Here is a 140939-nt window from a genome sequence, read left to right as displayed (position 1 = left end):
TAACCTCCTCTGCAGCCGATTTTGGGGAGAGAGAGAGGCTCAGGGGCAGAGGTGACATAGCAGGAGCATGCGCACATGGTATCTGAAACTCCTTTACCACTAAATGACTTATGAGTGCCTCAACTCCTGCTATATCATCTATTCCCTGAACAGAGTAATCAACTGATGAGGAAAAGTATCCCGCAAAGCTAAGAAGGAGTTCATTTCCATACACGAACAATCTATAGATGAAGTTGGCTTTCTCATAGAGCTCTGATTGGCAAGTACTACTTATTAGATGGGGAATAAGGAATCCAAATCCAACGATATTCATACCACTCCTTGTCGATAATCATCCGCATCATCCAAATCATCATCCGGGAAGCGTCCCACAACAGCAACAGCATTTACCTTTGCTCTGCTAACTAAAGTTTGTACAGCTCTCAATAGTGCACCAGGATGCTTTATCCTCCCAGTAGAATGGCCATTCTCAGGATCGATCCACTTCTCCACCTGAAAATACAATTTATGAAAATTAATTCGAGTCTCAAAATTCATGAGAATTCGTATTTATTACAAAAAGGTTTATAATGCTTCAAACCATAAATGAAGCCACACGAAAGCAATTTAAGGAGAGTGGGCAAGAAACACTCTGCAATAAAGGGACACAAATTAACGTTAAAGTATAGCGAGCTTTCAAACCAAAATATAATTACTGATCAGTGAGAGCAAATGTGTCATCGACGCACATTCAAAAAAAGGGGTTTTGTTAAACAGTGCTCTTAGGGCATTTGATAAAGCTATAGTTAATGGGAAAAAGAAGAAGCAAGGTTCACATGTTCCAATGTCTTGTGATGTGTAAAGTTACCAAAATTTTTCATCTTTAGTGAGTTAGAAATATCCTATATTACCTATAAAAATAGTCTTAAATATAAATGCACTATAACATATTAAGCTAAATGAGTGCCCTAAGAAAAAGAATCTTAAAAGGGAGGGGAAAGTGAACATATAAAGGTCAAACGAAATTAGAACAATAAACCAGCACCGCGATGTCAGAGAAAGTAAAGTATCGGACCTCTAGTGCAGTATCCGTGACAATATATTCCAGAACAGGCAAACCAAGGGAAGCTCTTGTCGCATCAGCGACTTGTAAATGACGAACTCGGACCTCTTCTTCTATTGCAGCATCAAGAACAAGACCAACCTTTGGTGTGTCACGAGTCCCATGTATTCAGTTCATGAAGTACACAGAAGATGGTTGATGCTCTAAAGACAAATGAAGCGCACAGTACAACCTTATTTTGGTGAACAGGCTGCAGTGCCCATAAGCCTTCTGCAAACCGATCAAGAGCATGGCCTTCAACATATAACACATTAGGCATTGGCCAGTAGAGCATTGCTGCATTAAGAACCTGTTGAACTACAAGTTGTATTATGCATCGGCATATGTGATCATTGCAGAGTCACAAAATAAACATGCAACCAACATATATAAGCACCCATGAACTGTGCCACCAGATTGTTCATCTGTAATAATATTCATTTATCTGACAATAACCAGTGGATCCAGGATTGCAGTTCAAAATTCTCCCTGGACATCAAGTAGAGGACACACATTACCAAAAATATATAATTCCTTCCTTTATTTCTTTTCTTTAAATTTCCCTGCTTTTCTTTCTTTGTGCCCAGACTCCAGTCATACAATAGGTGCATGCTACCATACACTACAAGTTTATCTTTGATTCAGCTGCATCTAATACACAAAATAGTCAAACCACTTAAACACATTGGTTGATCCACACTATGGTTGTAATAAGGCAAGTAGATCCCAGAGTAGTTCCAAGTTGCAAATGACGGAGATGCACTCATGATCATAGTGGACTGAGCTACCCTCTAAGGGGAAAAAAATGAGTCTCATTGTCTTAGCAAGATCACAAACTTCAGTTTAACTCCTTGGCCATTCCAAGGGAACTTGAAAGCAGAAATTTAAAACAGATGCATGACTTAAGTTGCTTCTGACAATTTCATAAGCCTCCATTCATATCCACCAGAATACAACCAGGCACACAAGAATTTCATCTTGGCAATTCTGCAGCATTCTTCTTAATCAATTAGTGTTCCTGATCGATCTACATTTATGCAACAAAGAAGTAAACTAAAGCAAAGATAAAGCTACCATGAATGCAGAGCATCACCATGCGCACCCATGAGAACCATTCACACACTCCAGTATACAATTATACCATCAATAAGAAACATATGATAGAGAAGGAAAAAAATGAGCTGTACATTGGGGTGAGAGATGAGGCAATCGACCACCGAAGAGAGAGTGCGGGCAACAGGCAAAGCATCGCCGGCATATCCTCCGATGGACGCACCAACCCCAGTGGGCACTATCATTACACTTGTATAATCTCTCTTCCACTGCACAGTACCGGTACCTCACGTTAAACAATCTACAGCCTCAAAGAATCAAGAAAATCGCAATAAGAACACCAAATTTAGCCCATTTAACTGATGGATGGTATGAAGCCATGCAGAATTTGCCTGGCTTTGTCGTAGATAGCCGGGAATTGGTTGTGAAACTGCCACTGCCGCTTATTGAAGGAAATGGCCAGCTAAGCTGCACTGCCATTTCTTCCACAGCTCAAATTGCTCTGCGTGGCTTTCTCTATTGCTCCTTAGAGTAAGGAAGCTGATACCTTCGCTTGGAGTAACCTTTTAACCAATATCCTAATAAAGATGAACAGGATTAGTTTTGGCAAAGGAGTTGTCCTAAGATAAACAAACGAAACTAAAATAAAAAATAAAAAAATAATTCCTTTGCCAATCTAGCGGCTGCTTAACAAGACATTGCAGCCATACGCCATCACAGAATCAAAGAAGAAACAAACTAGTCTGAAAAAAAAGAAAAAAAAACAAAAGAATCAGAACAAGAGCAATCGCCATCTCCATTTCATCTATATGAGCTAATTTTGCACAAGTTCACCGAAATTGCGCCGAAATGAACATCTACAGCAAACCCAGTTTCGTAGTTGCAACATTTTCCCCAGCGATTCTATTTTCTGGTAGGAATAGCAGACAAAAGATAAAACCACGCAGAGAGAGAGCGAGAGAGAAAGAGACCTTAGCTTGGTTAGTGCTTCGCTTGTTCTGTAAGACCAGAGAGACGACGGACAAAAGCGGTCGGACCACGATGTACGTTGCGTTCCATTCGAGCTCACGAGGGAGAGAACAATGGAGTGAACGTGCCTTCTCCTCCCACTCTCCACTCTTGCCGTCGAGGAACAACGGAGGGCTTGGACTTACACTTCCTCCGTTCTAAATTTTCGCCGGTTGAAATATCGCGCTTTATCCTCTCGTTTATACATAAACCCCAAATCACTTACCAAAAACAAGACATAATGCCAAAAATATTTTCTAAACTTTGGCTCATTTATATAATATGGTCATAGATTTTTAACTTATTTGATATAATTCCTAAACTTCAGCTAAATGTGCGATATAGTTTATGAACTTTTAATTTGTTCACCTGTACTTTTGGTACATGATTAATGTAGTCCGTGTACTATATGAAATTGTTCACTATTATTTTTCAATTAATTCGAGATCATGGACATCATCGAATATTTTCATACGGTCCCGAAACAAATTAATAGTTCATGAATCACATTGCATATCGGGTTAAAATTCATGGACCACATTGAATAAATTAAAAATTCAGATACCACATTAACCGTTAAGCCAAGTTCAAAACCCATTTATGTCATTTTTCCCCGAAAACAACAACAATAAAAAGCATAAACCTCAAACCTTTGATGAAAAAAAAAAAAAGTTACGTAAACCCCAAAATACTAAATGAGAAATGCGTGGTTTTGGACAATTTAGCCCTTCAATGTCTCTATTGACGCAATTTGGTTAGAAGAGGCCTCATAGCACTCCAATGCGAAGATGTTTGCATTTTCCTTCCCCGATTTTTTTCATATTGACACACATTTGGAAAATAGTTAAGGTAATTAATTGAAAAGAAAAATAATTAGATACTCGATCGTCAAACGAGACAAAATTTCAAGGTATTGCGATGCTATCATTTCGGGAAAAATCTAATTACTTTAATAACCAAGTATATTCCGAAAGGATATTGGTATTTTAGTAATCTAATTAGTCGAATTTGGATTTAAGATTCTCGTTAGACCTATCAAGTCTCAAAATCATCTAAAATTCAACATGATTTTGTAACTTAGGGTACGTTATTTTCGCGAAAAATGAATCGATTTGAATATATTTTTATTAAATGATCGCTTGTATCGCTTGAATCAATTAGTCAATAAAAATGTTTCCATTATCGATAACAATTTATGTTTAAATACTAAAGAAAATTTTTCAACTAAGGCATGAATTGACCATAGCGGTTTTACCTAAGGGTCTAACCTTGCCGGCTAGCCAAATATTCCGATATGTCAAAAACGTTTTTGTCCAAAAACAATTTTGACTTTAAATTATTTTTATTTATTTTTCCTTTTTTTCTCATTTCGTTTTTTTTTTTTTCTTTGTTGCGGGTCACAACCTTTCCGACCATAGGTGAGGCAATCCTCACTCGTGGCCGAGGAGGCCAGCCCTTGATCAACCATCCGATTTGGCCGCTGACAAGGTTAGATCTTTCTTTGAGATTGGTATGGCCACTTCATGCCTTTTTTAAATAAGGTCCACTTTGAATCCTCTTTCGATAAAAATGATAGCACTTCATGCCTTAATTTGTAATTTTTCGTGATGAAAATATTTTTTGTTTTTTCATTACTATCAGCGATACGAGCTATTATTTATAAGAATTTTTTAAAAAAATTTATTAATTTATTACGAAATAAATAGAGCATTAGCCTTGACAAATTATTACGAAATAAACATTCTCCGATCTAATCTATGTTCACGATCTCCTTTAGTAACTATTTCCATTTTTCACGGTTTACACAGTCTTACATTCGTTTTTCTTTTTCACGGTTCAGTAAATATCTCTTTTTTCTCTTCGTATATTCCGACTTCCACAACCCAAAAAAGAAAAAAAAAATACATATAATAGCATCTCTTGCATCCATTTCACCCCGTTAGAATATCAAACCTAAAAACTTTTCAGCCAATAGATAAAATGATGTTACATGTATATAAAGATCATGTAAATTTCAAAAAACGTGCCATGTAAGCATGCTTTTAACACCGTATCTCACGCGCAAGACGACATAGCGACACCACGTGGAATTTTACCAACATGAGACCGCGCACGCAAATAAACCGGGACAAAACCCAGCTCCGGTACCATATTACAATGTCCGGCGCAAAAATCTCAAGCTATCAGTGGAGGGAGACTGCATGTGTATAAACAACATAAAAATCTCGTATGCGAGACAAATTTTCCCAACTTTTTTTTTATTTTTACCTATTCACTTGGAGATGATCCGTGCATATGTTCTCCATCCATACACGTCACCTAGAATTTGATCCTGCAAATAGAATACACGTCAGTCAATTTCTCCTTTCGAAAATTGCGAAGAAAAAGAAAGAGAGAGAGAAAATATCACCTCAGAAATAATCATAATACAGAGAAATGAATTCTCGAGAGGGAGTACTAAGCTAGGGTTTCTGGTTTAGAGCTGACCTTGTTCTGGGCCTCTTGTGAGCAACACGCGGTGGGCCTTTCTCTTCATTTGATGAACTTCAGAGGCCTCATCATTACGTTGTCCTCGTGATCCAAGATCTGCCCATTTCAACCACTTGTTGTTACACCACAGCATCACGGCCCAAAACAATAAGGCCCATTCTTGTTCGGCGAAAAGCCCGTAACCGGTTCGATCGTTCCGCGAAAAAATATACGATCCAAAGAATATTTCCGTAAAAAAACGATTACTTGCATCACTTATGAAAAATGAGTAAACAAAAAATATGTACGGCATCCATGAAAATATTTCAATATAATTTTTTATAATAAAAATATATTTTATAGATTAATTATTTTTTTAATCAAACGATTAATTACTTTCAAACGGTCATTTTTATGGTAACGTTTTTTTCAAATAGTTAGTGTTCGGCCTATTCAATTTTACGGAACTGGACAGGACACATCAGTCTGAATCGAAAGTCTATGCAGAATGTAAGAGGATCCGGAAAAAGCTTCGCATTCAATCGTCGTGTCAGATTCGCAATTGGGTACACCCCGTGACACAAGGCATTAACTTTGCCACCCCACCCCACCCGGGGTGGGATCCGACCCGCATTTCAATAATATTCACCAAATACTTTCGCGAAAAATAAATAATTTAAGAATATTTTTCAAGAAAATGATTGCTGATATTGTTCACAACAATAAATGAGCAGAAAAAAAAAATCTCGTTGTCCACGAAATATTGAAACATAAATTATGGTCCATGAGGAAAATATTTCTTATTAACTAATTACTTCGACTAATATAAGTCATCATTTTTGAAAAATCAATTTTTCGAATAATTCATTTTCCATAAAATGAACGGAGCTTAAGCTAATTGTAGCAAGTCTCGCCTTTGAAGCAGAGCTAGCAGAACCCAACGTTCCGATTCAGGAACGATTGACCTCTGCTTTTGTTCTCGATGTCGGATTTTGTTCTTTTATTTTTCAGCTTTTGTGAAAGCAAATCTTAGACTAAAGTGAGAGTTCTTGACGAGTAGTATTGCAAAATTCTCAATTAGGATAATTTTGAAATATATGAGAAAAAGAAACAAATGATGAGGAAAAAAACATGAACGAATGCTATATATGTAGTTTGCTGTACTTACATGGCAATGGTAGACGTAGCCGGGCTCCGCCGTGGCGTCGAACGGGTACGGCGAATTGGAGTGGATGTAGGAAAATCGGACCACTATCGTCGTCACGTACCCGGGAGTCATCTTGTACACGTTCTTCCACCCCTTCTCGTGAGGGCGCACCCCTAGCTTCTGGCCACGTGCGTGCTCCCCCACGTGGCACCTCTCCGCGTCGTACCATTTCATCATGCAGCCCTTGAACTCCTCCAGGTCCACCAGCTCCGTCTGATCCACCACCTTGAACAGCCCCAGGTGGATGTGCAGCGGGTGGTTGTCGTCCGTGAGGTTGATCACGTTCCACACCTCCGTCGACCCCTCCCTCGGGGTCTCCGTGGCCGGGTCGTCGAACGGCTTGCCATTCAGGTAGAGGTGCGTCGGCTCGTCCGCATCGCTCGTGTACTCGTACATCGTGATGTACCGGGTGCGCGAAGCCTCGGATAGGTCGGCTGCCGGGTACTTGATAAGCTTCTCGGGTATCCTCGACCCGTCGGTTTCCCGGTCTTTCTTGATGATGAACTTCATGACCTTACTGTTGGCCTCATTGACCGGATCACCCGACGGGTACGGGTATGCCGCGTCGTTGGCTAGGATGGCGTGGTCAGACTTCGACTTGGAGAAGTCCACCACCACGTCGACGATCTCGGATGGGGCCACAAGGGTCTCGTTGGCCGGCACTGGCTCCTCGAGGTAGGCCGAGTCAGCCGCCACGTGGACGATTTCCAATCCATTTGTGAAAAAGAACTTGAAGAACCTCGCATTGCTAGCGTTGATGATGCGGAATCGGTACTTTCGACGCCGTACCACCATGTAAGGCCACGCCTTGCCGTTCACTATGATCGCGTCGCCAAAATACTCCGGCTGCCACTGAGGGTGGATGGAAGGGTTGTTTCCGGTAGAATTCATGTATATGGAGCCGTCCACGCAGAAGCTCCGATCGAACACAACCAACGGGCGATCGAACTCGCTGCTGGCGGGGAGCTCGAGTGGGGACTCCACTTCGGGGTGGCGGAGGACATAGGCCCCAATCAAGCCGGCCAATAGGTTGACTCGGGTCAACCCCATGGCATGATCATGATACCACATGTTCCCGGGATGTTGGTTATTGTTGTAGTGATATTTTTTCTTGGTCCAAGTGGGCCCCCACTCTCGGAACCCGGCGGTGAACCACGAGTGCGAGTGTCCGTCGCTTTTGGGCTCGTGGATCCCGCCATGGAGGTGAACCACGGTGGGGATGCCCCTCCTGGTGCGGGGCACCGCGGTCGGGATGGTCGGGTCCCACGGGAGGATGTGCTTCGAAGGGAGGTAATTTTGCCACGTCACGTAAGTGCCGACGCCGTGGAGGGCCTCGATGGTGGGACCGGGAACAGTGGCGGTGGTCTGGGACGTGCCGAAGGCGAACACCGGGGTCGGGGGGAGGTCCCTGTGGAATTTCTGAGAAAAGCAAAAGCAGAAACTTTGCATAACAAAACGACGGACAACATAATGGTCAACATGAGCACCCAACTACATAAATTATTGTCCTTGTAACATGCCATTGAGGTTTGTCACGAAATCATTAATAATTAATTCTCCCAAAAAGCTTCTAACCCATTAATTAATCCAATTCACATTAACCTAGTCCAATCGTATTTCGCAATATTAAATTCTAGTTGCTAAAAAAAGTATCGACTAGAAGAGTGGAGGTGGAGATGTCTAGAAAAGGGGGCACAAACCATGATTAATTAAAGACCAGAAGTCAGAAAGAATGATTTTCATTTTGATTAAATATTTGATTCATGTTAATGACCAATCAAACCCGAACCAATTGCTTCGGGTTAATCACAGTTCTTTTTGGAATCACGCTTCGTTCTATGAAAAATTCGGCGAATCTCGTCGCGTTAGATAACAAAGATTGGTGCATGATCTATTCCCCTCTCATCCAACGAATTGTAAAATGAGTTGAGTTAATTTATGATTGCGTCTTTAATCCAAAGGCATGTCCTAATCTTATCTTTGCTTAAAGAAATCGAGATGGGGAACAATTATGGGCACATACTAAAAGGAATGTTTCACCAACCATAGTAAAATGAAATTCTTTATTTGCTGACCCCCAAGAATAAAGATAAAAAAGGGGAAAAAAATGGAAAAGAGTCGGTCTTTCACGTGAAGCGCACTTGGATTTTGCTAGCAATGCAAGGTTGAGTTCATAGACCAAACTCACAAGCCTAGCTTGAGAAATCAATTTCCGATTGCGTGTCTTTGTTTCTTTTCCTTGTTTAGATCGGAAATGGAATTTCTTGCAGATTGACCCAAATGAACTGGAATCCTTCCGACTGAAAAAAGAGAAAAGAAAAGAAAGAAAGAACTGGAATCCACCGAAAATAATCGCTGTTTATCATTTAATGAGCGTCAAAATACGTGAACGGAACGAGTTGCAGTGTTGCACCATGAGTTCCCAATGGAGAAGAACGAGATTGCTCTGCGAAGGGCAAGCCCGCAACTCTACGAACCATGGAATGCCGACATATAATATGATGATGAATCAGAGGAAACCCAAGAAGAACATGGTCTAACACCCAAGAGACGGAGAGAGTTTCAGAGAGAGAGAGAGAGGGAGAGAGTTGCAGAGAGATGCCGGGAAGAAGATGAAGTAAAAGGGTGTGTACTTTCTTACCCAGCGGATCTCGTACATGCCAATGTTCAGAGATTTGGGCCGAGGAACACCGCCCACAACGTCGAAACCTTGGACCTTGGGCATGTCAGGAAGCTTGTCCACGAACATCTCCAGCTTCGATGGGTTTATGAGCCTGTCCTCTGCCCAGGCACTGCTCACCATGATGAGCAGCACGACAAGCACTGTCCTCTTCCCTGGATCGACCGTTTCCAGCATCATGCAGATGCACCCAGCGAGAGAGAGAGAGAGAGAGAGAGAGAGAGAGGAAAAAGTGGTGAGAAAAGTTGGTAATCTTTAGTGTTTTTCTAGGGGGAGATCAGCTTCTTATGATGGTGAAAATGGAAGGAGTGCTTCTCATTTCTGGCTTACGCTTTGTTGTCTCCGTAAGAGAACTCGTTGAGCGTGTGCATTGATCCTGATCTTGTTTATTAAGTATTACATGTGCAAAACCCTTGTCTTTGGTCTTTTTTCCCTTTCTTCCTTGGTTTCGAGTGTTGCTGTCGTGTTCTGTTTGTTGGTTGTCTGCTGCGAATTGGGGAGTTACATGACTAGGAAGGACGACAGAGCCGTGAATCAGATCTAGGGGACCGGAAGCGTTATCGCGTGTAACTCTAAACTTTATTGAGATTCTCGTTTCTAGCGACTTTGTTCGGTCGATTCGAGCATTGAACGAGACCTTCTTTTTTTTTTTTTTTTTGGGGATGAAATTGAATGAATTGATATTATGATGATATCGTAAAGGAACGTGGCTATGAACAATCAAAGAGAGGGACGTCATCGTTCGACTTTTCAACAGACTTTAGCTCAGTTTTGAAGTACTGAGCCCATTGATGCTTAGTTGGTTTGCTTTTAAACATATCCGTGATTGACTAAATAAGCTTTACTGGGTCCAATTTTAATACTTGCTTAGTATCCTCTTCCTTTATTTGCGAAGGAGTGAAAAGTGGGTAGGTGAGACTCGAACCATACTGAACAGCCTGGAAAAAGGGATTCCCACCGAAGGACAAAGAGAACCTTGATTGAGTTAGGCTAAATGACTGAGGATGGACCAATATGTGTAAATTAGGGGTGTGCATCGATGCTGATCCCATACGGGAATCGGATCGAACCAGCTGGTTTTGGGTGGTTCTCGGGAGGACCAATCTGGTTCTCGCTTTCGCATAAGGAGCCGGACCGACTAGACCACTCGGACAAGACCCGCCAAGATTTCTTAATTTTCTTATTTATTATTTTGAAGCAAACACGAATTAGTAATTTATTTATTTTTCTTTTAGTATTGGGAAACTCTCACTTATAAGGAATAGAAGAAACTATAAAAAGAAGAAGAAATCACCAGTTCCAAGACAAGGAGAGCCAATACCTAATTCCACAAAGTGGGAATGACCCTATGTGGTCCAATTTCAGGTTCTAGAGTGGGAATCGACCCACTTTGAAGTAGATCACCTTTAGTGTAAATTATGTGCATGAAACATTTTCGACCTCGCCATCAAATTTATACATATTCGATCTTGTTCTCGGAACACCCATTTGAGTTTGGATTTATGTAAGGTACAGCATCAGTGTAAAATACTTCTTTTCTTTCGCAAGGGGTCATAGAAATGAAAACTCTCATCTACTAATGAAATGAATGCGGTTACCAAAATTAAGAATTGTAGAAGTGCTAGCGTTTGACTCTCGCTTGTTGTAATGGTTTTTTTACAACGTTGGTGTGCCAAACAATGGCCTTGAAACTTTCCTAGTTCTTAAAACGAATGGAAAAGTTCGTTTAGAACATTCCTTGTCCTTCGTCCCCAAGTTGTTTAGGATACTGGGTGAGGGGTTAGGCTTAGGGAATGGATTGGTCACAAGCTTGCCCCCATCAGAAGCGCCGAACCCCACACCTAAAAGCATCTTTCTTTGTAATCTTCATATGACCTTCTCTTTTGACGAAGACTAAAGCACCGAAGAAATAAACTGGTGATCTTTCTGTAAATATACATATTGTCCTTCTCTAGGTCGACCACTTTGCTTAGTCTTAATTATTTTGGGATTGGTCCTAATAAGGCAATAATTCAAACTCAAGGCGATTCTCGTCATAAGTCAAAGTCGTCTTGCCGTCGATAAAACGAGCAAACCTAAACATCTTAATAATCAAAGAAAAAGAAACTAAAGAGTAGTTCACTTGAATAGCCCAAGCCGATTATCTTGCATAACTGGGGTTGAAGTAATTTTGGTCGTCATAAGAGTTTTTCTTGGGTAGCCCGACCCGACCTATTGACATCCCGTGCCGATAGTGATCGTCAGGAAAGGGCAAAAGAACCTGCATCTATGAGAAGTGGAAGCCTTATTTGCTCCTCCACAAACAAACGGAAGGAAAGAACAAGAGTTGCCGGAAACATGTGAAACCAAAGACCAGTAAAACTACGTGTTCATTTTTTCCTGATGAGGACAAAATACATCGTACTTTTTTTATTATACAAACCTCATTTCCGACGCAAATCCTCTCTGTCATCACTCGGGGAGAGTTTCTGGACTCCTCAGGTAAGCAATAAACATGACTATTAACTGCGAGCTGGGTCCGTATCATCTAGTAAGCATATAGAAATCTCAATGTTCATCCGAGAGAAACAGACAACTTCTTGGCGAATCCCGGACAATGTGATTGATGCCGAGGCTTGCGATAGGGGATATAAAATCATTTAAAATTGAACCCTTTTGAAGCTAAGGTTCTGAGCTCTTGTGAGCGGCCAATGCGACAATTGTATGCCTTTGGAAATGAGAAGATGAGCTTCGAAAACATGTGGCTCTTATGCTGCTGATCAGAGGAAAAACCCTTGCTTGCTTTCTCGAGTTCGTGCGTTGGAAAGTCATGTTAGGATGGGGACTTGCCTTTGCATTGTCTCCTGGGGGGGGCCATCCTCTCGAGGTTTTGCTCAGTAAACGCCAAACCTAAGAGCATGCTCTACTTTTGGTTCATCATGTACGAGGCTCCACAGGGTTTCGACAGATTCCAAAGGCAACACGTGAGTGGTGGTGACCTGCGAATGCAGCCGGATGCAAGTAACAGATCATGAGAAAAGAAAAAGTTTATTCTTTCTAAGAGTGAAGAACTTTTTAGTCTTTTTAAGAGTGAAGAGCGTCAAAATGTGACATCTCTAAAGTAACTCGAGAAGGTATTGCTCGTTTTGGCCCGTCCCATACCAAGCCTCATGATTTTATTATTTGATAGTACATGTGGGCCATTTCCACAAGGTCACCTATTCTGAGAGTGCTATCACCTAAGCACGCTTAACTTTACAGTTCCAAAGCTAAACTTATCGTCACGTCCAAATATAACTTCGTGAGCTAATCATATATTTCACATGTATATCTCAAAATCGTTCTCCCATTGTTCGGTATACATTTCGGTTCATTCCTGCCCCGTTCGTCATCCTAGAAGCTCGCCAGGAACCATTCATTATCTAAATCCTCTAGTCCAGGGTAATCACTGTTAAAATATGTCTCGAGTTTTGAGCCCGAAGCGAAATTGTAAATATTCCGAATCGAATATTTGTGGACAACATCCGTGGAAATTTTTTGTGGATATAAAATCTGCGTACAAGATTGTGAATATCTGCAGTGGAAATATATATTCTCTATTTGGTATATCTCAAATCTTGATCAATAACAAAACTTATCTGTTGGAGTAAACAAAAGAGAATCTACGTTGGAGAGTTGGGCAATTTTGAAAAATCCAACTTGGACTTGGTCAAAGAAAGGAAAGGTGATAAGACCAATCTGGGTTTGTTGATTCCTCCACGTAGAAGTCAACTTTGAGGAGGACTCTGTAGTGGAATATATATTGATACATATATGCATAATATAAGTCAGAGGACGAAGACTAGTACGTGGCCTTGAAGCACCGATTTCGTGTGAGTGCTTGGTGTGCCGAAGTTGATGCAGAGTTCTCGAAGCATCGGTTGTCGAGTGCTTGCTCGTGGGATTTATTCCGTGGAATTACATCAAGTATTCAAGTGTCAAAGGCGATTAAATCTTGTGAGTCTAAGATTTGTTTTAATACCTTTGCGAGATTGAGATATTATTTCATTAGGAATTAGGGGCTAAACACCATGTACGTTCTTGGTTGTAATTGGGGCTTGGGAAACACCGTGAGTGTTTGAGTTACTCGAGTTTGGTGTGTAATCTGCATGTATCGCTTGTTTTATAGTGGAATTTGTTCTTGCTCTCCCCATGGACGTAGGTCTCTACAAACGAACCACGTACATCCGGTGTCCGATTTATTTTCCTATTATGTCTATTTTATCGTTCGATCGCTTGTTCCGCGCAACAATCATTTTCCATGCTCATCGGATCGTTTTGATAGATGCATAAATGTATAAGAGAACGATCCTTAGATTGGTACTCTACACACGTACCTGTCCATATCAGCATGCGTTTGAAATGAATCGAATAATAAAACTATGACGACTAACGAATGTTAAGAAATTATATATATATATATATATATGTATATATATGTAGTTTCTAACGATTTAAATATTTTGGGAAGAACGGCTTATCTGGGAATGAAAATTCCGGTCGGCATCTTTCTCGATGCCACATGGGTGATACAAGAGTGGCCACGCACATGCATCCAGATAAGAAATCTTGTGGAAGAAGACCATAACCTTAGTCCCAAAAGATATCCTCTTCTTTTTGTTTTTGTTTTCTTTATCTCCCCCAAGGTCCTCAGTTTTCATTCATATGGTACTTCGCAGATGCTTCCTGTCTGATCTCTCGCACATGATATCGAGAACGCCCAGACAAAAGTTTTCAGATGAAAACAATTAGTGAACCATTTCACATCAACAAAGAGACTTTCGCACTATAAAAAGTGGCCCATCGATCGAATCATGTAAATGTGAACAACGATTTATTCTTCCGAAAAGAAGAGAAAAAAAAAACAAAAACAAAAAAGGAGATTGCTGTCAAATGATCTCAATCATCTTGAGAACGAAGTCCTGGAAATGGGGTCCTCCACTCCACTACTTTCCTGCTTCTGCTCTTGCTTGGACCAGGAAAAGCTTTCTCATTCACGTGGATGGAAAACCAGGCTTCAATTTTTCCTAACAAGATATGCACACAGAGAATTTCAATGAAATAAATCTTAAGGCACATCTAACAGTCGCCAGTCACCGTCGCAGAGGGCGCTACCGCCACCCCCTTTTGGTTCGTCTCGGATGCCCGTATCTTGTATAATCTGGATTACAATACATTAGAAAACCGTATATGTACACACCCCCTCCTAACCCTTCACTTATCATGTTAAAACTGAATATAGACACGGTACATAACTTCATTGCACTTAAAATTCAAACTCATCCACAACCAAATGCAGCAGTAGACATTCCTTACACGTATTGGGTGTCAGATTAGGTGCACAAAATCAATGAAATATAGAGTAAATGCGAGAAAGAGAAGTCGAGACACCAAATTTGTCATGATTTACTCTTAAATTAGGCTTGTATCCAGCAGAGGATTCTGCTATAGTTAGCATATCCTACCTTTTTATTACTATTCTCAATTACAAAAGAAAAAAATTATAGATAACAGTAGCTATTCGAGGGTCTAAACTCAAATTACCAAGCTCCAACACTAGGACTGGTCCAGAAGCGGGACCTCCGCGCTTTTATATACCCGATACGGAGTACGCTGGGATTGGTATCCAGGAGGATTCTAAAAGTTGCTCACCTCGTCAATTGTCATCATTGGTCACTTGATTTTGTTTTCGTGGCACTGCTTGTTATAACTGTAACTCATGATGAATGTCCCATTACAACACTTCCATCTTTTCAGATGAAATGATGAGGGCGAGAGGGGTTTCTGAGTTAGGTGATGAAATATTATTTTGCTCAGGTGCTTCATTATCTAAAAAGGGCTCAAAAGCGGCTGATCAAGGTTGCACTTTGTGGGAGTCGTCGTGGAAAGCACTTGGGGGATGTGGATAAAAGGATCGGTGCCATTCTGGATTGGACCATAATGCATTGTGTGTTTGTTGGGTCAAGAAAAGATGGGTCACTAATAATGGAGGATCTCAAGAAGAATCTTGGGCTAATCGTGAGAAGATTATGGCAAGAAAAATTGAGGCAAGTGATGATTCTTCCACTGTAATTTGTGGTTGCGCACTATTCTCGCATCAGATAGGCATGTTTGATAACCCGATTAAGTGCTGAAAATTGAAAACTCCGCACTTGATGAGATTAGACCTATTGATAACCCTAATCAGCATGGACTTGAAGGATTCCAATAAGTCAAAAATTCACTTCGGACCTGTTTGATAACCTGATTAAGTGCCTGAATTTCGAAATTTCTGAGACAGCTAGCACTCTTTCTCCCGTCAAAGCTGCTTTTCGAAGGTCATCCCACTTTTCTCGCTCTCTCTCTCCCCTTCTCCCTCTCCCTGCTTTTGTCTCTTTATCTTCCTGTCTGCTAGTTTTCCTTGTTGATTTGTGGACAACATGATTGACATCCACAAGCTCTCAAGATCGACGCACGAGCGCTTCGAAAATATCTGCTCTTTCCGAACCTGCTCGTTTGTTCTGATTCCAAGTGCTTGCTCTAGATTGTCAAGCGTTCTACAAGTCTTCGAGGCTCTTTTGCTGCTACATTCGGCCGTCAACTTATCTGAAAGCAATTTTGTGATTAATTGATATTTTCTTTGCAGTCTCTCCCGATCTAGAGCTACATTTAGATTTGAACATTCTTCTATCTCACTTCAACTTATTCGGTTGGAGAGAGATTTCTCGAAGCGTACTCATCATTGATAATGATGCAAGGTTCGGTGATAGGCCGCCGCTCGTGCTTTGCAGATCCCTCTTTGTGGAATGAAGGAGTTTCTGCGGATTGTATTAAGTTGATTCACTTTTCGGATTTATTTGTTTTCTATGATTTGCATCTCTATGTTCAAGTTATGTCCCTCTTTTTCATGCGAAATAAAAGTTTTCTTTCCAAAAAGAAAAAGTCAGTCCCACTTAGCTTTGAGGTACTGCTGTTTTGGAACAAGTAACATGAAACACAAAAGTTACAGCACTTCACAGCACGGCCACATCACAGATCGAGCTTCGGCTAAAGTCCCAGTCATGCCAAGCAGATAACAATAAAAGAAAATTCACTTACTGTGTTAAGAAAGGGAGGGGATACTTAAACTTATTCAATAGAAAAATTAACTTGATGACAGTTACAATACTCCAAAATGCTTTGGTAAGAAGTACCAGTAAATGATCATATCCAGCTGTCAATAATCAATTATCATCGAATGGACCTTTCAATAATATCTTCATATCTGACCCCCAAAAAAAAAAAAATTAATAAAGTATATCTTCATATGCGGCAATGAAGACGGGCCCAACTTTTTGATCTAGACCTGCTCAAACAGGCGAGCCGGTCCAAAAGGTTTTAGTCCAATGGGCCTGACATAGTGTTAATAATTCCTAAGAAGCGACCTCTGCTCAATAGTATGCTTTTTTTTTTTTTTTTTTTTTCCTAAATGCGTATTTTCATCCATAGACAAATAGAGAGATAAGAACGTCATAAATTTCATATGGCACTCACTTGAGTGTCATTACTTATCTTCAACCACTTGAGTGCTATGACTTCCGAACAATATTTACTTGAGTGTCATAACTTTTATTCGATCAATTGAGTATTGTAACTTTTCAAAAACGTTCACTCGGGTGCCGAAAATCCGACATGACATAGTACTTGTAGTAAACGCTTTTAAAAAAATAATGACAATCAAGTGATGGATTGAAAATTATACGACACTAAAATAATTGAAAAAAAAAAGTTATACCACTCAAGTGAGTGTTGTATTCCGGACCTAAAAAAAAAAGCGAGTGTTGTACGTTAGTTGTGACACTCAAGTTATCGAAAAAAAAAAGTTATGATACTTAAGTGAATGCCGTATCAAAATTGTGGCACTTATAGTGTCAAATGGAAGTTTTCCTTTTTTATAGCAATTTCCTCTCACGTGCAACAATCATCAAAATGTATAATACTTATCTAATCAATGTCCGCTAAATGCTTCTCGATCGTGAAGTTATGTGACCAAGTTATAACACACGCCGAATGCACGCATTTAAATGTATTGCACCCATCGAATCTAGTGCGGTCCATCGAATTTACACATACGAGTCCCATCATATTAAATATTAGTGGGTACACTTGGTCCCCACAATGATTTCTCTTTCATCTATGTCTAGATTGGTCTAACTAAGATTCGCAACGTGTTACTTGCCCCCAATTTATACAAGAGTGAAAACCACATGAAGTCTATCCCCACAAGCATTATTGTTACTTAAATCGTTTTCCCTCTTTTCTTTTCTAACTCTCAACTCTCAAGCCTTCCCCAAAGTGGAATTCCAATTGAATAAGCTAGCTATAAACGGTAGAAATCGCTCAACCACTCTTAAGGATAAATACCCATGTAATCAATTTAGTTAACTGGTTTCGTCATAAGGCGATTTTTGCACCTATTGAATTGGGGCAATCATGTGCAACATGTAAGCTACGTGGCAATACATGGATATCAATTGATGCGCCATTCGAAAGGGTTTGCTAAAATCACCATCCGATCCGATCCAATTAACTTAATCCTCTCTTCCATGCATGGCGAATTAAGAATGCTTGACTCATATGGGGGCTAGAAACTAATCACCATTGAATCAAATCAAGTGCATTTTTATAACATGCTGGACAGAAGAGGATGGTGTTGCCATTTCTGGAAAATAAAAATAAAAAATTCCTCGGGCTTCCACGTTTTCCCAATTTTGGTACAAAAATTATTTGTCCTGCATTGTTTTAATCCTTTGGGAATGACACACAAAGATTGCCATGATGATCAGTAGAAAATCACGCTGACGAGCATCATCGATCATTGACTTTCAAAAAAGACATGTCGAATGACTAAGTTTTTACTACGTTCACGGCTTGTGAAGAGATCGATCATGATGATTTTATGCAATCACTGTCTTAGATAAGTACGTCAGTTTAGTTGTTGATTAGGGTGAACTGATTAGTTGTATTACGGTATAATCGCAAGAGAGACACGTCGAGTCAATTTCTTCATGAACTAGAAGGGGCTGTCGTGTCTATAGGTCTAGTGTCTCCATGATTAATTTCTTTATACTCTAAACTCAGGGTACGTTTGTTTAGCGAAAAATAAATAATTTGAAAAATATTTCTCTAAAAATGACCTTTAGCATAGCTTAGAAAAACGAATTAAAGAAGAATATTTTAATCCTCCATGATCATATTTAAACATAAATTGTCGTCGATAGGGAAAAATAAATAAAATTTGACTAAGATTCTAGCCATACAAATCATCATTTTTCTTTAAAACTTGAAATAAAATTTTTTTGGCGACAGAGCCTATGTTTCCATAAGTATCTCCATGTTCAAATTTTCATGTCCTGTTTGAAAAAAACTTCACTTCTTGTCCATTTATCCTCATATTTTTATATCGAATCCCTTAACTTTTAATTTTTCTACTTGGCATATCTGTCTTCCAAACGTACCTCGACTCGTAGCTCGAGCCTCAGCATCTCTACCAACAGGAGCTCAGTTTATCCACGCTTAGATCCCTCTCTAATTCTCCCATTAACGTCAGTCACGTCAATTTTTTTTTGTACTCCACTCATGAAGCAAATACGAAATTCTGTGAAACTTTGTCCCATACAATTTGTCAAGATTTGGAAAAATTAAGATCGATGCTGATCTGTCCCTTCATCGCTAGAAACCATGGAAAGGTACCAAAATAACACAAGATTACATCAAAGAAACCTATGAAAGACCTCGAGACATAAGCTCCTAAAACCTAAACCGACAAAATTCGAACTACAGCAGGCCAAAGGACCGTTTTATACATGGACAAAAGTATCTAGCTGCACTAACCTTTCTCTTCTATTTGCTTTCCGTTTCATATGTTGTTCACATGATGGAACATGCGTTAGGGTTCTCGTCGCTGAAGAGGGTGGTGAAGTGCTCCTCGGGGCCGCCAGGGCTCGCGAGGGCCTGGGGCACGTTCTTGACGTAGCCGGAGGGCGCTTTCTTGTCGTAGGCCTGACGGGCATAGGGATACGCCACCAAGTTGTACGGCACGTACGGCCAAAGCTCCGCCCTCTTCCCCGTGCTCTTCACCTTGTTCAGTACTTTGCCCGCTTCGACGTAGCCGCTCACGCTCACCTTGCTTTGTTTCCTGTCCACGTCCACCGATTTCACACCTATGAACAAAGGAAAATCGGCTTGATTAATCAGCGAAAGCCTAGGGCTTGTTTTCCTTTTCGTGGCGAGGATGATATGTAAAGAAACAAACGGAGGTGATATGGAGACATGGAAGTGGGTCTTGGATGTGATGGAGGTTTTATCACGGATTTACAGAACTAATACTATAACTTCGACTGAGTGACTGAGGCCTCCAACAGTAGGAAATTTTGTCCAAGATAAGTCAGAATTGACACAATATCTCGATGCGATATTGCGATACCATCTTAATCGTAACTATGACGCAGAAATCCGATACCTTCGTCGGGGGGAGATCGCTAAGAGAGAGCGCAAATCTGAGCCCGTCAACATATCAAATTATATCAATTTTCATTCAAAAGCTTAAACTAATGAATTATAGGCCAATTAAGATATATTAGCTGTTTTACATCACGTCAATTTTCCAAGATAAAATTTTGCTAATACAAATCACACGCGCATCCTAACGCACTAGACTTATGATGATAACAGCTATGTATATGAGCAGGGAAAGAGAGAAACCTTTCATGGACGAAACAGCGTTCCGGACTCTCCTTACGCAGCCGTCACAGTCCATCTTCACCTTGATGTCAACTGTCTGAGAATTCACAACCCGGACAGGGGCTACAGTTAGAGAAAGACAACTGAAGGGATCCAAGGAAGAGAGAGAGAGAGAGAAAGACAGCGGGCGTTCAAGACTTTGAGCAACAGCATACTCAAGAAGTAACGAAAACTAAAGATCCATCGAAATGCAAAGCAAGAGAGGGAACCGGGGGAGAGAAAAAGGAAGGAAAGAAACCTGCATGGGCTTGCGTTTCTTCCGTGGCTTGGAGACATCGAAGTCGAAGATGTCGGAGAGACGATCCAGCACTCCCATCTTCTTTACTTCTTGTTTCTCAAGAGCAAAGAACTGATACAGAACAAGCTTAGCTCTAGAGAGAGAGAAAGAGAGAGAGAGAGAGAGAGAGAGAGAGAGAGAGAGAGGGAGAAGGCAATGGAAGGTCTGGAGTGAATTGGCTGGCTCTCTCTATCCGTCTGTCTCACACACACCATTTATATAATGGTGAACTGGGACGCAAGTTACGCGCAGAAAGATGGTAATAATAGAGACAACAACGTAGGATGAACTGTCTCCAAATGAAAACCTCGCCGTTCTCCGAAATATCTTGCCGTACAAGTGGGGGCTTCCGTCTCGCCCCGACACACGATGTTTCTTCGGGAGCCAAACGAAAGCTACCCTTAACAATATAATAATTGACATGTTTTGGGGTTTTCTGATTATGGTATGTCACTTATGTGGGATGATTGATGAGCGCCTGGCTGTCAATCGAGCTGCTTGCTTGCTTTCCTCCCTGGGAATGCCGTCCAATGCGAATCGGGGCCGATGCGGGGCCAATCTTGAGCTCGACTCGACTCAACTCAACTCGATTCACATATTTTCGATGTTCAAAACTTGACTCGAGCTCGATTGGGTATTGAAATTTGCGCTCGAGCTGGACTCGACAACGATAAATTTATGAAGGGCGTAGGGCTCGAGCAATTTCAAAAAAGCCTGTATAATGTTGGTATATTGTGTGATTATGAGGAAATTTTATGTGTATTTAACCTAACATGAAGAAAAAATTCCGTAAAAAAATCGATTAGGCTCGCGAGTCTCTCGAGCTTAGAATTGGCGAGTTTGGGCTCGGCTCCATGAATTTCAACTCGACTAAGACACTCTATTTTTAATTGAAAAAATTATCGAAAATGTCCTAAACTTATTGTACGGTTGTCAAATGCCAATTTAGTCATAAACATTTCGATTTGGCCAATTTGACTATACCTTTAAATGATATGCCCATGTGATTCTTCCAACCAATTTTAGCTATAAATTGCTGACATGACATCAAAAGGTTTAGGATACTATCTTTTCAAAGCGCCCACAAAATCAATGGAAAATTGGCAAAAACTCTTAAATTTATTGCATTTTTGCCAATTTAAATCATTTATTTGCCAATTGAGTCCTAAATATTTTTTACATTTTGTCAATTGAGTTCATTGAGCCAATTTTGGATGGAAATCGCTAATGTGAACATCGGTATCCTAAATGGCATGATCGACGCCGATGTGAACTTTTTTTTTATAACATTTGAACATTTGTTCGATTTTTTTATTTTTTTTATTTTTCTTTTCAAGAAAATTAAAAATAGAAAAAATAGAAAATAAATTAGATTTTTTTTTTGTCAAAATACTAAATTAGATTAAGAAAAAGCTAAATATGTTTTTTTTTTAAAACCAAAGTCAAATGAACGGGTGGGGCCAAGCCCTTGCCGATGGTCGCCAGTGGAGGTTGCCTGGGCCTTTTCAAAACTCAACGACCCTTGCTAGCCCTAGGCGAGGCCTTGCCCTCCCCCGCGAGGGATTGCTGGCCGAAATCTTAGGGACGGCGCAATCCTCACCCCAAATCTGAGCAATTAGTAAATCTTTAAAAAAATTTAGGATTAAATTAATACAATTTAATGATTTAGAAGTGAATTGGCTGTCATGTCAATAGATTTAATACTATTTGGATAATTATTCCAATTGAAAGGACTTTTTGGGACGATTGATTTCATTGTGTAGATGATTAGGTTATTATGTGATATGATTGGAATTGGTCATTTCTCTGGTAACATCCGTTTGATGTGACCCGATCAACAGTAAGACTAAGAGGATGACAACTCTGTAACAGTGACATATACACATGAATCAAACTGTAACCAAGCAAAAATTATATTTTGAATAATGGCCACGCGTTAGTCAAAGGAGGGAAGAGACCACGAACTCCGGGCATGAGGCCACAGAATACAACCTTGAAATTTGGGAAATCCAAAAACCCAGAAAAATTCAACATTATATATCTTGCATATTTATTACTTTTGTTCCGCCAATGATGGAAGTGATAAGTGTAAATTAAGTAAAAATTAGATGATTTTTTCCTTGCTTGTGGTGCGGATTTGCCGAGACCACTTGCATCAATGGGACGTTACCTCAGGAATCGAATGGTGACAATTAGAGAAGTCGATTTCTTAATTGAATTCATGGTTTTGACTAGGATCTAACTTGACAAGGGGTTCATTAAATTGCGTTGGGGACATATGATCTTGATCAATCATTGAAGGCGAAGGGGGGCCAGCTATACAAAGAGTTAGTTGGGGTTTGGGTGTACGTAACTTTTCAATTAACAAAACGTTCGATTTCTCTGGTCTCAACCCGTCATTTTCCACCAATTTTACAAGTTAATGTCTTAAAAAATCGAGCCTCCTCCCTAACGTGTCCGGCCTTAGGAACGGACGGATGTGCGATGAGATGTACTTGATCACGTTTTTATTTCAATGATATGTTTATGTGTATATATATATACACACACATATATAATGAGATCAAGAAAAATTGACCTTTTGATACGATGAGCTTTCTTCCAAACTCACACTCTTTGTAGATTTTTTTATTTTCCCAAAGAAAAAGGCGCTTTCATTGTTACATACCTAGTGAGGTTACTTTGTGCTATGTAAACGTCTACGTGGTTTAGGGACTAAAAAAAAAAAACCTCTATGTGGTTCTCTTTTGTCGCTGAATCTAACATATCAATCAAGTAAGAGAAAATCTAAAAAGAATGCATTTTGATAGCGTAAAAAAAAAATTCTCTTTTCGTAAAGCTAGAAACATTTCCTAACTAGTAAAAGTGTTCTCAAAGTTATAATAACACGGTAACTGAAATTATTGTTAGTGTTTAAATTTTAAAAAAAAGGGTCAATACCATGAAAAAAAAATCCTAAATGTACACCTATGACAAATTTACCATCGGTTAACTTCCGTTAAATTTTAACGTCAATGCCGAGTTGAATAACACGTGACAGTTGATCGGTATACTAGTTTGGGCTTTTTATCCCCTATTTGTGGCGGTTGTACTAATTTGAAATTTTTTGTGGTAATAACTCAATTTAACGTGAACTAACAAAGATCATAAATTTGTATAGGTGCACAAAATTGGGGTATTTGGTTGTAAAAAAAATTGGTCAGGATAAATTTATCACGTGTACTAATTTATGATTTTTGATGGTAAAAAAATAAGTGTCGGACAAATTTGTCATACGTGTATTAGTTTGGAGTTTTTCGTTGTATTAACTCTTAATAAAATATATGCTTATATTAAAATTCTGAGGAAAAAAAACTCTATTTTAAAAAAAAAAAGCAATTAACTTTATATGTAACGGAAAGTCTTTTTCTCTCTCTCCACTGTGTTCTCCAACCTTCAACCATGGGAGAGGGTCTAGATCTAGTTTTGAGTTTGAACCCTCTCGATCTAATTCTCTTAGGAACTATCATCTCCCGATCTAGATGTAGGAGTTTAATAAATATGTTTTTGAGATTCGATACCCCCTATGCCTTCAGTTTTAATGGTGATCGCAGGAGCTATTTCGTCTCAACCACGAAGATCTGCTCTTCCAAATGTTAAATCTATGATTGTTCAACCTGTTTTGTTTGACAATAGTGTACAAGAAGTCGAACCTAAGTTTGCACCGCCAACTGACAATGCCATAGTTACTTGAGAATGAATTTATGGCATGTGCTCATCACCGATAATGATACAAGATTCAATGATCGGACTATCGATTATTTTGCTTAACACATACGTGACAGATTCTTTCCTATAGAACGAGTAGTATGCTTAACCACGCTGGTACTCTATTGATCCTCCTCGTTTTCGGGGAATAGTTTTTGTTTTGTAGTATTTTGTGCTTTTCTCTCTTTCAATTTGCTTTACTACAAAATCTATGCACTTCTCATGTATTCTTTTGAGTGATAAATACAATTTTCTTTCGACAAATTCTTTTTTACAAATAATGGTAAATAGTATAATGTTAGAATTATTGTTCATTATATAATAAATTGACAATTAGACTAATATAAACTACCTCTCTTAGAGAGGGAAGTAGGTAAATATCCTTTAACTAATACAATGGCTATATTATATACACATCCATAGGCTTAACAAATTTGATATATGGTTCATCAAATTCACAACAAAAACACAATTAAAATGGTTCAAAATCTATGATCACTTCCTGTATATTACATTATCATCTTTAAGTATCTAATCTCATAAATATTGATATCCCTAAAAGCTCCAATATCAAGGATAGTATTATTGTTAAGATATTATTAGATATCGAATCTATATTGATACAATATTAGTTGGGTGATCAACTTTTTCTAGAAAAATCGTTTTTGTGCTATTAAAAAGGTAAATCTTTACGTTTCTCTTGATTGTCTGAGATACTGAAAATTGAAAAATTAAGAAAAAGGTATATAGAAGATTATCTGGCACAAAATACCCCCGTTAGATAGTAAGATTGAAAGAGCCCTCTTTTGTGAAAAACAGTGTGCAGAGAATGTGGCTTGGGGAAAAAATCTTGAGATTACTTACTGTTGTTTTGTATATATTGCTTGTGGGAGTTCTCGAACCTGGAAACTGAAATTCTGATTCAGGCGAAATTTATGCGGATTTTACATATGTGCAAGACAGAGTATCTTTTGACAAAAACAAAAAGATTCCGGTCTATTGCACTTGCGTCAATTTGGTCACAAATCTTTCAATTTGGCGAATATAATCATAAATTTTTTGACAATTTACTAATGCGAGTTCGGCCAATATTGGCTGGAAATTGATGATGTGGACATTGGTCATCCAACGTGGCACGACCAACACCGAACTGAATTTTTTAAGATAATTTATTTTTTTGAATTTTCTGAAATTTTTATTAACTTTTTTTTTCTTTTTTAATTGTTAAGGTCGGCCGACGCTCGACGACCCCCGCTGACCATTAAGTAAGGGCATGTGAGCCCTTGTTGGCCATTGGGCAAGGCCCAAGCTCTGCAAGTTCTCACCGGCCACTGGGCAAGGGTTGCGAGTCCTCACCAACAAAGGCATATGCTTGCGACCCTCACTCCGTTGTGAGCAAAGGTTGCAAGCCCCTGCTAACCATTGGGCAAGGGCCCCTGCCAACCATTGGGCAAGGGCTAGTGGCCCTCGCTCAAAGCTGATCGAGGGTCGCAACGCTCACCCAACTATGAGTGAAATCCCCAAGCCCATACTGCGACTAACGAGAACTCGCCTCGCGCAGCTGTGAGCAAGGGTTACAACCCTTGTCCAGTGGCCAACTGGAGTCGTCGGGCCTCAACTAGTGACTAGTAGCCCCCCATCGGCCCTTAATAATTTAAAAAATAAAAGAAAGAAAAGTTCAAACAAATGCAAACACAACAAACAAAAAAATCGAAAATTTCCACATTAGGGTCGCGGCATCCAGGTCATCAAGTTCCAGCCAAATGGACTGCATTGAAAAATTCTCAAAATGCTTATGAATAAATTGGCCAAATTGAAAGGATTAAAACTGAATTCATACAATGCAATAAATTTAGGACTTTTTATTGGTAACTTTTGGTTTGAAATCACAATCCAAATACAAAGATGGTTTCCTTTTGTTAATACTGGCAGAAGAGAGCTCATACCATGTATGTGTAAAAAAGAAACAAAATCAAAAGAAGATAAGTATAGTCTAGATTACCTTAAGTGGAAATATTTAAGAGGAAATTACAATTAACGAGAGATTTGAGGGATGAACACGTTTATCTGATGGTCCATTGAAATTACCATTTCATCTTTCTCTCAATTATATATAATTTTTCTCCATTTATTCCATATCAGCTATGGACACAAATCTTTTTAGCCAAATTTGAGGTAGAAAGTGTCTTTGAATTCTTTTTATTATATAAAGAAGTATCAAACAATGAATTCAGTTTATTTTCAACGTGCACAATACTCTCCCCGAATGAATGAACGGAGCAAAACGGTTTTCACCTTATTCATTTGGGGGAAGAAGTGTCAAAAAAGTCCTAGACCTATTGCATTAGTGCCAATTCAGTCCTAAACCTTTTTTTTATGCCAATTCAGTCTTAAACATTTTGCATTGGTGCCAATTAAATCATAAACCTTTTATTGGTACTAATTTAGTCCTAAACCTTCTGTATTGTTGTCAATTCAATCCTAAATTTTTTATATTTATACCAATTGAGTTAATCCGACCAATTTTGACCGAAAATCGCTGACGTGGATATCGATTGTCCTACATGGCACGGCTAGAGCTAACTTGGATAGTTTTTAATATTATTTTAATATTTTAAATAATTTTTTAAGCATTTTTTTGGTTTTTAACAAAATTATTTTTAAAAATTATTTAAAATTTAAAAAAAAAATTAAAAAATATCCATGCTAGTGCCAACCGTGTCACGTAGGATAATTGACGTCCATGCCAGTGATTTCCAATCAAAATTGATGGAATTGACTCAATTGGCATAAATGAAAAAATTTTAGGACTAAATTGGCACTATTGTAAAAGGTTTATGACTGAATTTGCACTAATAAAAGGTTTAGAACTTAATTGGCACCAATACAAAAGGTTTAGGACTGAATTGACACACAAAAAAAAGTTTAGGATTGAATTGGCACCAATGCAATAGGTTTATGACTTTTTTGACACTTTTCCTTTTATTTAGGTGTCATATAATATTAATATATATTTAATTGTACAATACATATGCATTCCAAAGTGATTCAGCAAAATAAAATCACTTTTAAAGAACAGAAGGTGAAAAAAACACGAAGTTTGACAAAACTGAAAAATAAACATTGAAATTTAAATGCTCATAATCTGAAGAGCTAATGATGAAAATCTAATGTTATTCTGATAATAGCAACATTTAGTTTTGACTTATGGGGTTCAATTAAGTAAAAGAATCCCTTAATTGATTTAGAACAGTAATATTTTGGTAAAAAAATCTATTTTATGCATGGCAAGAGAATATCTTGCAAATGAAAACTGGATGCTGTTTCGCGAGACCACAATCTCCGAAACTTTATTATCGAATAAAATCCAATCTTTGCATTCAATATCAATGGAAACCGCCATTTAATAAGTTGTGTAGTTGCTTTATAAAAAGAAGAGACGTCAAGAAATACAAGACTCTACATCACCAACTCGTCCATCGTTGGCAAGGGGTCCTTGGTTATTTCCACATGTTCGTGATTGAAGTGAAGAAGATGGGTGCTCGTCACTCCATACCAGAGACCGGAGGTGATGCTCTGCCACCGCCGCATCATTATCCGTATCCGTATCCTTATCCATATCCATATCCATACCCGGTTCAGTATCCACCTCCGCCACCATATTCGGGTCCAAAACCGGCTTCCCGTACACTTACGCCTTCGATACCATCTTCCATGCCATCCTTAGAAACAGCTTCGCTTTCGCTTCCATCTTCAAAGGGGACGGCGGCCCCGGTTATAGCTAAAATAGGTAAGCCTGCCCCCTTCTCATCTTCGTCGGAAATTTTTTTTTTTTTTTTGCAAGATTATATGTCAATAGACACTTCTCTTGCTCTTGCATTTGCATACGCGCGCGAGACACGTATGTACATCCTACGTGTACATGAGTGGCAATAGCACAAAAAAGTGCTGGCATTATAGTGTTCTACATAATGTTTCGAAACTCTATTAATCTTCTTTTGTTGTTTCGATCAATGGAAAATCATCCGATTACACACGATGTGTAAGTTCTAACGCCAGTGCATTATTCCAGGCATTTCCAGCTCCAAGTCGTCACAGCTCGAAGACGTGCAGATTAAAGTCAGCGGCACGCGTGTCAAAACCGCAAGCCGAAGCATCCGCCAGATCTGCTTCCACATTAAGACGCGCGGCCATGGCGATAAAGTGAAATCGTGAAAACCCTAGCCACACTGATACATTCTCTTTTCATTTTTGAGGTTTACAATTGACTAGATACTGTTTCAAGTCCTGATTTGGAAGCAGATGTGTTTGTGATCACTACCAACGTCGTTTTTGGCGTGGAATGGCTAGGAAAGATCTGGCTTTTATACGTTGCTTTCATAACTTTGCTTTTTTTTGTGAGTTCAAGCATACGAGTTCTTAGTGTTCTATACATTATCGCCTTTGATGCATGTATTTCTGCACCTATAAAAGATGAACTTCCCGTTCTTTCTGTGAATTCGAGGATACACTTCAAATTATGCAAGTATTTGATGCACCCCGGATCACCGGCTATAGATGTGCATTTTGAATATCCCGTCCTTTAGCATATCAATCTGCACCAAGGTCGGGAGGCAGCTCAGCTGGACCCGCGTTTGAGAATACGTGCATCGACCATGTCCAGAACAGGATCATCCTTCTACTGTTCTGTGAAAGCAGCCCAACTTTGGACCATCCGACCATGGTCGGAACTGTTTAGAAAGAGAGGATCCATCTTAGGTGGATTGTCCCAGATCATGAATCTCAGATCTCTGGTCACGGCAGTGTTCTTGAACTCAGGGGAATCTGAATTGCAGATGAGTAGTGAAAATATGCTTCTTGCGACAACATCACATTGTTGAGGGAGTGTAATGTCGATGCATCTATGCGCGGATATCTAAAGTAGATCATATAAAAGGGATAATCTTATTTTAGGGGAAAGTTATCACAACCAAAAACCCAAAACTCAAGATATGGTTGGCTCAACATGAACCAAGGAGAACCTGCGTGGAAGCACAGATACCAGTTAATAGACCTATCAAGAGATGCTCAACGTGGGTGCTTGTAGACCAATCTGCTTCTGCCTTGATACTATAATAGGTGATAGCCATAGCAAAAATCTTTACCGGTGAAGACTAAAAATACTTCGGCAGTTGATCATTCTATGTCGCTTGAAATATTTGCGTTCTCCTGGCTAAATATAGTCCTGGATCAATCACATAGGGTGGAATTTATGCTGTCTGCACCAGAATAAGAACACAATCAGGATTTATTAAGACAATCCTCCCAAAACATCTTGAAAGAGCATTTTTTTTCCCTGTTTTGTGTGTGTGTGTGTGTGTGTGTGTGTGTGTGTGTGTGTGAGAGAGAGAGAGAGAGAGAGAACGAGAGAGAGGATTACACTTCCATCCAAGACCACTGGCGTGATCAATAGAATTGAGATCCCTGCTAACCGAGGAGAAAACATGGGAGAGATCTGCAAGGGAAACCAGACGATCAAGGCCAGCTGCCAAATAAGTATAAGCAAGTTGCAATGAAAATGATTGACAAGAAACGCTGATGTAGTGCTTGAACAGTGTGAAAGACCAAATGGCACATCTCACAATGGCAAATTCGAGAAGGATCTTGAAGTACTAATTAGTTTCCGGTATTGGAGTTCAAAAAAGATTGAGAATATGAATCACGACAGAGGTAAATGAAACTTGACAGGAGAAAAGTATCCAGGTCATAGGTGGAAAGTTTGTCAAGCAAAGCACAAGGAAACAACTACAGCATCTGAGGGCAGCCGCATGAAGGGGAAGATCCTGCAGTAAATTTTCTATGTAAGACTAAGAGAACATCTTAGTCCATCAAGATGTACCGTAACAGTCAAAGCACTTAGTAGCCATCAAGATGTACCAGCTTCTGCACATGCACAAAAAAAGACCATACATCTCGTGTAATGAAAAAAAGGTGATCAACACCTATCCCTAAGTTTTTTCATTTCGTGTTTCACCCCTGCACACCTCCAAAGATTAGCCCTTCAATCAGGGCCAATCCTTCGAAGTGAAAATACAATGCCACTCGCAACTTGTAAGTTATTATAGACATCTCATTAGATGAGTCACCCTTGCATATAAATTGGGTCAGTCTCTTGTCTCAGGGGTAGACAACTGGAATTATAGCAGCCTGGGTTACACTCGTCAACAACACCCTTGACAACGACCAAAAGCCTTCTAGCACTATTTTGGAGTTCGCTATATTAGCGTGCTATCACAGTATCAAATGACACAATTCCAAGGTCTAATTTCGAATCTTCTATGCATGTTTTCTAGCGTGCACCACTCAGGCACAAGAGAACTCCAAAAAATCAAATGCCCAAATTTGACCAAGTTAATATTAGGCCAAAAGGCAGGCAGTGCTGAAATATCTAGGCACAGTTATATTGCCCAATCACATCAGATAGATCTTGGCAGAAAACCTGATCTAATGCTGCACCAAAACAACCATACTGACAAGGAGGTTGATCCTTGCCTTCTACTTTCACAACCTAGGAGAACACTAACAAGAAATGCTTGTGCAAGCTTAACTGCTTTTAAGTCTGAGTATAATGTAGTTAATGGTGAGCATAGTCAGGGTAACATTTTAAATTTTTCAAAGCTATTTCAGCATATTTCTACAGGGAATATGAGTGGCATAACGAGTAAGCAGATGTTAGCAAGGAAATTAGAAGTCTAAATTCTTGATGGACATTGGTTCTCACTCAGCAACAGTTCAATCTGACTTGATGGTACTATCATGGTGAATCAACAAACTCAAATGGTCTTGATGGTACTATCACGGTGAATCAATAAACTCAAATGGTGATCATTGGATCTCTCTGAAAACAACAATATGGCAAGAATGTGAAGATTGCTTAAAGCAAAAGTCATGGACTCCAGGCAGTGTGGTAAGAATCACGTAAAGCACGATACCAAGATGATCATCTTCATGTCATGAATTGCTCAAACACCACAAAGCACCAATTAGATAAAACACAAAAAAAGGCTCACAAATATAAACAACACCATGGTCTCTAAGGTATGGAATAAGCAGGGGCCTACAATTATACCAGTCAGATCCCCTAATATCCACTTCCTGCTTACTCTTAGGATAGAGAGAAAAGTACATCTCATTCATAGGCAACCCAAGCCAAAAACGAGAAAAACAGCTCTTCCTGTTGCACCATGTAGAATAAGACCCTCGTCAGAGTTTTAGATACCGGATACATCAAATTAGCTTTGATATAATCTCTCAAGAGCAGGTTAGCATACCAAAAACCTCTTGGTCCATAGAGGATTAGTCATCGACAGAACATGTAACAGATCCTATAATAGCAGGCCAAAATAACAGTTTGCCTCATCAAAACAGACCAAATGAGGGGAAGAATTTACCATTTTTTCTACAATTGATATGTGAAGGCAAGTAAGTTTTCAACCCTCGCAAATCAGCAATCAGTTTTCCCATATCAAGAAATGATCCAGAAAAGGAACTTCCCAGCCATAGAAAAGTTTTCCAACACAGCATCTGGTTCCACCAATATCATGAAATCACAGACAAAGAGACGCCAATAACAATTCTTTCACAAACGAACAATGTCACTAAATCCAACATATTCCCTAAACACAGAACACAAGCAAACAAAATTGGCTATTTTTCCCGAAATTGCTTACCATCTAGTGTGATCAACGGGGCAATCAAACGCGCTCAGAGCATCAGTGACAAGACGAGACTTTAGGTTACAAATATGAAGTAGGGATTAACTGGGAGGTTCTGGTCCTTCTCCCCATGCCTAGCAAAAGGCGGCACTGTAACAATAAAGCAGCTAAAGAAGACAGGCTGAGTTTGGGAATGGTAAAGGTAGAGATGGAGAAGGGCGAACAGGATGAGAAAATTAGGAGTGATTCGACAGAGAAGTGCGAGCAAGTGAATGAAGTTAGCATTTCCATCCATCTCCCACCTGATCCTAGCTCAAGTCCTTGCTTACAAAATGGGTTTTCCAGTACCACTGTCAGTCCTTAAGCTACTCACACAGTTGCAGATGCATCCGACAGAGGCTGTCAGAGTCAATATACCTTAAGGCCAGAAAATTAACAACCCAAGGCATTATCATGAGGCCAGAATCTTCTGGCGTATTACAATGTGACGAGCGGTGTTTTCCTCAATTTGTCAATCTTCCTAGAAAAACTTAGAACATCATCCTTCCGTCCCTCATCCAGGAGACATTGCTTCAACTTGCTAAACGTATTAGCCGGAGGACGAATACCCACGTCCATCATCTCCTGAAAGTACTTGCAAGCATCATCCAATTTATTTTCATGGCAAAGGCTGGCAATCACAGTAGAGAACATGTGCATTCCAGGAAGGACTCCCTTGTCTTTCATTTGTTTCCAAACTCTCAATGCCATATCCGTCCTGTCCTCATTGCAAAACATCCTCACTATGATCTCATATGTACTCAGAGCTGGCTCGCACCCTGGCTCATTGCTCATCTTCTGGAAGACCGAGTACGCTTCTTTTGATCTCCTAGCTTTTACCAAGTGGTGAAGAATTATGTCATAAGTCCTGGAGTTTGGTCCAACACCACATTTTCTCATCTCATCAAGAACTCTATAAGCATCGTCCATCCGCATCGACCAGCAATAAGCACCCACCAGAGCATTGTAAGTTGGAGCCTCTGGAGCAAACCCAAATGCCTTGGATTGCTCATAAAATTTCACTGCTTCACTTAACCTCTTCTCAGATCCCAATCCATTAATCAAAGTGCAAAATATATGAGGAGAAGGCTTGCAGTTCTTGGCTAGCATTTCACGATAAAACTCGATGGCCTCATCGTACTTCTTAATCTTGCAATGCGCATTGATCATGATCCCGTAAGCCACGACATCCAGCTCAAACCCCTCGTCCTTTATCTCCCTGTAAACTTCCATCATCCTCAAAAAGTTCATTTCTTGACCCCAACCTTCCAGTAGAATGCTGTACGACTTGAGGTCTAACTTGAACCGCCCCTTCCTTTTATCAAACACCTCCTGTGCTTTCACCACATTTCTGGACTTGCACAAAGTATCAACCAACCTATTGAAATCAGACGAATCTAAGCTCAATCCAAACTTCTGCATCCTCTCAAAGGCGTCGATCGCTTCTTTAACCTTCCTGGCTCTCGCGTATCTGCGCGAGATCAACCCAAAGGTCTCTTTAGTCAATAACCCTCTCTGCTTCATCTCATCGACCACTTTCCACACCAAGTTGAACTGCTTGATCTTTCCTAGAGCTTCGATCAGAGCATGGTAGCTCTCAGCACTATACTCAAACCCTCGCCTTTTCTCAGCCCATCTGAAGAACGAGAGCGCGAGAGCACCTGCATTACTCAGCTTCTTCAGAACCTCCGCAACCAGGGTCGGCGACATTACCGCGACCGCAGCGCGGTCCAGGGACGACTCGACGGAGGAACCGGAGCTGGCGCTCGACAAGATCTTTACGAGCTCATCTGCGTCCCGGGCGATCCTATCCGAACGTGGGTCATCGTCGCTGACGCCGAGAGCCGCGTGGGTATGCCCTGAGCTGCTGCTGCTGCTTATCAATCTGCTGAAGCCGAGACAGAAGGTGGACGGAGACTTTAGCCGGATTAGAGAAGGGTCTGTTGGAGCTCGAGGTGGAGGAGTGAGCGCTCTGAGAGAGGAGGTGGGTGAAGCAGGGGCGAAGAAGAAGCGGGCTTGTGTTGACGAACGCCAGAGAAAACGACGACGGTCCATGAGAGAGAGATAGAGAGAGAGAGACAGGAAACAAAATGGCGATCGATGGCTGAAGAAGGATGTCTCGCTCGCGGTCCAAAATCGTGATGGCGGAGCGGGGGAAAAGGCCACCGTTGCCCCGATTCAGGTGGCAACGTCCGTTGTAGCTTCTTGTCGGGCCAGTTCTTGACAGAAAGCAGCCCACCACATCCCATTGAAACCCACGAACACAATCTTGACGTGAATAATTTTTATGATTTTTTATTTTTTTCACTTTCTTTTTCTTTTTCGTTTTTTTCTAATTTTGCTCACCGTTTGTCGACGCCTTGACGATGGCTAGCGATGGACAAAGGGAAATAGAATAAAATAAAATAAAAAAGGAAAAAAAATTCAGCAAATTTTTTTAAAAATTATAAAAATTACCCAAGCAATTTCTTGTCAAAATTGACTGCAAGAACTACACCAACATTCATCAAAAAGTTTATAACTAAATCAATCAAATTAAATAATTTAGAACTAAATTGACATTCATATAACAAATTTATGATTTCTGTGAAATTATCCCGAACATGTGGATCATTGAGAAAACCTAAACGGTCAAACGACAAATAAATATAAGCAGAATAAAAGATGTTATTTGGTTAAGGAGAGAACTTATTTGAAGAAAAGTTGGGCAATTACCCATAGCGATATTAGGAGTCCTAATAATGCTATGCAGAATGTGTATTTAGAATACCTAATCATTTTGGTTATGTAGACTGATACCCTCTTCATTGCTTATGCAGATCGACCAACTAAACCCACAACATCCCCCTATGTGCATTTACTAAACGCGTTTCACACCTCAATAACGAAAGTCCCGTAATTTTCTATGCATTGTCTTTCCCGTATGATGTATGATCAATTATTAAAATAAAACCATTATCATCTTCTTAACTATTAATCATTCGACGAGAATAAACATCCTAACCATCTTTGAGAGACAACATCCCCTTTTCAAGAATTGAGAAAAAAAAAAAAAAAAGACAGAGAGAATTTAGAGCGGACATCGAATAAAGAACCATGAAACGCTATTGTTTCTGCCGTCAATCGTTTCAAATCGAGTCTATCCAATTTTACAATGAAGAAATGCCATTAGAAGGAAAATAAGACATTTCATAAGACTACTTAATTCTTTTATAACATAACTCAATGTGTCAAAGCGCTTAGACATCAAACCCTACTCGTTTTTCATGGAGAACGCTCGAACAAGAGTGAAAAAGGTGCTGAACAGATTCAGATTTATCTTGGACATGAAATCCACCGATTTGAGTCATCGCGACCCACAAAGCTCGATCTTTTTCTTATGGGACCTAAAAATTATTTCACATCTCATTATATTTGTGATTTGCGTGTATTAATCGTTAACCCAATCTTTCGTCGTTTATGTATGAATTAGGATCAAAGTCAAGTTCCGTTCAGATTTATGTTGTGTGTGAGAGGTTCCCCCTTTGTCAATACCACATGTCGTCCTCCGTCCGAGCGGTATGTGAGATGGGGTATCGAAATTATCCCACATCACTTTCTGGAGACTTCAATGGACCTTTTAACGGATAGCAACTGAGCATCTGAGAACCCTCATTTCAGTCTTGTGAAGAAAATGTTAATGACCTGAACTGTTTCTTTTCAGTAGATCTTGTTTCCAGGATTCAGTTTTCAAGAGAGAGAGAGAGAGAGAGCACATCAGCGGGTTAAAGAATGCACTTCCCTCCAATAAAACTGTGATCAATGATAAGCAGGGGCAGAACCTACACAATACAAATGCAGAAACAGAGCATGCAAATTGCAAGCCCAGAGAGAGAGATCCTCTTTCCTAATAGAGAGGCTCACCATCCAATCTCCTTTCCCAAAAACATAGTGCCAGCCCCACACTTTGAAGTGAATTTGCTTTGTTTCACCTTGTCCGCCCCCTCCTATTATCCACAGAACTGGACCCCGTGATGTGATCATGAGAGGAACTCTCGAAAGAATCGGTTTCATTCAATCTGAAAGAATGTATGTCCACTGACAGCTCCCCTTTACATTGCCTATGTGACTGCACCGCTGTCAGTGGAAATGATTCATTCCTTCTTTGAACTGTACTAAGGCTTCACTTGCACTGATTCAACTGTGACTTCATGTCATCGACAAGATTCATGATGGAATCTTCAAGCTTCTTCGCCTGCGGACCAGGCTTCAAGACGTTAATGTCACCCCACTGAGAGCATGGATCCATCAACCAGCCCTTGCGGCCTGTGCACCAAGGTCCCGGGGCAGCTCGGCTGGGCCCACGTTTGAGGATGTGTGCATCGACCATGTCCAGAACGGGATCATCCTTTTTGAACTGTCTAGCGAAAGCAGCCCCACTTTGGACCATCTGATCATAGTCGGAACTGTTGAGAAAGAGGGGATCCATCTTAGGTGGATTGTCCCAGATCATGAATCTCAAGTCGCTGTTTACAGTGGTGTTCTTGAACTCGGGGGAATTGCAGATGACCGAGTGGAAATATGCTTCTTGCGACAACATCACGTTGTTGAAGTACATAAGCAGGGTCCGAGGCAAGTTATCCCAACCAAAAACACAAAATTCAAGAAAGGGTCGGCTCAGCATGACCCAAGGAGAACCTGCATGGAGGCACAACCACTAGTTATTATACCTACCAAGCGATGCTCAACACGAGTTTTCTTAGAGAGCAATCTGCTTCTGACTTGATACTTCGATAGGTGATGGCCATTGAGAAAATCCTTACCGGTGAAGACTTTAAATGCTTCAGGGGTTGGTCGTTTCTCTGTCGCTTGAAAAATTTGGGTTCTCCTGGCTAAATAAATCCCAGGATCAACCACAATAGGTTGGATCCTTTGGTGTCTGCACCAGAATAAGAACGCAATCGGGATATGTTAAGACAATCCTCCCAAAATAACATCTTGGAAGAGCTTTTCTTGTGTGCGTGTGCGCGAGAGAGAGAGAGAGAGAGAGGAGATTACTCTTTCCATCCAAGATCACTGGTGTGATCAATAAAATTGAGATCCCTACTGACTGAGGAGAAAACATGGGAGAGATCTGCAAGGGAAACCAGAGGGTCAAGGGACTTCCTAGCTGTCAAGTAAGTATAAGCAAGCTGCAATGAAAATGAAAAAAAGAAATGCCTAGGTATTGCTAGAACAGTGTGAAAGACCAAATGACACATGTCATGATGGCAAACTTGAGAAGGATCTTAAACTACTAATTAGTTTCTGGTGTTGGAGCTCAAAAAAATTGACAATATAGATCGAGATTTTGGCAGATGAATCTTGACAGGAGAAAAAGTATACAGGTCATAGGTAACATATTCAAAGAAAGTATGCCAAGCAAAGCACAAGGAATAAACTAAAGAATCTGAGGGCAGTCTGCATGCAGGGAAGATCCTGCACTAAAGTTTCTATGTAAGCCTCAGTGAACATGTTAGACCATCAAGATGTACCGCAACAGTCAGAGCACATAGTAGCCATCGAGATGTACCAACTTCTGGACATGCACAGACAAAGTCCATACATCTCATGTGTCATAGGAAAGAGGTAATCAAGACTTATCCCGAAGGTTTCTCATTTTGAGTTTACCCAACACACTCCCCCAAAAGTTAGCCCTTCTCTGTTTAAACCAGGGCTAATCCCTCAAAATGAAAATACAATGCCATTCGCAACTTGTAAGCTAACAAAGACATCTTGCATATAAATTGGGTCGGTCTCGTCTCAGGGGTAGACAACTGGAATCATAGCAGCCCGGGCTATACCCATCCACAACACCATTGACAACAACTAAACTAAAGCCTTCTTGCACTAGATTTTTTTTTTTTTTTTCGGTCAGGATCTTGCACTAGATTGATTCGCTACAAAAGCGTGCTATCACAGTATCAAATGACATAATTTCAAGGTCTAATTTCTGAATCTTCTTTGAATGTTCTGTAGCATACACCGCTCTGGCATGAGTGAACTCCATGAAATCAAATGCCCATATTTGATTAAGTTAATACCAGGCCAAAAGGCAGGCAGAGCTGAAACATATTGGTACAGGTTCTATGCCCAATCACAACAGAAAGATCTTGGCGGAAAGCCTGATGTAATGCTGCACCGAAACAACCATACTGATGAAGAGGTCAATCCTTGGTCTTGCACTTTCACACCCCAGGTGAACAATAAAGAGAAATACTTGTACAAGTTTAACTGGCATTTGGGTCTGAGTTTGTCATGTAGTTAATGCTGGGAATAGTCAGAAGAACATTTGAAATTGTTGGGAGCTATTTCAGCATGTTTCTAAAAGGAATATGAGTGGCAAAAGGAGTAGGTAAATGTTAGCAAGGAAATTAGTAATCTAAACTCTTGATGGACATTGCCCCTCACTCTGCAACAGTTCAATCTGACTTGATGATACCACCATGGTGGATCCACATCAGCCAACTCAAATGGGGATCACTGGATCTCTCTGAAAGCAACCATATGGCAAGAATGCTCTAGATTGGTTCAAGCAAAGGTCATGGACTCCAGGTAATATGACAAGAATTACATAAAACATGACACCGAGAGGATCATGTACATGCAATGCATTGCTCAAACACCACAGAGCACCTAATAGATAAAACACATATAATGATCGCTAAAGGATATAAACAACACCATGGAATCTAAATAACGGAATAAGCAGGGGCCTCCTGCAGCTGTACCAGTCAGATCCCCTAGAATTAAGTTCCTGCTTACTCTCCGGAGAGAAAGAAAAGTACAATTTGGACAACTAGTTGCGAAAATCAACATCGGCCTAACAGAAATGACAGGTTTACATCCCAGTCAAAAGCAACCTAAGCCATAAACGAGGAAACCAGCCCTTTCTGTTGCACCATGTAAAATAAAGCCTCACTAGATATGTTTCAGATTCCAACTAAATCAAATTTGCTTTGATATTATCTCTCAAGTGCAGGTTAGCATACCAAAGACCTCTTGGTCCATAGAGGATTACTTCCCGAGAGAAAATGTAACAGATCCTATAATAACAGGTCCAAATAACAGTTTGCCTCATGAATAACATACCAAATGAGGCTAAGAATTTCTATTTTCCGTTTTATAATTGACATGATGAAGGAACATAATTTATCTACCCTCACGAATTAGCAATCGGTTTTTCCATATCAAGAAGAAACCCAGAAATGGATCTTCCCAGTAATAGAGAAGTTTTCCAACACAGCATCTGGCTCAATTAATATCATGAAATCACAGACAAAGGGACGCCAATAACAACTCTTTCGCATACTGGCCAAAAAAAGAACAACTCTATCACAAAATCCGACATATTCTCTAACGACAGAACACAAACAAACAAAACTGGATATTTTCTCCGAAATTGCTTACCATCTTGCGTGATCAGCGGGTAATCGAACGCGCTCAGAGTAATGAACCAATCCCAACCGCTGTCCACCTTCAATAAAATTGCCGCGGCCCGCAGCGTGGCAGCAATATTCGTCGATCCCATGTACGTGAAGGGATCCGGGTTGCCCACCACATCCACATTGCCGAAGCTCCGAATAGCGGGCACCGCCTCCACCGCCGCCGCCAATTTGTTCCTCTCGTCGTCCGAGGCCTCCTTCCCGAGATGCAGCAAGTACCGGTTCCGCGGGTGGTACACCGCGAGCAGCAGCCGGAGGATCCGGTCCTTCTGGCCCCGCCCGCCCGATATGTAGTAAGCGAATGCAGGCGGGTGGTGCGGGCCGCGGAGAATTATCGAAGGGAGAGTCTTGGGCGAGCTGAAGGCGGAGATTGAGAAGACGAGAAGAAGGAAGAGGGAGAGGAATGTGGCTGAGAAAAGCGTGACCATCCATTTTCTCTCAGCTCCCATCAGTGAATCTCTCTGCCTTTCCGCAATCCGCGTCGGTTATGGAGCTCGAGAGGCGAAGATGGGCATATGGGTATTGCATCAAAGGAGGAAACTTCGCGTCTAATTCACTGTCTGGGGTGGATTTGCGGAAATGGGTAACCGCCGATCCCGGCGCTGGTGAAGTTCTTGACTTCTTGGTGAGCTAAGGGGAAGAAAGTGAAGGTGGAGTAAATCAAAGCTGAAGATGGGGGTCAAAAATGGGATAACCGAAAGAAGAAGAAAGAAGCGGTATCCCCTATCGCTATTTCTTCAGCTAACCGCCATGATGACCAGATTTTATGCCCGAAAAGGTAAGGGGAAGAAGGCTGGGGGATTTGATTCCGACGGGGGAGGGATAAGGGTTCACAGGTCGGACTTGTCAGGACGTGGATGATGATGATGGCGATGAGAAGAGAGGAGGAGGAGAAGAGACACTGTTGTTCATGGGACTCGCTCCGTCTCCACGGATGTGATTAGGACAGACAAAATGGGATTTGGGGATCTTGAGAATGGTTTGATTTTTTTTAAGACTTTGCTTTTTCATGGAGGGAGAGTACGAACAGTGTCCACAAGCGACCGCCAAGGTGTCTTTTAGTCGTTTATTACTCCTGCCCTTTTTCCTAAATGAGTGTCGATTGTAGTTTCACGACGACATTTGTCCTTCTTGGGATGGCGGGGGCTCACGCCCTGTTCATGAGGCGTGCTTGCCACGCGCTGAAGTTAATTTTGCTCTGTCGAAAATTTGAGGTTTGCTGCCGCCTAACCGTTGAAAATGGGGTTGTTATACTCATACGATTAAACTAATGCTAAAAGTTCGACCAAAAAAATAATAATAATAATTCTAAGAGATTCTCTTCTGAACCCAAAAAAAAAAAAAAAAATTCTAAGAGGTGAAATACATATTTATCCCATCAATTCATCTGAAGAGAAAATCATCTTGAGTTTCTTGATTTTCTTGGTGCAAGACATTCAAAATTATTCTAGTGTTGAAGAATTTTTGTTAGACTTTAGTTTTCAACATGTCTTTAAGGATTGGACGTGCAAAAAAAGATAGCCCTAACATTTTTTTTTGGTCGAAAGATATATCTAATATAAAAAGGGGGGAAAAGACAAAACTATGGAAAAAAAAAAACAAAAACTCACCCACCAACTCTCAACCAAAATGACAAAAAAAAAAAAAAAACTCTCAACCAAAATGACAAAAAAAAAGAAAATTTTGTGGATTAAGCGACATCAACCTCACCCTATTCCCCCTCCAAAGGAATTTTCTTTTGCATGCAAATCATTTTACCAATATGAAACTCATGCGCTGCTTTGCCAAAACAAACCTGTATCCGAGTATCCATCGTCCGAGAATCGCCAGTCGAAGTATCGAGTTCTCACAGGCCGAATCCTGAGTTTGAGGCTGGATAGGGACCCAAATTCGCGCCCCGGAACCCGAATCTAGTATACCTACACCGATATGTCGGGTTTTCGGGTCTAGAGGCAAGGGCCTCGACTCTGGGATCAAGTGGCTCTAATCTAGAAGCTGTAATTGAGTTTTACTATCGATGACGAAGTCCTTAGTCTAGATCTTGATCTCGGGTTTAGGGTCAGAGGTCTCGGGTCCTAGGTAGGGCATCCCAAGGCCAAGGTCGAGGTCCTAAGTTCTACGTCGAGATGCCAAGCGTGCAGCTTAGCCAACACGGCTCGAGACTCCGATTTAGGTGTTGGTCGACTAGGATTTAGGCGCTGATGAAGCCGTAGAGCCAGAAACCTAGATATGGGCTATGGAGAGACTCCGGTTCCGACACTCGGGTTGAACTCTAGACGATTGAGATGGTCGACGACAACGGCGGAGACCAAAATAAGCTCCACATACGATTCTCGCTCTTCAAAAGCGAATGTGGGTGCAAAGGTTTCAAACATCTTAAAAATGTGATCTTTCATCCATGCCTCGTCTCTCAATGATTCTATCCATACGATCGGAGATCGTATAAGAATCTTAAAACACAATATTTGGATTGTCTTAGCCAGCTACCCTTTCTTTTCTGGGAGGTGTTTGATGACCAACCTCAAATTAGCTAGTTCTTTTTCTCTTCCATTAAAGTTGCATTAGGAGATAGGAGGACCAATAATGTGATCGGTCCACATTTATGCATAAAAAGGGTATCTAATGTATGGGTTTCAAATAATTATTAATAATTAAATTAGTTTATTTGGCTGATATTTTGATTATCGGAGGAAGTTTTATGGGAGACCGAATTTGAAATGTTCTCTAACTGCAGAGATTTTGTTAAATCCGATATTTCCTAAAATCCAAGATCCTTAACGAACTTTGCAAAATTTTATCTTTAGCAAGTTTGGATTTCCATAAGCTCTTGATTGATAAGATATTCCGAAATAAAACACAATGCGGGCTGGAATATAACGGGAGGACTACGGATACGGTGGAGGAGACAAACGTGAGAAAGAAAGAAGAAGAGGCAGAAAGCAAATGAGGAAACGGGCAGAAATTCACTTCGACCATGGCTTCTTCTCCGATTTCTTCTCCGTCAATCACCTCCATGAGTAGCTAAATTTATTCTGTTGTCTTTGAGTGTAGATGAAACGATACTTCTTGTTTGATTTCTAAACTTTCTATTTAGTTTATGTTATTGCACTTAATTATTTGGGAGAGACTACTTTCATCTATTCTATTCAAGAATTTTATAGTTAAATCAAGTTTATGATTTTGGTTTGTGTGATTCGAATTTCATACCCAAGCAATAGTTTTAATTGCAATTTATGATCATGGTTGATGATAATCTATATTTGATCGAACTATGTGTGCTAAGCTTGGAAAATGAAAGACGATAGTGATCGACAATATAGGTTATAACAAAGTTAGGTCGTGGATTATCTTCGTGATCGTAGTAAGCTTGTAGCTTGTTAGGTTTAATAGTGCAAACAAAGAGGCTAATCAAATAAGAATGTATCGTGGATTCGAGACTCAAAGGCGATAGTTTTCCCGTGATTGTTTACACTTTATTTTTAATTAATAGAATTCTAGCATTATATTAAATTACCAAGTTTTAAAAAAAAAACTCAAATTCGCCCTTATTTTTCCCAAAGGTTCGACCCTTTTTTATCACTATCTGCAGTTAGTAATTAGGGTTTATTTTTTATCACACTACGACACGATCAAATTTTGGCGCCGTTGCGGGGGAAACTTAAGGCACGGTTCTTTATTTATTTATTTATTTTACATGAGTAGTTTAGTTTTGCTATTTTATTTTTATTTTTTTTATTAGCTAGGTAATGCACGGGCGTCGTTCGGTACATCCAACTCTAACAAATTTGGACCAAGAAATTACGAAAGAACGAACATTGAAGGCAGAGGAGGTTGAGTTAGGAGAATATAACACTCTGTCAATGGCCGAACAGCAGAGGCAACCTTTGAGTGATCACTTCACTCCTCCTACATACACATCTAATTCGCAGGTACGAGTCCCAACAATTACATCAACATAGTATGAAATCAAGTCGAGTGTCATTCAGATGCTACCCTCATTCCACGGTCTCAAGAATGAAGAACCTTATAGGCACTTGGATTAGTTTTTGGAGATTTGCTCTACCGTGAAGTTGCGGAACTTGTCCGAGGAGGCATTGAAGCTTATTTTGTTCCCTTTTTCATTAAAGGATAAAGCCAAGCACCGGCTTAAGTCTTTGGATACAGTGGTCACTACATGGGCAGATTTGCAACGCTTATTCTTGAAAAAACACTTTCCCATTGGGGGTACTACCGAGATTAGAAGGGCAATCACGAGCTTCGGTTAGCATGACGGTGAACAGTTTCATGAGATGTGGGAGAGATTCAAAGATTTGTTACGCTCTTGCCCGCATCATGCGGTTCCCGAGTGGCAACTAGTGCAGAGCTTTTATGATGGACTCCATGAGAGGCCCAGACATATGGTGGATGCATCTTGTGGAGGCACCTTTTTGCACAAGAATGAAGACAAGCCATGACAACTGTTTGAGATGCTGAGTGAAAATTCCATGCACCATGTTTCTTCATCACGGAAACAGGGTTACTCAAGTGTTGCAAGAAAGACTCATTATTTGAAGTGGGTCAATTCATGGAAGTGAATTCCAAAGTCTCGAGTGTGGACTTTAAGATTGATGCTTTAACTAGGCGACTTGATCAATTTATTTTCCAAGGATAAAACTCCCAGCAAGAGGCGTATGTTGCACATGATCCATCATACTCTGGCGAGGGTTTAACACAAGGATCGATTTTAGCACAAGAGCAGGTTCAAGCAGCCCAAGGGTTTCATAAGTCTACTAATGATCCTTACTTAAACACCTACAACCCTGGATGGAGAGAGCATCCCAATTTTTCTTGGAGACAGCCACAACAAGGTAACTCTTATAAACCCCAAGTGAATAATTATGCTAATCGCACTCCTTACAATGTGCAGGTTCCACAAGTTCCTCGTCCTACACCAAATGAACAATCTTTTGAAGAAAAGGTACTGCGAACTTTGCAAGGACTAGAGGCTACATCTCAATTACTCCATTCGCACACTCAGTCCATTGCAAAGTCGAAGACTCAAATGGGCCAATTAGCATTAACTATCAATCACGGAGAAGAGGAAAGGTTGCCGAGTCAAGTTGTTGGTAATCCCAATAACCAACCTAATACCCGGGGGCATCATGAGCAAGCAAAGGCGATCATGATCCTACGCAATGGAAAAGAAGTACAAAAGCCCCAAGATCAATCTGTTCTTGATACCGATCCTGAAGCTAAAATATTGAAGGAAGATCCACCCCAAGAAAAGAAGAAAGCAAGAATGACTAGATGGGAAGATGAGCCGGACACGTATGTAACAAAAGCACCATTCCCAGCAGCTCTGAAGTCACCGAACTTGATCTTTGGGGTAAGAAGGGAACGAAGATGGAGGAGATGATAAATCTCTTCAAGCAAGTGCAAATCAACCTTTTTCTCCTTGATGCCATTAAGCAGGTCCCGACATATGCTAAGTTTTGAAGGACTTGTGCACTCACAAACGTAAGTTAAATACTAGTAGCCTGTGAACTGTTCGTTTACCCGCACAAGTTAGTGCCGTACTCTCGTTGAAACATCCTCCTAAAATTAAAGATCCATATACGCCTATCATATCCTGTGTCATTGGTAATGTGGAAATTGAAAGAGCACTACTCGATTTAGGTGCAAATGTGAATATATTGCCTAATTCAGTTTATGAAAATTTTGGTTTGGGTGAGTTAAAGAAAACCAGGGTTATACTTCAACTCGCCAATCGTTCGATTAAAGAACCCAGAGGTTCATTGGAAGATGTTTTAGTAAAAATTGATGACTTATATTTTCCTATTGACTTCTTAGTTCTTGACATGGAGTTGGTGCAGCCAGGAAAACTACCTCCAATTATATTAGGTCATCCATTTCTAAATACTGCTAATGCATGTATAAATTGCGGGTCCGCAACCATGGATTTCTCATTTGGCAATAAAACGCTCCGTCCGAATATTTTCAATGTGGTTTTGAGACCTCAAAGTGAGGAGGATTGTTTTTGTGTGGACTTAATTGATGATGAGGTAGTGAATTGCTTGCCTCGGTGTTTATCGGATGAGTCATTGATTCCCGAGGAGGAAAACATGGTAAAAGAAGTGAGTAATTTAAATGTTCAAGAAAATTCTTGGGTGCCTAGATTTGAATTACTCTCTAAAGTTTCATCTGTACCTCAACCATGTTCTCTTGAGGTGCCTCCTATTTTGGAATTGAAACATTTTCCATCTAATTTGAAATATGTCTTTCTTGGTCCAGATAACACCTTGCCTGTTATTATTGCTTCTAATCTTACCACCGAGCAGGAAAGTCAAGTAATTGAGGTATTTCAAGAGCATAAAGTAGCTATTGGATGGTCATTGGCGGATCTAAAAGAAATCAGCCCATCAATTTGCATGCATCGGATTTATACTGACAATAGCATAGAAGCATTTCGCATTGCACAACGAAGGCTAAACCGAGCATGAAAGAAGTAGTAAAGAATGAAGTGGTCAAGTGGCTTGATGCATGGATTATCTATCCTATTTCTGTTAGTGAATGGGTAAGTCCTACACAAGTGGTTTCTAAGAAAAGCGGCATTAATGTTATTGCTAATGATCAAGGTGATATGATTCCTACTCGTATTACTATAGGTTGGCATGTTTGTATTGATTATCGCAAATTAAATGCCGCCACTAAAAAAGACCATTTCCTTTACCATTTATTAACCAAATTCTTGAAAAGTTAGCAGGGCAGAGCTACTTTTGTTTCCTTGATGCCTACTCAGGTTATAATCAGGTACCTATGTGTCCGGAAGATCAAGTTAAGATGACTTTTATATGTCCCTTTGGTATTTTTGCATTTTGTCGAATGCCATTTGGATTATGCAATGCCCCAGCTACTTTTCAACGCTGCATGATGGCGATTTTCTCAGACATGATTGGTGAGTTTCTAGAGGTTTTCATGGATGATTTCTTTGTTTTTGGTTCCTCTTTTTATATTTGTTTGCAAAATCTTAAGAGGGTGTTACAACACTGTATGGAAGTGAATCTCATCCTTAGTTGGGAAAAGAGTCACTTTATGGTCCAACAAGGTATTGCATTAGGACATATAGTGTCGCAACATGGACTCGAAGTGGACCCAGCAAAGATTGAATTAATTAAAAAACTTCCACATCCCGATTCAGTGAAACGGGGTTAGATCTTTTTTTTGGCATGTTGGGTTTTATAGGCGATTTATTCCACGTTTTAGCAATATCTCTAGACTATTATGTAATTTGCTTGCTAAAGATGCTCCATTTATTTTTTATGATTTTTGTTTGAGTGCTTTTCACAAACTTGTTCGTTACTAACTCAAGCACCAATCATTCAGCCTCCTTATTGGTATTTACCTTTTTGAAATTATGTGTGATGCATCAGATTATGCTGTGGGGGCTGTTTTGGGACAAAGGCTAGACAAGAAGCCTACTGTTATTTATTACGCTAGTAAAACTCTTTCTGCAGCTCAAGTTAATTACACAACTACTGAGAAGGAATTGCTAGCTGTTGTCTTTGCCTTAGAGAAATTTCGTTCTTATTTGTTAGGATCTAAAGTGATAGTTTATTCAGACCATGAAGCTCTGAGACATTTGCTAGCAAAAAAAAGGCACCAAACCAAGATTGATTCGTTGGATTCTATTGCTTCAGGAATTTGACTTGACAATTCAGGATAAGAAGGGCTCGGCAAATGTGGTAGCAGGACATTTATCTCGTATTCCTGTTAATAACCCCACTACCGCCCCTATTCATGATGTGTTTCCAGATAAGCAATTATTTATTATTTCTAATCATTCATCTCCATGGTTTGCTCATATTGGCTATAGATCAGCTTTCAGTTGGATGGTCTAAGCACGAAAAAGACCGATCATAATGGGAATCGCTTTTTAAATAATAGGAGATTATTGGGAAGAGTAGCCCAACAACGTCATCTCGCACCAAAAGAAATGGTTGACTATCAAGAACATCTAGATGCAAGTACTACGTCAGATCCTGCGTCATCTGTTAATGTAGCTTCATCTTTTGAACCATGAGGATGCAGCCTAGAACTCATTGACCAAACGCAGAACCAATGAATTATTGACCAAACTTATGATTCTTGGAGGTACAAGTGAATTCATTGCCTTCACCAATTCAAACCCACATGAATGGGTTGTCAACGCTCCCTGAATATACATTTGCACCAAAAGTTTTCAGAAATTAGCTTACTCTATAATGCCATCTCAGATTGGCCTCAGCGATAGATCTGCATCTATTCATTGAATTCTGTATGATACATGTCAATCAAGAAATCAGCAGGAGGTTGATCGCTTGCCCTATGAGCCAACTAAATGCAAGTGAAAATATCTGAGTCGGCACTAGGATAACAAGAGAATTTGCGAGTGAGCATTCTGTCAAAATCATCTCCGCTTGTTTATTTTCACGCTTTAGCTAATGCAACTGAGAAGGGCGCGCCATGGTGGAGAGACAAACTTTTTCCCCACCAAAGAAAAGAAAGCTTATGAGCATCACGTTCCAACACCGTCAAAAACCAGGATGGCTTATTAAGATATCGCTATCATATGACTGTATTCCTTTACACCTTGTAACTTGATATCCGGTGCCTCTCAGACAGAGTTGACCGAGTTGTCATCACTCGCATCGCTGTCACTGCTGCTGCTGCTCCCGCTACCACTACCGCTCCCGCTGCTACTGCCGGATGAAGACGTCTGACCGTCCCTGCCCTCTGCATTGAGTTGAGCTCTCAGGGCATCTGCTGCATTCTGGCCCTTGTGCCCTTCGTCGCCACTATCGTCCACATCAGCGATCTCGTCATCTGAATCATTGTGACGTGGCTCATTGGCATCAGATCCAAACTCGACCTTTTGTTCAGCATTAGTTTCGTTGTCTGGCGATCCGATGCCAAAGAGTTCGTCGATGTCTATGTCTTGATTTTCCTCAGCTTCGTAATTTTGGGGGCCTGGAGAGGCAGCGGGTGCACTTGATGGATAGGGTGAATGAGTAGCAGCTCCCTTCGCTGCAGGTTTTGGACCTTCGAAACAATGAATAGCAATTCAGCAATCAAGAATCAAGAGAAGGCCAAAACAAGTACCTGACAAAGAAACATTTCATGTTCTACTTAGTTATGCAGTTTTATAGGTATTTAGGCTCTTTATCCCATAGTCAAGTGAGTGACAGGTTTCAGATTTCTATGGCAACACAAATAGATCATCTGATAAAATGTCGAAATTTAATCTTCTGATAACTACCCAAACATTAATAACAAAGGGTGCCAGGGAATGGCCTAAATTCAAAATCAATTACATAACTTCTACTGGATTCCATTCAACGGGAACTAGCTTTTGCCAATGATATAACAGCTTCCGTAGCAATCACTCATCTCAATGCACACGACAATATAAAGCTGGAAAAGATAATACCAAAGAAAGAAAAAGTAACGCTCAAAATACAAAGAAGTCTCTAAACACAGCATACCTGGATTCTGAGGCTCGCCAATATCAATCCGTTCCACCTCAACCTGCACAGGTACCGGAAGAGAGCAATGAATGAGAGAAGCCCGCAGACAAAAAAAAAAAAAAAAATCTACTCTATACTTCGAGTACTACCAGCCCCAGCAACGACATGAATACAATTTCATAAAGGAAGACTGGAGAATGGAGATCTGGTACAGGCAGAACTCAAACGTAAACTTGGAATATCTTCCCTAGTGTGTCGTAGGAAAGAGGTTGGATTTGGAACAAGAGTGGTAGTAGTTGTCAACAGAAGAAAGCTTGATGAAATTGAGTTTAGTCAGTTCTATATATTATGCCATTCAAACGAAAAACAGGGAGAAGAAAAACCAATAGAACACTGCAGATACAATGACTCCTGAGCTAGATGGGCAGCAGCTCTCATTGATAGGACAAAGACCAGGCCTTTGAAGTGATGATATAGTAATTGTACAGTAGTTAGGAGCAAAGACTTCCTCTGCCATTGGTGTGCTTTGCTCGGCCCGGTGAATGAATGCAGTGAATGAACGAAGGAAAGCAATCCACATTAAGGAGTTTATGTCGGAAATGTATTAAAGTTTGAGAATGTGAATGATGAGATATGACTACGAAATGTTATCTGTGTCCGTAGGAAGTTGCAGTATGCCATAAGCATGATCACACAAATACAAGACTCTAAATGAAAAGAGTAAAAATAAATTGCGAATGGTAAATTGTATACAGAACATACAAATGCTGTTTTGGTGATTATTTCCATATCCGCGTTGTCAGGATATTAATTTTGCCATTCCAGGATGCAATGTAGCACACAACCAGAGAAGTGATCCAAATGCAGATTGCTGATGAAAGAGCATCCCATGTATGAGATACTTTGAAAAATCATTTTACCAATACTGCTTTATTTGTTGTTTGAGAAACTAAATTTAAGCTTTTCAACTTAGTCATGCGATGTTGCTTATATTCTCAAGATGGTCCTCACATCCAACCACTCAGTTCAACCAAAGATCCCGTATCCATATCACGCCGACATCATTCAAGTTTTGCCCTTTATCAAGGTATTGTCAACTTCTTTCCCATGAGATGTACTAGATATCAAGCCCGAACTAATGGTACTCCTGAAACTCAGGGTACAAAACTCGTGCCTGTTTTCCCCATTTCCTTTAAATTCTGGAAATCACATGTCCTATATAACTAACATTGGTACACACTCCAATGTCAGATTTTACACTGCCAGAATCAAAAGTACATATCCATGGACACACAATACAAGCCAACTCAAGTTAACGATTAGAACTTTCTACTTGAATTGATAAGGCGTAGAACTTTTTCTTTCAGGATTTTTTGGAGAGACTGACAGCTACTAAAATGGAGATCCTACTCAGGATTCATTCATAGCCTACATGATTGAGTGCTAGATTGAATCAACGAAAAAGCAACATCATATAGCTGAGTTTAAAAAGATTAATGATCGTTGAATTTGCCAATTTCTTCTATCAAGCCTCTCAATCCATCGTCACAGTAACTAGAGAAGAAGAAAGATTTACTATCCCTATCCAATGAGCAGATCTTAAATGCATAAATGTTTTATAAGCTATCCTAAACATCTATTCAACATCTACGTAACCGAATCTTAAGATAGTCTTAATATATTAAAAATCTGATGAAAGGAAAAATTTATGAAAAGATTGTTTCAACACACTTTGTCAAAATCAAAACTAGGAAACCAAGTAGGATCGGAGACAAATATAGTTATACAAGAAAGAGCAAATACTAAGTAGATAAGCATCACAAATATGCATAAAAGTATCTAAAATTAATAAGAACTTCCAAACTAGATTTTATTTCGAAAGCGAAAGAGCCAACTTGATTTATCTCACAAATAAATATACAATTTATGCTGTTTCCTTTTTTTTTTTTTGGGCTTTCTCCTGGACTGTATCCAGGAACTTGGCCATGACCCATGAACCACAAATGCCGGCGGCAATCCAAAATGGCCAGCTGTTTAAACTTCGCGTGCTGAAACAACACAAATCCTTATTGACCATAACCTACTTAAGATCATGATAATATCTTAGTTTCAAGACCATAAAAGTCAATACTACTAGAGACAAGAAGTGAGACCAGCATGACTTACAATATGAAGTCTTTGCTAAAGACATCAGACTATTATGGCTGGACTTCATTTCAAAAAGCCACCAATTTACCCAGAAAGGTAGAACATGATACACTGTTGATCACATATGGATTTCCAACTATGCTTATAATGTCACACGATGTGCAACTCAAGGGCCAGTTCACTTTCTGTCAGAACAAAGAAATACAAGTGCTTGAAAGCAAAGTGAGACATCACACCAATCTGGCATATCATTCAGTCAGACATAGAAAGGTCAATCTCTAAGCCAAATAGCCAACAAGAGAATGACAATTCAAGGATCAGACATGGAGTACTAGAAGCAACAAAACTGAAAGCCGAGGATAACAACAGGAAATTGAATACTAGCACACAAATGCACTCTAATCCATCATAAGCAGTCAAACTTTCACAAAACTTCATTCACATGGGAGGCCTAGTTGAGTAGGTTCAACGAGATAAAGGGTTCATACAGCAATACATTATGCAATGAATCATACTGACAACAAGATGTACGACATTCTTGTTTTTAAGAAAACTTGAGACCCCTGGAGTCTCTTCATCCATCCTCTGTTAACTACCAGTCCTTGTAATCACACAACATAGTCATAATGGATCAATCTCTCCCTAAGCATAATGATTTTGATTATTTAACAGAATAATTAGAATCAGCAAAGACAAACAACAGTTTACTTATTCTTTACCAAAAAAAAAAAAAAAAACAACAGTTTACTTATTACTTTATCAAAAAAAAAAAAAAGACAACAGTTTACTTATCTCTCTTTACCCAAAAAAAAAGACAACAGTTTACTTATCTCTAATCCATATTCTCTACGTTCAAGGAGACAGATCACTCTTTTTAATAAGCCAAATAATTAGTAACTGACTAACGTAACTAAGCAATTGGACTCACCGGAACGGCTGGAAATGTATTTCGAGACGAATGCAATGGTTTTCCAACCTTTGCCACAGGAGATAACCGAGGCTCTACTGCTGGCCCAGAATGAACGGCTGCAGAAGCGGCAGAAGAAGCAGCCGCCACAGACTCACCAGGAAGGCGAACGTGACGCAGCTGCTTCACAGCTCGATGGAGTCGTTCCAATCGGAAGGTCTCACCATCGAAGAACAACGCAGCATCGTGCTCCTTGTAATCTTCACTACTACCCTCAAATGCCACTTTGGCCCTTCCTAGTTGATTATTTTGAAACTCCACAGAAACCCGATTCTCCTTATTCTTTTGCAGCGTACCCAGCTTCGTCTTATCGATAGAAGCAGGTTTAAATTCATCTGGAGAAATGCATATCGAACAAAAGATGAAGAAAGAGTTACTAGCAATGAATACATTGCATCACTACAACTTATTACATACACATATCATTTTAGAAATTCACACACTACATCAACTTCCTAGTTCCTGCTATCCAACCATTCTCGACAAGAATGAATCAGACATTCTCAATCGCTTTGAATATTTTATATAAAAGGGGGGAAATGACTAAAGGAACACCTTATTCAAACTAACATACAGAGCAATCATCTCTTCTCCATCTCCTCCACCAATCTCTGATCCTTTGAATTTACGGGCAAACCGATAATCTCTTCAACCAATCACAACAATGCCAACACCCATGATCATCTCAGGCAAACAAGACAGGCCCCGTGATAAAATGGGGAAGTCTAAACACTTACATCGGAGGGTACAGTACTTGTTGGGAGAATCGTGCTTGAAGGAGGGGCCGAGGGTCAGATTGTACCAGCGATCGGGCTGAGGAGCTGTCCTGGGCTCGTCCCTGTCCTTGGCCATTTTTCTTTTCGCTCTTCTGCGTCAGCGAGAGAAGATCAAGACGACCCACTTGCCCTGCTTCGTCTTGTTCAATCAAGAAGGGAATCTGAGACGACCCGGACGGGACCCACCACCTCCTGCCCACATGTCAGAAGGCGAGTGGCCAGGCACGGGATGCCCTCAGCCGCACTGCCAGTAGTGGGAGGAGGAGGAGGAAGAAGAAGAAGAAGTAAAGGCGAGAGAGGACGAAAGGGTTTTTCAAGTGGGGAAGAAGGTGGAGAAAGATGGAAAGCAAATAAATTATACGAGGGATCATCCGTCTACGTGAACGACCATCCATATCCGTGGGCTTTCTCGGCCATGTTCTTGACTTGATGTCGGTGATCGATCATCTCCGATAAAAATCAAATCTTTGACAAAAATGTTGCGAATCCCTGGCAGAAATTACCTTCATCCCATCATGAGGAGTCGGTCTACTTTTTCGGTCAATGCAGTCGTACCTTACTACCGGTCATTGCCTCATTGGTATTTATTGAGTTTCGGAACATCCATGAGTTTTGGTCAATCTTGTTCAAATTTGCAAAAGACAATTGCTTTTGCATTCTTTTCGTGATGCTTGATTTCGTCCCCCACCTTAGGCAAATATGTATGTGGTCAATAATCCACTAAAACTGAGATAGAAAACGGGGTTGTAATCACATTGTCACCTTCGGGAGACGGCGATAGATCGTGAATGATTTCTAAAAATAAGTTGCATCCTTTAAGAGCATCGACAACGATTAAACTTCTTTCCTTGTTGTAACTTTTTTATTCTGTTTTAATTTGTTAATTTTCAGATTTCCTTTTTTATACCTATTATTTTATTGGCATTCGATACATTCCTCAATTTTCTTTCTTAGCATTGCAAATATTGATAAGTCTGAATATTTTTTAATCTTTGACTATATTCGGATCTTATAGCGCTTGTGAGAATACAAGTTATGTCATATATACATTTTATTTTGGTCCAAATGTCATGTATACCTTTGAAAACATGTACTTTTATACTAAATTAGATCAAATTTTAACCACTAAGATAAACAGTACGAAGATTTGTAACATGAACCCAACCCTATCCATAAAACATCATCCTAACCCATCCACACAGGTATTTCTATCCATCGGCACAGTGCCTATCCACAACTCCATGTTCCTCACGTGCCACGTGAAGTCATAGTCCACAATCCCACCCAAGCACCCGAGTTTCCTCAATGACTCAGCAAGTTGATCCATAGAGTCGCCCATTTTCCAGAGGCTGTAATTTAAGGAGAAAGATTGCTACGGATTAGAGCCCGCATTATGTTGGGATGGGTTAGGCCCGGATCGAATATAAGTTGTTAAAATTATGTTGCATAAAAATTAGTAAAGTTGGCTCATTAGGGTCACACTATTTTCGGTCAACCTAAACTCGATTCGATCTTACTCATCCATTTCACGGACCTACCCATAATAATTGTGACAACACATTTTCTTGCGTTGCTTTGAAGATTTGGAGAGTGATTTGAAACAACTTAAAAAGCACACGTCGCCCTTTGCTTGTATCAAAATCTCAAATTATATAACCCAAGCTGATTGTTTTTAAATGAATTCACATGCATTATGTGAAGAGTTAAAGAAGCAAGAACCGATGCACGTGTGCTGCTCTCACTTTTCATCATTGAATTCTTCTAGCTCCCAAATTTTCTTGTCCAACTACCATTTTCTACTGCAAAATAACTTTTTTTTTTTCAATCTCTTTTGTTTTTAAAATGTGAAATTATTTGCGACGGTACGATAACATGAACAAGAGCTTCCTTCGTACCTCGGCACAGCTTTCATTGGAAAAACGACAAGCGAAATCATTCATCGGCTAAGATCAAAGTTCGGGACCAATCAGAATAAAGTTCGATTTTTTCTTTTTTAACTTTTCTTCAACTTCTTCTTCTTTCTTCTACCTGAAATGAGAGTCTTGTGAATCTTTTCTTCTTTCTTCCTCTCGGCGAATCGCGACAAAGAAGGTAACTTCACCGAAGCAGAGCCGAAATCTCGTGTTCCGCTTCGGCTCGCGGGATTCTCTGGGTTTTCCTCTCTCTCTCGATCTGTATCTGTGAGCTCTTTCTCTCTTACTCTCCGGCTCTGTCTGTGTGTGGCGTTGTGTATGGTGGGTGTTGAGGTGTTGCAGACCTGATCAAGCTGCTTCTTTTTCTTTTCTTTGGTGGTGATTGTCATAGTTTTCGTTCCAAGCAGGTTAATTTCGTCGAATGTTCTCGTTTTTTTTAATAAAAAAAAAAATCACGGTCCAGAGAGGAAGATGGTCTTTTGTTTCTCTGTGTTTCTCTGGAATTCGACAATGGTCAATTGCTTTGACCCAGCTCACGATCATTCTGGGAATTCAATTCGAATAGATCAAGCATCAACATTCCGCTCGCGCTTCTCGAGTGGTGGAAATGATACATAAGTTCTTTTTTGTCCTGCATATCCTCGGTTTGGGTCGTTCTGTTGTTTACTACTTACACTGGTTTTATTAATTGTTCGGTGTCGGAGGCGAAATCTTTTATCAGTGGGCCGAGAATAAAAGATTGTGTAAGGGATAAAGAGAATCCATGTGAATTTCATACGCTGAAGTTTAAAATTACCAAAAGTCAAACCATTCACGTAATTCTTTGTTTATGCTTCGATTTGTTCGTGAGATTGTAACACGCCCTGAATCCGATAGTGGTCTGTTATTGCAATTCATGGTGTAGTTTATCAGTTAGTGTTGATCCACTCACATCTCTAATCTTACTGTTGAATGGATTTTACTTTAGCCTCTCTGTTTCTGATCTGCAGAAGGTACTTTAGCTTTACAAAAGACGCTGCATTTCAGTATATTTGCTTCGTATTTGGAGTAGTCATTGACCTTCCAGGTGTCTAATTGATTTCTTTTTTCGGACTTTGAATATCCTTTCGAAAGCTTAGAAATTGCTCCTTTCAAGAGACCTTTTGATTCTTTTCTTTAAAAGATCTCTTCTTTGATGCATTTCAGGGGGGAAATTCTGGTGATTCATCCACACTGCAACACTGTTTTTGAGGTAGCCGGAGGGTGCTCGAAGAAAAGATGTTTCGAGTGCTGGCGGAAGTATACCAAGATGGTATGAAAACCAGCGGCCAAGATTTGCTAAGTGCAATAATCCCCTTATTGAAACTTCTGTCCCTCACGGTTATAGGACTGATTCTTGCACATCCAAAAAAGCAAATTATTCCAAGGGCGACGTTTAAGCTTCTCAGCAAACTTGTATTTGCTCTTTTCTTGCCATGCCTTATCTTCACTGAGCTGGGCGAAAGCATGACACTTGAGAATATTATGCAGTGGTGGTTCATCCCTGTTAATGTGTTGGTGACTACCATAGTTGGTTGCATTCTGGGTTACATAGTGGTCATTATATGTCGACCTCCCCCACAGCTCAATAGATTCACCATAATTATGACTGCATTTGGGAATTCAGGAAATCTACCTCTTGCTGTTGTTGGATCTGTCTGTCATACTAAAGACAACCCATTTGGAGCTCATTGCCACTCAAGAGGGGTAGCTTACGTCTCATTTGCTCAGTGGGTTGCAGTAATCCTTGTTTACACTCTGGTTTACCACATGATGGAGCCTCCAATGGAGTTCTATGAGATTGTTGAGGAAGGGACAGAGATTGGGGAACAGCCTTCTGTTAATGACACCAGCAGGCCTCTGCTTGTGGATGCTGAATGGCCTGGCATCGAGGATAAGGAAACTGAGCATTCAAAGACACCCTTCATTGCTAAGATTTTCAACAGCATATCTAGTGTCTCGCAGGGCACTCTTTCTGATATTGATCTCACTGGCGAAACTGGTGGTAATAGTAGTCCCAGGTCGATCAGGTGTTTGGCTGAGCCAAAAATGGTCAGGAGGATCAGAATTGTCGCAGAACAGACACCGATACAGCACATACTTCAACCCCCAACCATCGCTTCACTATTGGCAATTATTGTTGGGATGGTGCCTCAGATAAAAGCTTTTTTCTTTGGATACGATGCTCCTTTATCTTTTCTCACCGACAGCTTAGAGATTTTAGCCGGGGCAACGGTGCCATCTGTGATGCTTATTCTGGGTGGTATGCTTGCAGAGGGTCGTCCAAATGATTCTACTCTTGGTATCCGAACTACTATCGGTGTATCTGTTGCAAGGCTCTTGGTGCTTCCAGTCCTGGGGATAGGTATTGTGACGTTGGCTGATAAGCTAAATTTGCTTGTTCATGGAGATGCGATGTATAAGTTCGTTCTGTTGTTGCAATACACGACTCCAAGTGCCATTCTTTTGGGAGCAATAGCCAGCTTGAGAGGTTATGCAGTTCAAGAGGCTTCAGCGCTTCTGTTTTGGCAGCATGTGTTTGCTCTCTTTTCCCTTTCCCTGTATATTGTCATCTACTTTAAGCTTCTTTCATACATATGACTCAGGCATCCGCAGGTCCATCCGCTTAATGATCAGTATTTGTGCCACAACTTGTGATTAGATATGTGGTCTGTGCTCAATTAATACTTATGTTTGACGATGCAGGCAACCAATGCTCTTAGTAGCATTCTAATGAAGTAAGGTTGTTATCTTATGAATCCTTCTATAGATTTTTAATCCAATGCTCATGGGTGAAATCCAAATGTGCAGATGATTCCGTTTTCCTTTTTACGTCCTTTTGATCATTGAAATGTTACATCTCTTCATCCTTTAGGAAGGATCAGATGTTGATCTTCAGCTTGCTTCTACTTGAGCCTTACGTACTTTAAGCTATTTGACAACCTTTTTCTCGTTCGGAAAGAAAGCCAATAAAAAAAAGGCTATAACGACTAGATGGTCTGCATATTTTGGACTTGGGGTGGATAAATTTGTTGGGACCTCCCTGATGGTGATGTTTATTTAACCTTTAAAAGTAATCCTTTGTCTGTACCATGTGCTATTGTTTGACAGCATTGTAGACATTGCATGATGACCCATTTGTGTGTATTGATCTCACAATTAATAACTTCATGAACTTTTTGACTCGCCACTACTTGTTGTATGAATATGTACTTTCTGGTAGAAGACAACATGTACCATGAGATCTTTCTTTTCCATGGCTATCGATGGAAAGGACCATGCAACTGTCAAATTGATTGCATTTCCGGCGTATCCAGTGGATACAGGACATTACGGTAGCTCTGGAAACAGATGGCAACATGTATATTTCGAGTTTGTTACCTGTTCAAGGTCTGCCGGTCGTTTGAACCAGCCTAGGAATGAAACGCTCATGTGGAATGATGGGCAAAGGCACTGCTCTTCTGCCATCTGTGCGGCTGATGAAAGCAATTTCATTGCGATTAGGTCGTCAGGAGACCCCGCGGCATGCGGTATGTTCAGGTTGAAGCTGGTAAGTGGAGGGTGGAAAAGTTGCTCCGGTTGATGCATTGCTTGTAAACGAAGCCATGAGATCCTTTTGCGAAGCTTAAATCGCTTGTCCGAAATATAAGTAAAGAATTACCAACTTACCGCATAAATTACGCGTGAGTGAATACTTCTGCCCTTCCGAATCTCCTACCTTCGCTGAGACGAAGCACTGAAATGCCAACTGCCCAGAAGGAACTTTCTTCTATATACGCAATTGGTTGTTGACATCATCCAAACATTAAACTCCAAGAACCTCGAACGACCAGTAATTCATAAATAGGCTACAAATCTTACTAAATTCGAGAAAGGTGAAATCCTCCTGTTATCCCATAGTTTCTAGAGGGATTAATCTTGTTGAAGTATTGTCCAATGTCACTTGACAATGGGTCTTAAATGCATCGATACAATGACTTTAGGGTAGAACTTTCTAATATGGTATTAAAGCCGGTGCTATCACTTTCACAAATGCCCGTTTACCAATCCCCCCCCTCCCCCCCTTTAATCAAATTCCACATGCCTCGTGAGAGGAGGTGCTGAAGTATTGTCTCGCACTTACTTCAATTTTACCCTCTCCCCTCCTCCACCGTCGAATCCTTCATGAAACATAACCAATAATTAGATCTTCATTGTTGAAAGACCCCGAGTATACATACCATTTGAGAAGGAGAAGTTATTCATTAATTAAACCTATATTTTCTTGAAAAAGGCGCTCTACCTACGGGAACTGTTTATGATATTTTAAAGTAGGCGGGGTTTGTTTTTACAGAATTTCGTCTTAATTAAAGGAAAGTCAATTAATGAAATGCAAAAGAAGAGGGTGTGGGTGATTCGTATATATAGTTTTGTCTAAGTTTTTTCTTCAAAAGACCCGAATTCGTGTGGGACTCGGTTTGAAAATTTACTCAAACGATCGATATGGAAAAAGTTATGCATGATGAGGCGTCTTGATATTTTTTTGTAAACACTTCATGGATAATTTTAATTTTTGTCAATTCCAACATGATGATTTAAAAGGAAAAGATAATCTCATTTATATGCAGTTGATTTGATTAAAAATTTACCTGTTAACGTTTTAAGTTAGAGAATGTAACCGTAATGATTTTTTGGGGAATTCTCTATAGAGGGTCTTTATAGCGATATGCACGACAAAAGCGTAAGATTATAAATAAGTGATCATGTTAAAAAAATCACACTTGTCGGAATACCTACTCGACAATTGAACCATAAATTCGCTCGACACCCTAGAATAGAATTAGGTTTCTCGATTTTTTTTTTCTCTTCGACGGAAGTAGTTTCTACGGGAGTTGATTCCAACATTAAAAAAGAAAACGTAATGCCCGCAATAAATAGATAAAAATGTGAATGCTTAAATATGTCAACTAGATTCTACGTAAAAATACAAAAAAAGGCCATCACTTTAAATTACAATTGATTTGCAATAGATTGGTTAGGGCTATTTTGCCTTTTTGATGAAAGTTGGGTAAATATAGACATATATATGAGGTGGAAAATAATGCCGTCCTAAAGAATTTGTGAACTCCTTTTCACAATTTTTTATTTTTTTATTTTATTTTTTTAATGAAATTTTAATTTTAATTTTATTTACTTTTTTTTTTGCTTTTTCTTTTTTTTTTTGTCCGGTCGCCGGCCACAGGAGAGCTTGAACTACCTCTAGAAAATTCAAAGAATGGTTTTGTAATATAGTTTCCGACTTAACAAATTATGATGGCTTGCACACACATTGCACCTGCCCGAGTACGAATATTATGTGATCTTAATTTTGTTTTTACTTCAAAATATAGAGTCACATATTTTTCAGATAATCGATAAACGTTCTATATAAATGAATCACTTAAAGCTAGTATAGCACCCTAAACCAAAAAGGGAAATAATAACCTTACAAATTACCTCTAGAAAGTTCTAATGTGAATAAGATTAAAAAAAATAAAAAAAATAAAATCATTGGCCGATGCCATCGTTGAGTTACAAAAGCGGCTTATGTACCATTCCATAAAAGTATTACATAGAGAATAAAGATCCACCATAGCATGTAAGTACATTGTTTTGTGAAATTATTTACTCTTGTATGATTACGTACAAATTATTGATATATCATACTTAGGGTGGCAATTCATAGCATTCGATGAAGTCTGTATAAATTTTTTTTTTGTGAGTTTTTACTTGTTGTTGTCATTAATCTTACCCCACTATCATTGATAAATTAGGCCTGTATAAAATCCTATTTATCTTCACAAGTTAAGGTAATATTAACTAGACATAATATAATAATAAATGAATTAACTTGATCATATCGATTTCATCCCTTAATATAACTAAATTTACAATTAGACCGATGCATTGCATGGATTTTTTTCTTCTTAATATAAGGGACATCGATCAAACTTTATTTATAGGCTTGGCGGTTGGAAAAAGAATCGACCTAATTTTTCTTACATAGTCCATGTTATTTTCTATTTACCAGTTATTTTTTGGTGAGAACAGCATTACATGATTCCTTTTTTTTGGGATAACTATAGTATATTGACAAGTTAGAGGACCAGGTCTTCAAAGGATTGATCTTATATAGTCTTTTAACAGTACCAAATTAACTATTCAGAACTCATTATGTTTTGCCCTTTGCTCTGGATGAAAATTGCTTTTAATTGTGCTAATTAAGTCATCAATCTTTTTACGTTTTGCCAATTGAGTCCAATCGGCTAATTTTGGCTGCACCGACGTGAACGTCGGTTGTCCTACACGACGCAGACGGCGCCGAAGTGAACAATTTTTACTAATGTTTTAATATTTTTTTCAGATTTTATTTATTTGTTTTTCTTTTCTTTGTCCTTTTGTTCGTCTCCTTTTCTTTTCCTTCTTCCTCTAGCCAGTTGCGAGACCTCCAGGATGGCCGAAGACCGGCAGAGGCGAGGTCCGGCGAGATGGGGAAAGGCCAGGATCAAACTCTCGTTCCTCTTCCCCTGTTTTCTTCGTATCTACTCTCCTCTGTGTGGCTCTCTGTTCTATGTGTATGAATCAACGGTGGCCAACGACAGAGGATCGGCGGTGGCTAGACGGAGACAGAATAAAGAGGAGAGGAATCGCCGATGATCTTTTGCTGAGCTCTCTGGGCGGGTCTTGTTCGTGAGCGTCGCCCCAGGTTCAAAAGCAACGTCCCCTGTTCACGCTTCATGGGCTGCGTTGGTTGGGCCGCACTTAATGAGTTTGAAATTGATGGGCCTGGTGAGCTGGAGCTGATTGGGCCTGGCGGACTGGACTGGAGAGGACGTGGTCCGACCGGGATGGAGAGTGAAGAGTCCTAGTTAGGGCCTGTTTGGTTCAGATTTGCAAATGAGCATTGGGGCTCTAAAGTCCCTTGGCTAAATGCAAATGGTGTTTGGTTCATTTTTTGACTCACTTTGGGAAGATGCAATTGCATCTCAAATGCTCTCCAAAGTCCCTTAGCCCAAAGTACCTCCAGAGGTACTTTGGGCTAAGGGACTTTGGCGAAATGCAACTAATTTTTTTATTATTTTAATTTTTTCACTTTTGCTTGCCGCCACCGCCGGTCGCCGCCGGTCGCCGCCGGTCGCCGGTCGCCGCCGGTCGCCGCCGGTCGCCGGTCGCCGCCGGTCGCCGGTCGCCGCCCGTCGCCGGTCGCCGCCGGTCGCCGGCCGCCGCCGATCCGGCCGCCGGTCGCCGCCGATCGCCGGTCGCCGCCGGTCGCCGCCGCGCCGCCGATCGCCGCCGCCGCCGGTCGCCGGTCGCCGCCGGTCGCCGCCGGTCGCCCGGTCGCCGCCGGTCGCCGCCGCCGGCCGCCCGCCGCGCCCGGCCGCGGCCGCAAAGTTGCTTTTTTAAATGTGTTTTTAAAATATACTTTACCAAACACTACTTGCATTTTAAAAAAGGCCTTTAGCCCAAAGGTATTTGCATTTTCTCAAAGTCCCTTGGCCAAATCTTGAACCAAACAGGGCCTTAATCTCGTACTCTATTTGGCTGACGAGATAATCCGCAATCTTAAATTGTCATTTGGGGTTTTTATGGTCTCTCGAGGAATCGATCCACCATTTGGAAAGCATCGGATCCTAGTGCATTTTGCTGCACTTCCTACACGAGATATCGTACCGCACAAACACTTAGAACATTTTCCAACGACTTTTAGACGGAGATCTATTCATTCGCGCTCCAAAAGGCAAGATTCATAAAAATCACAGTTGCCACCGTACGAGTATGACAGGGCATGTATGTCTACAAGTGCCAAGTTAGAAACAAAACTTCCGCCTCCCTTGTCTCGCATCTTGCTAGAGATAGAAAATCACATCCCACCCGTGACTTCATTATATTCACGATCAAGTTCTATCTTCTTATTGCATCTCGATTATTGATTCGAAATTACGATCCTGGTCTTTCTAATAAGCGCCCTGGGTATCCCCCGTTGGGCATGTTCGGTGACGGAAAAAAGTTCGATTTTGCAAGACGCTAGGATGCTATTTCTCAAAACCGTTGAAGATTGCGACGTTTCCTCGATTAAACTTAGTCGAGTGCTATGTCAAGCCTTTTGCTCAGACTGACCTTGGCTGCTGAAAGTGGCGAGCTTGGCGTACGCGTCACGACCGAGACGTATCCCCACGAACACGACACACGACAAGACAGACGGGGACGAGACGATGAGCTATCCAATCCGAGGGCATGCTTTTGGCACGAGGGTGTCGATGAAAAGAGACCAAAACCCCATCAATCCATGGTTGCCATTTGCCAAGCGGCGGATCTGACTTTTCCCCGAGAAAAAGATGCCGAACGGGACATGGAGAGATCTTCTCACGACCTTTGTTCCTTGTTCCACGCACCAACGGCAGTGAAAATTCCCCACCCCTCCTTCCCCCCCCAAAAAGAGGTTTTAAACGTGTTAAACTTTCGCAAATTCGGTCTTCAATCTTTTCATTTTATCGATTATGTCCATCCGATCAATTTTAATTAAAAATCGCCGATTTATATGTACTACGTGACACGACTAATACTTGAGTGGATAACTTTTTATTCTTGTTTCTTTTCTTTTCTTTTTTTCGTGCCAAGCTCGACGAGGGTTGACCGACCCTCGACGCAGTTGATAGAACGGAAAAGGTCAAAAGAAAATAAAAAAAATATGAGAAATTCAATTTTCTAAAAAAATAGTATAAAAGAAATTGTCCATATTAATGCTGGTCGTTTCACTCAAGACAACCGACATCCGAGCTAGCGATATTCGATTAAAATTGACCGTATGAATTCAATTATCAAAAGTAGAAAGATTTAAGATTTAATTGATAAAATTCGAGAAATTTATAATTGAATCGATCAAAATGCAATAAATTAAAAAAATTTAAAGATAATTTTTCCCTCTCATGTCCCCGGTCACCATCCATCCCTAAGCACATCCACCGTATCAGATCAGCTTTCGTAATCATAATTAATAAAAGAACTGAGTTCCATGGTCACATCAGAACACATCAGAACAGCAAAAGTAGCATTGGAATTGCAAAGGAGGTGGGGTTGTGAGGTAAGGATAGACGTGGCCGGTTTCGATTTCTAGGCTTAATGGCTCTTTTTTTTCCAGATTTTCTCTTTTTTTTTTATTTAAAAAAAAATCAGGTCAGAACCATGGGTCCGGTCAACGGGCCAGTTCCGGGCCCCGGTTCATTTTGGCCATGTCTAGGTAAGGATATGCGGAGAATCGTGATTAGTGCCATGCCCCATGCCTTGTTCCCCACTTCTTGCCCTAAATTATATAAAAAGAAAAAAGGAAAAAAAAAAAGAGAGAAACAGGGCAAGGGAAGCAATCGGGATTTGCGTCGATTTCGATTCCGTTTACACGGCCCCAGTTCGAAAGGAACACGACAGGGTCCCAGCAAAAAGACTCCCGACCGTTCTTTCTCCCTCGAGCGGAACCTGCGCCGAAGATTCCAAATCTAGTTTTGAAAAATCCGAGGACAGCCACCACCATGGATGGAGCTTTGAACACGTTTTGAAGTTGGCACCAGGACAGGCCGTGAGAGTCTAGGAAATTGACGTCTCAATCGACAATGTATAGCCAAGAGTCTCGACTTGGACAGAATTTGACCCCAAAAAAAGAAAAGAAAAGGAAGAGGGTATTTTTCAATATTCTGAAGGTACATTACAGCTCCGACAAAAATAAATCATAAATTAATAACTCGAGAACTAATGGTTTTCATTGTCGTACCGACGAAGCCATAGGAATGACGTAAATGAGCATCGATGTGTTCAGACCTCGGTGTCGTTTTGGGGGAGAAGAAAAGACATCCGGTGATAAAATGCAAATCGGAACTTAATAAGCTGGCGATCACACTACAACAGGAAATTAAGAGTGAGACGAAAATTATTGAATCGGCAATCAAGAAATGTGAAAAATACGGATGGATTAGGTGCACAATTCAAGTTAGATCGCTGTTGCGACGGTACTTTTTGCGGCCCTATGATTTTTTATTTTTCGGTACATGAACAAGCCATCTTGGACAAAACTTTTACCAAAACATGCTAATATTACAAGTTTCGATGCGAAATATGCCCTATAGACCAAAAGCCTATTAGGATTAGGACGTCGTTCGAGCCCATGGCCGGCGGCTGGTGTGGATTTGCAATCTCTTTGCTCTAATCTTTTTTTTTTTTTTTCCTTCTTCCTCCTTTGCACGATCATGACAAGCGTGGATCTTAACTTTTGGTTCTCTACGCATTCGGTCGGCCCCAACAGATCTTATTGCGCACACGCACATCCCGCCACCGTCGACTAATTGCTGTCCGGACGGTCGTTGGCAAAACCATGGATCATCATCCTCGTGGGAGAACATTCAGTTTGAAGCCCGTATTTGATTATTCTAGAGGACGGGGCGAGCGGAAAGATCAAGATCAAGACCGACCATACATGTGGAAAAAAGACTAGGCCCGCTCTCCACAGGCCGATCAAACAAGAAGCAAAAGAAGAAAAAAGAAGGGCATCTCATTCTCATCTTTCCTAAAACGCGGTCAAGACCAGGGCGCGCAGCCTGCCCCACCCGCAAAGGAAAAAGCCACAGGCGGAGGGAGATTGGCTGCCACTTAATTTCGAGGAATCATCTCCCGCTTCCCAAATCTTCAATCCTCCGTCCCACTCCCACCCAAATATAAAAACCCAAAGCAAGCGTCTCTCGCTTTACCTCTGCAAGGAACCCACCAAAAGATCTCTCTGTTTTTTTCCGAAAGCTTTCTTCCCCCCCGCGAGATCCGAACGTCTCCTTCCACCAAGAACCCTATCGCTCTCGCCTCTCTCTCTCTCTCTCTCTCCTCTCCAGCGCCACTCGATTTTGCGCCGACCCAATTCCCCATTTTCCTTCTTTCTTCACAATTCCGCCCAAATTTCAGTCCTTTTCCCGGAAAATTCCCCTTTTTTGTTTGTCCAGAGATTTGCTGCGATTCAACATGGGGTTCACTCCCATCCCCTTCTTGTGACCCCCTCCTTATCCAGTTTTTGTTCCCATTCCTTTCTGGGCGTTTTCTTGATTCTTTCGCCTTCTTGTTCCCCGTTCGTTTCTGGGCTATAAAAGCATGAGGACCATGGCGATTCCCTATCCCCATTTCCTCGGCTCCGAGAAGCCTGCCATGGAGGCTGGCTTGTTGGGTCCCCCTCCGTCCCCTCCCTCCTCCTCCGCCGCTTCCTTGCCTCCTCCCGTCGCCGCCCTCACCCAGGACAACCTCAAGAGGATCGCCGCCTACAAGGCCGTCGACTACGTCCAGTCCGGGATGGTCGTCGGCCTCGGCACCGGCTCCACCGCCTGCCACGCCGTCGACCGCATCGCCGACCTCCTCCGCCAGGGCAAGCTCTCCGGCATCGTCGGCATCCCCACCTCCACCCAGACCCACCAGCAGGCCCTCTCCCTCGGCATCCCCCTCTCCGACCTCGACTCCCATCCCTCCCTCGACTTGGCCATCGACGGCGCCGACGAGGTCGACCCCTACCTCAATCTCGTCAAGGGCCGGGGCGGGTCGCTGCTCAGGGAGAAGATGGTCGAGGGGGCTTGCAAGAAGTTCGTTGTCATCGTCGACGAGAGCAAGCTCGTCAAGCATCTGGGAGGCAGCGGTCTTGCCATGCCGGTCGAGATCGTGCCCTTCTGCTGGAAGTTCACTGCCGAGAGGCTGCGGCTCCTCTTCGAGGACGCTGGGTGCGCCGCCAAGCTGCGGACTTTCTCGGAGACTGGGGAGCCCTTTGTGACCGACAACAAGAATTACATTGTGGACTTGTACTTCAAGAAGGACATTGGGGACTTGAAGGCGGCGAGCGACGCCATACTGCGGCTGGCTGGAGTTGTCGAGCATGGGATGTTCATCGACATGGCGACCACGGTGATCGTGGCGGGGAAGCTCGGGGTTAAGGTGCTGAACAAATAGTGAACCAATGCCACAATGGAGTGGTTATTTCTAACAGATTTATTAGTCGGAGTACCTGAAATACGGTATTGTTTAGGCGAGCCGGCAAAGTTTCGGCCGGTGATCATGGGGAAGGTCAAGTTTTTTTTTTTTTTCAATTCTTTTTCCCTTTTATTTATAGGACGCTAGGAAGAACAGTATGTGGCAGGAGTCCACTCAAATTTTGCTGTTGTCTGGCGAGAAAGTTTGGGGGGAACATTGAAACATTTAAGGCTTTCTTAGGAAAGCTGATTGACAATCTTCTGTATACCTGAAATCATGCTCTTTTTAATGCAAGTTCTGCTTTATTTACTCGAGATCTTTTCAGTTTCTTTCCTTTCATTGATTAGAGAGTTCTCTTGTGGCTGCGTGAAATAAGCGAGGGTTGGAAAGTTATTCTTTTGGATGATTCTGATTATTCTAAATTGAAATATTGCGGAACCTGTGTGTTGTATGTATGCATACAGGGCCATGTAAACCTAGTTCTTATGGTTATGGGGTTCTGCTGTCTATTATCAAGGCCATATTAGATTCAGGACGTCCTCATTGAGCAGATCCAATAGAACACTCTTAAGTATCTCAACAAGTGGAGAGGAATGCAGGCCCTCCACTCTTTCCGGAAAACTTTTGTTTGAAACAGGTTGTACTGCTCTGCCCTCTATTCTCTGAGTATGCTGCCATTATATCCGGTAGGTCATTGTAACTCTCCTTCTGTGGATTGTTAATTTATGTCCTAAGTGATATCAAATTTCCGAAGATGGTGGAGTACTACTGTGAATTGAGTTGTTGACAGCCTCGGATGTCCTTGAAGGGGCGGCAATTTCAGACACAAAATTAGAACATACGCGACAAGAGTTTATTGATGTGTTCTGAACAGGTTCTTATGAAAATCAAGTCTTCTTCATACGAATCAAATTTGAGCTTAATTTAGCAATGATACACTATAATAATTGAAATGAATATGATGATATGGTATGAATTTCCCACACTGCATGAGATATTGATTGAAATGTGATTTTGGATGCATTGAGATACTCTACTTTGCAGATCTGTTTATGTATTCTATCGCTGATTGGCATTTAAAGGGAGGTAAGGTTACATATCTAGACTAGTGATTTTTTTGTTGTTGTTTGACGTTTAACCTTTCTGATATTTGCTCCCAAGTCGCTTGTCTGTTGCATCCTTCTGCATTGACAGAGTAGGCAAGTTAGAGCCAGGTATGCGGAAGTGATCCTCAGCTGTGGTCTGTGTTTCCTCCTTACACATATGCACAAATGTTGGGCTTCAATCCTATCTACTGGGTTTGTTTTCTTTCATGTTTTCCTTCTATTAGTTTAGTGGTGATGTCTTATTTCTTGTTACTATAGAGTGACATCTTCACTGATTGCCTGCTAACAATCTGTGCCAAGTATCTGCACTGGGGAATTGAAATTTGTGCGGGTTGAATGTGTTTTTTTCCATTACTAGCTATTCCCAGTAAGTATTGGAAGGCAAGTTTCTTTTATGTCTGTTTTTTCTTCCAATAGGATGTTAGGAAGCACAATATGTGGCAGGAGTGCACTCAAATTTTACTGTTGGGTGGAGTTTTTTGTTTTGTTTTTTTTATTATTTGGGTTTGGTTGGGGGGGAGGGGGGGAGGGGGTGGGATGGCTTTCTTAGGAATGCTGTTTGACAAACTTTTTTATACCTGAAACATGCTCTTTTTAGTATAAGTTCTGCTTTATTTCCTTGATCTGGATTTCTTCAATTTTTCTCCTATTCAACTAAATTGCCCTTTAGTTTTAGTTGATAGTTTTTTTGGTCTATTGATGGTTGACAGTATATGTTGGAATAAATCGGCTGTTTATATGTACGAGTCCTACATTCTTCTTTGTTCGGATATTTTCTTTCGTGTGAATAGCCTAATCTATCTGATGTGTAAATCACGTCATATTGCGAACCAGTGTGTTGTTTAGGATCCAAGCTTTGTCTAAAATCTTAGGACAATTGTAAGATGACACGCTTGTGCTTTTGTTGGTTTGTGGTTTCGCTGTGTTATCGAGGTCATCTGTGCTTAAGTGGATATCTAGTGCACTCTCAACCGGTTGAGAGGTATACGTGCTTTCTCAGGAAGTGTTTTGAGCAATTGAGAATGCTGCCATCAAATGAGGGAGATCATTATCTTGCTCCTTCTCTGGATTGCTAAGTGATGTACTATGTGCATAATTCGACATTTTCAAATGATGGAGGAAATCAAGCAGTGGGAATCGATTTTTTGCCATCTTGAATCATTAATATGTGGAAGCAATGGTGCACGCCCTTTTTAAGTATGATTCAATCGATTGTGGACTTAAAAACTGTTGTAGATGTGCGCCATTGTTGGTCGGCATTTAAAGGGACTTGAAGGTATTCCGTTGATCCTAGACTTCCTGTTAGAGCCAGGTATTCAGAAGTGATCCTCCTCTCACCAGCTCTTTTTGCATTTGCATAATGTGAAAGATCAGCTGCAGCAGAGCATCGTCTAACGAAACTGGTTTACACTTGGGAATTTGATATCTTGTGGGGTTCTATTGCTACTTTGGTTCCTTTATTCACTCATCAGGTCGCCAAGATAACAGCAATTACTACTCCTCTCAGCTGTCCTGTTTATTCATCTGGCTGTAACCTTCCGGTTGCTGTCTGTACAGCTTATACGGCTTAGCAGGGCCGTCACATTAGCGGACCGGGCCTCACATGGGACTTGCTGAATGGACCCGCCCTGTTCATGTCCTTCGTGTCTCTGACAAAGAGAGCGAAACAGGGAAGGGAAAATACAGAAAGAACGTGCTGAAGAATGCTTTGGTTGAATAACTGTTGTTTGAGTATTGGGCAAGAGAGTTTTGAAATGCGATTTGGTTATAAACTGTTCACTGAAAATGAACCTTCTCTTGTGAAAAACATGTTTGAAAATGAACGTTCTCTTACGGGAGACATTTGATCCGGTCTTTGACAGCGACCATTTGTCAAACAACGTCACCTCGTCCTTTGTCACCCCAATCCAATACCAATACTTGATTGCTCGAAATTTCAGAATTCGGAAAGAGAACAATAGGAACACTACGAAAATAGCGTCTTCATGCTGGTATCTTTGGAAAGGAAGACGCGAGGACATCTTCCAAAAAGCGGCAATGTAGAGAGTTAGACGTAGCTCTAGAACAATTCTTCAAATTTCAGGTCTTGGTTCGAGCGAAGCATGTAACAGCAAGAAAGGAGCAACTCAAGCTGATGAAGAAAAGAAGAGGAAGAACCCAGGTGGTGACAGGATTACATTGAACAGCGATGGAGGGTCGATCGATGGAACAAGAGAGCATCAAGAAACAGATGGCGGAAAAAGACCTTGTCAGAGTCTGGATGTGTTTCGGTAAGTCGAATAAGTTTTGGTTAGAATGAATGCTGATCGCAGACCGAGAACGTGACCAAACTCAACAGGTTTTGCTCACTGGGCTGCTATGCACTGGCTAGGATGAATTTGGGTGTAGAATTGGGTTTGAGAAGCCTCGGGTGCTCTGCTGATGGGTATGCATACTCACGATGCACAGAAGAACCTCCATGAGCAAGTGCCTTTGGAAATATGCGGTCTTAGAGAAATGCAACTGACCTTGAACTTGCCGATAAAGGCTGCTGCTTTACTACGACCGCAAATAAATAGACGTAGAAGTGCGGCATTCCGAGATGAAAAGATGGTGGTCATGTGGAGGAAACTGAAACCACAGACATCATATCTTGCATGTAGTGAAGAAATATGGAGATTTGGAGATCACTCCAATCTATTTGATTCAATCTAGAAGTCTGAATCTGACGGACTAGCCATTCATCACAACCTACAGAACGTTTTCTAGTTCATAATCAGATGCGGACAAACATCAATGGAGCCAGAGCAATTATGGACCGACAGTGAAGAAAATCGCACACGTGAGCTATTATCTGTATAGGTTTTGAGGACTGCTAAACGATGACTAGTGAATAGGCATGAACTGCTGTGGGATCATTATAAAAGAGACTCATCTCCGAAAGCGAAAGGAAAAGAAGAGGATTGAAACAGAAGATTCATCACTATACTCTGCCACTTTCAGTTGAAACTTCCATCGCAGGCTGTCCCGTCTCTTGCTGCGATGACATCAAGAATGCCATGGACGCTGAGCCACTCGCTTGTGTAAATGTCTGGCGGAGTCATCGGAACTCCGTTGAGCATCAAAGCGTCGCCAATTCTCATGACCTCGATAACAAATCCCTCCAGATGAGTATGTAACTGTGTCCCATTGTTGAACTCCAGTAGATCACTGGCCAAAAGCTTGCACGGAACGACATGCCGCAGAAAGATTGAAGGGTACTCACTGAAACTCCCTGTGCGATTCACCATCGATTCATCCGACGGAGCGAAAACCGTCAACGTCTGATTATCACCCTTCAGTTTCATCAATTGCAAACCAAGAAAAGAAGCCATCACAGAGTAGCCTTTTGATCTCATTGCCCCACAAGCCTCAGCAAACATATTCCCAGCCGAAAGATTCTCCAAACCGCCGTATCTGGGCGCTACACATTCAAGGCCAGGGATTGGACTCTGAACCGGAGCCGAAGTTTGGAACTCTGGATCGAAGAACATCTCAATCCCAAAGACCACCAAATTCCCGTCGTTGAACACCGGCGAGCCGACAATCTTGACGCCGTTTATCTCAACCTGATAATCAGACGGCGAGGTGGTGACCATCAGAGAATGATTGGCGTTCATGGTGGAGATCGTGGCCCCACGAGGAAGCGACCTCAAGGTATCGAGAGAGAGCGCGTGGGGCGAGAAGTGGAGTCGGAGAAGAGACAGCGGCGGCTGGCCGAACCGTGCGAAGGAATCATCCGAGGGAGAGAAGATGGTGAGGGAGGGGACTTGAGGGGAAATGAGTGTTTTGGAGATGAGATTGAGAGTTAAGGACATGGAGACAAAGCCCGAGTTCGAGAGAACATGGGTGGCTTCTCTGAGGGACTCGAGAGGGAGCGGAGAGCACGGAGGAAGGAGAGAGAGGAGCACGAGGGCCACGGCGGAGACTAGAGCCGCCATTCTTGGAGCTCTGAAAATGGAGTTTTTCTTTTTCGAAAAGGCTCTTGCTTGAAGTCGTGGCACAGAGATAGAGAGAGAGAGGGAAAGACGTTTCTTTTCTTCTGTTTGTGTTTCGCTGAGAAGGTCGTTAACCGTTATCTAAGCCTGGGGATAATTTTGGCGGGAAGTGGGAATGTCCGGCGTAGATCGGAATTGACGCAAAAGCCCTTCTAGCATTTTCTTTTCTTCTTAATCAGAACAGAAGCAGATTCTGTGCATCTTTTTTGTTTATTATTCAGTGATTAAGAAATAATATACATGTACAGCAGCGGAGAATGGCTATGCACCTCATCCTCCAAATGCTTTACAATTAAAACTAAATCTCTCTTCCGAGTTTCAACCATAGATAGGTGCTGCCCAAATGCCGCCACATCGGGACTCTTATCGCGTGTCCTCGATAGATGTCGAGCTCTACCGGAGGATGCCGTCAACGATGTTATCCCTACCGTGAGGGATCGTTTTGATTAGCCCTTTGTTTTCTAGAGATCGAAGGTTGTCTCCATCGGCAACCATCCAGAGGTCAATGCCCATCGTCGTTGTTCTCACCGATGAACATCAAAGGTCAACTGCCACAACTCACTGGAGATCTCTAAGGTATTTGTCACGACCCAAAGGTTTTCATGGCACTATGGGCCGAGAGAGTTGCCAAGATGACCGGCCGAGCCTCGAAGCTTCTAAGGGTATGAGGTTTCTTGAGTGCTCTAGAATATTTTTTCGGGGCAATATGGATATGTTTTGGGGCTGAAAAAGAAGAGTATTTCAATTAAAAATCGCAATGACAATTACGAGTGTGAAATATCATAACTCATAATATAAAATCCACTTCATCCAAAATTTTATGCTCAACCGCTTACTTCCTAGAGGTCATTTAAGGCACTAATTAAGGCAGTGATATCAGACGATGTATCCACGTCACGTCGACATGTCGTACAACATTATATCCAACCTATTAATTGTACATGTTTGTATGGCATGATTCTTTTTACCATCTCATGATTGAAGATTGTAATAAGACTGAATGTCTCATCCATCATTTGAGGTATCAAATTATGTTACCCGCAAATCGGCTACGTAATAACCTTCTCATTGATTTATCAGGTCCCAATTTTATCTATTATACTGTGGTTTAAACTTTAAACCACCCAAGAGGATAAAAAAAAAAAATTACTGGCCTCAATTAGCAAGCATAGATGGTGGGAATTGATGAAGTCAAGTAACTTTGTCCTTTTCAAGAAGAGTCCATGAACGAGAAAGAAGCATCGGGAAGACATTGAAGATCGTGGCCTTTTCCCTCATGGGCTCAACCTCCATCAAGCGCTCAAGCAAGAGCGAAGGCTTTTTCCTCTAAGGAGGAAACTTCCACGTATCCTTTTTTATGTAAACCCTCGAATTATAGGTCTCAAACAGGTGGATCAGATCGAATTTGAGTTGGGTCGAAAGGCCAATATTGACAGCTCTATTCTTGAGCTCGAGACAATAGACATCCAATTCAATGCATCTCCACAACAACATCTCTTCATCCCTCGTTATTCTCCCCCTTTCTTCTCGGTCCTGTCCTAGTGTTTCCTTAAAACTCCGCCGTAGCTACATCAAGCTCATGTAATAAGGAGCAAATCGATGATGGCACGTTGCTGTATTTGATGAACCCCTGTGGCTACGTAGTTCAATCGACGTAATGCTAAAGTTTAGAGACAAAGTTCCGACAAAAACCTGATCATGGGCTTGACAATCCGTGGACCTTTGCAATAGACAACGCAGATGTTGCTTTTTCCATTTATTTCGAAAAAAAATGAATGATTTGATAAATATATATTTTTTAAAAATGATTGTTTGTATCGCTTGAAATAATTAGTAAATGAAACTTATATTCATTATTGTCAATAATTTATATTTTAATATTTTCATTGACAAGGGAAATACTTTTTTTCGTTCATTCGTCTTTGTAAATGATGCAAGCAATCGTTCTGGGGAAATTTTTTTTCAAATGTTTCATTTTCTGCAAAACAAATGCACCCGTCTTCATAGCATTCCTACTAGGGATATATGTCATTACATTTTCTTATGGACTTTGTCACAAAAGTAAATTACCATGTAAATTCGAGTGAATTTTTTATTGCAATTGTTTACTTTATTTACAGTTCGGGGACTCGTTATCCAAAGGTTGGAAAAATTGTCCAGGAAGTGATAAACACCTTTTACGGCGGCCAATTTAATCTTAAACCTTTTAATTGTGCCACGTAATACTAAACTTTTTGAGGATTTGTCAATTTCGACCTAAACCTTTTAACGAGTTATCAATGTATCCTTCCGGCTAATTTTGCCTAGCACTGGCCCTCGGCTAGTGGCTAGCGACTTCACCGGCCTTATGACGAAAACAAGGAAAAAATAAATAAAGCTTTGTATTTTTTTTTTTCAAAAATTAAGAAATCATCCACATCGGCGCGGGTCACGCCACATAGGATGTGGTCGGTCTTGACCGGACCTCCACGTCGGCAGTTTTCGGCCAAAATTAGTTGAAAGGACTTGATTGACAGAATCGAAAGTTTTAGTATTGGATTGGCCGCTGCACAATAAGCTTAGGACCTTTCGGAAAATTTTCCTTCCAAAGGTCCTTAAAACCTTGAGCAAACTATTAAAGCAGTTGAAGCTACAGAATAGACGCCTCAATTTAATATGCAGATAGAAGCTAACGCAGTCATTCAGCTTCAGGCGACTGGTTTCGTTAACGAAACAAAAGAGGGGAAAACCTAATTCCACGACTGGAAATCTCAAGTACGAGAACATTAGGGTTACCAACTCCTCTCCAATGGTTTCGCACCATTGATATCGAAACCCACGAGAAGAAGCAACGTCTTTGTCCGGTTCTCTACCAAGTTGCGTAGTTTTAATTATAATCTACTTATTAACTTAAAACAAACAAATCTCCGAGAAGCAAACTCTAATAACATACCCTAAAAGCTAAACTCGAACCCCATCACGTGATTTAACCACTCAGCACCGTAACTGTCCGAGGAGACCAATAGCCGCCATGTCCAACACGTGCAAAACCTCGCAAAGAAACCCTAAAAATTCCAAAACCCTAATGATAATAACCTTGGGGGCATGCTTTAGGTTGATTATGTCTTACTATATTTTTCGGCTAAGCAAGTCAACATCCGGCTAATGTGGTAGGTCAACCACACCGTCCACCACTTTTTCGGAAGCACGTACACGATCGTCCTCTAGAGTAAATAATTGCATTGAAATTGAAGGGCGGCGATGGCTTCCATAACCTCTTTTCGAGTGGAAAATTAACCAAAAAAAAAGTTTTAAATTTATTATAATTGTGCCAATTCAATCCTAAATTATTTGTATTTGTGTCAATTTAGTCTTTTTGGCCAATTTTGACAGGAAATTATTGATGTGATGCGACCGGCACCGATGTGGTCAATTTTTAATTATTTTTAATTATTTTTCTTTTTTTCTTTTCTCTTGCCTTGGGGACCGGCTAAAGGGAGACGAAGAAAAGAAGAAGAAAGACAAAGAAAACAAGAAAAAGCAAAATAAAAATTCAAAATTCAAAAAATATTAAAATACTATTAAAAATTAGTCATGTAAGTGCCCGTCATGCTAGATTAGCGATTTTCGATCAAAATTGGTCGTAAGGACCGAATTGACACGAATACAAAAAATTTAGGACTGAATTGATACAATCGAAATAAATTTAAGATTTTTTTGGATAATTTTCCTTTTATTTCAAGCATGAGATGAAGGAGGGATTGAGGGTTTGTTTGCTTTTTGGCACGGCTGCCAACCAAACCAATTAAATGATTTTGCATGAGATCATGCGTGCAATTTCTTTCCCTAATGTTATTGTCAAGTGTCAACCACGAAGCAATTCAATCAGAGAGATGGTGTTCTATTTCGATACGCAAACCTGAGGTATGCTGAGAAGAGGATGGATGAGATTGCCACCAAATCGGGTCAACCAAACCCATCTCCGACCTACGACCATCTAGAAATGGTCGCTATGAGCATAGTCAAAGGGGTCTACCTTCCTCATTAATTAAAGTTTCATCCCACTAAAGAGAAATAGTATTACTTCACAGCATATGTTTGATGGGAAAGTTATCGAAAAGGTAATAAATATTTCGCATTTGGACCAATTCAATTATAAACTTTTCAATTGTGCCAATTGAGTTCTAAACCTTTTTACGTTTTTTTTCGATTGAGTTCATCTAGTTGGAAATCGTTAACGTGGAATTTTTTATTTATAATATTTCAAGTTTTTAAAAATGTTTTAAATACCCTCTCTTTTTTTTTTGACGCAACGCCGATGAGGGCCACCACGCCCTAGCTAGATCTGGGCATTGCGGCCTCGCTCATACGCAGCGCCCTCCCCCGGCTCAAATTTAGCAAAGGCCTCGTGCCCTCGCCCAATGTCGAGGAGGGTCGGCTAACAACCCGCGCTAGCGCTCTATTAAAAAAGTAAACAAAAATTTAATGAAAAAATTTTAAAAGTATATTTTAAAAAAGAAGTTGCTAGCCTGACAGTTTAATAGTACTATCATTATTTCTGATCACACGATTTTTTAATTAATGAGTGTTTTATGCAAAACAAGCGGTAATGGTGCGTGGATGTACAATCAGAAATAAATGATAGTACTGTAAAACTGTCAGGGAAGTATTTCCTTTTTAAAAATATCCACACTAGTGTCGACTATGCTACGTACGACGGCCGATATCCACATTAGTGATTTTTTTTTAACCAAAATTGACCGGAAGGACTCTATTGATGAAACGTGAAAAAATTTTAGTATTTAATTGGCATAATTAAAAGGTGTGAGAATGAATTGGCACAAGTGCCATAGGCTCCAACTTTCGAGTAATCTTAGCTATTTATACGTAGTTTTGAGGTATCTAATATTGTCGATCCCAATCAAATCAATTAAAGACTTTTTATCTTGGAAAATTCCCGGTAATGGTAGCCGAATCTAAATGGGAAAATCACAAGCATCATCCGAAACTTCTTTCCTTCCTCATGTCAAATGACACAATTAAAATGACAACTATTTACATATCAATTGACTATGTTGCTAGGATATAAAACTTTAACCCAACATCTATAATGCTAGAAATTCGAAACAACCGTCCATGCACTCCTTTACCTAGTCAATAACGGAACCAAAGCTTGTTTTCCGCTTAAAATTGTTGATCCACCGATTGATTAATCCTTCTCGTTATGTAGATGACAAATGGACAGCTCAAAAAATGTCATGCTTCCAAAATTGCTACTTTAAGTAAGAGACTTGCGACATTTACGTAAGTAAACAAAACGAGGGTCATGATGAAGATGATCCTTAATCCCATACTTATGTGGACCATGTATTGTGGGATTAATTACAAACCCGTTGACCTTCATACTTCAATGACCCCTGAAATGACGAAATCCCCAGATGACATTTTGGCTCCTCCCCGCTTGCTTTACATTGAGACCACACGTGTCAATTGGAGAATCCAAAGTGTGATCTCATGCAAATTTCCATAATCTCTAATGATAGCTTAGCAAGAATTTAATATGGTATATAAATACATATACATTTATATTAATTTCAATTATATATATTTGTGGAGGAGTAGCATTATCTAAATCTTTAGCTTGCATTCGTGGAGTTCAATTGCTTTCGGTTCAACGCAATAGATGAGTCCAAAACGCAAGAACCCGCGCTTTGTTCGTGTGAGTAGTAGTACAAGCCAAGTTATAAACAGGGGAAGGCCTCATCCATTCCAAAACCCTTCATTGATAAATTCATTTTGCTGCTAAACAACCTCGCTAATCAACGGGTGATCACATAATATATGGAAAATTAACAGGAGAAAAAAGAGCGAAAAAAGGGAACTGGGATATACTCTCGCAAGAAAGACGTAAATTAATCTCGTGTATCATATGCGATCATGTCTACAAATGCAAGAATCGTCGAATTTGAAATCCTTTTCAACATATTTTGGACAGAAAAGAATGAAAATTCAGCAAAAGATAAAGGAAAGTGAAAATAGATTAATACGAGAAAAGGGGAGAACATGGGAAAGAAAACGGGAAATGTTTTTCTGACGGTATTATCGGTGACAGTACAATCTCAATTATAGATTAACGTACCATCATTGCGTGTTTTGCATAAAACATTAATTGATTGAGAGATTATGCGATCAGAAATATCCGATAATATTGTCGGTATAGCAACTTTCCATAAAAAACCTCGGAAAAAAGGAAAGAGGAGATTGCATAGGCGAGCTAAAAATGGGCGGTCAAAACGGCAAGGCGAAGGGGGGCATTGAATTCGGGTGGATCGCAGGTAGTTTTTTTTGCCTTTACCGTTGGAATCTCTTGCCTCTTTTTGTCTTTTGATTTTTTCAACTGTAAACTAACTCGTAACGCGACCCCTGAAAGAAAGAGAGTCGTTTGAGCTGAGAAAGCGACTCGATTCTTGTCCCTGTTTATTTTAATCCACAAGCTTTTGGCCCCTCTCCCTCTCTCTCTCTCTCTCTCTCTCTCTCTCTGGTTTCCTCTCTATAATTATTTTTAGCTTGTTCACGCGTTCCCATGTCTTCAAGTCATTCACAACACTCCATTCCCTCTTCCTCTTTGCTTCGAAGGAGAAAGAAACTAGAGAGAGATTTCCATTCAGGGAGAGACACTCTGTTTTGTCTAAGCTTGAAGATATTCCATGCCCTTCTTGTAAGTCTCTTCTTCCCTTTTTCGCTTCCTTCCTTCCTTTTTCCCCTGGAATCCTTTTTTTCCCCTTTTCATAAGCCAAAAGCTATTCAATATTCGTCATTCAAGGCTTTTGAATTGATTGCAGAAAGGAGGAACAAGTTTTTAGCTTTTCTTGTTTTGGCATCTGGGTCTCTTTCCCTTTCCCCCCATACTTTGTTCTCTCCTTGGTTTCTCTGACACCAGGTGCTCTGTTTCTCTCTCTCTGTCCCCCGCTTTTGTACGTAGCTAAAAAAATGATGTCTTTTGAGAACATCGCCTTTCACTCGGTTGTTCGTTTTGTTCGGTAGTTCGGTACCGTCAAGGACGTCTTTTTTGTTTTGCTTTCAGAGGAGGATGCTATCTTTTACATTTAATTCCTCCTCATCCCCGTTCTCGTTTGATCATTTCAATTTTGCGGTGTAAAGTTGGTAGCCTTCTGTTTTCTGATCCTCGTGATATGACTCTCGTGCATCCTAATCCATTTCTGAACTCATTTGTTGATATTATGTACGTAGGCAATTTGTCTTCTGTTGATAGTCTTCCTTTCTGTGATTGCCCTTTACCTTCAGCACGTTAATTTCAAGAGCACAGCTTTTCTTTAGCTCTATATCGATTTAGGAAGTCAGTGTCAATTCGATGTTTTGTTGCGACCCCTTTGTCTCTGCGATTGGTTTCCATCGTTTTCTCTTAGGATGTCTCCTTGGCCTTGCTGTTGCTACTTATTAGTCATTCTCATGGTAGCAGTTGATTGGTCTTCTGTTTCAGAAGCTTGCTAAAAGAGAGGGTATCGGATTGAGTTGGTTTGGCCATCGTTAATACGAGTTTCTTGCGAAGGAAGCAAGTTATCTGTTGGTTGAAGTGAATGGGGGATCACTTCGTGTTGTTGGTGGATCGCTTGCTCACCGAGTCCACCTTGGGAGCTGCAATCGAGAGCCGGAACCGGTATCTCGAAGCTATGGAGCCGGCTTCCGACTTGAAACCAGCTGAGAACACCTCGCACAGGGTTGACTTGGGCAACGTATCTTCTATGGGGCAATTGGTCGAGTGCCGCATATGCCAGGATGAAGACGATGACAGAAACATGGAGACACCGTGCTCTTGTTGCGGCAGCTTGAAGGTCAGTCTGAGTCATCCTTTCTGCGTTTATCGTCGGTGCCATGCTTGTCCTGCCGCATCAGATGATCTGTGTCCTGTAGCCAGATTTTTCATATCCAAAACTCTTAGCCAGCCAATTCTGTCTTCCGTTTGTATGGTTTCGCCGGATAGTTTTCGTCCTCTGACCGTATTCTTTTTCGTCCTTCTTTCCTCTTTCTTGAATCCTCCAGTACGCTCACCGGAGATGTGTCCAGAGGTGGTGCAATGAGAAGGGTAACACTTTGTGCGAGATCTGTCACCAGGTGAAATGTCTTTCCTTTTCTTTCATCATGCCTGATTGCTTTCAACATACATCAGTCCTTAGCTCAAACTCTAACTCTATGTCACATTGCTCGGGTGGTTTTTCTGCATTTCAGCAATTCAAGCCTGGTTACATAGCCCCGCCGCCGCTATTTCAGTTTGGTCGGGTTCCAATGAACTTCCGGTAATCTAACGGCAAATCTATCTAGTTTAAGCTCTCTTATCAGGTTGCTGAAGAAAATTGGTTGTTGTGATTGCTCCAATTTCATCATGTTCTTTATTTTTCTCTGTGGTTTTAGGGGAAACTGGGAGGTATACCGGGGAGACTTGAACGGGCCGCGGTTTATAACGATGGTTTCACCTGATCGAAGTTTCTCTGATCCGGCATATAGCGAGCACTCACACTCGGTATCAAGAAGCTTAATGTGCTGCCGTTCCGTGGCTTGCATTGTAATCTCTCTCTCTCTCTCTCTATATCCTCCACCACTCCGAAAACACAATTGCATACGCATGTTACCACCTGAAAATGCCCATCTCTGGCATACACCCGGTTATAAGTTCGCATTGAGATACACTGTTCCTTCATTGGATAGTTCCAGGATTTTTCAGATACTAAACCTACCACACTTTGATGCAGTTCATGGTTCTTCTGATCTTAAGGCACGCTCTTCCGGTCTTGCTGAGTGGCACTGGCGAATACTCATTGTCATTATTAATGGTAAGTCTGAAGAAAACTAGCACAAATATTCTTAGCTTTGCAGTGACAAGACTCTGCGGCTAATGTATGAATTCTTTGCGAGACAGTTGCTTTCTTTACGGACCGTGGGGATTGTCCTGCCAATTTACATCATAATAAGGGTGCTAACTGCCGTCCAGCGCCACCGGCGTCAACAGGTACAGGACACGTCCTTAATGCTGCTGATGTTCCCCAAGCTCGATACATTGTGCTTCGTTTCTTTCGCTGGGCACGAGTGCTTATTGATAGGCGACCGGATAGTTTAGGAAGTTACTAATCTCGGGGAGCAATCCGCAGGTGTCGCCAAGTTCGTCGTTTGCTTCATCAGACGAAGAGATCGAGAGTTCTACCCAGCAGCCTCCGCCTCACGCCACGCGTGCCAACTGAATTTCGTCCCCCCCCCCACAACCTCGAGGGTCGGGATTTCGATGGTCCAGAAAGGCGCCAAGCAGTTTCTTCTTTGCAGTAAGTGAACAGGAAGGAAAGGACAGAAAGGAATTGAAAAGAGGCGTCTGGAAATTATTGAATAACTCTTCGCTCACATCAGGTGATAGTAGATGGAAGAGGCCGCACCTTGAAAATGCTGTGCTGTTTTAGCCTTCTAAGTGATACAGTACAGGTCATTTTCTGCTAACTTTATTTCATCCTGGAGAATTTGTACAGCTCGAAAGGAAAATATCACATTGTATATATATACACATGTATACATGAAATCTGGTGTAAACCATAAACTCTCTAGCCTAGACATATAATCCTAGAGAGAAGGGAACAGAAAATCAGTTCCTTTTGACTTATAACCAAGGTTGTTAAAACCAGTTTCCATACTAACCATGCTATGGAAAAGTAGTCGGCGAGTCGAGATTGACCAGCCTGTGTGCTTCTCCCAGTACTCGATCACGTTGGCCGAGACCTCACCAGTTACGTCCGGCAACGGAACTGCCCCATGCCATATAGTCAGCAGAAAAAAGGGTCACATTTTTTTTTTCTGATTTTGAAAAGGTAATTTAGGCATTGTGATGGCTTATTTATTCATGAAAAAGCCTAACTTTTAAGCCAGCAGAAATAATGACTAATTTCATTGATATTTCTAGCCTAATTTGAGCATAACAGCTATGATAATTCGGTTTAGAGAGGTTCAAAACCCTTAACTCATCGTGGTGCAAACTTCGACTCGTATTCTCCCGAGATCGCTGGGATATTCGAACACGAATCTCTCCCGAATTCCAGTTTAAGTTAAGATCAAGATGAGTAGCGTCGATAGTATGAGAGAATGTGATTGAAAGAGAGAAGTTTATAATCATTTACATTGGCAAATGAAAAGCAGCCCTTGCGTAAAGGCTGAGCGGTCACTTTGAAAGGGCATGAATTCCCTTCCTTGCTAATCCAACCTTGTGCAGTCGATATTCGAGCCGCCCCCATGCCAGTGAGGTGCTGGCGCGGTACCGGACTAGTAGGTTGGTTTAGCCACTTAGGAATGAGTGACTTCAGGTTTCTTACAAGTTCTAGGTGGAACCTTACTACTAGAACAGGTTCTTCATTTTTGGTAACCAGGAACTTAGCCTGTCATATGTTCTAAGGTCCGGTTACAAGGTATTCGAGAACCTGCCAATTTCAATTTGTTCTTTGTTTTTTTTTTTCTTTTTTCATATTTAGTTAAGCAAAATGAGAGTGAGCACAACAATAAAAATGAAAATATATCATCTTTTAATGGGAACAAATCATCATAAAAGATGAACACGTAAAATAAAATGAATAATAATCAAGCTTCGTTAAAAGGAGAGTCTGCTACAAAAGGATCTGCCAGGAACAAGCATCAAAAGAAACTAAAGGAGTGCATAGACAAAATGCTCCAATTGAACAGCTCCATATCATTTGAAACAACCCCACCTTTCCAAAAATACAAAAAAGAACAGCTCGATATCTATCTCAGCATGATGAATAGGTCCATATCTACCTCTTACCTCATAAAAGGAATGAGCTTGAGAACCATTATGGGCGCTTTTAGCATTGGAAAATACTTTCTTGACAGATCTGTCAATGACGGTACAATTTCGACCGTAGTTCCATACGCCGTTATCGCGTGTTTTACATAAAACACTCATTAATTGGGAGATCATATAGTCAGAGATAACCGACAGTACTTTCATGCTAGCAAGGACGGTACAATTTCAACCGTAGTTCCATACACCGTTACCGTGTGTTTTGCATAAAATACTCATTAATTAGAAGATCATATGGTTAGAAATAACTGACAGTACTTTCATGCTAGCAACTTCCTTTATCATTTCAATTGGGCCCACTTTGTTACGGAAATGCAGCGCTTTGACCAGCAGGATTTCCTGACTTCTCTACAAGGTGATCTGCCGCTTTGCTCAGAATTAGGCCAACAAGAGAGAGCCATCCCCGAGAAGACAAAAAGCACAAGCAAGTAGTTTCGCCAGAATGCTGCCTGGCACAAGGTCTCCATACCCAACGCTAAACAGTGGTGTTCCTCACGAGGTAAAAGCACATTGTGCCAAATCCTAGACAGAATGCCAAAAGTTATCGCAGCTCTTTCAAGACCGGCGTGGAGAGTCCCTGGCATGGACCTGGAACGCTGGATTGAGCCATGGAGGTTCGCTTCTTGAGGAACGGCCTCTGCAAGAGTAGCAGAAACCTCACTTTTTCTTAGTGTACTCAAGAATCAACATCTTGTTAGGGTTTGTTATCGCGAGGGTTTTCTGCGGCTCCTAGAAAAACGGAACCCAGAACCGGACCCTAGCTTCGTCAAAACCTAGAACCGGGTCGGGAACCGACAGTTCGATTCTCCAGTTCCCGATTCTATCCTGGATCCATGCTCATCCCCACCAACGGTTGTGGTGAAAAGTTATGTTATTTTCTTCCTTAACATGCATGTAATCGCCGTGATTCTTATCGTGTCGAGATTTTGATTTGTACTTTTAAGTCGGATTTAATTGAGCGGGTCAAAGTGTGTATAATTTCCATCACCTCGCAATCGGATGGTTGTGATCGAGAGATGCAATATCTAAAGATCTAACATCTAATTTAGGCAAATTGGGTATCGACGGTATGCTCATGAATTAGCACAGCTCAATTATACCTTTCGAGCAAAATTTTAAAGAAACAATATTTTCGATTAATTTTGATCAAACCCTAAGTAAAAAATTAGGTGTCTATAAAGTATAACTAGTGTATCGGAAATGAAAAAGAATTAGCTTATTAAGCATACCTAATCAGGGTATTCATCAACAAGATCCTTTTGAAAAAGGAAATATTAGGTATACAAAAACCGATTGGCGAAATTCGCCTTAAGTTTTTTCATGGAAAAAATGGATTCCAAAATTTATCTTGCTATATTACCACGTGCCGGAATTCGCTTATATTAAATTAGAGATGAGCGGTTTTCGATTCGGTTCGGTCTCATCCTGGAATGGAGAACCAGATCGGAATGACCAATTCCCAGTTTGAAGAATCGAGAACTAGATCGATTGGTCCGGTTCGATCATGGACCGATTACATTTTTTTTTTTTTTTGCGATTTATGATTAAATTTTTCTCGTTAACAATATATTCAGTAGACTACCTCTAGTTAATTGCATAGCGTTGTCGCTAAACATATACATCATACTAAGCACCTTAAGCATTTTAGGTTTAGGTTTAAGTTTAAGTTTATATTTAGAATTTTTTTAAAAAAAAATATTAATTAGGTCGGTTCCCCACTGGATCGACCGTAACCTAGTCCCACCGAGCCGATTTTAACCGATTCCAATTTAATAAAATCGAAAACCGAATCGAATGGTTCAATCCGACGATTTTTCCCGATCTATTATGCTCTATGTAGCACCGACACTCCTCCTAAGTGAGAGTGTCGTGTCCGACACCGTGTCCGACACCGACACCCGTCCGACAACTCCCGACACCCGTGTCGGTCTCGTTGACCGCGTATCGACATTTCGACACTTGGTCAATGGGGCCGACACTCTACCGACACCCGAGTCCAAGGTGTCGAACTTGTGAAGTTCATTAAAAAAGAGAAAAAACTTAATAACGACAGTTTGGACTTTGGAACTCTAGATATTGTAGAATTGCGACTCCCGTCGTCGCTTTTCCCTTTCCTTCTCTCCGAGTTGTGGGACCGACCCATCTTCTAAAAATTTAGCCTTAACTACTCGGCAATGCTAACTTTCGGATCTTTTATGAAAGATAAAACCTTCTAATCTCGTTTGGTATCCTTTTATGGTGCCATGCTTTTGAGTTTTCCAGAATATGATATCTTTCTATTTTTTACAATTCTTGAGTTCGTTGAATTGTTGACGTAAGTGAAAGCTCGCCATCTACGATTAAAATCGGTGCATATAATACCTATGTTGGCTTTATTTATTTATTTTATATTTAAAAAAATATTTAATATAACGTGTCCCCGATGTGTCGGATTTTTCTATTTTTGAGAAATGACGTATCGGCGTGTCGCGTATCGGTGTCGGTGTCGGTGTCGGTGTCGGTGTCGGGATCGGTGCTACTTAGATTATGCTTAGCCCTCTATTGAACTGAACCGTCCGTCCCTGTTGATCCGATCCGAAAACCTGCCCCGACTCCATTTCCACGAAGCACCCACCCGACCCAGCCAAAGGGGTTGATCAATCATTAATCAGACTCAGGGCCAGAGGGGGCTACGGTTGAGAATATTCCAATTAGGTTTCCTTCCTCGATGCTCCGATTCACCCTCCGACGCCCACACCAACACCGAAGCAAGAAAAAGCTTGTGGATCCCTCCTTCTGTATAATTCCACCTTCGTCTCGACAATTCCATCTCGTCGACCCGATCCTCGAGGTACGTTCGATCTTCGATCTCCATTCCCCCTTGCCCTCTGTTCTGCTGTCTCCCGATCTGTTTGTTGGCGAGTCGTCTGCACCGCCGGTCGCCATTTCCTGTCTTTCCGTCACGGTCTCTGGCGGAATTCGCTGTTCTCCTTCGCCTCGTTAGGTTTTTAGTTGGGTTGGGTCACCCGACTTGTGTGTGGAGTCATGGCGCGTTGCTGTGGTTTTTTGGTGGGAGGCTCTGTGGGACAGTGCTAGAAATGGGCTAGGGGTTGAGCCGAGGGGGACTCGGCTTAGATTGCTAGACGGCATTGAATTGTTCTTGTGGCTTGATGATGAATGTAACGGAGGAGATGTCTAGAGCTGTTGTGTCGAGTTTCAGTGGTACCGAGCATCGATCTTTTGCGATGTTTTCTTCTTACAGGAGACAGGAACTTGTGCATGCTGTGTCCTTGCACTTTAAGCGTTGCAGACCCTGACTTACCTAGTAGAAAGATATTCGCTATGCGTTGGCACTCATTTGGGCTTCTTGATTTAAGTACCAGAGTTAAAATCATTGCTACTGTGTCCTCTAGGCGCCGAAACGTACTTATGGTTGAGTTTTAAGTCACCCAGAGAGCTATAAAAAGATGACTGCACCCGCAGGTTGAATAAAACCTACAAGTCTAGAGCTGAAGAGAGAAGGAGATATTTTTATCAATCAGCAATTGGGAGATTTTCGGAGAGGACACCTATGTTTTAGTAGTCGAATGATTGATGTAAACTATACTTAACCTGTTTAGTGAAATGTTGGTGAACGCCTAATATATCATTATTAGATTGGAAGGAGCAACTTGGATGCTAATTTCCCCTTTTCATCAGGGTAATTGTTGGACCCAAAAAAAAAATCATGGTAATTGCTGCCTGCTTTACTGTTTCCACTAAAATGAGGGTATTGATTGCTTGATGTGCATGTATTCGAGGTGATAATATTGATTATCGGGAATATCTTGCATGAAATGAGCAAATCTGATTCTGACATAATGGAGAGCTAATATCTCCGTGAGGATTGTTTGATCTCCTCCTTCCATTTGGATAGGAGAATCGTTGTGCTTTGTCTCCTCCTTCTAGTTGGCTAGGAATCAGTTTTGTCATGTGTGCTGTCATTTATTCCTTATTTTCTCTTCTGGAATTTATATAGAAGAGTAACATTGAGCTGTAACCACATACAAATAAATTCTTGGCTAATTTTTATTTTATTTTATTTCTACCCTTTATTTGCTTGACAGGACCTCTGAGAAGGCTGCTGAACTCATCATACTACCTGCACAATGAAGTTCCTAGAATACACCCCTCTGGAACGGTAATCTCGTAGGTAGTCTTTTCAGAATCTCAGCAGCTTTTCTGGAACGGTTAAAGTGAAGCTTCCTAATCGAAATATTGCAGAATAAATGATTTCTTGGATCATTTGAGTCTTGGTGAATGTACCATTAAAGGGTGCCTTGAAGCTTACTCCTGTACGTATGATTTTCATTTTTCCTTCCTTTTTTTCGGTTTACTTCATTTTGTATTGTTGACTATGGGCTCCACGCTGTTCCTTATAGGCAAGCATACAGGAACAGATAAAAAACTCTCCCTCAGTTTGGAGCATGAGGTAAATCAAGGACAATTTAACATGTCGTTTAATGTAAATAAAACTTCATAGTTGTTGAAAGGGTGCTTTGTTGGTTGTATACCCTTTCTCGTCTCCTCCCGTGTAACATTTGACATACAGATGGGATCGATTTCAATTTAATTAACAGTTGAGTTTCTATGTTGCTGTCTGGGCTTGTTATCACATTATGTTCCGATTGTTTTCTAATCCAGATGCAGTGGATTAAACAGTGTGCATGGTGAAAGTTCATGTAATTGCTGCTGAGAAGATTATAGTAAACAACCTTTTGATGAGAAATGTTTATATTCGCTGATCATTGTTACTAGTATAACATTAAATATTGTAGAAATATATTGGATGACAGATATTGTTAGTCCCATTTTAGTGTGTTCAAGATGTTATAATCTCATTCCTGCGATCCCAACAGAATAATTTCTATTCTCAATGCTGTGTACTTCCCACATTTCATTGATAATGATTAAAAGAATGCTAAAAAACACATTAAGAGATTCAGGTCCTGTATTAGTGGACTGGTTATCACCATTCTAGTATTCTTTTCTGTGCTTTTGGTTCGTTGTGTTGGATTGGGCCTCTACGTAGTCGCTCTTAAACCCATATCCCTTGTCTCTCTTTATGTGGACAAAGGCCATTGGTATTTCGAATGCATGTGTCGTGCTTGATTGCGATTTACGATGTCTCTTTCCTTCAAAGTTTTTGCTACTCAATGTCAGATTCTTGATTATCTCGGAAGATCTTCAGACACTGACTCTTCTTCACCGGTCGATCACTTGTTGAGCAGATCCAGGTGCAAAAGAGTTACTTGGCTTCACATATGTGGGGTTTTCACTTGTTATGTTTGTTTGACTGGGTTTTTGCTTATGGTCAATGCAGCCGAAAGACATTGATCTATCTGGTTCTTACACTGTCTCACATGTATCCGGATTACGACTTCAGGTACATCTGTATGTTCGTTTCTACTTTGTTACTGGAATAGAAGGAAGGATTATGGGTAATGTCTTCGTCAGCTGACTAGGCGACATGGCAACCCGTTGTATAATCCTTTCTTGATCATGTTGGGAGTGTTGTCAAAGGTTGACAGACAGTTCAGAGAACTGTTGCTCTAGGAGGAGCTGAGAGTTCAAGTCTCTCCATTTCCCAAGCTGATAGTTGCTTCTCTCACAATCAACTTGTGACCCGATGACATTTTATAACTTATGACTAAGCAAAGTCTTTATCGGGATATACATTGTAGCAATTCATGTTCTAGCAATGGTATCAGGATTACCTGTCTGTTGGTTTTCCAGTGTGGTGAAAGCTCATCAGTTCTTTACTGAGGAAAGCTGGGACAGTTTTAAGCAGATCTTTGATACGTACATGTTTGAAGCATCCAAGGTAATTCCTTGTGAATAATCTTGGTTCACTCGTATCTGAATACATCAATGTTGGTTTTTATCAATTTGACATACAAATGTGTGGTGTGACCTATCATTCCATCCTCTTTCTTTTCCCCTTTATTTCATTAAGTCTTCTCTAAATGTGCTATTTACATGTAGTTGGTTGTAGTTGCTAATTACTGTCATTGCTGCTGTTATTGTTTATCGCTACTGGTGAGAGCAGAGGATCTCCTTTAATGTCGAGGGGTTCTGTTTTTTCTATCTACATAGCTATGAATGAGGAGGAGAAACTTGGTTTAAGGTTCTTTACCCTTCTGAGTTCTCCTGCTTATTCCATAATCTTTTTTATTCCACAAAGTATACTATTTCCACCTTTTATTGCTCATATTTGACATCGATGAAGTTTAATTGTTTAGCTATTAATTTCCAGGAATGGATTGAGGCAAATGGTGATGGTTCCCTTCTTGAAACCTTAAAAGAGGCTATGGATGAGGTGACCTTTACAAGAATATAACTGCATGTTCCATCAGCAAGTGTTTTTTCTCCTAACTCATAGCCGTGCAGGTTGTTAAGCTATCCGAATGCGAAATATACAGCTATAATCCCAATTCAGATGCAGATCCATTTTCAGAGAGAGGAGCAATGTAATTGTCTGCTCATCATCGCCTCACTTGTGCAAGTGGTTTCCATTCTGATGTTAATCATTAACTCACTTTTTTGGGCTCCTTCAGATGGTCTTTCAGTTTCTTCTTCTATAACCGGAAACTAAAGCGCATTGTTAGCTTCCGATTTTGCTGCTTAAGGTGGGTCAAGTTTCATTTTACTCGTCTCATTCCTTCTCTTGATGAAACTTATATGTTCACCATTATCGCTTTGGCAGTAACTTGGTGGTGGAGGGACTGCTTCCAAATGAATTAGGCTATGGTGAGGACGAGGAAATCTTCGACGACATGGACATGTAAATACATCGCTTAGTTGTCATGTGTATACTGTCCAGAATAGACTTTTAGACTTCCAGCTGTACATGTCTCGTGTGAAGCTGTATTCGGAGAACTCAATAGTAGGTCTAGCTAATTTAGCTTTTCAGTGTGCAGTTGCTAATGTCATTTCAATGGGTTTCATGCGTGTAAAAAGTTGTAATGCTTGAAGACTGGAGGACCATGCCCAGACTTATTGAGCGGCTTTGGCCGAACAAGGATAAAAGCAAGATTCTGGAGGGCATGACTCCCTTTACTCTTCTATATTCGGATTCTGTCATGGAACATCACCATGGTGGTTTCTGAAATGTGCTTTTGGTCGACGAGTGTCGGGTCTAATTTTGGGTTTTTTTAGCTGCATTAAAAAGGATGGGCGATGTTATGTCGGTATGTGATTTTGCGAATCTCATTGAAAATACCTTCTTCTGAGCCGGACAGACTTTTCGGTAGTTACCTATATGGAGTTACCTAAAATTTGACAGAACCAATTGTACTCTGTGAGCCCTCATTGAGAATAGATCTAGTCTGTCATACTAAATTTTCCTCCGGTCCTCCCGTGTATGGAACTTAAGGTCACTTGCCACACGAATTCTGCATATATTTTGGTGCCGCTTTCGATTTGTGTACACAATCTGAATCTAATTAATTACGAAAAAAATATGGGGAAATGCTGTAAAGTTGAAAGCCTGATAAGTATATAGTCTCCTCCAATCATTTGCTCCCTTAAAGTTGGCCATCATTGAATTCGACATTCTGGGGTTTCATAATTTACAGCTTTTTTAAATCTGCCTAACTCCATCATCAGTTACTAAAGTTGTAACGAAAAATGGTACTACTGATTAGGGTACACTTGTTCATCATCTCATGATCGAACAGATTTAAAAAGTTTGTAGAAAAGGTTAATCAAATCAAGATGACTTACATCTGTTCCCCTCCTCTCTCTCTCTCTCTCTCTCTCTCTCTCTCTTCAGCCGCAGCACAACGTTTGGACATTTTGTGCTAGGTGGATTTCTATTAATTAAGACAAAAGCTGACTAAATGCGTCCCTCATCGATCCGTGATTAGGACAAAAGCTTGGTTAGCACCGATGGGTGTCGACACGTGTGTATACTTGCATCACGTACTCTTTTATCCTTATTCAATTTTATTTCTTCCTTTGGAGCCCGCAAAAAAATTAGGTATTTGAAGCAGACTCAGTTCGCGTTTATTCAGGGAAAACTTGAATAATCAAAAGTTGTTGTCGAGGCCAAGTTCCCCCATGCAAAACTGTCGTGACCATATGTGTCTGTTTGAAACCATCAACTAGCTGTCAACTTAGCACGAATTGACTAAAATCTACACATAGCTCATGCTCTAAAAATGAGCCGATCATCGATATAGAGAGACTAGAATTGCCGATCACGAATGTCCGCGACCCCCAGATCGTTACCGTGGCGGGCGACAAAACGCAAGCGATGTGAGATTCATCAGCAAAGTGTTCATGCATAGTTCACCATTAGGTTTGGAAGCTCTTGCGCTTGCCGTTAAGAAAAACAATCCTTGCCAGCAAAAGATTGCTGTAGTGTCCCTCTGTTACGTGTCAGATGTGTCTCCCTACCCAAGGGGGAAGGAGTTAAAGTTGTCCAAAGGATACGTGGCCAAATCGAATTGCTAAGGTTTCTTTATTATTTTTTCTTTTCGACACCAAACACTCCATCGCCATTTGCTTTCTTAGGACTGGCTATCCCGGATCTTCATGCACTTGTCTCTGACACTTTGTTAGAAATTTTATCAGAATCTTAAGCTATCTCACCTACCCTCAAATCCTATGATCAAATTCCCTCTGGAATTTTTCCCTCTTTTCTTTGTTTTGGTGAATGTCCATTAATTAAGACTAATGTCGAGTTAGGCAGGAGACACTATTAAACCCTATATCATCAAGTTTTGCATAATTAGAGAGAGAGAGAGAGAGAGAGAGAGAGAGAGAGAGAGAGAGAGAGAGAGTTATCTAATCATGAAGTTTTGCATAATTGGAACGTGTCATCTAATTACGCTTGGAAGGATAATTCACGCAAAATATATTTCTCAAAGGTAGGGACTCAGAGTGGCTAGATGGAGATGGTCATAAGATACAATTAAGTAAAGAAAGAACAACATCATCACGACTACCTAAGACGCTCATTTGATGTTTCTTTTTTGTCAGTTAGGTAGCTGGCAATTTCATCAGCCATTTTCGAAGCTAAATTAGTTCTTAGATTGATGAAAACATACCGGAAATGTGTAGCAAATCGATATTATGTACACCACGGATCATGTTACGACAAGAATGGCAAGACTTGACCCTACTCATTATTATGTGCATGTTAGACAACAAGCTTACCTTATTTCTACTGTCTGAGTTGTTATGTGCTGCTAATCATTAACTTGAATCTTGCACCATGTAACTTGGAAAAGAGAGGTAAAATATATCCAATAAACCGGGTTAGTCAAGTTCTCAACTTTGGTTAATCAACTAAAGGACAAAGCGCATAGGTTGGGGACCTAACAATATAGCGATGTTCAACGCCTTTTGGTTGGGCTTTTCCCTTTGGGGATTTTCAATAAGCGATGGATAGTTTTATCAAAGATTAGATATAGTAATTGACAATTAATGTAAATGTGTAGAGTCAGTCCCTTGGATTAATCTTCCTAGAGAGAGAGAGAGGGGGGGCGGCTGGGGGTGGAAGGTAGAGTTTGCAATAATGACTTTTCCATCTCTTTCACTAATGTCGATTATTCTGAACCAAACCACTTCTTTGGCACGGGGAAAAGTACAAAAAAAATCATAATCCTACCCTTTCAATAAAATTAATTTAGTCATAAACCTTTTTGTATTGGTACCAATTCTGTCCATTCGGTCAATTTTAATTGTTGACGTGGACGTTGGTCGTCCTACGTCGTATGGCTTGCGTATGGACGTTTTTCTTTAGTTATTTAACTAATAGTTTTTTTTAATTATTTTTCCTTTTTTTTTTCTTTCGCTTTGGCTGGCGAGGGTTGCTGGCAACCCTTGATTGTCATTAGTAAGGGCTAGTTAGCCCTCTCTAGATCTAGGTGAGGGCTGCGAAGGCCAAGGGCGAGGGTCTTTGCATGCGGCCGGGATGGCCTTGGGCGAGGCCATCGTGGCCTCGAAGGCCCTTGTAGCCTCGGGCGAAGCGGCTCTTGCCCAAATTTGATGAGGCCCGCGACCCTCGCCATTGGTCGACGTGGGCTGGCTAGCCCTCACCTAGTGGGAAGCGAGGGTTTGCCGGTGACCCTCGCTGGCCATAGTGAAAGAATGAAAAAAAGAAAAAAATAACTATTTTTTTTTTGCAAAAATTATTTAAAAATGTCCACGTCGGCGCTAGCCGTGCCATATATAACGATCCATATCTACGTTAATGATTTTCTGCCAAAATTGATCGGATGTATCGAATTGGTACAAATGCAAAAAGATTTAGGACTAAATTGGTCCAATTGAAAAGTTTAGAATTGAATAGGTACCAATACAATAGGGTTGAGAATTTTTTAGTACTTTTTTAAATAAATTGTGACATCCCCTTGTCCCACATTGCTTAGGAGGGAAGTCTTGGGCTTGCTTATATGGCAATGAGCCCTCTTAACTTGCAAGACGCGTTTTCCGGGCATTGTATGGGCGATGCTCGAAAGAACAAAACCGTGAGGACTGTGTGTCCAAAGTAAACAATATCTTGCAAAGTGGCGCAACGGAAGCGCGTGGGGCCCAGGCCGTTACGGTTGGTATGTGTGGACCACGGTGGGCGCTCGCGGGTGCCGGCGAGGGCACAGCGGAGACGCTGTGCCGCTAAGGGGGGGATTATGTGACATTCCCTTGTCCCACATTGCTTAGGAGGGGAGTCTTGGGCTTGTTTATATGGCAATGGACCCTCTTAACTTGCAAGACGCGTTTTACGAGCGTTGTATGGGCGATGCTTGGAGGAACAAAACCGTGAGGACTATGTGTCCAAAGCGGACAATATCTTGCAAAGTGGCGCAACGGTAAATGGTACCCGGCGTTTGTGTCGGGGAAAGCATTTTCCCGAAATTAGTTTTTTGGACTTTCACCCGTTTAGTTCGCTGAAATGACTTAGTCAACGGAAAACATTTTTCGGTCAGTTGAGAATTTATGTATAAAATGAGGAAAGTGAATTCCCAAATCTAAAGAGGTGAAAACACTTTCCAGATTTGTTCCTCTCGATTTTTTTTTTAAATTTTAATTTCTTCATATTATTTTTTAATTTTTCTAATATATTACTATATTAACATTTTAATTTAGTTTTTTTCCTTACAAAAAAAAATTAATTTAGTTTTGATTTTTGATTTTCTTGATTCTTTCATTCTTCCTTCTTCCTCCACTGCGAAGGCCGGGGCGAGCCACGGACAAGCTCGAGCTTGAGGCTTGCTAGATCCGACGAGCTTGAGCTCGCCTTCCGCTGGCCATTGCAAAAGTGAAAAATCTAAAGAGGTGAAAACACTTTTTAGATTTGTTCCTCTCAATTTTTTTTAAAATTTTAATTTCTTAATATTATTTTTAAAAGTTTTAATATATTACCATATTAACATTTTAATTTAGTTTAGTTTTTTCCTTACCAAAAAAATAAAATAAAATTTAGTTTTGATGTTGATATTGACGGTTTGGATATATCTTCATACTTCTATTTAACCTAACATCGGAAAATCTTGCGGCTCTAATCAATAATGCTACCTTATAAGGATCGATGTATCAGACAAGATGTCTTAACATGAACTCAAACTAATATCACTGTGCAGTAAAGTTCATGCATGAGGTAGTATGTTGTGTGCATGTATCCTAGGACAACTGCACAAGTGTAAGGTCTAGAATAAGGAACATGTTAAGCGCACATTTAGGAGTATCAGCGAGGTTTGGACATTACTTAAGGTTGGTTTGATGTTGATATTCGTGTAATGAATAAATCCTGCAACTCTAATCAATAGTCTTATCCTGTAACGAAAAATATCACTCTGTGCTGTAAGTTCCATGCATAACTTTTGCATTTCTTATAGAAAGTCCAGCTGTTAAACCAATGTGTGATTTAATAAATTATTAGAAGCAACTGTTAGAATTACTAGAAGACTGAATATCCCGATTATTCATGGATGAACATAAAACTCAAGCATAGTCAAGATTGAATGTGGAAACGTGAAGAATTCTGTATTTACCTCCGGTCATTGATGCAGCCGATTGACAAACCGGTTTTGCAGAGCCTTGAAAGTCAGTAAATGAGTACTTCTAACCAACTGTCCTCTCAATGTTGATAGTGTGTTTTCTAATCATGAGGGGATTTGACTTAGACCTCTTTTTGTATTTCCATTCGCACCCCTTCATATAATATTTTCCATCAAGATAGTCATGATATTGAGTGGCTACCACATAACTCAATGTGGTGAGCAGTTATCACGTAAGTTAACGTGGGATCATATTATTGAGATTATACCATTATGATAACAGCAAAAACATTGTTTAAATATATCTCTTAGGACAACTGTACAAGTGCACATCTGTCAAATATGACAACTTCTTGTTAACCTTATCTCTTTTGTTATAAATACGGGCCAAGGGAGAGTAGTTGAATCTGGAAACTTACTAGCCCTTCAAAGTAAGTAGCCTCCACACCAATGGCCTGCTCATCGTCTCCACCAAGCTTGTGCAGAGTGAAAGGCCCGGCTGGCACTCGCAGGCATACGACATCGATAACGTACCCGAGAGTGATATCGCGAAGCTTCAAGGACGAAGGTAGGTTCGTATTCTCTCGTAAACTGGCCATCATTTTATCAAAACTGATGAATTCAAGATTTCAAGGGCCGAGTCCCACCGAGCATGAATTGAATGAATTTTTCACGGCGATAAATTTTGTTAGAGAATGATTTATATTGAATCAGTTAAACATCGAATACCTCCCTTGATCTCTCTGTGATTTATACTGCCATTATTGTCATTAAGGAAATCTAAGACAAATCTTCGCATATAGATGGTTTAGGATTCCTGTCTTATGTTTCTTAGGGTATTAATCTATGAATAATCTTTCGGTTCCACAGGAAAGGCGGCGAATATGGTGGACGCGGACTTGGACATTCTAAGACGGCGGATAGACAAAGTAAGGCAGAGGGAGAGACAGAAAGATCCTCCTCAGGGCCGCCAAAGTGGCTGGAATTGTCATTGTCATGTCCATGACTACGACACTCGAACAGTGAGCAAGAAGAAGAACAAGGTGATGCTAGCGGAAGCAGTGGATCTGATAATTCTAGCAAGTAGTTCGCTAGGGCTCGTCTTGCTTTGTGGTTCTTTATGCATGTGCCTTGTGTCGTTTCTGGTTCATCTGAACTACTAGTGCTCTTGTGCAATCTTAAGCTGCTGCTTCTTCCTTTCTGTCTTCTTCTTCTTCTTCTTCTTCTTCAATGCATTATCAAGAAGGTTTTGATCTGGTACAAGGCAAGAACCAAGGAACAAAGTTAATTAGGTGGCCAACACTTTTTGCATGATGATGTCTCTTCAACTTCAAGGTGTATACTTCTTAGCTTGAAAGAATTAGCTCGACTTCAATATGGCAAAAAAGAGAAGACAGAAAAAGAATCGGGAAATCTGAGTTTTAATTTCATATATTGGCAGTGGAAAATTGTCACAAACGGTAGCTAGCAGTACAATCCTCGAATATATCTATGATAAATGAGATTGTTACATATAAATGCCAAAAATGTGTAAGTTATATGATCCGTGGTAGTTTGCCACCACCACTTGTTGAAAGTGACATATGGTTTTCTACTAATGGTAAGGTGCATAAGAATTTATTGGGAAAATAAACAAAAAAGTCCTAAACCTATTACAATTATGGCAATTCAATCATAAACTGTTTTTTGGCCAATTTAGTCTTTTCAGCCAACTTTGGCTATCCGGTGTTAACGTGGCAATTTTAATAATATTTACATTTTTTTAAATAGTTTTTTCTTTCTTTTCTTTTCTTTGCTTTTGTTTTTTTGGCTTAGGGCTGGCGAGGGCATTGTGGCCCTCGTCGGGTTTGGACGAGAGTCGCGATGCCCTCATATGACCAAATTTTGTGAGGGCGTCCCGGCCCTCGAATGTGGCCGACAAGCCAGAAAAAAAGAAAATATCAAAAAAGGAGAGAAAAGAAAAAATATAAATTATTCAAAAAAATTACAAAAATATTATTAAAAATAGCCATGTTAGTCTTGGTCCACCAAAGTTGGCCGAAAGGACTGAATTGGCACAAATACAAAAAGCTTAAGACTGAATTGGCACAATCATAATAGATTTAATACTTTTTTTTGGATAATTTTCCTGAATTTCTTGCAATTTTTATCAACTTACTTTGCTAATCAAAAGAATAATTAATGTCCTTCCTTGTTTCAAACCAAGAGTTTTAGGGTCTTTTCATTGGTGTGTACATATATCTTCTTGTATTACCAAGACACTAGGAAGAATGTTTTCTTAGCCGTCTCAAACTGAGGCAATTTTGTCGAATGATTCTACCATTTCTTGCCACTATATAATGATTTGTTTCTATGCAAGTAAATTTCGATAAATATTGATGAGTGTAAAAAAACTGTGAATACATCAAATATTACTAAGAGCTTTTATCCAAGTATGTTGATAGCTTATAAGGAGCAAAGTTCCAGCTTGAAAGCCGATTCCTAAGAGAACTGTGTAAGATTCACGGACTAAAAACCTGTAAACCGATCATATTCGGCTCATTTTCCAATTTGGAGCGTCGAACTCACCGGTTCTACCTGAGAACCAAACAAACCAAGCCGGTTCTTGGGTAGAGTCCGTTTTGAACCGGCTTTGAAACCGGTCAGCACATTAAAAAAAAAAAGAAAAAGGAAATCACCCTATCAAATGACAAATTAACGCTGTAAAAATAAAAAGAAAAAAATTACAAAAAGGCCCTAGGCCCAAACTTAAACTCAAGCCACTCCTAGCCCACATCCTCTCCAGTCTCCCCAGCACACAACAAAACGTACAACTCACAGAGCAACCTCTATCTTTTGTTCCGAGCCGGTTCCATCCCACATAAAATTAGTAAAAGTTGGCGACTCAACGTTTCGATAAATTGTAAAGAATCGTATAGGAAATTTAGCCGGTAAAGAGTTAGTAAATCGCACAAAAGCAGTTGGCAATTTCACATAACAGGTACTAAATTTGAGGCGTCGACGAGAAAGGTAAATAAAAGTTCGCGAATCGGTGCCTGTTCATCTCTATAATTCGATCTTTCCCTGTGATTTCCTTTTTTCTCGGCTCCACTGGTTGAGACGTCTTGAATTTTACTCCGACAAAGCGGAGCATGAAGCTCTCAAGCTGCTTAGGAAATTGCTTAGAATCCACGACTGTCCTGGGAAAAATCTGCAAGAAGAAAGAACAATTGCAGACTTGCAGTGGCAGTACGAGAAGTGAAAACCAATAAAAGGTCCGGCAAGCTCGGGACGCTCCTTCTCAGTTCCTGATAATATTTCTGCGGGTGTACTGTTCCCATCCTGGATCTTTTGGCCGATTCCAGAAGAGTATATGCCGAATCGTCATGGACAGCAACCGATTGTGGGAAGCTGCTTTCAGCTAAGTCCAAAGCCGCCCAGTATTTCTATATCGCCGGACAACTATTACAGGACAGAAAAATAGGCTCTAATGGTGAGTCAGATCGTAAAACTTGTGTGCTCTTCACAGTTTCATTTGTTTCCCAAAGCAGGCTTAGCATCACGACTGATAACAACCAAAGGTTTCATCTGCCGTTCAATGAGAAGGAACCATCGGTCAATCTTTCTTAGTTTGGAAAAATTCCAGCTCAACGCTCCCGCTTGTTTTATGTGGAAGTTTTCCCTCTGGATCATTCAAAACAGCAGCATGGCTTTATATGAACTAATCACAGTGATGAGAAGTTCTTATTACTTTAATAGAGCAGCCACAATAGAATTGACAAACAGAAGTCCGGCAAAACTTTGGCTTTGCTTGGCATCCACTCCATCTTCCCCCTCATATGAAAAATAAGACTGACCACCCATATCAGCTTTACTATCTTCTGGATTCTGGTTTGAGTGTCACCAGAGAGAGAGAGAGAGAGAGAGAGAGAGAGAGAGAGAGAGAGAGAGCGAGAGAGAGAAATCGACACCCAGTCAGCCACAGATCGGAGAAGCCATGCCGTTTGTATCCCAGGTCCATACCAAAGCCACATAGGAGCAATGCTGAAACTGGCAAAGCTTCTATATACAAAAGGTTTATACATATCCTTTGTGAACACCGAGTACAACGATCGACGCTTACTGGAGTCAAGGGGACCTCGAGCCCTTGACGGATCCCGTGGTTTTCGGTTCCTGACCATCCCCAACGGCCTTTCTCCCGCGGATGCAGACTCGAGCCAAGACCTGCGTGGCTCTATGTGATTCTATCAAAAAGAACGTGGCTGCTCCATTTTCTGATCTCATCTCCAATCTCAACCACACCGCACCGAGCTCAGATGTTCCTCCAATCACTTGCATCTTCTCCGATGGATTCATGTCGTTTGCCACCAACAAAGCTGCTCAAGAGTTTGGCATCCCTATCGTACACCTGTAGACAATCTCCACCTGCGCCTTCATGTGATTCAAACAATACCGGACGCTTAGGGAAAAAGGTCTCACGCCATAAAAGGTACAAGTACATGGAAGATAGTTTTATTAGAACCTTGTGAGTAGACTCAGCGATTAAGTTGATGTAAGACCGAGAATATCACGCGTGATGCAGATACTAGCTACTTAACAAAAGGGCTATTTAGATACAATAATTGACTGGATTCCAGGAATAAAGAATATTACATTGTGGGACCTACCAACCTTCGTTCATAGCACGGATCCTGATGATGTTTTTTAAAATTTTGCAATGGATGCCGCTGAGAGAGCACATACTGCCTCAGCAATGATTTTCCATACCTTTGACGCCCTTGAATCAAAATTGCTTGATGCTCTATTTATTATCTAAGATTTCTTTTCTTTTCAAATATATTCGAACAAGGTGTTAAAATTGTGTCTCAAGTTTGAGCCCGTTTACGAGACCTGACACATGTGGAGTATTTATTGCTCAATCCACGCTCATCCTTTCTCTTCATGAGGGATGAAAAGCAAAATCAGAAGATTTGTTTTCAGATAGAAAGAATGAAGGATGTGGATATCCTAACATTAAAGAAGTGCATGCTTAATGAAGATGAGACTCTATTTGTCTTCTTGCATTTATGCCCTTGTCTCTTTGCTAGCTTTTTATCACTTGGCCGACAAGAGGAAAGTGAAGGTCAGAAGAATGTACATCCATTTCTTTTCCTTATTGCTTGTGGGTGCCCATCCACCATCCACCATCTATCATCATTAGATTTCCCATAGATTATGGTGAACGTGGGAACCGAAAGGTAAGATATCTTTATAGACTTTTTTCAAGAAGAAATCTAATGATTATGTTTTCTTGTCTCATTCACCTATCCCATAAGAAGGAGCAAAGACCTCTGTGAAGAGAGAGGCAAGAGAACAAGAGCTCAAGAGACGACGAGAGTCTAGGTTTGTTCATCGCGTCGAGTCCATCGAGTTGAGTTATTAAACACTGTGGGTATCAAGTGTATAATCTAGGATTGAGAAACACTTGAGCGCAAGTGATTGTAATCTTGTAATTCTTCAATTTATTAGTGGATTATTTTGTTGTTGGTTCTCTCGTGGACGTAGGTTTCGACATTCGGACCAAACCACGTAAATCTTGTGTCCTTTATTGTTCCTCATTTTATTTCTCTATCGATTTTTATAGCTTTCGATATAATTGCAAATGTCATGATCCATTTCCGCTACGGTACCGATTTCGCAACACAAGGCATAAGTTGTGCCATCATTGGAAAGTGACTGAAAGCATCCGGCAGTCTGCACAAATCCTCGGCTCTACTGGTTGAGAACCCTTGAATTTTACTGAGAGAAAGTGGAGTATGAAGCTCTCAAGATCCTCAGAGAACTGTTCAGAATTCATTTCTGTCCTGGGAAAAATCTATAGGCTTATGCTTTTGAGCATTCTCCAAGAGACTCTCTACTTGGCTAAGAAGACGAGCCATAAGACAGTCCCCCCTTCTGGGACACCTCTGGACTCTTCATCCCTTCCAGGAGGATCAATCTCGTAACAAATACAAATAAAAAAACAATAAAAGGTCCGGCAAGCTTAGGACGCTCCTACCCAGTTCTCGACAAGATTTCTGGGCATGCATCGTTCCCGTCCTGGATCTTTTGGCCGATTCCAGAAGAGTATATGCCGATTCTTCGTCCACAGCAACTGTTTTTTTATGTTATTTAAGGAAGCTCCTTCAAGCCAGGGGTGTTAATGGGTCGGGTTGGCTTTCCATGATACCCGACCCGACCCAACCCAAAACACTGAAGGAATAACCAAAAGCGATCGGGTCGGGTTTAAAAATGTCCACGTTAGTGCGGCCTTGAAGGCCCTCGCGGCCCTTGCCCAAATTTGGTGAAGCCTGCGACCCTCGCCAGTGGCCAATTTGGGCAGAAGCAAGGGTTACTGGTGACCCTCGCCGGCCAAAGTGAAAGAACAAACAAGAATGAAAAAAAAATGACTAATTTTTTTGGAAAAATTATTTGAAAATGTCTACGTCAGCGCTAGCTGCTCTACGTATGACGGTTGGCATCTACGTTAATGATTTTAGGCCAAAAAGGATGGAATGGATTGAATTGGTACCAATGCAAAAAAGGTTTAGGACTAAATTGGTACAATTGAAAAGTTTATGATTGAATTAGTACCAATACAATAGGGTTGAAATTTTTTTGGTACTATTTTAAATAAACGGCATCTTGCATTTGTGTCAAGGAAAGCATTTTTCGAAATTAGTTTTTTGGACTCTCACCTATTTAGTTCGCGGAAAATGACTTGGTCAACGAAAAACATTTTTTCGGTCAATGGAAAATTCATACATAAAATGAGGAAAGTGAATCCCTACATCGAAAGAGGTGAAAATACTTTCCAGATTTGTTTCTCTCAATTTTTTTAAAAGTTTTTAATTTCTTATTGTTATTTTTAAAATTTTTTAAATATATTACTATATTAACATTTCAATTTAGTTTTGATTTTCCTTTTTCTTTCATTCTTTCTTCTTCCTCCATTGCGACGGCCAGGGCGGCCACGGACAAGCTCGAGCTCGAGGTTCGCCAAATTCAAAGAGCTCGAGCTCGCCTTCTCCGGCCGTCGCAACGGAGGAAGAAGGAAGAAATAGATGAAAAAAAGAATAAAAGAATGAAAGAAATTTATATTTTTGGCCTAAGATAAAATCTTGAGATTAAAATCATTTTTCAAATGAGAACCAACCATCAGAAAACGTTTTCAGTCGCATGTCTCCAAACAAAAGAAAACAAACCGTTTTTCTGAAAAATGATTTCTGGGGAAATTAGTTTCCTTTTTCATTTAGTATTCCGTGAAACAAACACCCTCTAAGTTTCAATGTGACACTTAGCTCTTTGTGTGAAGGATGGATTCAGAATAACGGTTTTATAATTTGGTAAATAGGTGCTCTTGAGATGAATGATTTCACAATGTAAAAAAAAAAATCCTTTGTTCCCACATAATAGAGTATATATAGTTTAACTATGTCAAAATAGAATCTTTATATACATAAAAGGTATACGCGTAAGCATTAGCGATTCGCTAAAACATGCACAATAAACTATTTCTAATGACATAGATGCACATCACTGGGTAAAGCTGACGCATTTAAAAATGTCTACAATAAGAAACGTATTAAGCACACATTTAGGCCTATTAAAAAGGTTTCGACATTACTTAAGCTTAAATTGATGTTGATGTTGATTGTTTGGATATATCTTCATACTTCTATTCGACCTAACATCGGAAAATCTTGCGGCTCTAATTAATAATCTTACCATATAAGGATCGATGTATCAGACACGATGTCTTAACAAGAACTCAAACTAATGTCACTGTGCTGCAAAGTTCATGCATGAGGTAGTATGTTGTGTGCATGTATCCTAGGACAACTGCACAAGTGTAAGGTCTAGAATAAGGATCATATTAAGCGCACGTTTAGGAGTATCAGCGAGGTTTGGACATCACTTAAGGTTGGTTTGATGTTGATATTCCTGTAATGGATATATTCTTATATTTCTGTTCAACGTAATAGAATAGATCCTGCAACTCTAATCAATAGTCTTATCCTTGTAACGGAAAATATCAGTCCGTGCTGTAAGTATCATCGCATAACTTTTGCATTTCTTATAGAAAGTCAAACTGTTAAAGCAATGCGTAATTTAATAAATTATCAGACGCAAATGTTAGAATTGCTAGAGGATTGAATATCCTGATTATTCATGGATGACCATAAAACTCATGCATAATCAGCATAGAATGTGGAAACGTGAAGAATTATGTACTTACCTCTAGCCATTGATGAAGCCGATTGGCAAACCGGCTTTGCGGAGCCTTGAAAGTCGGTGAATGAATACCTCTAACCAATTGCTTTCTCAACGTTGATAGCGTGATTTCTGATCATGAGAGGATTTGGCTTAGACCTCTTTTTGTATTCCCATTCGCACCACTTCATATAAAGTTTGCCATCAAGACAGTCATGACATTAAACGGTTACCACATAACTCAATGTGGTGCGCAATTATCATGTAAGTTAATGTGGGATCATATTATTGAGATTATACCATTATTATAACAGCAAAAACATTGTTTAAATATATATCTTAGGACAACGGTACAAGTGTACATCTGTCAAATATGACAACTTCTTGTTAACCTTATCTCTTTTGTTATAAATACGTAAAAGGGCCGAGGGAGAGTAGTTGAATCTGGAAGCTTACAAGCCCTTCAAAGTAAGTAGCCTCCACACCAATGGCCTGTTCATCGTCTCCACCAAGCTTGTGCAGAGTGAAAGGCCTGGCCTGCACTAGCAGGCATACAACATCGATAATGTACACGAGAGTGATATCGCGAAGCTTCAACGATGAAGGTAGGTTCGTATTCTCTCGTAAACTGGCCATCATTTTATCGAAACAGATTAATTCAAGATTTCAACGGCCGAGTCCCATCGAGCATGAATTGAATGAATTTTTCATGGCGATAAATTTTGTTAGAGAATGATTTATATTGAATCAGTTAAACATCGAATACCTCCCTTGATCTCTCTGTGATTTATCCCGGCATTATTGTCATTAAGGAAATCTAAGACAAGTCTTTGCATATAGATTGTTTAGGATTCTTGTCTTATGTTTCTTATGGGGTTAATCTATAAATAATCTTTGGTTCCACAGGGAAGGCAGCGAATATGGAGGAAACGAACTTGGACATTCTAAGACGGCGGATAGATGAAGTAAGGCAGAGGGAGAGACCGAAAGATCGTCCCGGGGGCTGCCAAAGCAGCTGGAACTACCATCCTCATGTCCGTGGCTCCGACACTCAAACAGCGAGCAAGAAGAGGAAGAAGAAGAAGGTGATGCTAGTGGAAGCAGTGGAACTGATAATTCTAGCAAGTAGTTCGCTAGGGCTCGTCTTGCTTTGTGGTTCTTTATGCATGTGCCATGTGTCGTTTCTGGTTCATCTGAACTACTAGTGCTCTTGTGCAATCTTAAACTGCTGTTTCTTCCTCTCTGTCTTCTTCTTCTTCTTCAATGCATTATCAAGAAGGTTTTGATCTGGTACAAGAAAAGGGTCAAGGAACAAAGTTATGCATGGTGATACTTCTTCAACTTCTCAAGGTGTATTCCTCTTAGCTAGAAAAAATTAGCTCAACTTCAATTTGACAAAATAGAAAAGAAAGAAAAGACACGGGAAATCGAGTTTTAATTTCATGTATTGGCAGTGGAAACTTTTCACAAACGGTAGCTAGTAGTACAACCCTCGAGTATAGCTATGATCAATGAGTTAATTACATATCAATGCCCAAAATGTGTAAGTTATATGATCCGAGGTAGTTTGTCACCACCACTTGTTGAAAGTGACATATGGTTTTTCTGCTAATGGTAAACTGCACAAGAATTTGTTGCAATTTTATCAACCTGTTGAAAGTGACAAATGATTTTTCTACTAATGGTAGGCTGCACAAGAATTTCTTGCTGGTGACAAACTACCTCGGATCATATATATATTTTGTGTGTGAATTGGAGTTATTCCACATCGGCTATGGAAGGGGCTGGTAATCGGTTTATAAGTGTGAAGGAAAGTCTTACGAAATGAGATTTTTTCACATCTTTTAGATAACTTGTCGATGCTTGTCTCTTTGCCACTTGCTCACCCAAAAAGGGAAAAAAAAAATCTCTATTAGTTTAATTATTATTCCAACTTGAATAACCCTTTTCTTTATTTTTATGATTTATATTATTTGAAAAAATGAGCCAACGAAAATGTTTTATCATCAACTAAAATATTTTAGACAATTCTAATTCACTCATTTTGCAAAGCAATAAACACTATTAAAATCAAGAAAATATGTCGGTCCACAATTTTTTGGCTCGGGCGTTACCTTGTCGAATTTCTTGAGGATCTTCATGAAAGCCATCATGTTTTAGACTTGAAGAATGATTTTTTGGCGATCTCAAAGCAGCGCAAGTTTATTGAATGATTCTACTATTTCATGCCAAAAGATAAGGATTTTTATCTATGCATGTAAATTCCTATAAATGTTGATAAGTGTAAAAAAAACTTTGAATAGACAAAAAATTACTGAGAACTTAACCAACTTGGTTGATCGATTTCAAGGCCGATTTCCAAGAGAACCGCTTACATTAAGACTTGAAAACCGTTCCCCTCTCTCTGACTCCCCCACCCCCACCCTAACCCTAGGTTTATGCCGCCTCACATTCTGAGGGAGAGCTTTTTTTTTGCTTGGATTATCTTTCCTTTTCTCTCCCACTATTTTTTGGGAGCTTGCATGTGTGAATAATTTTCTGCAGCTTATCTTGGATGAATATGGAAACCAATTCAGGCATTTGTCTAGTCGACAGCCACCGGTGAGAATGTTCGAGAAGCAAGTTTCCTAGATGTATTTGATTTGTGCTCTTTCAACACACCGATGTTGGTATTACTACTCGACGATGGTGATGAAGACATCAAACTTAAACGCGGGGTATGAGAGTTCTCGATGTGTGCTCATCATTGAATCCAATGACCGGCTGCTAAAATTTCATGATGATAGATCTATTCTTGGAGGATGAGAGTGTGTTTCTAGTTGTAGAATATGCTTTGTTATTTACTTTTTTATATTTATTTTTTTCTGGGAGCTTGAAAGCATTTTATGTACCTCTCGAATATTATCATGACTAATGAATAGAATCTTTCTTTCGACCAAAAGAAAAAAACTGGAGACTGATCAAATTTGATTCATTTTCCAATGTTGAGCCTTGAACTTGCCGGTTCTGCCCAAGAGTCGGACAAAACAAGCCGGTTCTTGGGTAGAGTCGGTTTTGAACCGGCTTTGAAACGGGTCAGCACATTTTAAAAATAATTCACTCAATCAAAATAACAAAGTAACAGTCTCAAACTGAAATTACAAAAAAAAAAAACAAAAGGCCCTAGGCCCACACTTAAACTCACGCCAATCCCGGCCCACATCCTCGCCACAGAGACAACCAAACTCACAACTCATAGACCTACCTTTCTGTTTTGTTCCAAGCCGGTCCCATGATTTATGGAACCAGCTCTCTCAAATAAATTAGCAAATATTAAAGTGGTAACTCAATGTTAAAGACCGGTAAATTGTAACGGATCAAAATGTATTTGGATATTTCCCTTCAACTGTACAATCGAGTATTCTTTATTTGACACGAATAATTGAAGTGAATCCTTCGAAAAGAAAATGGATTATGAGGGTGTGTCACTTGAACTATTGATTGGGCCGTGCAGATGGATTTATGCCTTTATCTACCACATTGAAATTCACAACCAAACGTGCCTTTGTTCCGACCACCCCGTACAAGCCCTATAAAGGCAATTTCAGTAGGCAATAAAGTTGGGGAAAAATGAGTAAATGGCGCAAAAGCGGTTGGTAATTTCACATAATGGGCAATAAAGTTTGAGGCGTTGACGAAAAAGGTGAACAAATTTGCGAATCGACAACGAGTACGCTCAGGTGGACTCCCTTAACCGATTGCAGCTTTCTCCAGACCTCCACTACCGATTGTGAGGCCCCAATTCTTGACTGGAGGGGCCACTCGAGGGATCGCGACCCGTTGTCCCGACATCACTGCAATTTTAGAGGCAGGCGAAACGCAGTCTTGGGGCTTTACCAGAAGTAATTAGTAAAAGGCCTAACGTATCTTCTCATTACTATTAAGAAATTCACTATAACAGTATTTGCGTGACTATTATGATAGCAAATTCAAATTCTTTATGCGTGAACCCTTTTTTTTTTTTCCTAGCCATCTTTGGAAAGCGACTGAAACCATCATTGGGCAGCCTCAAGTGGACGAGGGTCTGCACAAATTTCAAGGAGGGAAAGTGGAGTGTGAAACTCTCAAGCTGCTCAGAAAATTGCCTGGAATCCACTACTGTCCCGGGAAAAAAATCTGCAGGCTCATGCTTATGACCATCCTACAAGCAACTCTCTACTTGGCTAAGAAGACGAGCGATAAGACACTCCCCTTCGGTGACACCTCTGGACCCTTCATCCATCCTCTCAGGGTCGACCGAAGAAAGAAACAACATTGCAGTCGCAGTATAAGAAAAAAAACAGTGGAAGGTCCGGCAAGCTTAGGACGCTCCTTCCCAGTTCTTGATAAGATTTCTGGGGGTGTACTGTTCCCATCCTGGACCTTTTGGCCGATTCCAGAAGAGTATATGCCAAAATCTTCGTGGACAGCAACCGTCTTAGGGAAAGCTGCTTTCAGCTAAAGTCCGAAGCCGCGAAGTATTTCTACAGCACTGGACGACTATTACAGGACAGAAAAGTAGGCTGTAAAGGGTGAGACAGGTCGTTAAAAAAAAATTTGTGTGCTCTTCACAGTTTCATTTGTTTCTGTTGTAACATAAAGCGCGGAAAACTTCTGCGTCACCGTGCGTGCACCTTGGCTTCGCTGCTCGTCCTTCTGTTTTCGACGGTGTACTGTGTGCGGTTTTCATTTTCACGGGAAGATAATAAATGCCTCCTGATAGTTTGTTGGACGGTCCTCCTATGCATATCAATAAAAGTTGGACCCTCAAGTTCTTTTATTTCCCTTGTGTTGACCCGGCTTCTGCAGTGGAAAAAAGGAAGTAAGACCGAAACCCTTTATTTTCGTCTCTTTCACGTGCAAAGACCTTTCTGCCCCCACAAGTAAACATAAAATATTATGTCCCCCTTTTTCGTCCTGTAATGCCATCATCAGAACGGAAGAAGTCGTTGCCCGTTTCCCGCCGTATGTGGATTCTTCTTTGAACAAATCGATATCTATTCATAAATTGTTCAAACTCGAGACGTAATTTGACAGTTTCCAAAAGCCGGCTTAGCATCATGACTGGGATAAACAACTGAAGGTGTCGTTTACCATTCAGCGAATCCAGTTCAGCGCTCTCGCTTGTCTTATGTGGAAGTTTTCCTCTGGCTGCTTGCTGACTATCACAGTGACGATAAATGTTTGTTACTCTAATAAAGCAGCCACTTGCAGAGACGTGTAGAACTTGCAAACAGAAGTTCGGCAAACCTTTGGCTCTGCCTGGCATCCACTACGTCTTCCCCCCTCATACCATATATAAAACTGGCCACCCATATCAGCTTTTCTATCCTCTGAGTTCCGGTTTGGGTGTCACCAGAGAGAGAGAGAGAGAGAGATGGACACCCAATCAGCCCCAGCTCAGAGAAGCCATGCCGTTTGTATCCCAGGTCCATACCAAAGCCACATAGGAGCAATGCTAAAACTGGCAAAGCTTCTGTACGCAAAAGGTTTCTACATATCCTTTGTGAACACCGAGTACAACCATCGACGCTTGCTGAAGTCGAGGGGACCTCGAGCCCTCGACGGCTTCAGTGGCTTTCGGTTCCTGACCATCACCGACGGCCTTCCTCCCTCGGATGCAGACTCGAGCCAAGACCTCGCGGCTGTTTGTGATTCTGTCAGAAAGAACATGGCTGCTCCATTTTCTGATCTCATCTCCAATCTCAACCACACCGCACCGAACTCAGATGTTCCTCCAGTCACTTGCATCTTCTCCGATGGATTCATGTCGTTTGCCACCAACGAAGCTGCTCAAGAATTCGGCATTCCTATCGTACACTTGTGGACAATCCCCGCCTGCTCCTTCATGGGATTCAAACAATACCGGACACTGATGGAAAAGGGTCTCGCGCCATTAAAAGGTACAAGTACAGGGAAGATAGTTTTATCATAACCTTGCGAGTAGATTTGGCGACTAAGCTGATGTAAAACTGAGAATATCACGTGTGATGCAGATACCAGCTACTTAACAAACGGCTATTTGGATACAATAATTGACTGGATTCCAGGAATGAAGAATATTACATTGCGGGACTTGCCAACCTTCTTTCGCAGCACAGATCCTGAAGACATTATGTTCAATTTTGCAATGGATGCCGCTGAGAGAGCAAATACTGCCTCCGCAATGATTTTCCATACATTTGACGCCCTTGAATCGGAATTGCTTGATGCTCTATCATCGATGTTTCCTCGCGTTTATGCAATTGGGCCACTCTCGTTACTTGTCGACAAACTAGTGAAGGAAGAGAGTCCCCTGAAATCTGTTGACTGCAATTTGTGGAGAGAAGATACAGAGTGCCTTCGATGGCTCGACTCGAAGGAACCGAAGTCGGTTCTATACATTAATTTCGGCAGCATAGCTGTCTTGACAAGAGAAGAGCTTGTTGAGTTCGCAATGGGACTGGCCAACAGCAAACATCCATTCTTGTGGATAATTAGGCCAGACCTTATCAGTGGGGATTCGATAGTTCTTTCTCGAGAATTCATGAAAGAAACAGAAGGAAGAAGTATGCTTGCAGATTGGTGTCCACAGGAGGCAGTTCTCAACCACATAGCGACCGGAGGGTTCTTAACGCACTGCGGATGGAACTCTATAATCGAGAGTGTATCGGCAGGAGTCCCAATGATCTGTTGGCCGTCTTTTGGGGACCAGAGCACAAACTGCACCTACGCTTGTAGTAAATGGGAGATTGGTCTGGAGTTATCAGGTATGGTCAGAAGAGAGGAAGTGGAAAGACTAGTGAGGGAATTGATGGAAGGAGACAAGGGAAAACAAATGACAGGAAGAATCATAGAGCGGAAAAAACTAGCACAGGAGGCAACAGATCCAAATGGATCATCGTCCAAAAACTTGGACAAGCTGTTGAATGAACTTCTAACTTAAATATAGCACCGGACGTCTGTTTGTGCAACATTGCTACCACAGGCAATTGTTTGTTCACAGTAGCTTTGTACTTTCTTTATGGGTTCCTATAATGAGATTGTATGTTCTCATCGGTGTGTTTCAAGAGGCTTGCACAGACTACCTAATTCATCTATCCTATAAACTTGTTCCCAACAAGAAGAGCTATCTTGCCTACGCCCATATTCCACTCTTCATGCTTAGTTATAACTTGAAAGATATCTATTGGCATGCTTATTATTGTGCGGAAGCAAACAATTAGATAATAAAATAGACATGACAAGAAAATAAATCGGAAATCAGATTTACGTAGTTCGATCGTAGAACTACGTTAACGGGGAGTAACGAATTCCATTATATAACAAACGATTCAACGGAGATTACAAACCACACTCAAACACTCTTATACTCTTAGCGTTTTCTAGCTTCAATTACATATAATAACTCACAATTGTTTAGCTACACAGTTCCTCACAAAAAATCTCTCAATCTAAAAAAGAAATTCACAAATCTTACTTATAAGATTTAATTGACTTTAAATACTGGAGATGTAATTCACTAGCAAAAGTTTCTCTTCGATACTCTTCATAAAGAACATTTGCTTCTTATTTATAAGTAAGAGTTGGATTCAAAATTCAGTTTTTTCCACTCTAACAAAAAATGGTACTACTGATTAGGGTACACTTGTTCATCATCTCATGATTGAACAGATTTAAAAAGTTTAAAGAAAAGGTTATTCAAATCAAGATGACTAACTTCTGTTCCCCCCCCCCCGGCCTCTTCTCTCTCTCTCTCTCTCTCTCTCCCAGCTGCAGCATAACGTTTGGACACTTGTGCTAGGTGGGTTTCTTCTAATTAAGAAAAAAGCTGATTAAATGCGCCCTCATCGATCCGTGCTTAGGACAAAAGCTTAGTTAGCAGTAGCACCAGTTGGGGTCGACACGTGTGGATACTGGCATCACTTCTTCTCTTATCCTTATTTAATTTTACTTCTTTCTTTGGAGCCCTCCAAAAAAAAAAAAAAAGTGCATTTCAAGCAGATGTTTATCAAGTGAAAACTTAAATAATCCAAGTTGTCGTCTGTATTAAGGCCAAGTCCTCCATGCAAATTGTCTCGAGCACATGTGTTTGACTGAACGCGTAAACTAGCTGTCAAAACGAATTGACTGAACCTAGATGTACGCCATGCTCTAAAAATGAGCCGACCATCGATATAGAGGGACTAGTATAGCCGATCACGGAGCCGATCACGGGCGTCCTCGACTCGCGGATCATCTGCGTGATATATGACAAAACAGAAGGGATGTGAGATTCAACAGCAGAGTGCTCATGCATGGTTCGCCACTAGGCTTCGAAGCTTTTCTGCATGCCATTTAAAAAACGGTCCTTGCCAGCAAAAGTTTGTAGTGTCCCTCTGTCATGTGTGACAGTGACAGATTTTTCACCATATCCAAGACGACAGAGTTAAGGGAGTGCATAGTAATACTTCCGGAAAAAAATTTCTATTTCAAAAATACTTCTAAAGTAAAAATCTACTTATTAATATAGCATCTGAAATAGAAATCTATTTATTTAAGCAACATTACATTTCTCCTTATGAAGCAAATTTCTACTTCTGAAGTTATTTTGAGCTAATCCCAGATATTAAAAAAAAATGCTTCTTTTTTAGAACTAGAAATTTCTTAACATCAATCTCTCTCTCACTTCGGCTTCTTTTCATTTTCGGTGCCTCTCTCTCTCTCTCCCCCAACCACGCTTCCATTGTCGTTGCCCACTACCAAACTTCGCCTGCTGCCGCTGCCCCCCACGCTTGCCGCCGTCGCCGCCCACCGCCAACCACCTCTCACCATTGCCCACGTTGCCCCCCACTGTCTACCGCCAACCATTATCGCCCACCGACCACCATCGTATCGCCACGGAGACCACTACTCGCCGCCAAGTTGCCATTTCCGGTTGCCGGAGTAAAAAATAAATAAATGAAATATTATTTTTTAAAAGTAAATAATATTTTTAATAATGAATATTATTTTTTAAAGAAATTTTAAAAAATAAAAAATGAAGTATAAATTTTTCGGGTGCCGACAATAATTTTTCGTTGAAGATTTTGTGTTAATAATGCTTCATAAGTAGAAATTTTCAATCGTTATCAAACGAATTTCTGTGATGAAAAATCAACTTAGTAGAAAAATCAAATTCCGCTTTAGAGGAGAAGTAGAAAAATCAATTTTTGGCCATAAGTTTTTGTTGGAAATATGTGATAAATTGAAGGGTGAATGAATGAAAAATTGATGCTCAAAGAACACCCTTGAGTTGGAAGTGGGAAAGTGGAAGATACTAATCCTACATTGAAAAGAAAGAAGGCTTTAGATTACTTTATAGATATTTACCTCCTTTAGAATGGTAACTATCATATCACAAGCACTATGCCTCGTGCACGGGCGTAGGGGTGCAAATCCCAAGGCTCGACGAGCTGAAAATTAGGCACGAATGCACGACCCGCGTACACGAATGCGGGACCAAATGGTGGGCCTCACGATAAACCCAATTTTGCCTTGCCTTCTGGTTTATTTTCGAACTCAAACCGTTAACAGCCACCGAATCAATTGAGTAATGACAGATTAATGGCATTGCTATTACAAAAAATTAGCAGATTTATCAGCTTTCCGAAACGCCCCTCACTTACCCTAGAAGTAGATGGCTTCCTATTCAAAATTTTTCGTCGTCTGAAAATCTTCTCTCTCTCTCTCTCTCTCTCTCTCTCTCCACATTTGCATTGTTTTCGATAGTATTCGGTTCCGATTTGTTCAGGTTTGCCAAAAGCTTTGAAGTACTGTGCTTGCTTCTTTGCTGCCAACCGTTGTATCCTGGGAGACAGATGTTCATGAAACCTCGAGCACATACTAGAGGGGACGGATCTGTTTTAAGGAAATTGTGTCAAACACAAGTCTCGGTATTACCTATATCGATTACATTTCTTTTCGATCTTGTTATTGCAATTTCATTTCGTTTCAATTCGTGATTGTACTTGTTCTAATTTCAATTTTAATACAATTATCAAATTCTATATTGTTCATGACGTTTATACTAGAGTCGTTTTGCTACAATTTTTTTTTTAAAATAGAAGTGTTGCCATGCGTGCCCTAAGTTGTCCGGAGGATATGTGGCCAAATCAAATTGCTAAGGTTTGTTTATTGTTTTTTTTTATCAACACCAACTACTCCATCGCCATTTGCTTTCTTAGGACTGGTTACCGCGGATCTTCATGCACTTGTCTCTGCCACTTTGTTAGAAATATTATCGCATCTTAAGCTATCTCACCTACCCTCAAATCCTATGGTCAAATTCCCTCTGGATTTCTCCCTCTTTTCTTTGTCTTGGTGAATGTCCATTAATTTCTACTAATGTCTACTGACATCTAAATTTTGGCTAATCATTTAGAATTAATTGCATTTGAAAATTAGAGACTAACTTTTTTTTTTTATGACCGAGGTTCCGTGCGGCCGGCGGTGGAGCACGACTAGTCCTCGGGAGGGGCTAGCGTAGGAGCCCACCACCACGACCCCCCACTTAAGACACCGGCGCCGAGAAGTTTTGAACCTAGAACCTCTCGTGAAAGGAACTGAACTTAAACCAACTCGGCCACCGATCGGTGGGTATTAGAGACTAACGTTAATCCCTAGCAAAAATATTTAATTCATTTTTGTATAGTTTAATTTTAGCATTCATACATTGCATTAAATTTTAGTTGGACTGGTGGCATGTGGATTTAAAGTGATGATTATGAGCTCAATTTTATCGATTGGACTAAGCCCACGGTACCCATAAAACTTCATGTTGGCTGAAAATTGCACGTGCTACGCGTATGGATTGTTCTGAACTTGGAAAGATTAGGCGTAATAAGGCTTAAAAAAATCTCAATTATAGGGAGAATTGGTGTCATGATCTTCATAATAGGAAAAGATCTTCCCTAAAAGATGAGAAGAACGAGCCATCTACGTGGACAATAATACAAGAGATGTGGTCGCTTTAAAAATTGTCGCGACCTAAAAATCGGTGTTTTCAATTTTAGATTAATGGATTACCAGATTAATTAATTAAATTAACTAATCTAGCTCATATTCTCCCAACTTCTACCAAATCGTGACTTGTAGTTCAAGTGATTATCTTGCAAAATTTTTTCTAAAAACCTAAATAAAATATCGGGAGAAAACTATTTTATTTCTACGAACCAGAGCTTTTAAGTTCGGGCACTTGGTTACCTTAATTTTTCAACTAATGTCATTTCGATACCAATTTTCAAGAAAAATGTTCTGGCAATTTTAATTAATTATTACTTAGGGTTCAAAGGTGCAACTTTTGGGTTTTCTTTTTATGATTAATTTTTGTGTATTTTCGAAATTAAAAATTAATGGAAAATGAGAGTGAGTTGGTTCAAGATTATCTTAAAGTCTTCAGATTTAATCTGCATTAAGCCCCAAAATTTTTAAGAAAATATTTTTTCCCTATGTCTACATTTTTTAAAAAATAATTGATTCAAAAAGATTCTATCCATTGAAATGCAATCCATTAGATAGTATTTCTAGAAAATCCTATCTTTCTAAAGATGAACAGATGTGGTTTTTAAGAAACATTATCTTACTATGTCCTTTTTTTTTTTTTTAATTTTCTGAAATTTTTTGTGAGGAATTGAAGATGAGCCATGAGGATTTCTTCTTCTTCTTCTTCTTTTTTAATTTTTTTTCAATTTTTTGGATTTTCGGTTTTTATGAATGAACTTAAATTCAAATTGCAAATCTTTTAGTTTAAAGGTTGTTATCGTAGATGCCTTCGAATTAAGTCAAAATACCTGCTATGAAAATAATTTTATCGAAAGCCCGATAGATAGACTTATTTACATGTGTGCGGTTGCGGATTAGGATATTTTCCTAATCCGTCACATTTTGAAAATATTTTGATATCTTGAGTATCTTGGATATATTCAAAATATATTTTTTTTCAAATTAACCAGATTATCACCAAGACTCCAAAAATATCTCAATCAAATCCCAATTTTCAAATTAGGCAAGTACATGATATATAGCAAGATTTATTTAGAATTTTCGGTTTCTAAAATTAACGTGCAAATCTTCACAACTGAATATTCAATCTTGCAAAACAATCTTCTCAATATGCAATCCTTACGTTTTCAAGCACACAATTTCCGAATCAAAGATATGCCGCCAGTCTTTAGATACTCTAATTGGATAATATACTTGATAGTGTAAAATATGGCATCATTTGAATACAGAACATGCAATCGAAGAACTAAATCAAGCAAAAACGAGCAACATAATCTTCGGAATATCAAATCAAGAGATATACCTAAATTCGAAAATTCGCATTCCAAATTTGCTTTCGTGCCGAACTTGCAGACGAACTTCGGATTTGCAATTGGCTTGGAGAATGACTCTCGTACGGATTTGCTCGGCTCGGATGGGAGGAAAAAGCTGTGGAAAGAAAAGAATTCCTCTCCCTCTGAATCTCTTTCTTCTTTTTTTCTTTCTCTCTGGCTGCGAACGTGAATTTCAAAACTGTGACCCTCTCTTCTTTTCTCTACTTTTTCACGTTCTCTCTTAAAAAAAAATCTGCTCTGGTTCTCTCAATTTTTTTTTTTCTCTGTGAACGAATCCTCTCTTACCTTCTCTCTCGATTTTCTGCCTTGTGGTACTGTGAAAAAAAAAAAAAACCTCACTCGTGTTAAGACTCTTTTCTCTCTCTCTATCTCACTTTTATCTCTCGAAAGAATGGCCGCTCCCCGTGAAGGGTCTTTCTTATAGGCTTGAGAGTCTGAGCTATTGAGCAAAAGAAATCTTTTGCAGAATATCTCGTGTGATAATCTTCAACCGTTCGGCCATATTGATATCTATACGGATTTAGCCCAACTAATTTAGTTAGGAATGAGCTCGTCTACTACCAATCTAGTTTGAATGCAAGTGCAACGCGAATATCCTATACGAAACCAAAATGATTTAATTATTTTTTATAGGGACTAAAGTTACTCCTTAATTTTTTTATACAATAAATGATTAAATAAGAAAAAAATCAAAAATTAGGTGTCAACAAAAAGGGTTTTTTTCAAAAATGGGTCCAAAATATTTACGAAACTAGGGTAATTTTTTCTCCATTTACCAATTCGGGGCCTGCGTGGCGGTGATACTGCTGCACGGGAGCCTCGGGCACCTTTATTAGGCACTTGCTCCTTCATGGGTGCACAAATAATGTGCGCCCGCGAAGGCCAGCTTTGCTATAAAGCAAAGCCGGCAAGGTGTTCATTTTCTCCCTCGCCCGCATGCATTCTTTGTTCCGGCCTTCATTGCTCCCTCGCCCGCGTTTATTTTCTCCCTCGCCTGCATTCATTCTTTGTTGCCCTCGTTCATTCTCCCACGCTCAGCACTTTCTCTTTGTCATCCTCCCTCGCCTATTGAAGGAGATCCTCCCTCACTTTAGGCACCTTTATCAGTATTAAATATTTTTTAATTAATAATTAAATTTTTTATGTAATTTTATGTTACGTATAGGTTGTTAGTAATATTTTTTTTGTTAATATTTTCATGATATTTAAATTAATTTATGACTCTTTCTCTTGGCGGTTTGAGCTCCTCATTCCGTGCGTGCTCTCCCACGGCGGTTTAAGGTAAGTTTTGGTGTAGTTATTTTTTTTGTCAGTTTCTTAGGTATATATTTATTTATTTTGTTATTATTTATACATGAATCATTTATTTGCATTTGTTATATTATTATTTATTTTTATGTCATTTGTTATATTAATAGTTATAATGTTAATGAGATTTAATGAGTATAGTTAGTTGAAATGTGAGTTTTTTATGTAACTCTATGTTACTTATAGGTTGTTAGTAATATGTTTTAATTTTTCATTAATGTTTTGGTAATAGTTATAATGTTTTTGTATTTTTATGTTCTTTATGGGTTGCTATGGGCTTTTTTGAAAAATAGGGTAAAAAAATATTTACGAATTTAGGTATTCTTTAAAAATATTTACGGACTTAGGAATGATAAAGGGCTATTAAAAAAAATTAGAAAACCTCCCCCCCCCAAAGGCTGTGAAACAGCCGTACATGCGCTAAATCCGTAAATATTTTTAAAGAATACCTAAATTCGTAAATATTTTTTTACCCTATTTGCATTTGTTGTATTATGGTATTTATTTCATTTGTTATATTGATAGTTATAATGTTAATTTGTTAATGTGTAGGGGAAAATATTTATTAAATTTTAGATGCAAAATAATTTATAACTTTATTTAGCAGAATGTCTTCTAAATCTTTTATGACTATACACTGGGGAGGAAAAATAGTACGAAATGAATATGGACATGATTACGAAGGTGGACAGTCTACTACGTTGAGTTTAGAAACATATCCACATTTGATGAGTAACGTACTACGATTAGGTGCGTTTTAAATATAATAGAAAATCAGTGTATTCATAGTTTGATGTATAGACAATCGATACTAACACTCGGTTGTATTATATATGACATTGTAGAGGTACATAATGATGTTGCGATTAAGATAATCCAGCGGTTTGCACTTCGGTGTGGTTCTATGGCATTTTTACAGTTTTATGCAACCGTAGAGGAACACCAAGTGATAAATGATTCAGCTGGGGAAGGTTCCAATGTTGGTGAAGATGACGTTGGTGTGGATAATCAGTACATAGAGTATGATGATAATGATGATGATAGTGATGAAAAAGATGACGGAGGTGATAATATGAAGGCTTACTACAACACCCATTGCAGTAATTCTATTTTGCCGTTGATACATCCACATCCCTATTCAAAGATTGACTTTGATACGATATAAGTAGATACAAGACCCAACCCGAGCCGTATGTTGTTTGATCCATCAAAAGAATTTGATGTTCGGATGTTATTTTCATCACGGGATGCGGTGCGATTAATTGCGAAAGAATATTCTCTAAGAAGAAATCATCACTTTCGTAGTGATAAAACAAAGAAGGCAAAATATATGATAAAGTGTGGTAATCCAAATGGATCATGTGGTTGGAGGCTCCGTGCAATTAATAAAGCGAGTACCGTGTTTGGAAAATAACTAAGTACAGTGGGTCACATACATGTAGTAAACCTCAAATGTCAAGAGATCATCCGCAACTTGATCAGAAACACCTCTGCAGCTAGATAGAAGCAATGGTTACTGTCCAACCAGATATTAAAATCAAATTACTAATGGTCGAGATTAAAAACAAGTTGGGCTTCGAACCTACTTATCGTCAAACCTGGGCGGGTAAACAAATGGCAATTGATAAAACTTTTGGAAGATGGGATGAGTTGTATGGTAGGTTGAGAAGGTATATGAATGTAATGGAGTTAATAAACCTAGGTTCTCGGTTTGTGATCGATAATTATATTAACATAGATAAGAGTTGCAATGTTTTCAACCGGATGTTCTGGACTTTCAAGCTAACGATTGAAAGCTTCAAAAGTTATCGTTCTGTGATATTTGTTGATGGAACTTTTTTGTATGGGAAATACCGAGGAACGTTTCTTTGTGCGGCCTCACTTGATAGCAACTTTCTGTAGTCGATCGAGAAAATATTGACAATCGAACTTGATTTATGGATATGTTACGGAGATATGTCACTAGTAGAGAAAATGTTTGTGTAATATCAAACATGCATATTGAGATTCATAAAGCAATGGAAACAGAAGGGTAGCGTCCTCCACACGGCCACCATAGATATTTTATTCGGCATGTTGTCAGCAACTACAATAAACATTTCAAAAATACTGAAGGGAAACGACTTGTTCGGATGGCAAGTAAATTTTCAAATTTGTAAATCCGAGGAAAAGACGTGCTTGTAAATTTGTATGAGAAGTACTTATTATTGTTGTAATGTAAAGCTTACGAGAATTAACAATGGTAGTTCTCATATATCATGAGTTGAATTAGGGAGTGGGATCCACAAATGGCTGAATGCAGATTCCAAGAGAGAAATGAACGAAGGCTTATGATGTTGAAGGAAGGAGATATGGATCGATGACAATGAATTTAGTTGAATCGGTTAATAGGATGCTGAAAGGTTTTCGTGTTCTGCCAATAACAGCTATGGTGAATAAGATATTGTATCGCTTGGTCAACTATTTTGACACCGGAAGAATGGCATATAGGAGCGCGAAGGACCACGGATGGGTATATTCTCAATTTGCGGGTGACACGCTTGAGCGAAACAATCAAACTGTAAATGGGCATTATATAACACGATTCAACTTTGATAGAGGGGCTTTTGAAGTTAAAACTGGATATAATAGGTCCAAAGGATCGGGGGCCTAAAAACACATAGTACGCCTAGACTCGCGATCGTGTACATATGAAAAATTTCAAGAGATGAAAATCTCATGTTCCCACATAATTATAGCATATTAAAAGCATGCAATTAATTACCATACGTACGTAAATGAATTCTATATGTTGGATAGAACATTTCGGTGTTATCGATACATGTTTCATCCATTGGGGCATCCTTTTTATCGGCTTGAACTTGATGAACTGCCATTAGTTCCGGACCCAAACCGTATTAGGAAGAGAGGAAGGCCCCGTGTATTACGGATACGTAATGAGATGGACTGGAGTACGCCGAGCAATAGTACTTCGCGTAATCATTGCATCAACCGTGGAAAATCGGGGTATAACAGGCAAACTTGTGCATACAGATTAGCTCGATAATAAAATTTAGATAGTGTGTGAACATTGAATTTGATACATTTGATTTTCATACTTAATTAGTTGTGTAAATTATGTAAATTAAATCTATGAATTTTTTGTAATGTTATAATATCACAATTGTACGATATTTATTAAGTTCCTCTATTTCATTTGTAGACCTGGCATAGAGGAATTACATTTAGCCGGAACCCGAGGATGATTCATTGCTTACACGGCATGCCCGACATAGATCACAGGCTATATGGGATGTTGAGGTAATTAAGAAATTTAGCGGGGTCATTTGTAATAGCTGTATTGTAATAAAATTGCTACTAACGATTAATGAAACTTTTTACAGATAGATGAGAATCAAATTCTTAGATGTCGGCGAGGTGGATCGACGCTATACGTACCTAAATTTGATGATCGTATAGTACCATATCTTCGAGCTTCGGGATTTTACGGAGTTTATTCAATTGGATTTTGGCGACTTGATTGGCATTTGATTATAGTTTTGGTTAAGCGGTGGAGGCCCTAGACTTACATATTCCATATGCCGGAAAATGAATGCACGATCACACCGTAAGATATCACGGTTCTAACAAGGCTTCCCATTAATGGAGATGCAGTTATTGGCCCCACTAATATGAATTGGGGCACTCTTTGTGAGAATTTACTTGGTAAGCGCCTACCCCGGTTGTGTGGTTCGGTGGTAAAGTTAAGGCGACTAAGAGAACGCTTTAGTGTAATTCATGACGATGCTGATGAGGTTACTATACCACAGCATGCTAGGGCATTCATTCTTCGGTTGCTTAGAGGATCTATCTTTTCAGACAAATCGGGTGTCGGGGTTAGTTTGATTTTTCTTCCACTACTAGAGCACCTTGAGCGTCCTACGCAATACGATTGCGGTTCAACAACACTTGTGTGGTTGTATCGAGAGTTATGCTATGTGATCGATCCATCGGCGCACCAAATCGGTGGTGCTCTACAAGTATTGCAGATTTGGGCATGGGATCGCTTCGATTAGGGGTGAGCAAAAAAGACCACCCGGACCGAGACCGCCCGAACCGGACCGGGATTGATGGTCCGATTCCTGGTTTTAAGGGGATCCGGTTCGGTTCCCGGTTCCTAAAATTGGAACCGGTGATCGGGCAGCCCGGTTCCCGTTTCTAGGGCCCAGAACCGCACTGCACCTCCCGAACCGGACCGATCCTTTTTTTGAATTTTTTTTTTAAAAACAAACCTAACGTTTACTTTTTTTTTTTAGGTTTAGGTCATTTAGAATTCGATCCAGAGTTGCCAATTGAAGAGGCCTTGACTCCGCCGAACTCGTGGTACATCGACCCTTGTTTCCTCGACCTTGAGCTCGATCGCGTCTTCTATCAAAGTGTGCATCCACTTTTTGGAACTAGGGACTGAAAACCCTTAGAACCGCCAGGGAACCGGACCGGACCGACAATCCGGTCCGGTTCCCGGGCCCAAGGGTGGCCGATCCGGTCCGCGGTTCCGAAAAGTGGGAACCGAGACTACCGGTCCGGTTCCCGATTTTTTATGGGAACTGGATCAGACCGGACCGGGAATCACTCACCCCTAGCTTCAGTTATGTCTCCCTATCCATCAGAAATCGTGATCTTTTACCGGATGCACTTCTTGGTAGTTGGTATGCGATCTATTGCTTTTTCAGTTCGTGAGTCATAAATTTTTTTCGGTGCGTATAATATATGTAACTATTTTTATTTTTTGTTTATGCAGTTGGAGTCAAGCCCGATAGATAATAGAGGTCCCCACATATACTTTGCCACATCCGCACTACCAATTCTATATAATGGCATCCGTAGATGTAAGCAATGATAGCAACCAACAAGTTCATTGTAATGTTAGCTTTTAAATTAATTCTTCATTTAATTTGATATGTTTTAATGCGATAACAAATTACTTGGGAGCCCTACACCGATGACACTCTCTAGACTCTATCGGATTACTGTTTGTAGGGACAACACATTTGGAAGGCTCGTGTCCCACTCATCTGTTTCCACATCATTGAGTGTCATTATCCGGACCGAGTACTTCGTTAGTTTGGTATGCTGCAAGCAATACTTACTCCTTCCTATAATCATACAGCCTTTCATGATATTGAATTAAGGCCAGTTATAAGAAATTGGGTCGATTTGCACAGGCGGTGGATTGATATATAGAACGATCATCTTGACTATATAGTCTATGGTGTTCCTACAATGGAGCCACTTCACTATCATTTAGAATATATGGGATGGTATCGTAGATATACACAGAGGTGGATTTCTTACAAGGGATGTGCAATGGGTGTAACGGCTCGTGCAAACACTTTTAATTTACTTCATTTATTATTTTTTTAGTAACATAAGTTATTGACATCCGATAAATTTTGTTAACTTTGATTTCATGAACATGGTGATGGGGTGGAACAAATCATACAATTAAGTTCTACTACATCTTAGGAGAACATGCGGGCTATAGCGAGGATAGCTAGAGCAATGCTATACGCCTACAATGAGGAGAGGTAGATGGCAATGATTTCATCACCCCAACCAGCAACTATGACAGTACTTATTGGGTCGCACGAGGATGACCCACCTGAGACTATTCAGAGGACCCGGAAGGTCACTCGAGCTCATCCAATTAATGATGCATTGATCTATCCCTTGGCCTATCATTCGACAGATTTCATTCCAGGGTTTACTCCAGGGTTCAGCCAGATAGATTTTAATACAAGGTTCAGCCCGTTTACCGGCCCATTTCATGAGGGATCCAATTTTGCCTTCCATGACAATCAAAAGTCCCAGACTCCAGCTAATTCTTCGTATTCTTATAGATCCAATTTCTCTCATCTTTTTCCATGCCATTCTATCGTAGGATATGTACCGTCCGAGCATGGGATATTTTCTCACTTTGTTGATGCATCCACATCACAGCCACGCTTCCCATCACAGGATATGCTTTCGTCATCTACACATCCTATTCATCCGAAACCTCGTCCTCGTTCTCGATACAATACTAAACTTGCCGAATAATGGAGATGACCTGATTGCGGAATAGGAGGCCATATAAGAGGACGACATCATCGGTGAATGTAATTGGATTGTGAGGATTGTTATCTATTATTATAATTTTGATTTGTTGGGTTTTTTTAGCTCATGGATTGTTATCTACGTTCTTTTAATTTGGATTTGTCATCTTCATATACCTTACCAATTTTATTTTATGAATATTTTTTTATTAATTATTTACTAACTAAATAAATTAATTACTGAAGAAATTTAGGAGAAATTGTTCTGAGTTTTATTCTCCAAAAAAGACTACTAAATTACATGAGGCCTCTAGCCTTTTATAGTCGCTCGTCCAGCTAATTATTTGTGCTAACTATCGAAGTAAAAAACCAGATATACTAGCCATAAATCTAGTTAGCATCTGCTAGTTGAAACAAAAAATAACAACGTCTTAAAACTTAGGAAACAAATTCCTAAAAGCTAACAAACAAAATCCTGAAGATTTGGAAACAGAATAACCGAACTTCACTTGCTAACAAGAAAATCCAGTTTTGATTTTCAACACTCCCCCTCAAGTTGGGTTATGAATGTCTATCATACCCAGCTTGCACCTTAGAGTCTCGAAACTATTTCTGGATAAAGCCTTGGTCAGTATATCCGCTGTTTGATGATTGGTTGGAACACATAAAAGCCTCAATATTCCTTCATCGAGTTTTTCTTTAATGAAATGTCGATCGATCTCCACATGTTTTGTTCTATCATGATGAACCGGGTCCTTGGCAATCTCAATAGCAACTTTATTGTCACATAATGATGACATAGAATTGGTATTAGTGAATCATAGTTCATTTAAGACTCTTCTCAGCCACTTGCCTTCACATACTCCTTAACACATTGCTCTAAACTCTGCTTTAGCGCTGCTCCTAGCAACAATGGATTGCTTCTTGCTTCTCCAGGTAACTATGTTGGCCCACACGAAGGTACAATACCCTATTGTCGACCTTCGGTCCGTGAGAGATCCAGCCCAATCTACATCCATGAAAATCTCCATGTTTCTCTTCTCTATTTTCTTAAAGTAAAGCCCTCTTCCAGAACTTTTCTTTAGGTACCGTAAGATTCGAAAAACTGCCTGCGGGTGCTTCTCTGTTGGTTGGTTCATGTATCCGCTAACCATACTTATTGCGAAACCAATCTCCGGCCGAGTATGTGAGAGATAGATTAGTTTGCCAACTAATCTTTGATACCTCCCTTTGTCCGTTTATGGTTCTTCTTCTTCCATCTCGGTTTTATTTGTAGAATCCATGGGGGTGTCAGCTGGTTTGGGCCCAAGCACACCGGTTTCATTCAAGAGATCAAGAGTATACTTGCGTTGGGAAATTGCAATCCCTTTCCGTGATCGAGCAACCTCCATACCTAGGAAGTATTTGAGTTGACCTAGGTCTTTAACCTCAAATTCTTGTGCCAAGATATTCTTCAGTTTTTCAATCTCCTCCAGATTGTCACTAATTAGGATTACATCATCAACGTATACGATCATTATTGCTCTTCTAGCTTCAGTCGACTTCTTGACAAACATTGTATGATCCGTTTGACATTGAGTGAAATTCAGCTTCTTAACGACCCTTGTTAACCTCTTGAACCAAGTACGAGATGATTGCTTTAGGTCGGATAGGGATTTTTTGAGTTTGCACACCTTGTTGAAGCTCTCTTTAGTGTTAATTTCCGGTAGGACCTCCATAAAGACTTCTTCCTCCAATTCCCCATTTAAGAAATTGGGAATTCTGTATATTCCCAAGTCGTATTCTTCTCAAGTACATGAATTTCCTCAAGGACCCCTCTTTTCCATTCGGATTAAGCAAGTGCCTCCTGGATATTCTTGGGAATTTGAATGTCGCTCAATGTTGAAACAAACGCCTTGTATTTCGGAGATAACTTTTCGTAAGACACAAAATTGTTAATGGGATGTTGAGTGTACTGTCTCTTCCCCTTCTTAAGAGCAATAGGCTGATCAAGATCATCAAGTACAACAAAATTTTCTGAGTTTGTAGGAGCGTTACCTTCATCGACTGTGGGTCTTGAACTCGGATCTGTCTCTTGAGCCAGCCTTGATGTAGTACGGTCCTCCAACTCCTTTTAAGTTTTTCACCTAGAGTAGACAATTACCTCTTTATTTTTGTCTTGTGTAGTATCTTGAATGGGTAGACGTGAAATACTTTCGGATGTTGGATGACTCTCGGATGTTGGAATGGGTAGACACGGAAAACAAGCAGAATTTGTTTGTTGCGACCCGAGTGAATGAGAAGTGTCCCAAAAATAATATTCCTCACAACTCTCCCCCTGAATGGTATTTTTGGAGTGAAAGGGCTAGTGTTCAAAGAAGGTAACATCCATGGTAGTATAAAAACGCTTCGTTTGTGAGTAATAACACTTATATCCACTTTGATTTGGAGCGCACCCTAGAAACACACATTTGAGGGACTTAGGATATAGCTTATCGCAATGTTGCTGATTTATATGAATAAATGTTGTGTAGCTGAATACTTTGAGTGGGATATGTGAGGCAAAACGAATATGTGGGTAGGTATGAAGCAACCTCCGAAATGGTGTTTGGAAATCTAGGACACACGAAGGTATATGATTAATAAGATATGTGGTCGTTAAGACTGCTTCTCCCAAAAAATGTTTAGGAACATGGGTGGCTAACATAAGAGAATGGGTGACTTCCAAAATATGCCTATTTTTCCTCTTCGCTACTCCATTTTATTGTGAAGTATCTATATAAGAGCTAATATGTATGATACTATGGCTATTTAGATATGACCCGAGCTGTGAGTGAAAGTATTCTCATTATCCATTTTGAAAACTTGGATTTTTGTGCCGAATTGAGTTTGGATCATCGGATCGAAGGTTTGAAAAATTCAGCCAATATCTGATTTTTCTTTCATTAGAAAAAGCCAAGTGAGTCTTGTGTGATCATCAATGAAGGTAACAAACCACCTAGAACCAGAAATATTATTGACTCGAGAAGGTCCCCAAATATCTCTATGAATCATGTGAAATGGATGAGAAGACTTATAAGGTTGCAAAGGGTATATATTGCGAGTATGTTTGGATAATTGAAACACCTCACATTGAAATTTTATTAAATCTTTATTGAACAAAGAAGGTCACAACCTTTTTAAGTATGAGAAATTTGGATGACCTAACCTATAGTGCCACAATCTTACGTCACTCTCTTCCTTAGCATGAGATGCTACACATGACATCTTCTTGTTTTTCCATTCTGAGGCATTAACTCGCAGAAGGTAGAGGCCCGCATCCATCTCAACGGTGTCAATCGTCATCCCCTAGTTCAAAACCTGAAATTCACATGAGTGTGGGGAAAACTTAGTAATACAGCCTAAATCTTTGGTTAACTTGCTGATGGAGATAAGATTATAGTTGAGTTTAGGAATAAATAATACTGAATTCAGTGTTATATCTTTTGAAATAACCATTGATCCAACACTAGCCACCTTTGAGCAAGAACCATCAGCAATTTGAACACTAGTGCTGTTTTGACATGGATTGTACTCGTTGAACACTGTGACATCTCCGGTCATGTAGTCGGATGCTCCCGAGTCTACAACCCAAGAGGTGATTTTCTCCTATTTAGCACTAAAGGCATTTAGAGAATTAACTCGTTGAGCTATCATTGCGGTATTAACCCCTTCCGGATGGGTTACCTTCTGAACCGATTCCTATAGCAGCTTTTTCAGCATATCCAGCTTCTCTTTGTTGAAGGGACTCGAATCTATTGAAGCATTTGTTTCTATTTGGACTTTGTTGCTTCTGTTCTCCCGATCTTGAGTAGGACGTGAGGTTGATGGCTTCCAATCATCCGGCGGACCATGAAGTTTCCAGCATGTGTCTCTTGTGTGACCCATCCATTTACAATGATCACACCACAGATGACCACCCCTTTGCTAGTTGTTGTTGTTTGACCGAGTGCCTCGACTACGGGATGGTTGAGATCCTCGGGCTATTGAGGTAGAATTTTCTGGATTGATCTGGTTGTTTGAAGAACCAAGCATCACTTTTCATCGAGTCTCTTCTCTCTTGACCTCTGTAAAAACTTCTCGTACACTAGGTAGGGGCTTTATGCTCAAAATTCGTCCACGTACCTCATCAAGCTCTTGATTCAAGCCTAACAAAATTTTGTAGATGTGCTCTCGATCTTGAATCTGCTTGTACCGCTTTCTATCTTCAGGACAACTCCACATAATGTCTTCCAACAAGTCAAGTTGCTGCCAATGATGTATGAGTAGGTTAAAATAATCAATGGCAGAAGATTCCCCTTGCCTTAGATCATGAAGAATGCCCTTGATCTCGAAGATGGCTGAGGTGTTATCTTTGTTTGAATAAGTTTCATGAACAACATCCCAAATCTCCTTCACTGTCTTGTAGTACATGAAATTCTCCCTTGTTTCATTCGTCATTCAATTCAACAGACAGGACATCACCATGTTATTTTCCACCTTCCATGTTCGATAGTTTGGGCTCGTCTCCTCGGGTTGTACGATAGCTCCAGTTAGGTAATCTTCTTTACCTTTTCCACAAACAAAAATCATGACAGAATGGGACCATTGATTGAAGTTGTGACCGGTAAGTTTATGACCGGTGATGAGAAGAGTTCCACCTTTGGATACATTGATAGGTTGGGTAATCGGAGGAGAGTTCCGAGCTTTAGGGTCCGAGGTTTCACTCTCAACCTCGCTTGCTATGGTAGCTCTAGGGTATTTTGTTATGGTGGAAACACTCATAGATATGGTAGAAAAGAATGATCCGGATCGAGTTTTGATACCATGAAGAAATTTAGGAGAAATTGTTCTGAGTTTTATTCTCCGGAAAAGACTACTAAATTACATGAGGCCTCTAGCCTTTTATAGCTGCTCGTCCAACTAATTATTTGTGCTAACTATTGAAGCAAAAAACCGGATATACTAGCCATAAATCTGGTTAGTATCTCCTGGTTGAAACAAAAAATAATAGCATCCTAAAACTTAGGAAACAAATTCCTAAAAGCTAACAAATAAAATCCTGAAGATTTGGAAACAAAATAACCAAACTTCTGCTGCTAACAAGAAAATCCGATTCTGATTTTCAATAATTATCTAAGTACTAAATTATTTATTAATTATATATCTTAATAAAATTTTCAATTAATTATTGATAATTATGTTATAAAAATAAGCTTTAAAAGAAAAAAAAATTATATTTACAAAGTTATATAAATATAAATGTTATAAATATAAAATAATTGAAAAACGTAAAAAAAAAAAAAAAAAAAGCAACCCTGCGGCAAGACGCGCAGGCCCCGTTTCCGTAAATAAAAAAATTTAGCCCTAATTCGTAAATTTTTTTTGCCCATTTTCAAAGAAAGCCCTATATACATTGCCCATTTCCACTCTAGCCCTAATGTTGTGCTTCATGCATTCATACATATGACTACTATCAAACAGATCGGGAAAAATAGGCCGGCCTTGCCAAGGGCGGGCGAGCTTTGTTAGCCCTCACCTCTGGCCTGTCACTTGCTGGAGAAAGAAGAAGGAACAAAAATAAATAGAAAATAAAAAAATAAAAAAATTAAAGTATTATTAAGAATTGATCACTTCGATGTCGGCTGCCCCATTTCATCGATTTTCTGCAAAATTAGCTGGAAAGACTGAATGACACAAACATAAAAAGTTTAGGACTTATTTTGTAATTTTCATCAATTTTGTGACAAGACCTTCCATGTAAGTTAGTGTAATGTGATCTTGAAGTCTTCCTCACTCAATGCGCAACTACCAAAGAAGAACAAGGACTTGTTCCATTCATCAAAGGTGAAATTACTAACCCCAATAAAACTTTGGACAGCAAATCAGAAAGTTGGTAAAAGGGTAATCAATGGTTAATGTCGGGCCCTTCAACAAACATTGGTACTCAATGCTTCAAATTCATGCCACTATTAAATGAAAACATGAATACCCCTTGAAGAGAGTCGGTAAAATTGTATTGATAAGGGTCGGTGTTTACACTGACAAATATATTTATTTTTGGCATTACGTAAAGAGGAGTTATAAAATTTTGTTGGTGGCCATTATCAGTGAAAAACATAAGGCTTGCAATAGCCCAAGACATTACTCATCATTGACTCCTTCCTCCCTTTTCTTAGAATTGATGATAACGCCTACTATCCCCAAGAAGGTCGGGGACCTTTGCCGGCATTCCAAAAGTTCTAACGTGGGAAATATATCCCTTTCACTATCTGGCTCCATAAAGCTGAGGGGGATTGCATGAGTCTCCAGGCTTGTGTTAGCCAACATGGCGAGATAAGGTCTCTAAAACCAAGTCCCCCCTCCAGCTTTTTCAATTTAAGTGTTTCCCATTTTTTCTAATGGATCCCTGCCCTCGAATCATTCTGTTGCCACCAGAAGTTTGCTATTCTTTGCTCAATTTCTTTGTATATAGAGATCGGGATCTTGAAGATAGACATTGCGTAATAGGGTAGAGCTTGCACAACGGATTTACGCAGGGTTTTCTTGCAGGCTCTAGACATAAGTTTCTCCTTCCATCCTTCTAATTTCACATTCACTCTTGCAAATATCCATGCGAACATTTGTTTGTTTCTTTGATTTTCCCCAACAACTTCTTGACGTAAAAACGTTTATAGACATGCAGAGGCAAGCGTGTTTGATTGGCCTTGTTTGTGGTCTACTAAAGGATCATCTACCAAATACAAAAATGAAAAAAGTGAAATGATGATGTGACTGTCCGTAATCTATTGTGAGGTTAACGGTCTATTTTGGGTAATAAAAAATTGAAAAAGAGAAATGATTAAAAATTATTGTAGAGTTCACTCTTTCAAGAATTTGTGGCCCACAACATGTTATTTTCATAGTCACCCGAAGATTGTTATGCTAGTAAAGCCCAATGAAAAAAATAAAATAAAGGAACGGCTTGTCTAAGGGAAGACATGAGTGCTACCGGATTCCATGCATGCATGAGCAATCGATTATTTTAAGAACTAATGTTACGAAAAGTCCTAAAATTTCTCCTTAGAACACCATCGTGAGATTTTAGGAGACTAATGTCAACTGTTCTAAAAGTTTGATTTGTTAGATGAATCCGTGATTTAATATCTAAATTTTCTATCACATATGACCGGAAATATTTTTCGGCTCACTAACATTCTAAATTTATTTCGATGACACAATCTTATCTTCCCTTAGACTTTCGTCCTTACTAATACTTGAACATGCAAAGTGGATTTATTTAGAGTTATTCTTTATGTCTAGGCATATCGTTACGTAGGATTTTTAATGGTCATTGAGGACAAAACTATGATGAAATGCATTTTTGGATCACTACTTTGAGTTTGGGATACCTGCGAGACAAAAAAAAAGTTTAAGTTACATGTGTTCCAAAAGAAAATTTTTAAGAACTTTTTAGTGGGATTTTCCCCTTATTTCTTTTAGTCTAATGGTCCAAAAATATATGAGTAGTTCTCGTACCTAGTTGACCCCAATTGATATATAAATATCAACAGGTTATCCGTCCAATTTGATCCTACTTGTAGCCTTAATAATGGTAATTTAGAATGTTGTAACTTTTAAAGATTAATTATTAGTGGCTCTCCTTACCAAAAAAAAAATTATTAGTGGCTCTCTATATTTCAATGGCAGGCATGCTGTCAACTAATCTTAAAGCGTCTCCAATCTATATAACTTTACTTGTAACTTTAAATTCTATCGGATCTTATGGCTCTATCAAGTGTTGGTAAAATGACACAAATGATCTCTAAACTTTAGCCAAATATGCAATGTGGTCCATGAACTTATAATTTATTCAATATGATATCTAAACCGCAACGCAATTTACAATATGGTCCCTAAAATTTTAATTTATTCAATATAGTCTCCAAACTTTTGGAATATGTTCAATTTAGTTCCTGAACTATAAGAAAATGTTCAACGTTGTCTCCGAACTTGAATTGATGGGAGGACAATATTAAATATCTTCATATAATTTAGGGGCCAAGTTGAACATATTCCAAAAGTTCAAGGATCATATTGGACAAATTGAAAGTTCAAGGATCATATTGCACATTGAACAAAAGTTCATGGATCATATTAAACAAATTAAAAGTTCATATACCACATTGCATATTGAGCTAAAGTTCACAAAACGCTTGTGTCATAATCTCATCAAACATATTACTGACCTATTTAATTTTTTTCAAACCATATAACTATAAAACGACGTGTCAAGTTGTGTATCTTATGTTATAGATCTTTCCAAACAGAAAATGCGATTTGTTTTTTGTAATGTGATAATCCCGGATATAAATTCCTTGGTTCGAATCTTTTACAGAATCTCATTCAATCCCGAATCGATGTTAGGAGTTGCCAATTATTCCTGGTTTAAATTCGATGGACAAATATCTGATTTGAAGTTACGTGAAGAAACAACCGACCATAACAACTATAATTATTTTGCAATCTGAATTCAGCGCAGTGAAAAATTCTAAAATTGTACGGGGCTGGCCGGGGCCCATTGAATGATCTTGCAAAATCCCACCAACCGCCAGCCACACCAGATTGATTGATTGAAAAAAAAAAAAAAATCTTTGATCAGTATAAAAATTAGATTTATACACTTGCACAATGATCTCCATGCAACGTTCTACCGGGACAAGTCCACAAATCATGAAGTGTTACTCCACAATTTTCACTATATCATGCATTTTAAATAGGGAAAATGGCATAAATGGTCTGAACCTTTAATTTGATCAATACGATCGCTGAACTTTAGTCCAATGTATAATGTGATCCCTGAACTTTTAATTTAATGTGATCCTCGAACTTTTGAAACATATTCAATTTAGTCCCTGAACTATAAGAAAATGTTCGAAGTCGTTCTTGAATTTGAATTAATGGAAGAATTATATTGAATATCTTTATAAAATTTAAGAACTAAGTTGAACATGTTTCAAAAGTTTAGGGATCATATTGATAAAATTAAAAGTTCATATACTACATTATATATTGAGCTAAAGTTGAGGAAACATATTGGTCAAATTAAAAGTTCGGGGACGACAATGCACATTAGATCAAAGTTCAGGAACCATTCATGCCATTATCTCTTTTAAATATAATTCAGCATGTATCTAAAGAGAGTCATTAGCATTACCCTAGAACCAAAAAATGGAGATTTCGCCGCACTAATGTAATTTCCATTATAAATGGATAAAAATTTCTATCGACTGACCTATTTAATATTGAAATAAACCTACTATTAATGTGGGTATTTTTGTCTTTAGGTAAGAACCTAGGTCAAATCAAAGCCTTGAACATAGGATCTGCAGCTCAAACTAAAGCCAAGAAAAAACGAGTTGGGAAAATATATTGCAATCAGTATAATTTGTAGAAGTAGAAGTATTTGTACAATTCACTTCTTATCTCGATAAAGCTATCTAGAATTCGTTGGCAAGAGATCACGTGGCATCTCCTTCTCACATTCCTTGAATAGCCAGGACATTAAGGAATATCCAAAAAGGCAATAGTCATCTAATATTTTTCCTCCCCCAATTTGGAAGATTAGGAATCTCAATCACCCTCCGAGAAAATATACATCCTATACGAATAGATGTTCCTGATCTTGGTCATCTAATTAGGAATCTCAATTAACCGTGTAGATTCACGGATTAAAACCAACCAACTTAGTTGGTCTGGTTCAAGGCCGATTCCCAATTTAACCGTGTAGATTCACGGATTAAAAACTTGGGAACCGATCTGATTTGGTTCATTTCCTAGTATTCAGGCATAAAAATAAAAAAAAAAGTCGCTCTGTTAAGTAACAAGTTAACAGTCCAAAACTGCTAATAACTATGCGGCCTGCTGGTAAAGGGTGCGGAGGGTACGGAGGCTAGGTGAACTGCACAAAAGTTGTTTCCCATCATTTTCTGCGATCTTCTTTTCTCACCGAATCTCCCTGCATCACATTCTAATCTTTGGAAAGTGATTGAAAACCATCAATTGGGCAGGCTCAAGTGGACGAGTCTGCACAAATCCCTCAAAGAGGAAGAATGTATGAAAAACTCTCAAGCCTGCTCAGAAAACTTGTTCAGAATACACTTCTGTCCTGGGAAAAATCTGCAGGCTCATCATGCTTATCAGCATTCTCCAAACATCTCCCTACTTGGCCAAGGGGATGAGCGATAAGACACTCCCCCTTCTGTGACACCTTTGGACCATTCATCCATTCTCTGAGGAAACAATATTGCAGTTGCAGTTTTAAGAAAAACGATGAAAGGTCTGGCAAAAGCTTCAGGCGCTCCTTCCCTCTCCCTGATAAGATTTCTGTGGATGCACTGTCCCCATCCTGAATCTTTTCGCCCATTCCAGCAGGGTATATGTCAAATCTTCATTGACAGCAACCATCTTAGGAAGCTGCTTTCAGCTAAGTCCAAAGCCGCAAAGAAAATTTCAATATCAATGGATAACTATTACAAGACAAAATGCAGGTTCTAAAGGGTGAGTCAGGTCGTAAGACTTTCGTGCTGATTGCTCTTCACAGTTTCATTTGTTTCCAAAAGCAGGCTCCGCATTACGACGGATAACAACCAAAGATTTTCACATACCATTCAGTGAAAAGGAACCATCCATCAATCTTTCTTACCCTAGAAAAGACAGAAGTTCGGCAAACCATTGGCTCTGCCTGGCATCCACTACGTCTTCCCCCCTCATACCAAATATAAAACTGACCACCCATATCAGCCTTTCTATCCTCTGCGTTCAGGTTTGAGTCTCACCAGAGAGAGAGAAAGAGAGAGATGGACACCCAATCAGCCTCAGCTCGGAGAAGCCATGCCGTTTGTATGCCACTTCCATACCAAAGCCACATAGGAGCAATGCTAAAACTGGCAAAGCTTCTGTACACAAAAGGTTTCTACGTATCCTTTGTGAACACCGAGTACAACCATCGGCGCTTAATGAAGTCGAGGGGACCTCGAGCCCTAGACGGCTTCAGCGGCTTTCGGTTCCTGACCATCACCGATGGCCTTCCTCCCACAGATGAAGACTCAAGCCAAGACCTTGCGGCTCTATGTGATTCTATCAGAAAGAACGTGGCTGCACCATTTTCTGATCTCATCTCCAATCTCAACCACACCGCACCAAACTCAGATGTTCCTCCAGTCACTTGCATCTTCTCTGATGGACTCATGTCATCCGCCACCAATGAAGCTGCTCAAGAGTTCGGTATCCCTATCGTACACTTGTGGACAATCCCCGCCTGCGCCTTCATGGGATTCAAACAATACCGGACGCTTAGGGAAAAGGGTCTCATGCCATTAAAAGGTAAAAGTGCAGGGAAGATAGTTTTATTAGAACCTTGCGAGTAGATTCGGCAATTAAGTTGTTGTAAGACTGAGAATATCACATGTGATGCAGATACCAGCTACTTAACAAACGGCTATTTGGATACAGTAATTGACTGGATTCCAGGAATGAAGAATATTACATTGTGGGACCTGCCAACCTTCTTTCGTAGCACAGATCCTGATGACATTTTGTTCAATTTCGCAATGGATGCCGCTGAGAGAGCACATACAGCCTCAGCAATGATTTTCCATACATTTCACGCCCTTGAATCGGACTTGCTTGATGCCATATCATTGATGTTTCCTCGCGTTTATGCAATTGGGCCACTCCCGTTACTTGTCGACAAACTAGTGAAGGAAGAGAGTCCCCTCAAATCTGTTGACTGCAATTTGTGGAGAGAAGATACGAAGTGCCTTCGATGGCTGGATTCGAAGGAACCGAAGTCAGTTCTATACGTTAATTTCGGCAGCATAGCCGTCTTGACAAGAGAAGAGCTTGTTGAGTTTGCAATGGGACTGGCCAACAGCAAACATCCATTCCTGTGGATAATTAGGCCAGACCTTGTCAGTGGGGATTCAGCAGTTCTTCCCTGGGAATTCATGGAAGAAACAGAAGGAAGGAGTATGCTTACAGATTGGTGTCCACAGGAGGCAGTTCTCAACCACATGGCGACCAAAGGGTTCTTAACGCACTGCGGATGGAACTCTATAATCGAGAGTGTGTCGGCAGGAGTCCCAATGATCTGTTGGCCATCTTTTGGCGACCAGAGTACAAATTGCACCTACGCCTGTAGTAAATGGGAGATTGGTTTGAAGTTATCAGGTGTGGTCAAAAGAGAGGAAGTGGAAAGGCTAGTGAGGGAATTGATGGAAGGAGACAAGGGAAAACAAATGAAGGAAAGAATCATAGAGTGGAAGAAACTAGCACAGGAGGCAACAGATCCAAATGGGCCATCTTCCAAAAACTTGGACAAGATGTTGAATGAACTTCTGACTTAAATATATCACCAAACGTCTGTTTGTGCAACACTGCTACCACAGGCGATTGTTTGTTCACAACAGCTTTATACTTTGTTTATGGGTTCCTGTAATGAGATTATATGTTCTCATTGGTGTGTTTCAAGAGGTTTGCACAAACTACCTGATTCATCTATCCTATAACCTTGTTCCCAGCAAGAAGAACTATCTTTCCTACACCCATGTTCTACTCATCATGCTTAGTTATAACTTGAAAGATATCTATTGGCATGCTTATTGTTGTGCGGAATCAAGCAATTAAATAATAAAATAGATAGAATAAGAAAATAAACGGATATCAGGTTTACATGGTTCGGTCATAGAATTACGTTGATGGGAAAGTAGCAATGAATTTCACTTTAAAACAAGCGATCCAATGAGGATTACAAACCACACTCGAGTTACTCAAACACTATCGACGTTTTCAGCCCCAATTATATCCAATAACTCACAATTGTTTATCCCTACAGTTCCTCATGGAAAATCTCTCGGTCTCAACAAGGAATTCACAAATCTTACTCACAAGATTTAATTGGCTTCAAACATTAAGAATGTAATTCACTAGCAAAAGCTTCTCTTTGATACTCTTCACAAAGAACATCTGCTTCTTATTTATAAGTAAGAGTTGGAACCAAAATAAGAATTCTTTCTCCAACTAGGATTAGGAAACCTATTCAAAATAGGAAATATCATACCAATATCGCCAAGGATAGGTTTCTATGAGATTTAAAACAAATCATATCCAAAGCAAAATCAAAATAAGAAAAATTTTGATTTTCAAAATCTGATCTTGTAATTCTCTTCTTTATTTACTTATTTCCAAAATTTAGATTTTCACTTCTGGTTCAAGCTCAAGACATATTTTAACAATGTCCATATTGTCTCAACGTTTGAGCCAAGTCACAATCGCTTAGTTAGAGCCCGAACTTCACTACTACTCTCATATATCCCCAATGGGCTCAACTGCCACAAACATCATCCAAGTACATGCAGCGCTTGAACTCCATCATAACTGTGGACCTCATTAGATCACCAACTGCACATGCACTTTTAATTGCTCCACAAATACTTTCTAACAAAACCACCTTAACCACAAATAAAGGAAAACTACCATTACATCTATATTTATTAAGAGACTAAATACGTACCTTGTCAATATCAGCAATTATAGCAACTGTTGGCAAACTCCACCTCAAGCTAAACACCATTCGGATCCATATAAACACTACTATAATCACTCTTAGCTAGCAATACTGGAGACTTGTCAAATATAACTTCTTTGCTAATAACAGGTGAATTTTAATTTCGAGCACCACAACCCATAACCCCTCTCACCTTATGCATGACCTAGGAACATGCACTTTCTTGCCCTCCCATCGAACTTACCATTATTAACTGGAACATAATATGGGTAACCAAAAATTGTAAGAACAGAAAAATCAACAACGTTACTAGTTTAACACTTTTTTGGGAGTCCAACACCCAATCCCAGTCAATGGGGATCTATTCACTATGTAGGTCGCCGTACTAAGTGCATCGGCTAGAAATCTTCCACCCATACCAGCACTAGAGAGCATTTTATGGGCCGTCTCTAGTAATGTTTTGCTCATTAACTCTACAACCTATTGTGGTTCATTAACACTAATGCGATGTCTCACTATGTCTTCCTTCATGCAGAATTCATTTAACAACTCAAAGCAAAGCTCCATGCTTTTGTTAGTCCGTACATACTTGATCTTTTTACCGATCTCTTTTTTTTATTGAAGCTATGAACTACCCGATCTCGACAACATCATCAAACTTGTGCCTAAGCACAAATACTCAGGTCCTCATTGAGTAGTCATCAACAACTGTTAACATAAATTTGACACTCTTTTTCGAAAGAAACTTTGATAGCTTGCGAACATCCATGTGAATTAATTTTGCAATTTTCGTGGTATCTCCGACAATCACATGAAACTGCACTTTTCGTTGTTGATCTAAATTGCAGCACCTATATACATCCAGTTAAACAGCAACATGACCACATAGTAAATTTTTTCACGTAGAACCTTCAGACTTCTCTCGATAATGTGCCCCCAAACGCATATGCCACAATTTAGATTGTTGAACAGATGTATCCGACATATTTGCAGCGAAATCTCTCACTATTTTACCCGGATGCTCATACAGACCATTGTGTTTGATTCCCTTCATTATCACCGAGGCACCTCAACCAATTTTCAGAACTCCGCACTTTAAAGAATATTAACACCTAGTTGAATCCAGAGCACTTAAGGAAATCGGATTTTTCTTTCTCTGGAATATGTCTAATTTCTATTAGTGTTCTCACAATACCATCATGCATTTTGATTTTAACATTGCCAACACCTACAACATCGCATTCAACATTGTTCCCCAACCGCACTTTACTGCTACTTGTGTATTGATAAGTAGTAAACTAGTTTCTGTTTGGTGTAGCATGAAACGAATAACCAGAATTCATAATACATTCGTCAAACGACAAATTCTCAATGATAGACAAGACAAAATCAGCATTATCTGAATTATCGTCAGCTACAACTATAACATAATCAGTAGACTCAACTCTAATTCCTTTACCCTTATCGTTCTTCAGCTTAAAGCAATCCCTTCTAAAATGTCCCCTCTTGCCACAGTTCCAATAGAATACACCACCAGTTCTAGACTAACTACATATGTTCCTGTTTATACTATTTCCGTTAACACGAATACAAGTTCTTTCTCTATTTTTATCTACTAAAACAGTAGATACAGATTTACCATATTCTCTTCTACAAATTTCCTCACTCACAATTAAATTTCATATCCCATCAAACGTAAAACTTATTGATCCGGAGAAATTACTAGCAGCAATAACCGTAGTATTCCAACTATCATGTAATGATGATAACAGAATCAAAGCATATACCTCATTTTCAAGTCAATTTCAACTAAACTCAATTAACTAACGATCACATTGAATTTATTGACATGATTAGCAACTATCATGTAGTAGTATTCTCTTTCATGGCATTAAACCGTAAGTTACGAGCCAACATCAACTAAACAGCACCCATCGCTCGTCTATCCAACAACTCCCAATTATCTTGCTTCATCATTTATGGCTTCTCTCCAATGCAGTTTCATCTGATATAGATAATCTCCAATCTGCATCTTCCAGCATCCAAAATCCTTCCCATCGAATTTATCGATTCTTACTTTTCCTTCTTCCGTCGCCGCCGATTCGATTCAATTCAACCAAGCCTAGATCCGATACCCATTGTTGTGTGGAAGCAAGTGATCAAACAATAAAATAGACAAAACAAGAAAATAAATCGGAAAATGGATTTATGTGGTTCAATCGTAGAGACCTATATCCATAGGGAGACCAACAACAAATTTAACTATAGAACAAGCGATACAACGGAGATCGCAAAGCACACTCGAATCACTCAAACGCTCTCAACGTTTTTCAGCCACAATTACATCCAATAACTCACAAGTGTTTAGCCCCGCAATTCCTCACGAAATGATCTCGCAATCTCAAGAAGGAATTCACAAATCTTACTCACAAGATTTAATTGGCTTCAAACACTAGGGATGTAATTCACTAGCAGAACCTTCTTTTTGATACTCTTCACAAAGAACATCCGCTTCTTATTTATAAGTAAGGGTTGGATCAAAAATAGAAATTCTTCTCCAACTAGGATTAGGAAACCTATTCAAAATAGGAAATGTCACACCGATTCCACTGTGAAATTCAAAACGAATCTTATCCAATGTAGAATCCAAGTACGAAAAAATTTGATTTCCAAAATCTGATCTTGCAATTCTCTTCTTTATTTACTTATTTCCAAAATTAGATTTTTGCTTCAGTTTCATACTTGAGACATATTCTAATACTTTTTTCCAGGTGAAAATTCATCTTCAATGACAGTAATGGATTTGTTGTACATTTCATGGTGAAAGTCAAAGGGTGCCCATGATACCTGGAAAAATCTGAAGGCTCATGCTCCCAACCATATTCCCAGCGAATCTCCAAGAGGATTGATTATCTCAGTAAATGGGTGACTGAGCATAGTAGGATTTCATGTGAATAAAAACCCCCCACAAAATGCATTAAGAAAATATGCAGTTTGCATCTTTTGGCTAATGCGGTCGATCAACTGGGAATTTGCAGGAATTTTTGCGTGAATTGTGCGCAAAGAGAATGGAAATGAGCATCTTTCTGCTTCATGAAAAGTTTTAAGCACCAAGAGGCAAGGCATGAAAGGGATGACATCATCTTGGCTTTTGATTGAGACATGAGCTATAGTAAACATGAAAAGGAGACTCCTCTCCATCGTGAGCACATGGGTTTGTCTGAACCCATCAATTAATCGTCAACTTAGCATGAATTGACTAATATCTTTATACATTCAATGCTTTAAAAATGAGCCAATCATCAATATAGAGAGACTAGAATCGCCGATCATGGGCGTCCTCAACTCGCAGACCATTGGCGCGATAAGTGTTAATGATGATCATGCATAAAGAGAGACCGAAGAAGAAAAGAGGAACACATAATAGTTAACACAACTAAGAGAAAAAAAATCCATTAGAAGCTTACTCCATGATGGTATATCCCCTACGGGTGAGCATGGGCCGGGTGGGCTGGGTCCAAACCTAGATCCCGAAACCGACCATGTTCTAACTAATTCCCAGTTTTTAGAATTGAGAACCGACCCTTTTTGTATTGGAACCTGTTTTGGAACCGACCCTGTTTTTCGATCCGGTTTCGGGGTCTACCCAAAAGCCTGTTCTTTTTTTTTTATCAAAATAATATGAGAATCGATGAAATAAGCAATAAAAATTACAATCCACCAAAAGCAACAATCCAAAATAAAATAGATAATACAACAAGATGTGAAGAAACAGAGGACCGAGAGGAGGTGAGGGACGTGAGGCAACCAAAGGGCAAGCGATGATGGACTAGACACTAGGGTTTCTTTTCTTTTTTAAATAACTAAAAATCAATTCTAAAATCGGTCCGAGTGGGTCTTCACCTAGAACCGGAAATTGGACCGGTTTCAACCAGTTCCCAAAAATTAGAACCGATTCCCGAACCGGTTTAAGCGAGAACCGATTCCCGACTTTGTTTTGCGGGTGGGCCGATCCGGGTTCCGGGTAAACTCGGTCTGGTTGCACACCCCTAATAACCCCAATTCATCTTGTTTTCTTGGGGAAGGATTTATTATCTTTTACTAGAGAGTAATACAATGGGTTACGATCATTAATTTGGTAACTATAGATATCGCACAATCCAACCATATTTCGTACTAAATTGGGATTATTAAAATCTGACATCTTTACCATTTCAACATTCCCCCTCCAAGCTGGAGCGAAGACGTCCTCGGAGGTAAGCTTGGATACCATATTCTAGAAAACACCTTTAGTGAAAGCTTTGGTGAATACATCTGCAAGTGCCTCATCACTATAGATATCGGGAGTTTCAATTGTCTTAAAGGACTGAATTGGTACAAATGCAAAATGCTTAATGCTATGTTCGTTTCGTGGAAAACTCTGGCTTTTTCGGTGTTCGTTTCACGAAAACTAAATGAGTCAAGGAAAACATTTTCTCTTATCTTTCCTCCCTCCACTCCTTCACATTATTTTTATTTTTAATTATTTTAGAAAAATTAGATTTTTTAATATTCTAATATTTCAATATTTTTTATTTTTTCCTTATTTTATTTTATTTTTCCTTTCTCTGTCGATATAGGAATGGAGATTACCAGGGACCAGCTGAAGAAGAAGAGAA

At 40.0% G+C, this 140939-nt stretch overlaps 14 protein-coding genes and 1 pseudogene across 23 annotated transcripts in view; 8 read left to right on the top strand and 7 right to left on the bottom strand.

Moving 5' to 3' along the window:
- The window catches only part of LOC115740011 (uncharacterized lipoprotein syc1174_c-like), a 5191-nt gene extending 1935 nt beyond the window's left edge, over positions 1–3256 (bottom strand). Inside the window, exons 1-7 of the mRNA XM_030673349.2 lie at positions 3106–3256; positions 2495–2712; positions 2269–2403; positions 1275–1391; positions 1055–1183; positions 316–492; positions 5–145 (exon numbers count right to left, since the gene is read on the bottom strand). Coding sequence (XP_030529209.1) covers positions 5–145; positions 316–492; positions 1055–1183; positions 1275–1391; positions 2269–2403; positions 2495–2614 — 819 coding nt within the window. The 5' untranslated portion in view covers positions 2615–2712; positions 3106–3256. The remainder of the gene's footprint in view (positions 1–4; positions 146–315; positions 493–1054; positions 1184–1274; positions 1392–2268; positions 2404–2494; positions 2713–3105) is intronic.
- Positions 3257–5393: 2137 nt separating this feature from the next.
- On the bottom strand, positions 5394–9817 carry LOC115740010 (multicopper oxidase LPR1). Its single transcript, XM_030673348.2, has 4 exons — positions 9460–9817; positions 6780–8237; positions 5627–5728; positions 5394–5469 (listed from the first exon to the last, which is right to left on the bottom strand). The coding sequence occupies exons 1-3, from the start codon at positions 9676–9678 to the stop codon at positions 5675–5677; spliced, it is 1731 nt and encodes a 576-aa protein (XP_030529208.1). The 5' UTR covers positions 9679–9817; the 3' UTR covers positions 5394–5469; positions 5627–5674.
- A 9348-nt stretch (positions 9818–19165) lies between these two features.
- On the bottom strand, positions 19166–20766 carry LOC115739994 (heavy metal-associated isoprenylated plant protein 20-like). Its single transcript, XM_048278790.1, has 4 exons — positions 20692–20766; positions 20516–20660; positions 20239–20314; positions 19166–19697 (listed from the first exon to the last, which is right to left on the bottom strand). The coding sequence occupies exons 2-4, from the start codon at positions 20591–20593 to the stop codon at positions 19405–19407; spliced, it is 447 nt and encodes a 148-aa protein (XP_048134747.1). The 5' UTR covers positions 20594–20660; positions 20692–20766; the 3' UTR covers positions 19166–19404.
- Positions 20767–27705: 6939 nt separating this feature from the next.
- LOC125315119 (protein enabled homolog) lies at positions 27706–28778 on the top strand. The gene is made up of 2 exons (XM_048279252.1): positions 27706–28091; positions 28374–28778. Exons 1-2 carry the CDS (start codon positions 27812–27814, stop codon positions 28514–28516), a joined length of 423 nt encoding a protein of 140 aa, XP_048135209.1. The 5' UTR covers positions 27706–27811; the 3' UTR covers positions 28517–28778.
- Positions 28779–29229: 451 nt separating this feature from the next.
- Positions 29230–34295, bottom strand: LOC115739992 (pentatricopeptide repeat-containing protein At1g71060, mitochondrial). Of its 2 annotated transcripts, XR_004015311.2 has the most exons (3): positions 30180–31104; positions 29721–29795; positions 29230–29559 (listed from the first exon to the last, which is right to left on the bottom strand). XR_004015311.2 is itself a non-coding variant. In XM_048278638.1 (2 exons), exon 1 carries the CDS (start codon positions 34087–34089, stop codon positions 32473–32475), a length of 1617 nt encoding a protein of 538 aa, XP_048134595.1. In that variant the 5' UTR covers positions 34090–34295; the 3' UTR covers positions 29734–29795; positions 32011–32472. The 2 variants fall into 2 exon arrangements, 1 of the variants encoding a protein (XP_048134595.1); XM_048278638.1 differs by lacking the exons at positions 29230–29559; positions 30180–31104 and adding an exon at positions 32011–34295 and having other exon boundaries at positions 29734–29795.
- A 1503-nt stretch (positions 34296–35798) lies between these two features.
- LOC115739993 (beta-glucuronosyltransferase GlcAT14A) lies at positions 35799–40439 on the bottom strand. Its single transcript, XM_030673323.2, has 4 exons — positions 39463–40439; positions 37072–37147; positions 36837–36952; positions 35799–36711 (listed from the first exon to the last, which is right to left on the bottom strand). Exons 1-4 carry the CDS (start codon positions 39944–39946, stop codon positions 36197–36199), a joined length of 1191 nt encoding a protein of 396 aa, XP_030529183.1. The 5' UTR covers positions 39947–40439; the 3' UTR covers positions 35799–36196.
- Positions 40440–47850: 7411 nt separating this feature from the next.
- Positions 47851–53305, bottom strand: LOC115740034 (ell-associated factor Eaf). Its single transcript, XM_030673385.2, has 4 exons — positions 52832–53305; positions 52056–52429; positions 48998–49040; positions 47851–48554 (listed from the first exon to the last, which is right to left on the bottom strand). Exons 1-4 carry the CDS (start codon positions 52944–52946, stop codon positions 48130–48132), a joined length of 957 nt encoding a protein of 318 aa, XP_030529245.1. The 5' UTR covers positions 52947–53305; the 3' UTR covers positions 47851–48129.
- Positions 53306–54883: 1578 nt separating this feature from the next.
- On the top strand, positions 54884–57556 carry LOC115740013 (protein PIN-LIKES 2). Of its 4 annotated transcripts, XM_048278611.1 has the most exons (3): positions 54886–55050; positions 55773–55849; positions 55969–57556. In XM_048278611.1, exon 3 carries the CDS (start codon positions 56041–56043, stop codon positions 57400–57402), a length of 1362 nt encoding a protein of 453 aa, XP_048134568.1. In that variant the 5' UTR covers positions 54886–55050; positions 55773–55849; positions 55969–56040; the 3' UTR covers positions 57403–57556. The 4 variants fall into 4 exon arrangements, with proteins under 4 accessions (XP_030529214.1, XP_048134568.1, XP_030529212.1 ...); XM_030673354.2 differs by lacking the exon at positions 55773–55849 and having other exon boundaries at positions 54884–55022; positions 55970–57556; XM_030673352.2 differs by lacking the exon at positions 55773–55849.
- An 8190-nt stretch (positions 57557–65746) lies between these two features.
- On the top strand, positions 65747–67112 carry LOC115740067 (probable ribose-5-phosphate isomerase 2). The gene has a single exon (XM_030673437.2). It carries the CDS (start codon positions 65941–65943, stop codon positions 66778–66780), a length of 840 nt encoding a protein of 279 aa, XP_030529297.1. The 5' UTR covers positions 65747–65940; the 3' UTR covers positions 66781–67112.
- A 3742-nt stretch (positions 67113–70854) lies between these two features.
- On the bottom strand, positions 70855–71948 carry LOC115739963 (putative fasciclin-like arabinogalactan protein 20). The gene has a single exon (XM_030673282.2). The coding sequence runs from the start codon at positions 71864–71866 to the stop codon at positions 70886–70888; it is 981 nt and encodes a 326-aa protein (XP_030529142.1). The 5' UTR covers positions 71867–71948; the 3' UTR covers positions 70855–70885.
- A 6478-nt stretch (positions 71949–78426) lies between these two features.
- On the top strand, positions 78427–81698 carry LOC115740040. Of its 6 annotated transcripts, none has more exons than XM_048278917.1 (9): positions 78427–78620; positions 79404–79755; positions 79964–80035; positions 80150–80217; positions 80333–80483; positions 80643–80751; positions 80838–80927; positions 81067–81112; positions 81146–81698. In XM_048278917.1, the coding sequence occupies exons 2-9, from the start codon at positions 79501–79503 to the stop codon at positions 81240–81242; spliced, it is 888 nt and encodes a 295-aa protein (XP_048134874.1). In that variant the 5' UTR covers positions 78427–78620; positions 79404–79500; the 3' UTR covers positions 81243–81698. The 6 variants fall into 6 exon arrangements, with proteins under 6 accessions (XP_048134874.1, XP_048134875.1, XP_048134873.1 ...); XM_048278918.1 differs by having other exon boundaries at positions 80671–80751; positions 81146–81184; XM_048278916.1 differs by having other exon boundaries at positions 79407–79755; positions 81067–81697.
- Positions 81699–85413: 3715 nt separating this feature from the next.
- On the top strand, positions 85414–89856 carry LOC115740042 (repressor of RNA polymerase III transcription MAF1 homolog). Its single transcript, XM_030673402.2, has 11 exons — positions 85414–85599; positions 86855–86928; positions 87012–87082; positions 87170–87219; positions 87951–88024; positions 88111–88173; positions 88524–88611; positions 89044–89106; positions 89178–89257; positions 89345–89416; positions 89494–89856. Exons 2-11 carry the CDS (start codon positions 86897–86899, stop codon positions 89573–89575), a joined length of 675 nt encoding a protein of 224 aa, XP_030529262.1. The 5' UTR covers positions 85414–85599; positions 86855–86896; the 3' UTR covers positions 89576–89856.
- Positions 89857–98812: 8956 nt separating this feature from the next.
- On the top strand, positions 98813–99587 carry LOC125315078 (annotated as a pseudogene).
- Positions 99588–108294: 8707 nt separating this feature from the next.
- On the top strand, positions 108295–110135 carry LOC115740053 (7-deoxyloganetin glucosyltransferase-like). Its single transcript, XM_030673417.2, has 2 exons — positions 108295–108924; positions 109018–110135. Exons 1-2 carry the CDS (start codon positions 108399–108401, stop codon positions 109944–109946), a joined length of 1455 nt encoding a protein of 484 aa, XP_030529277.2. The 5' UTR covers positions 108295–108398; the 3' UTR covers positions 109947–110135.
- A 23438-nt stretch (positions 110136–133573) lies between these two features.
- LOC125315004 (7-deoxyloganetin glucosyltransferase-like) lies at positions 133574–135324 on the top strand. The gene is made up of 2 exons (XM_048278738.1): positions 133574–134099; positions 134193–135324. Exons 1-2 carry the CDS (start codon positions 133574–133576, stop codon positions 135119–135121), a joined length of 1455 nt encoding a protein of 484 aa, XP_048134695.1. The 3' UTR covers positions 135122–135324.
- The last annotated feature ends 5615 nt before the right edge of the window (positions 135325–140939 follow it).

This window comes from Rhodamnia argentea, chromosome 5 (assembly GCF_020921035.1).
Source record: "Rhodamnia argentea isolate NSW1041297 chromosome 5, ASM2092103v1, whole genome shotgun sequence".
NCBI classification, from domain to species: Eukaryota; Viridiplantae; Streptophyta; class Magnoliopsida; order Myrtales; family Myrtaceae; genus Rhodamnia; species Rhodamnia argentea.
This window is presented reverse-complemented; position numbering and strand designations above follow the sequence as displayed.

Bases quoted from the DNA above. Each gene is read 5' to 3' on its own strand.
- LOC115740010 (XM_030673348.2), bottom strand. From the start codon at position 9,678: ATGATGCTGGAAACGGTCGATCCAGGGAAGAGGACAGTGCTTGTCGTG. The intron at 8,238-9,459 runs GTAAGAAAGTAC...TGCTTTTCTCAG, and splicing joins GCATGTACGAGATCCGCTGG to AAATTCCACAGGGACCTCCC. The intron at 5,729-6,779 runs GTAAGTACAGCA...TGAAATGGGCAG, and splicing joins GCTACGTCTACCATTGCCAT to ATCTTGGATCACGAGGACAA.
- LOC115739994 (XM_048278790.1), bottom strand. From the start codon at position 20,593: ATGGGAGTGCTGGATCGTCTCTCCGACATCTTCGACTTCGATGTCTCC. The intron at 20,315-20,515 runs GTTTCTTTCCTT...GTGAATTCTCAG, and splicing joins AGAAACGCAAGCCCATGCAG to ACAGTTGACATCAAGGTGAA. The intron at 19,698-20,238 runs GTTTCTCTCTTT...CTTTGTTCATAG, and splicing joins CGCTGTTTCGTCCATGAAAG to GTGTGAAATCGGTGGACGTG.
- LOC125315119 (XM_048279252.1), top strand. From the start codon at position 27,812: ATGTTCGTGATTGAAGTGAAGAAGATGGGTGCTCGTCACTCCATACCA. The intron at 28,092-28,373 runs GTAAGCCTGCCC...GCATTATTCCAG, and splicing joins CCCGGTTATAGCTAAAATAG to GCATTTCCAGCTCCAAGTCG.
- LOC115739992 (XM_048278638.1), bottom strand. From the start codon at position 34,089: ATGGACCGTCGTCGTTTTCTCTGGCGTTCGTCAACACAAGCCCGCTTC.
- LOC115739993 (XM_030673323.2), bottom strand. From the start codon at position 39,946: ATGGGAGCTGAGAGAAAATGGATGGTCACGCTTTTCTCAGCCACATTC. The intron at 37,148-39,462 runs GTAAGCAATTTC...TTTCCCTTGCAG, and splicing joins CCCGCTGATCACGCAAGATG to ATCTCTCCCATGTTTTCTCC. The intron at 36,953-37,071 runs GTAATCTCCTCT...ATTCTGGTGCAG, and splicing joins AGTGATCTTGGATGGAAAGA to ACACCAAAGGATCCAACCTA.
- LOC115740034 (XM_030673385.2), bottom strand. From the start codon at position 52,946: ATGGCCAAGGACAGGGACGAGCCCAGGACAGCTCCTCAGCCCGATCGC. The intron at 52,430-52,831 runs GTAAGTGTTTAG...GCATTTCTCCAG, and splicing joins CAAGTACTGTACCCTCCGAT to ATGAATTTAAACCTGCTTCT. The intron at 48,555-48,997 runs GTATGCTGTGTT...ATTGTTTCGAAG, and splicing joins TGGCGAGCCTCAGAATCCAG to GTCCAAAACCTGCAGCGAAG.
- LOC115740013 (XM_030673354.2), top strand. From the start codon at position 56,041: ATGTTTCGAGTGCTGGCGGAAGTATACCAAGATGGTATGAAAACCAGC.
- LOC115740067 (XM_030673437.2), top strand. From the start codon at position 65,941: ATGAGGACCATGGCGATTCCCTATCCCCATTTCCTCGGCTCCGAGAAG.
- LOC115739963 (XM_030673282.2), bottom strand. From the start codon at position 71,866: ATGGCGGCTCTAGTCTCCGCCGTGGCCCTCGTGCTCCTCTCTCTCCTT.
- LOC115740040 (XM_048278916.1), top strand. From the start codon at position 79,501: ATGGGGGATCACTTCGTGTTGTTGGTGGATCGCTTGCTCACCGAGTCC. The intron at 79,756-79,963 runs GTCAGTCTGAGT...TGAATCCTCCAG, and splicing joins CTTGTTGCGGCAGCTTGAAG to TACGCTCACCGGAGATGTGT. The intron at 80,752-80,837 runs GTAAGTCTGAAG...TTTGCGAGACAG, and splicing joins ACTCATTGTCATTATTAATG to TTGCTTTCTTTACGGACCGT.
- LOC115740042 (XM_030673402.2), top strand. From the start codon at position 86,897: ATGAAGTTCCTAGAATACACCCCTCTGGAACG. The intron at 87,220-87,950 runs GTAAATCAAGGA...ACTCAATGTCAG, and splicing joins CCCTCAGTTTGGAGCATGAG to ATTCTTGATTATCTCGGAAG. The intron at 89,417-89,493 runs GTGGGTCAAGTT...TCGCTTTGGCAG, and splicing joins TTCCGATTTTGCTGCTTAAG to TAACTTGGTGGTGGAGGGAC.
- LOC115740053 (XM_030673417.2), top strand. From the start codon at position 108,399: ATGGACACCCAATCAGCCCCAGCTCAGAGAAGCCATGCCGTTTGTATC. The intron at 108,925-109,017 runs GTACAAGTACAG...CGTGTGATGCAG, and splicing joins GGGTCTCGCGCCATTAAAAG to ATACCAGCTACTTAACAAAC.
- LOC125315004 (XM_048278738.1), top strand. From the start codon at position 133,574: ATGGACACCCAATCAGCCTCAGCTCGGAGAAGCCATGCCGTTTGTATG. The intron at 134,100-134,192 runs GTAAAAGTGCAG...CATGTGATGCAG, and splicing joins GGGTCTCATGCCATTAAAAG to ATACCAGCTACTTAACAAAC.